Below are 144,179 nucleotides of genomic sequence, written 5' to 3'. Positions count from 1 at the left end.
TACAAATACATATATATAAGTACAGACATAAATACACACATACATGCGCATCGATGGGAGTGTGTGTAGAGTGGGAAAACTTGAGCGAGCGTTCTTTGCGGTTTCACAAACAACAAGTTCACGTATTTTGTCTGTTTGTTTTTGTTTAACTGAGCGTGGTTACACACATACATATATACAAATGTACATACTCATGTGGGTAGCATGTGGGGTGTGGCATGCAGCAATCACTCCGCACTCACTGCCAATATTCATCATTCAGGCCAGTTTTGCAATACAAAATGGCATGAAATTTTCTGATGGCAATGGACGAGTATGTATGTATGTGTGAGTATTGTTCTCCACATGACAAGTTGCGGCGTAGATCGATGACAGTGCCAGAGACAATCGATCGTACGGAAATGCAATAAAATTGTAGTTACAGGTAAATGCAATCAGTGATGACATTTTTCTGTTTTCTGTGGTTGAATTTTTATTTTTTGCATTTCATTTGGTTATTGTTTTTGTGTTTTCAACATTTTGCATTGTTGCTTTGATCATTGCATTGGGTATGGCTTACGCTACCATACTTTTACTCTAACTCAGTTTGCATTGCTGTGTAGATTATTGCATACGTGTGTGTGTGTGCACTCATGAGGGTACAGAGAAATGTTTGCTGTCAAACCGGTGCGCGGGGGTATAAAGGGTGTTCAAAATGCAGGTAACTTTTAAGAAATTGACTAGATTTTTTTGGTATATTATGACTTTCTTAGAAAGAGAAAAAGTTTTCTTATATTTAGAACTATCTGGTGCTCTCGGCTTTGCTTCCAGATAAAAAGAAATATTCAATGTATTTAACACTTAAAAAAATAAATTTTTGAAAGGAGGAGTTGACCAATTTTATAGTCGGAAGTTTTAATTTTTTTAATGTTTTGAACTTTATATTAAATTGTATTCAGATTCCCAATAAATTTAGAATTAAAATATACTTATAAGTGGCAACACCATTCAAGAAATACTTATTAATTAAATGATTCCAATCATAATTTGCGTGATAACCACATCCTACCACAGGTGGCGCAAAATTAATCACCCTATCAGAAGATTCATAATTTTTGTAAATGGTGTTGCGCGTCAATCATATTTGACACTTGTGAATTAGACAGCTGCGGTATTCAAAAAGAACCAATGGAGCGCATAAAGGCCAAAATAAATATTTCATGACTCAAAACAATTTGTTTATCTATGTAGTAAGAAATTTATTCAAAAACAAAATTGGCCAAATAATTTTTAAATAAGTGGCAAGGCAATATCGCAAGGCAGATATTGGTTGACGAGTGCCCGAAAGCTTCTGTTACCTTGGCTGCCCTATCACAAGACATGGCGGAATAGATGAAGATGCCAACTGTAGGCTAAACTAAACAAGAGCGCCGTTCTGGTGAATGCATACAGTATGTGTGAGTTCGCAAATCTCCAGGCGCACTAAACTACGAATATTCGGCTCATACGTAAAGGCAGTATTGTTGTACGGAAGCGAAACATGGCTGAACTCTAACACCATCACACAGGGGCTACAATCCTTCATCAACAAATGCTTCCGCATCGTCTGCAGAATATTCTGGCCAAACACCATCAGTAACGTCGCACTGTGGAGATTAACGAACTAGGAACCGATCCTTAGGCAAATCAAACGCAGAAAGTGGCGATAGATAGGTCACACATTCAGAAAAACACCAGATAGCATCACGAGAATGGCACTGGAACCCTTAAGGGAGCAGAGGTCGCGGTCGACCAAAAACAATTGGATAAGGTCGATGCTCGCGAACTAGCAGATGCCGACATCTCATGGGACGATGCAGAAACAACAACACAGAACAGTGTGCGATGGAAGAGTATGGTCGAGGCCCTATGCTCCTCAGAGGAGTGAACAAGGAAAAAAAAATGATTTTCCATTTGCGCCTTTATATTTAGGAGGCATCGTCAAACACATATTAGTTTTATTAATTTTAATTAAAGCCTTGATTACACTTTTGGTTTTATGCCCATATCCCTGTCTCTAATTAAATTTTTTGTAATAAAATCTTTCATTAAAATTAGGTGGCAACGCCTTTGAAACGTATTATTGTATTAAAGACTCCTTCACCTTTAAATTGATACATATATACAAGATGGCGCAAAATTAATCATCCAAGTTTTTTTTTTAATAACTTTTACTGAATATTGTAATGCCTCTGAGAATAGAAATCTTCATTTTGACTTTAACGCCATCTTGTACTAGGTATTTTTTCATAATTTTGAATTAAAATTTCTTATGAAAAAATAGGTGGCAACGCCAGCTAAAAATATTTTTTATCAACGCTTATTTAGCAGTAGTAGTATTTTTGGCAAGTAAAAGTAAAGTATACCAAATTCGGTAATTACTGATTCTAGTATTCCAAAGGGTTTTCCAATAACAGGTTTTATTCCCGTAAAATATCAATGCTTTCGTTGCTTGTGTGGCACGTAGCGCCGTCTTGTTGAAAATAAACGTTGCCCAGATCGATGACATCCAACTCCGGCCATAAAAAATCGTTAACCTTCTCTAAATAGCGCAATCCATTCACCGTAACTGTTGCTCCAGCTTCATTTTCGAAAAAGTAAGGTCCAATGACTCTGCCAGACCATAAACCGCACCAAACAAGTACACCTTGAGGATATAGGGGCTTTCAACAATAACTCTTGGATTTTTTAAGCCCCAGATTCGACCATTTTGCTTGTTGACGAAATGGGCCTCATCACTCAAGATGATTTTTCGATGGAATTCCGGATTATTTTCATGCATTTGAACGACCCAATCAGCAAAGACACGACTTTGTTGACGATCGGCCGCCTTGAGTTCTTGTGTTAACTGTACTTTATAAGCCTTAAGACCCAAATCTTCATGCAAAATACGTTGTAATAACGTTTGTGGAATGCCTAATTCCAAAAAACGACGAGGAATGGACAAATCTGGGTTTTCTTCAACACTTTCGGCTACGACAGCAATTTTTTTAGGCTATTCTTGAGCGACGTGCATGGGTTTTATTACCGTTCCATTTTTATTAATGGCGTAGTTTCTATTTGTCAAATATCAAAAAGTGACAGCTTCAAAAGTGACATCTACCGAAATAGCGGGCTCAAAATAACACCTGTTATTAGAAAACCCTTTATTAAGAAAAAAAATTGAAAGAATTTAAGCCGTCTGCCAGTTTGTAATAATAATAATTATCCGTTTTTCAGTTTTTAAAACCTGTAAAACTCTTTTATTAAATAATCTCTGTATCTAAGGGTGTATTTGATAAAACGCGAAAGTTTATCCCAACGATCATTTTCCCCATTGAGAGTCTGAATCAGTTGTGAATCATTTAATGTAAACTTTTCGAAAACGACCTTTCTATATTCTTAATTACAAATTGAGCTACAAGTTTTAGTTTCTGTGTCGAAATTGGATTTTTTCAGTTTTTTAATAAAAATAAAAGAAATAATTGAAATAATAAAATGATTCTAGTACGTGCGATAGCCATTGATGTTGGGAACAACATATTCATTTTCGAGATAAATGAGTTTAAAGTTTGAGGTACAAGAGCGGGGGGCCCCTCTCTACCTAGTTAATAGGCTGTAGAAACTATAATATTGGGAATTTCCGCATGAAAATTTCACAGTATTTTCTTAAGATTCTGTACTTTTGAAATATCGAAAAAACAAGAAATCGATTTTTTAAGATTTCTAGACCACCGGGCCCCCTTAAGGCGTTTTGTTCACATTCGCATTCAACCTCGCCTGGTTGCGGTTCGTTAAATGCAATTTTGCATCTGCTATCCAGCTTTCTGATTGTATGTTATCTATTCGTCGGTTGATATCGTTTTTAGTAAGTAAATTCTTTAAATCTCCAATCCAGAAGATTGGAATGGAAAGTACAGGCCAAGCACACTTCTCAGGGGTATACCAGGGGATCCAATAAAGAAATAGATGACGCATCATCAACTTTAACAACACTTTTTCGAGAGGAGCCATAAGATTTACTTCATTTTAAAAGAGTGAAATGAAATCATACAGCCCTCAATCTGGAAATTAAAACCAGGATATTGTGAAAAGCTTTTCATCAAACCATGCTTGGTTGCCATATGACTACATTGAACCTATAAACCCAGGAATTCCCCAAGGCAGTGTGTAGGACTCACTCTGTACCTTATCTACACCGCAAATTTACCGGAACCGTCTTCAGGAAATAGCATGATTGCGACATTTGCAGATGACACTGTACTAATGGCATCTCATAGAGACCGGAAAATAGCACAAACAAATTTACAAAATGACCTCAACAAAACACTGTAGTGGTTCCAAAAATAGAATATAGAAATTAAAGGCGACAAAACGATTCAAGTCCATTACACGAACAGAAGGGTAACCATAGATTCATTAAAGATTGGAGACTCTGACGCGATTACTGATACGAAAGTTAAATACTTAGGCATTACATTACTCTAAACTAAATGGAAGAACCGTATAATAAAAAAAAGAAATGAAATTAAAAATCGTTTTCGTCAGCTGTACTGGCTGTTAGGACCTCAGTCAAAGCTCTCGCTGCAAAACAAAACAATTTGGAACTATGGTATACAAGTTTGGGGCACAGTTTCTGAATCCAATCTGACAATACTGCAACGTGACCAGTTGAAGATACTTAGGACAATAACAAATGCACCATGGTATATACCAAACGCTGACATTCACCGCGACTTAAGCATCGACACAGTTGACGAAGCAATACAAATTGCGAGCAGCAGGCACATAAGCAGACTTCTGACGCACACAAATCCGACGATGAGGAAGCTTCCTGCTAAAGAAAAATTCAATAAGAAGAGACTAAAACGAAAAACCTCAATCGACCTTTTGTAATATAATAATAAGAAATACGCTTATGTAATTATCTAAGTTATTATAGGAAATATTTTACAAATGAACTACATATTTCTTAATGATCCTGAAGTTCAATGGCCTTACAGTATCACTTAACTATCCAAATATCTTTAAAACAAATAACTTATTGTTAATATAGACAGGTGTAATATTTTTGGAAGCTTAAAAAAATGCTGGTTTAGAGAGGTGAAACGATTAACTGCAAAATAAATTTTATCTTTCATAATAAGTTGAAATAATTTTGAAACCGTGGATAATTTGGCTATTCATCTATAAATGACAGTGTTTTTCTTATTGTCACTTTTACTGGATTAATATTTAATACTTTCAGGCAGCTATGAACTCTCCCCATTCAAGGGATTTACTGAACATTAATAAAAGTCGGCACGCAATAGCAGATCAGTTTTTAAATGGATACAAAGACAGACTACATCAAATTTTGTTGATGCATTGAGTTGCCGAATTCTATCTTCAACAAAAGAAAGCGTTTAGCTTAACAAATCAAGATTTATTGAGGAAGTTATGTTCTAGTCTTCAAAATATGAGCGGAAGAAATCTGCAAAACTATTAGCTGCATCTAGAGAAGAAAAATTGCTTGCGTTTGATTATACAGTCGAACTTCTCTACAGTGAACTTCCATATAATGAAGCTCTCCTTATAATGAACTGGTTTCGAAGACACTGCTTTTTCGTTCTACTTTCGGTGTATTTTTGTCTCCTTATAATGAATTTCTATATAGTGAAGTTTTCTATATAATGAACAAATTTTACAGCTGGAAATTCAAGCGTCCTAAGTTTTTGTCTCCATATAGTGAATTTTTTCAAAAGTTTTCTGTTGCAAAAAATTACAGTTAGATGTGGAAATTAAAACAGAAAGAGCTGAGCTATTACAGTTTTATTCAGTGATTGAAGTTAAAATGATGCATCGAAGCAGCATTTCGCTTGAAAAAAAGTTATTAATGATTAACAAAGTTAATGAAGGAAAGAAAAAAAAAAGATATTGCCAATGAATTCGGAGTTCTTCCCAGCACTTTATCAAATATTTTAAAAAATAAGGAAGTGATTTTAAAAAATGCGGAGGATTTGGCAGTAAATACCAAACGCAAAAGACTTCGACCTTGTCATTTTGAGGATATTGACGAAGCAATGCTGAAATGGTTACTCGTTGCACGTGGTAAGAATCTCCCTTTATCTGGACCATTATTGAAGCAAAAGGCCAAAGATTTTGCGGAAGCACTAGGACACCACGAATTTGAGGCAAGTACAGGTTGGTTAGACAAGTTCAAAAGTCGGCATGGCGTTATTCAAAAGACATTATGTGGGGAAAGTGCTGACACCAACATAGAAAACCGTGATGAATGGGTGACGAACGTCTTACCGAAATTAATTGAAAATTACAACATTAACGACATTTTTAATGCCGACGAGACTGCTTTGTTTTTCAAATGCTTGCCAACTAAAACACTGGCATTCAAAAATGAAAAATGCTTTGGTGGGAAGCAATATGACTGGATCAGAAAAGCTAAAATTGCTGGTAATCGGAAAGGCCAAAAATCCGAGGTACTTCAAGGGAATAAAATCTTTAGGTGTCGATTATGAGTTTAACAAAAAAGCATGGATGACCAGTGAGATTTTTACGAAATGGATTGTAAAACTCGACAAAAAATTTTGTGATCAAAACAGAAAGGTGTTGTTTTTTGTTGATAACTGCACTGCCCACCTTAAAGATGTAAGAGACAAGTTGAGAAACATTCATCTCGCTTATTTTCCTCCCAACATGACTTCGTTACTGCAACCAATGGACCAAGGCATTATCTACAACATGAAACAACATTACAGAAAACGAATTTTAACGAATATATTGACTCAAGTGGATGAGGGAAATTCTGTTATGGCCATAGACTTGCTGCAAGCAGTTCGAAATCTTAGCAATATATGGAATGTCTATGTTAAACCAGAAACAGTTGCCAACTGTTTTAAAAAGGCTGGATTTTCAAAAGATGTTATGCAGATTCCATTTGAGCATTGGGATGAAGAGGACCTTCTTTTAATATCGGATTAGGCCGCTTTACAGTCTTCATTTAAAAAAGTAGCAAATATCGAAGCATCGTTTGATGACTACGTAAATGTTGATAATGGTGTGCAGACTTGGGACAAACCATCCGAAGAAGATATTCTCAACAACATTTTTGAAAGTCGCGGAGTTCCAGCTGAACCTGGTAAGCATTTATCTTTTTATAGTCAAACAAAAATTTAATATGTAAATATTATTTCAGATAACGATGAACACGATTTGACCGTTGAAGAATTGGCAGAAACTGAGGAGGCATTACCTACGTTGATACAAGCTGCTTCATCCATTAGCGTAATTAGAGCCTTTGTGGAAATGAGGAGTGACGTGCCGATTAATGTTTTCAACTCTCTACATGATTTGGAAGCTTTTATTGAAAATGAAAAATGGAAGACTGTAATTCAAACCAAACTCACTGATTATTTTAAATAAAATTACATAAAAAATCAATGTTTCTTTATAATGAAGTTTCTATATAGTGAAGTGATTTTCAGGTCCCGTGCGAATTCACTATATGGAAGTTCGACTGTAGTAGAGAACAGAAGGCATACATATTTGGGCATGATTTCTTGGACTTAACATATCGCCAGAAGGACTAGAATTTAATTTTATTTCCGATTCGAACTAAGAATATAATTTCGTTTTAAATTTGCATTCAAAGATTTAAGTGCTCTAGAAAAATACAAATATTTATCTTTATCTAATACATAATTTACCTGCCATAGATTCCTACACGTGGACGCCCCTTTTTGTAATATATTTGTAGCTTTGCTTTCTACCTTATTGTTTTCCTTGCTGTCATTGCGGTAGAAATTCGAGTAGACAATTATATAAAGACGTGCAACATTACCACAAAATAATATCACAAGCGGTATTTGTGTATGTATGTACATACGTACGCATGTGTGAGTGTGGTTAGTTATGTAAGCATTAGTCGATATTATTTACTCTGACTTTTGTGTCATATTTACATAATATTCCGGTAACAAATTCAATACCCAGCGGGCTTATGCAGTTTTGAGGTTACTCAGATCTACTTTTGTGGGAATTGAGATATTTCATTGAAATGCTGGCTTAACAAAAATAAAATAAGTTTGCTTTATTGAATACGCACAACAACGTACTATTTACATAATTACATACATACGCACATGCAATATATTTGTAAAATAAGCTTTCAACAGATATTATTTAATATTTATCTTGGTGACATTTCATTTTTGTTTAGTAGAAGCAAAGCCTGGTCTGGTTGACGAGTGTGCCTTATGCACTTTTTCCAGCTCTGGAAATAATTTATCTTCTTTATGCCCTCGATGAACTCAAAAACTACTAGACCGATTAGTATAAAAATTGGTATATACATGAATTTTTCCACGGAGAAGGTTTGTAGAATATGCTCATTAATGCCACTCGCTACCAGGTGACGCTGCAGAGTAGCAACTTCTGCCCCGTTCAACCGATTGTCATGAAAATTAGTATGACTATGTAATTTTATGCAACATCAGCAAAAACTCTGGAATGGGAAAAGTACTCCAATCGTGTCAAATTATCATACGGGACGAATGTACAATGTCTCACAAGAAAGCATTGGAAGCGCTTGATCGTACACTGCGAGATTTAAGAGGAAACAGGCGGATCTTCGGTGGCGCACTCATTTTATTGTCTGGTGATTTTCGACAAACACTGCCCATTAAACCACGTTCAACACCCACTGAAATTGACTTTGAAAACTAACATACGTTTACAACTACAACGGGATGCATCGGCTGGAAATTTTGCAAAACAATTATTGGGTATTGGAAATGGGCGAATGGAAATTGATGAATCTACACAATGTATCACCCTGCCAGCAAACTCCTGTAAGATCACAGAAAGCATCGACGAATTGGTGCAAAAAATTTTCCCAAGCATTGCACTAAACTACAAAAACCATCAGTGGCTCAGTACACGTGCTATATTAGCAGCCAAAAACATCGATGCCAATACCATCAACTTCACCATTCAGCATGGAATACCCAGTGAAACGACAACATATAAGTCCATCGATACTGTGGAGAATCAAGACGAAGTTGTCAACTATCCAACTGAATTATTGAATTCGCTGGATTTGCCACGTTCTTATATTGATAATTGGCGTACCCATCATTCTTCTTCGAAACATAAATCCACCACGACTTTGCAACGGAACCAGACTCTCAGTCAAGAAAAGGACGAACAATATTATTGAGGCAACAATTTTGACTGGAAAATTCAAAGGTGAAGACGTACTGTTGCCACGTATCCCCATGATCCCGACAGATATGCCATTCGAATTCAAATGTTTACAGTTCCCGGCGCGACTCGCTTTCGGAATGACTATTAACAAAGCACAAGGACAATCCTTACAAGTGTGTGGATTAAATTTGGAGAACGCATGCTTCTCACATGAACAGCTCTATGTGGCTTGCTCACGTGTCGGAAAATCTTCTGATTTATTCGTCTACGCACCAGATGGAAAAACCAGAAATATTGTGTATCCCGCAGCACTTCAATAAACATCGAATTGAAACTAAACTTTGTAATGTCACAATTTTTTCGAAATAAACAAAATCAATAAAATGGCTTAGTATGAATTGAATATTTGTGTACTGATTTTCCTTTAAAGTTATTTTTCTTAAATTTATTTTAGTTGTTGGCGTAGCAACGCGCGCCGGGTACAGCTAGTTGCAATTACATTTTTTATACAGAAATTTAAAGGTGTAAAATTTTTACGAACATTTTTAGAAATTTTTTTCTAATTAAACAAAGTTTAAATTTTGGATTTATGTGGTACATGATGAAGCATATTTACATACAAAAAATTGTTAAAATTTAACTAGAAACAAATGAATTGTCCCTGCGCGTTAGTTATTTAATGCAAACACCAATTTTGATTTTCTTTGTTCAGTCCTATCGGTAGCATAGGGCCTCGACAAAACTCTTCCATCGTACATGGTTCTGTGCTGTTGTTTGTGCACTGTCCCACGTGACGTCGACATCTGCTAGTTCGCGCAGCATCGACATTCTCCAAGTGTTTTTGGTCGACCGCGACCTCTGTTCTCTTGCGGGATCCAGTCCAGTGCCATAAACACCAAGTAATAGAAAAAAAATTGTTTAATAGCTGCAGCCCCTCGAGTGGTAAAAGTAAACCACCGCGTGTATTTCTGCCATGAAAATCTGCTCAGCTGCGGTGGGGGCATAAAACTGTAGGTCCGTCTATTCGTGGAAAAACATCAAGACGCACATCACAAATAGGCGGAGGCGCTGAGCTCAGTTTCAATCACCATTTTTTCACATGAAATTGAACATTCGATTACCTTTTAAGACTACCAAGCAACTCGGCCCCTCTGACTAATAATTTTTTCTAAGTTTTCTCAATTTAAGTGAACTTAGGCGCTGATTGGCGGCAGCGGATCGAAAAAAATCTGTACTCACGTCTTGCGCTTAGAATCTATTCAAAGAATTTCTTCTTAGTTTCCTCTGTGATTTCCTGCTCAATTTATACACATAAAAAATCTTGCCTTCCGCATATTGTGAAATCACAACAACAACAATAGTAACAACTGTTATGCCCTTTTTACGCTACTTTCTTACGATTGTTCGAAATTGCTTGCAGCTTCCCGGCAGTGACTTGCAATCTAACTCCTAGGTTTTCTTCTTATATTCTTGATTGCCACAGCGTGTTGCAGCAATTGTGTTGCAGCTGATCTGCATGCCACGACGCTTATGATCATTAGCCCAGCTAGCAGTGCAGCTATTGCCATGATTTTTCTCTTATGTGCTTTGCATTGTTTTCTTCATTGTAGTTTCTTTTTTGTTTGTGGAAATGTAAATTGGAAAAAAACGTAAAAAAGTGTACAAAATGGAAAACAGCTGAAGCCGTGTCTGCTAAAAGACAGCTGGCTACAGCTGCGCAGTTGAACGAACACTATTCACACTCACAGTGATGTGCTTTGTGCATTGAACTTTTGAACTAGTTTCACTTTGAAGGTTCCAGCAAAAGCACCGCCACGGAAAGGCCTCTCAGTTCAGTAAACAATTTCAGGCACTCCCCCGCCTCGCTCTTTTTCTTGCACCGCCCGGCTCTTTGGTGCTTTGTGACGTTTTCTCGCCAATTTCCAATACAAAACTCATTATGTGTGAGTAGGTACTGTTCTTTTATAGACAGTATGCGAGCATTTACATATATACACACAAGCAGACACACATTATTAGAGTAAATTGAACTTTTACTTGCCTGCTGATCTTTTTGTTAGTTTTCTTTTGTTTTTTAGCTTTTCTTTAGCCGATCGCTTAGTCTGCGTTTTCGTTTCTTATTCTATAGAGTTCAGATCTTTGCCGTAGATTAGTGAGCACGCACAACTTCATATAGAAAAAAAGTATTTTAACCTAAAATTACATTAGTGAGAGATCGACTTGCGCTTACTTTCTTGCTTACAATAGAATGGAAAGTTGAAATTTGTAAGGCATTTCTGAAGTAATTAAGTAATCGCGTGAATAGCACAAATGGACTTCCCATGAACAATGAAAAGAGTGTATAAATACTATATATATACATTCATACAACTATAAGTAGAGAACTTGCTTGTTTTGTAGAAGTATATTCCGGAAAAAAAAATCGGGAACTGTTCATTTGAAAAGCGCGCACATATGTTACATTTTCTTTTGCTGGAATGTTGATACAACTGTCCTCTATAGTGCCGCAGAGTTTGAGTCTGATCTGTCAATTAACTTGTTTTTGGCTTTTAATTATATTATATCAGTCAACCGCAGGTGTGCTCTGCGATTTTCACTACGGATAAAATATCGAACAAAGAATTCGCCTTAAATTTTGTGTTTTGAACGCGGTTTCGTGTGCCGAATCAATGAAAATGTTCCAAAAATCCTATTGCAAGTGTGCTTTGTCAAAAACATGGGTCTAGGAGTCGTATAGGGTTTTTGCAGAGGGCCGAGAAGTCGTGGGAAATTTGCCCCGATCAGATCGCCCATCAACGTCTTCAACAGATAAAAACGTCGACAAAGTCAAGGAAATGGTGCTGGAAAACCATCTTTCAAGTTTGAGGGAGGTAGCTCATGATCTTAACGTGTCTCACGAATCAATTCTCGGCGGCTGCTCTACTCGTTCCAAGAGAGTTGAATTTCTTTCAAAAATTTCATCGGAAGAAGATAGCTGAAGAGATGCTCGAGCAAATGAACTCGGACCCAAAATTTATCCAGTGCATCATAACAAGTGATGAGGCGTTGGTATATTAGTTCGACATGCAAACCAGTCGACCAGTCAACAGGCGGCTGAATGGCGCTATCCACATGAGCCGAAACCAAAAAAACCACGTCAAAGTCGGTCAAAAGTGAAAGTCATGCTACTCGTATTCTTTGATTATCATGGCGTTGTGCATTCGGAATTCGATCCAAATGGTTCTACGGTAAACAAAGAATATTATTTGGAAGTTATGCGACGTTTGAGAACGAATGTGCGTAGGAAGCGACCCAATATGTGGAAAGAAAACTCATGGATTTTGCACCATGAAGACGCACCGTCTCACAAGGCTCATATTGTGAACACATTTTTGACCTATAGCTCGACAAATATCATCGAAAAACCACCATATTCACCGGATTTAGCCCCCTGTGACTTTTTCCTTTTTTCAAAACGTAAATTACCACTCCGAGTCGATAAGAGGCCATTAAGGAGAATTCGCTGAAGGAGCTGAAGAAGATGTCTTCAAATGCGTTTAAAAAGTGCTTTGATGACTAGACTAATCGTTGGCAAATGTGTTTTGATTCGAACGGAACCTATTTTGGAGGCGACAAAATAAGTTTTGATCATTATCAATTATTTCACGTTTTATTGAACAATTGCCGGTACTCTTTGGACAGAATATAAGTCAGTGTATATGTTTGTATGTACTCGTATTCCATATTTTCTAAGTCTTGAAATTTTCTGGGATTAGTTTTTGCCTGTTACTTTCACCGCCGAGCCAGGCATGAAAATTGTGCAACTTCCCAATTCAAATAAATGCTCAGTTCGAGCTAGATTTATATCTCCGACCTGCTGTGTTGCACTTATTTAGAGGACTGGTTGGAGGAGTTAGTTAAGTCGAACTTTTACTGCAATTAATGTCATGTTTTTGGAACGTTCCATGGCGCCTCTCAAAGACAAATGGCCTTTTTAAGGACTTTCTTCATGGTAAAAATGTATTCAGTTGCTTGCCTCTGCTTGCCAGAGTGAGTATCTATCGCTGAACCTACTGACTAGGAGTCACTATAAAGCTATGGCAGCAGCTAAATATTTGCATACATACCACAATTGATCGGAAATTTCTCGGAATATATGCAGAAAATTCAAAATAAAAGTTGTCCCTGAAAAGTGATATTATCGCCTTCACAGTACTCCCCACCAACTGCAACGCACTTATGCGAGCGTTTGATCCAGCTTTCGAAACATTTCTGGCACTCTATTTTCGGTATAGCCATCAGAGCCGTCTTCGATTTTTCTATTACTTCCTACTCGGCTGCTAAAACGAGTTACCCGTAGTAGTTGTTTGACTCGAAAAAAAGTCGGAGGGAGCCACAATGCGTTGTTAAGTTTCAAGGGCCGGTGTTGATTTTGAATAAAACACATTTTTTTAAGAAATTATTGTCATTTCTCTTTATTATGATAATATTGGTATGGTTCAGTTACGAATGGAACAAAATATCGGCCAAATGGCCGCCGCGGCCTCGGCATAATTAAGGTTCTATGCTGTTATCTCATCCTTTTAGCCGAATTATCTCATCCTTTAGCTCTTGAATTGTTGCTGGCTTATCGACGTACACCTTTTCTTTGAAATAATCCCAAAGAAAGAAGTCCAACGGTGTCAAATCACATGATCTTGGTGGCCAATTGACATCGCCGCGACGTGAGATTATTCGGCCATCAAATTTTTTGCGCAAAAGAGCCATTGTTTCGTTAGCTGTGTGACAAGTGGTCCCGTCCCGTTGAAACCAAATATCATCCACATCCATATCTTCCAATTCGGGCCATAAAAAGTTCGTTATGATCTCACGATAGCGAACACTATTCACAGTAACTGCCTGACCGGCCTCATTTTGGAAAAAATACGGTCCAATGATGCCGCCGGCCTATAAACCGCACCAAACAGTCACTCTTTGTGGGTGCATTGGTTTTTCGGCAATCACTCTTGGATTATCTTTCGCCCAAATGCGACAATTCTGCTTATTGACGAATCCACTGAGTCGAAAGTGTGCCCCATCACTGAAGATGATTTTCTTCGAAAATTGGTCATTCACTGTTGCCATTTCCTGCCACCATTCTGACCAATGACAACGCTTGAAATGGTCAAGAGGCTTTAGTTCTTGAGTCAATTGCACCCTGTAAGCGTGTAAATGCATAATGTTCATCAACGACGAGCGTGAGAGGTGCAATTGTTGGGCACGACGACGAGTTGAGGTGGACGGCTCTTCAACCACACTATATGTATTTTGATTTGAACGCCCGTTTTCATAATAAACCTGAATAACTTTAACGCGATGATCGATTGTGGTTTCCATAGTTCAAATTCAATTAGTCTGTAATTGAAAAATGTCAAATGAAATGCAAAAAAAGCTTGACGTTTAGGTGTGGTTCACATTCAACATCGGCCCTTGAAATTTAGCCATTTATTTGTTATATCCTTGGGCGAAAATTCACGGATAATGATGGCACTGTGCGACGATGCGTTATCATAGTGTAAAATTCATGAGTTTTTTCCCCACAAATCCTTTCTTTTTAGGCGAATTGCTTCACGCAAACGTCACATAACGGGGAAATAATAGTTCTTATTGTTGTGATCCATAAAAACGGTGAGCAGCGCTTTCGATTTTGACGTGTTTTTTTTTGGTTTTGGTTCATTCGGAGCGCTCAACTGGCTCGCCTTTTGTCTGGATGGTGTGTCATACTCATAAACTCACGTCTTATCTCATGATGCGTTTAATGCATTTTTGGTCAGATTCAGCGTCGGAAATCATGTCCTTAATGATATCACCGCGGTTCCTTTTTTGCATGAAATTCAAGTCCTTTGTGACCAATCATCATTGAACCCAATTTTAATGCAAAACTTAGTATAGACTCATTGTTGCAAAATCAAATTCATTTTTAAAACTATAAAAAATCGAAAGCACGAGCAGAGGTAGATTTACTCAAGCCTGTGATACAATTTTCGTAGCAATATTAAACACAGATGTGGTAACCTAAAATAAGCAGAGCTCCCTTAGAGCGGCACCTGGCGGTTGTTATGGGAAGTTTTTGGAGAAGGCAATCAAACTATGAGAACCAGAATAAAAGGTACTGTTTGCTTGAACTTTTATGCAGGTGTTTAAAAAAATTTGTCATCCAAAGTGAAGTGGCGCTTAAATTTGATGATCGGTTTCTGAAATCCATATGAGTTCAATAAATTTTCGATGCGTATAATACAGCATTTTCGACCAATGATTTTCGCCTGCCAAATGTCGCTGAATATTAGTATTGAACAAGAGTGCCTTTTGTTATGGCAGCAACAAAATAACACGAAAATAGTCCCATGACAATCGAGTGAGTGTTACTGGAACGACCCGGATTAATATGCAGCTAAGTACTGCCACTTCCCTAAACTACTGCCAACATTCATGAGGCACGTATATTTCGTTAAAATAACAATAATTCCAATATTGTTACGATGAGAATTTCATACAACTATAGCTTTTTTGAACTTTATGATTTCTTAGCGGGCGATTTCCATGCATCCAGTGATTCTTGACTAAAACATTTGGATATATTTGGAGTTCTGACTAGTTTATGTTCTTCCCTTTTTTCTTTACAAGTTACTGAAGCATTTTGTACGGTAATTTCTAAGGAATTATAAAATACCCTCTTCTGCATCTAACTCCCAATAGTTCAGCAGCAGTACAAAATTCGACCAAATCTGTTTACTTTCTTATAAAAAAGTTTTAGCACAGCTTTTACTTTCTCAGGAGGCACTCTTGGTTGAAAAAGTGAGCATTATATGTCATATTATGTGTGCTTGGAAGAACTGGGCAAGCGCATAAAAAGCCATTACCCTGAACGGAGGTAAGACGTAAGCCAGCTGGTCATAATCAGGTAAAACGTACAACTTTGGCAATCAGCAACCAGCTCCATCTGTGCAGTGAGAGTAGACATCTACTTCGAGTCTCTCAGATCAACTACACTATCAGCCCAGCCCATCCGCAGTAGGCTTCGGTAGTCTCCCAGTCATTTATGAACGGAACTTTCACCCACTTACTGACACTGGCTTGGATACCCCAAAGAATTAGTGTTAAGCATAAGGAACGAACAAAACTTATTTTTGCCTACCCATTTTGGCCAAATGATTAGGCATCTCATTTAGAGGAATGCCAATGAGACTCCATTTAAACTGCGCGCTTTATTTTTGAATGCGTCTATCCTCAACTTTTTCAAATCAATCAAAAAGTGTAGACGTACTTAATTAAAAAACAATATTTTAAATAAATAAGTAAAACTATGATGATCTACAAGGTTTAAGTTTTACAAAAACATTTCCAAAAGGGTCTCAATGCATTCAATTTTGCCAATACAAATTTTCAAAAATTCCGCAAAAGGTGCTTTTTGGGAGTTGACCAGTATTTTCTAAAAATGTTGACGTGTTGTAAAATTTATGTTTGCTGATTTGCATTCCGCGTGTCATATTCTAAAGAAAATGGCTTGCCGAACTCCAATAGTTATCTCCAAGAAGCAAAAAATATTTTTTTGTTTTCCTTGTTCACTCCTCTCGGGAGCATAGGGCCTCGACAAGACTCTTCCATCTTACACGGTTCTGTGCTGTTGTTTTAGCACCGTCCCATGTGATGTCGGCATCTGCTGGTTCGCGCAGCACCGACTTTCTCCAAGTGTTTTTTGGTCTACCGCGACCTCTGCTCCCTTAAGGGTTCCAGTCCAATGTCATTCTCGTGAAGCTACCTGGTGGTTTTCTGAATGTGTGACCTATCCATCGCCACTTTCTGCGTTTGGTTTGCCTAAGAATGAGTTCCTCGTTCGTTAATCTCCACAGTGTGTCGTTACTGATTGTGTTTGGAAAGTAAAAAATAATGAAATGAAAAATAATATTTTTCTATTTTCTACCATCCTTTTTACATAAAAATGTAATTGAATTAATATCTAGCTTTTACAAGACCTTAGGAATGATTACAATACAAAGGAGAACTGTTTAGCTTATTATCTGAAACTGTCACCTCTTCGTCGTTTTTGAACTAGTTCCGATCTAGTCACTTATGTACTAGTTTCCTCTGCATGAAAGTTTTTGTTACGAACAGAAGTACATAAACGAAAATTTACGTGCTTGAATATGTTTATAACGATGCTTTCTCATTATTTAAGTGCTCTGAGGAGCAATAAAATAAACGTGAAACAATAAAAAAGCTATGTATGTATGTGTGTATGTTCGGCTACGTCGGTAGATAAAATCTCGCGTGCGTATATAAGTACATATGTAATGAAGCCATTAATTGTTGAATAATTGACGCTTTTACCACTACTAAATACGTTATTACGACTTTAATTCATGCACAGTTCATTTGCTTGAATAGAAAAGCTGACATTGAAAGGCATTTATTTGTGTTATTAAAGCAATTTATATTTAAATTATCCACATAAGTATTTTAATAGCTCCCGCCCCTGGAGAAACTCAAAATGTCAAATAGTCTAAAGCATATAAATGTGAGAATCAAAACTTTCATAACAAGTTTATCAATTTTCTTTCACTAACGAAATCTCGTAATTTGATTAACTGCATCTAAATTTGCGTTTAAAGCGAAGAAGTGTTTGGCAAAACATAACAATAAATCACTCGGTTCAACAATTTAACAAAAGTGTTACCCAAAACGAACAGGCGCTAAAAATTATAAATGAGAATGTGTCCAAAATCAAACTGGCCGCAGAGCCTTGCAGTCCAGAAGATCAAATTTTGTTTTATGGAGTGTAAAAGTTGTGAAATTTTGAGCGAAAGTGCGAATAGTTTTAATGAAAAGGAGTAAATTTGATTAGTGGTATTTTTGCTTTCAAGGAAGATATACTAATTTATTTTATTCAATTCATTCTTATAAAAGAATACAAATTTACGCAAAGGTGTCTAAAGTAAATAATTCGCTATATGGAGAAAATATGCAGCCCAGTCAGGGGAAAAAATTATTAAAAACCAACTTTTTTTATTTGAATAAATCTTGATGAAAATTTAACAGGATTTTATATATTTTCTGTGAAGTTTAAAGTTTTACACACAATTTTTTTTAAATCTTTTAATTTAGAAAAAAAATGGAAGTCTTGAGGAAAATTTGATGATTTTTTATAAATTTTGCACAAAGTTAGAAATTTTAATTTTGATTACATTTTTTTTATTTTGATAAAAGTTTATAATTTTGACGATCTTTTATAAATTTTGTACAAAATTTGAAATTTTACCCAACATTTTATTTTATTTCGATACAAAATATTATATCGGGTGATTATTTAAGAGCTATAGGAAAGTTTTTCAAAAAAACACAGGTAAAATTCAGAAAAATGCATGACATTTTTATTTAAATCGATAGTAAAGTCCATATAATTTAATGTTTGAAGATTATTTCATGCAAATGTTGACCGCGACTGCGCTTCAAATGGTCCATCCGCTTAGTCCAATTTTAGCATACTCTTTCCAATGTTTCGGCCGGTATCTCACATATAAATGCTTTAATGTTGTCTTCCAATGCGTTAATTGAAGCAGGCTTGTCTGAATAGACATGAGCTTTAACATAGCCCCACAAAAAATAATCTAAAGGCGTTATATCGCACGATCTGGGTGGCCAATTGACAGGTCCCGAACGTGAAATCAAATGTTCACCAAACTCGTCTCTCAACAAGACCACTGTTACGCGTTTTGTGTGGCATGTGGCACCGTCTTGCTGAAACCACATGTCATGCAAGTCAAGCTCTTGCATTTTGGGCAAAAAAAGTTGGATATCATTTCACAGTAGCGCTCACCATTCACAGTTACGTTACGATTCGCAGCATCTTTGAAGAAGTACGGTCCAATGATACCTCCATCCCATAAACCGGACCAAACTGTGACATTGGTAGCTCTTGCAATTCTTCTGGCTGATCTTCACGCCAAAATCGACAATTCTGCTTATTTACGTACCCATTGATCCAAAATAAGCTTCGTCGTTGAACACAATTTTTCGATAAAAAAGTGGATCTTCGGCCAACTTTCCAAGAGCCCATTCACCAAAAAATCTGCGTTGCGGTAGATCGTTCGGCTTGATTTCTTGCACCAGCTGTATTTCGAAAGGCTTCACACCTAAATCCTTTCGCAAAATTTTCCACGTTGTTTAGTAACAGAGGCCCAATTGCTGCGAACGGCGACGAATCGATAATTAAAGGTCATCATTAACACTGGCCGATACAGCTGCGATATTTTCTTCAGATCGCACTCTACGTAAGCGTGTTGGTGGTTTGATGTCCAATAATGTAAATTTGGTTCTAAATTTAGTCACAGTAGCTCGAATAGCCGCTTCAGTGGGTCGATTAAACTCACCATAAAATGGAAGAAGCGCGCGATAAACTTTCTTAACAGAACACGCATTTTTATAATAAAACTCAATGATTTGCAGGCGTTGTTCGTTTGTAGGACGATTCATGGTTAAATTATAAACCAAACTGACAATGTTTGCCAGTGAAACAAAACACGAAAGCTGTTTAAATCAACTGTTTAAAAAGGTAGTAGCTAAAAACTCACCCTTTAGTTTCAAAGCTTAATGAACAATTTACGATTTTTTATAAATTTTGTGCGAACCCAACATTTTTTTTAATTTTGATGAAAAGGTTTGAAATCTGGATGAAAATTTTATGATATTTTATAAATTTGGTAAAAGGTGTGGCATTTTACCCAAACATTGTTTTTTAATTTTGACGGAAAAATTTGAAATTTTGATGAAAGTTTGACTACTTTTATACATATTTTAGAAAGTTTGAAATTTTATCCAACATTTTTTTAATTTTGATGAAAACGTTTGAAATCTTGATGAAAAATTTGCGATTTCTTATAAATTTTGTACAAAGTTTGAAATTTGACCCAACGTTTTTCATAATTTTGATAAAAAAGTTTGAAATCTTGATGAAAATTTGACTATTTTTAAGATTTGTGCAAAGTCTTAAATTTCCTTTTTTTTTTGTTTTGATAAAAGAAAGTTCGAAATCTTGGTAATTTTATTCAAATATTTTTTTTCTTTAGTTTTGATGAAAAAGTTTGAAATCTTGATGAAAGTTTGACCATTTTTATAAACTTTTGAAATGCAGTTTGAAATTTTACCCATTTTTGTTTTAAACAGCCATTCGAGACAGAGCGCCGAGCCGCTAAAAGCTACACAGTAGTAAGCCGCACTATAGTTGGATTAGTCCACCCTGAAATGGACCATTCCCATCAGACTTATGAAGCAATTACTTTATAATGAAATTATTGCATGAATTCCTCTACCTATTCAAAATTTTAAAATTATCGAAATGTTATCATGTACGCAAAAACTTAAGCGTCACATACCATCTTTCCATTTCCGGAGCAATCTCATATTTCCTGCTGATCGCCTGCTTCATTACTTTTCAATTTGAATTTCACTTACAGCTCATCACTTGTACGGCTTTATGGCTTTTGACTACTACAATTTTGCGTGCTGCCACTTGTTGTCATATCAATGAGCACTTCAGCAGACGCAGGCCAAACATGCGTGTTTTTGCATATTCTTCATTGATTTTTTTATTTTTCGTTACAAGAATTTTTCAAAAGCGGCTGTTAAGCTACTTTGGCTGTCGCATTGTTCATTCAGCGAGCAGATGGAGCTACTACTAGACCCACGTGCGATGTGTTTCCTTTGCTTTGTGGGTTTGTTTGTTTTTACATATTATATTTGCCTTTTTCATTTATTTTTTAATGTTGTTGTTGTTTTGTTTCTTTGTGATGCCTCCTCAAGTGGTTTTATCCAAATTGGTTGAGATGTACTCAGGCGGACAGCATCACGCGAATCCGTGGGTGGTTCCCGCATTGTCGCGCGCTTCTTGTTGCCGTCATTGTTGCCGTTGTGTTGAAGTTGATGTTTTATTGTAATTTTTGTCGTTGTTTTTTATTGTGTTTTTTGTATAGCTTATTAAGTTTCCGAGATTTGCAAATCGCACTGCTTCAATTTGTGTGTTTGCATATTTAAGCTAAAGAGATACAAATAAACGATGTTGTATTTTTGTATTTTTTAGATGCTGCCTCACTTCATTCTACATGCAGAGCTGTTGAGTTGTTTTTGTTGTTGTTTTTGTACGATCGTATATTTATTGCTTTTGTTCGCTTTTCCAGACGTTTTGTATCTTCACTCAACATGTCGATTGACATTTTCCGTTGCCATTGGGCGTCCAGTTGCCTTTTTATGATGACATTTCTATAGATAGATTGTGGGTTTGACAGGCGCTTTTGTTGTTTGGAAGAGTGCGCTTGAAATATTTTGTAAAATTGAAAATACTTCGTAATAATTAAATTACACAACTGGACATGGAAGTACGTAGATATTTATGCACATACACGAGCAAAAAATTTAAAATACAAAACTGTTCTTGTTTTAATGTAATCAAATTAATTTGCCCAAGTTGGGTAGTCTGAAAAGTTTCTCAAAAATTGAGCGAAATATTTTTTTTTTATAATGTTTGCTCTCATTTTATTTCCACTTATTGTTATTGAACTATAAGACAATCTGATAATTCATTTGCTACTAAAGTCTTTTAAGTAAAATTAGTAAGATCGGTGCTGGAATATAATTCGCTTTTCTCGTTCGGGACTTCTCAATGGGCGCACTGGCAGTTTTTTCTCTTCACCTTAAAAAGCTATCGATGGTGGACCCTTCATAAAATCCCTCTTACTCTGGTCACTAACAACTCATCAATCTTTTTTCTCGTGAGAGCGCTGAAAAATGTGCATTTTTTATAACATTCGCCAATATTGCCACACCGGTAGAAACATGAATTGGGTATTTTTGAACCAAAAATTGGGAATTTTGCAGTTTCCACACCACCACTGAGGCATGCAAACGGCGCGTTACCGAAGATATTTATGGGTGCTCGGTTCCCCTGTAGGCCTATATCACCCATATACAATGCATACAATAAAAATAAGCCCAATCAGTGTAAAATACATCAATAACAAAAAATTGGGATTTAAATGAAGCTATAAATTATTGAAATACAAAAGTAATGAAGACGAAAATCATAATTGCAAACTGAATGTAACACAAAAAGCTGATAATAAAAACAAATTTGTAAAAAAACTAAAATAACAAGTTTATGCAAAATATAAATATCGATTAACAAAGATAATATTTCATTTTTTATAACTTAAAAAATAGTTAACAAAAATAGTTTGTAAAATATCACAAATTAAAGAGATCACAACTCAATCAATAATCTATGCTTTTGAAGCAAAGCAAAAAATATTTACATGCAAAAACCAACAACCAGTATTCAAAAGAATTCTCTAAGCAAACGGGTATACGTATAATAATTAAAAGTAGAAGCCGAAAGTGAATAAGAGGTTTTGTAAATATTCTAAAAACAAGGACTTTAATTTAATTTATTTCGTTTTAGCTTAGCTTCTATGAAAAGAGGAATTAGATTTTATACGCTTTATACTATTTTTCCAATTGTCTTTTACATGTGCGAAACACACAGAATCTTCGTTTTGAAGTTGGGAGAGCTAAGCTTTCTATTATAAAAGTTATAAAGAGCTTTGAAAAATTTTACAAACTCCCTTCAAATTAAATTATTATGTTTTAATTGAGTTAATCTTAAGACAAATAATTATAAACATTTCAATGACGACATTTCTTCATTAAGCAAAAACGAACTGTTTTCGTCAATTTTTTTTGACGCGTTTTTTCTGGCAGCCCGCCATTTCGCCTATCAGGTGTTCATTATCCCATAATGTATGAATGTTGCCAAGTTTTGAAATGAGCTGATGGGCGCGCACTCTCTCAAAATGAAAGAGTTTCGCATCTTATTATCTATGGTTCAGACGGCAATGAAGCAATATGAGTGAAGTTTGCCTTGATTGTTTTCGTATATCACCAACACAATCTCAGTTGTCTCTTTCTACTATCAAGGCCGTTTAAACTATTTTTTATGGAACCTTATAAAGCAAATTATGAACTAAATAAACTCTCTCGAAGCTTAAGCCACTATTACTTCAACATTCTCTCTTTAAAAAAATGATAGGCGATGGTATTCGTACAACTTCTATACTGCTGGGCTATTTTCGATCTTTTCTCCTTTGTGTAACTCAAAACATGAGTGCGTCTTGTGATAGATTCAAGAGTAGTGATGGCACAGTGACTTTGCTAGAAAAATAGTATCGACCGAAATTGCGGATATTTGTTTTAATAAAATAATATTTATAATAATACTAATCCCAACAATCAAGAACTGGTTTATTTTTTTATATGGCGGAAATGTGTAACATCGTCGGGGGAAAAATCAAAAATCAACGAGCACCTTGAGCCGCTTCAAACCTTCAGTTTATGCAACTAAAATGCAGCCTCGGTGGTCTAGCGTAAGTGCACTAACCTGCCATCCCAGAGGTTGTGGGTTCGAATCTCACCTAAAGTACGGTCCTCGCACTTTTCCAAACTTACCTACTTTCCTAATTTCTATAAAAAAATAAAATATAACATAAAAAAAGAATCTTTGCTCAACATAAACAACTGTATCCTTCCTATTCTTACTCCCGCACTAAAGCCAGTGCATTACTTGCATTGTGGCTGCTAAAACAAGCAAAAAACAAAGAAAAGAACACAGTTACACATTGCATCAGTAGCGCCAGCAAGAGGAAGCGGGTATTCGCGGTAAAAGCGCAGACACACGAAATTTAGCGAAGTCCTTCTGCCAGAAAAATGTGATACACAGATGGTGCTCCAAACAGTAAGAAGGCTTCTATTTAGGACTGGTAGCGGCAGGCTAATCACTTACCCTGTTAGATAGCAAATACTCGTAGATTAAATAGATTAACGAAACGCAAGGCTGAGTCTTGTCGAGGCCCTATGCTCCCAAGTGAAGTGAACAAGGAAAACAAAAAAAAAAAAAAAAAACAGAACTGAAATGCGTATATAATTTTTGTTGTTGTTTTTATTCTGTTAACAAAAATTTGCAATTTTGATAAAAATTTATTCTGTACAAGGTTCGAAATGTGGTGGTCTGTATTATTATTATTATGAGAGGATTTACCACTGTAACCTGAAATATCTACTGTGTCCCTTTCGTGGACTCAGAGTATTTCATTTTAATTTAAAATTTTAGAATTTATCCCTTTTTTATTGGGATTTTTCCTCCTCTCGCCTTTGCTCAAAAAGGAACATATTTTTATGAAAATAAAAAATTAAAATATTGTGAAGAATAAATAGTAAAAACTAGTCAATAAATGGTGGCTTTATCATTTTGCAATTTTAACAATGCGTTAACGCGCATCAGTCCTTGGCAAAATGTGCCTATGTGAAGCAACATCAAAAAATCAAAATTACTTATTAAAAGATAAGTAGTTATTTATAAAATATAAATCAAAATTCATTGGAAAATTGATTATTCTCATTCATTTCACTTCAACTCACATAAAAACTCAATAAGAACCAAGTTGTAGGAAAACGAAAACTCAATACAGGAAGTAGTTATGAAGCTGTATAGAATCACTCAATATCGGCTGGGCATGAAAATTGCTATCGTATTACAAACCCCAAAACCACGCATGTAAATGTAAAGTCAACTACGTAAGCAAATGTCTATGCATCTTTTCATGGATTCATAGACTCGTTGCATATTTCAAAGCCCTTGAGATAGTAGTAGCAGACAAAAGCACAATGAAATACAAAACACTCACATTCGCATACATATGTATGTACAAACACATGTATGTATGTATGTGTGTAGACACTCATAACCATTACCTGTGTGCTTATTTACATAACATATGCATAAATTGTATAATTACAAATATATCTTCATACATATATTGGAGTGCATACCTTTGCACAAACAAAGCTGGAAAATTAATTGCATTTTTCGCCTCAACAACAGCGACAATGAAGAGCTTCAAACGAAACGGTATTGAAAACAATTGAAAGCACATATCTGTTGTTGCATAATTATTATGAACGAGTGAAAAGCTCTGGGTGAAATACTTAAGCGCATGCATATAAACGCATAAAGTTAATACCGGGCTAATAAAACAACAAAAATTACAGACAAAAAAAATGTCATCTTAAATCCGAAATTGAAAATTTTAAATTGCAGTTAATCTTTTCGGTTGATGTAAAAAGTCACGGGCATATTTTTTGGTATTTATGCCGAGCCTCCACCCAATTCGGGCTGTTGATGTTCTGATGTTGATCTACTAATAGAGAGATGGAATTATGCATGGCCGGAATTTTCTAAGCACTCAGCAATATTTCTCATTGTATTTAAAACCTAGGCAGAAGATGTAAAGGGCAGGCAAATACAGATATGGGGAATTCAATGCAGATCTGCAAAATTTACGTAATTGGCGCTTAAGCCCTTATTGGGTTTGGTCGGGCTCTCCCACCCGTTTGTGGTGTGTGTTTTGGATTCAGACAGGACCACCAGGTCCTAGGGAGGCTTTGGGCAAATTTAACCGATTTTTGTTTTCAATCCATTCGTTTGAAGAAATCAAATGGAGGAACCTGTAGTTTTAAGCCAACTCCGAACAGCAGGTAAAAACTACTTAAAAAGCTTTTTCAGGGCAGAAATTACACTCGGAGGTATGCCAATGTCTGCCGAGGAGCGACTGCTATTACGAAACACTCTTTATACAAATTTATGTTTCGCGCCTGGGCCTCGAACCAATCCAATCGGCTACGGAGGCCGCTCTTTGCCAAATTTGCCGGACTTATTTATGAATTTCAGCCATTTGTAGAAGGAGGGAGAATTCGGTTCGTCTACTCTCAATAAATGCGACCCTGATCGCCACTTCATTGGCTTAAGCACCACAGAGCCCCGAAACCCACAAAAGTTTTAGCTAATGCCATCTGGTAACGGAGTTCAGTCTCAACTTTCCTTTTGGACTATTTTTTAAGAGGTGCGAGTGGCTATCACAGCAGACCATGATTTTTTTAAATTTCGTACTACTGATGAAATGAAGACTAACGAAGTGATTTCTTCGAAAGAGACTTCAGATATTAGTTTATCATTTTATTAAGGAACCCTGAAAACCTCCCAAATAATTCTTTGTGCCCTGATCACCGATTGTCGTGCTACAATCTGAACGAATATAGTGGACACATCGTTTTCATTTCCTTCAACATAAAGATATAGAAAATCCAAAAAAACATTACGAGCGGATTTTCATGTTATACTCAAGGTCAGTACCGCCTGTACGTAAACTCCTTTGTAGTCCGCTTGCCACAGAAACATGTTTTGGTCTGATTACAGTTCCGGTCTGATTGAAGTAATGTCTTACTGAATGTTCTTCGCCCAATCCGATTCTTCGATTCACCTTCAGCTCAACGTATGATTTCTATAACAGCTTCATATTTGGAGTTACCGCTATTCATATTCATATTTCACTGTCCCAGAAAGGCCTGGGTTACGCTTGTAGGCACTGCATTATAAACTGTACACCTACAAACCGCTCACGAAATTACCTTAAAACCATCTATGGTTTGATATTTTTTTGGAATATCGCGCTTTTTTATTAAGCTATTCCAGCGTAGATAATGCAATGTCCCTTGAAGTTTTCGAGAGAAAGAGTATGCGGAAGATTTATGGACCTTTGAGTAAAGCTGGTCGACAATGTGGCAATGCACAGCCAACTATGGTATACGGCCTCAAAATCAACATCAGCAAAACTAAAGAAATAGTTATCAGCCGCAGAAATTCCAACAACAATATTTATTTAACCATCCACAATGCTCCTGTAGAAAGAGTAAGTAAATTTAGATCTCTTGTTTGTCTGCTCATCGAAAACTGGTACACCTCAGTAGAAATTCTATGTCGCATTGAAATGGCAAGGCCCGCGTTTCTTAAATATGGCGAAGACCTAAAATTTTGCGACTTCAATTTGCGACTAAAAACACGCGCCTGTTCTGCTATGTGGCATGGAAATGTGGACCATAAAATTGTCAAAGATGAACAGACTCAAAGCATTTGAAATGTGGCTTCTCTGGAGATTACGTAAAATACTCTGGATCGAAACAATAATCTCTTTGTTTCCAACGAAGCGAGTGCTGCGAAGAGTTCACGGTGACAGACGATTACTCAGGTGTATCAAACGGAGGAAAACCACGTATCTGATTCATATTCTGCGAAATCCGAGATATGAACTGCTACAACTCATATTCAGGGTAAGATCGAGGGAAGAAAATGTATCGGGCTGAAGCAATTTTCTTTGATGAGAAGCATAGGAGCAGTGGACCAGTGTACAACGTGTATGGGTCACGCCTTGGAAGCAGCTATAGAACTCGATCTATTATGAAATATATCTCTAAGTTCGTATTAAAAAAAATTAATACATTATTTTTCAATTCTAAAATCGCTTACATTCGCATACGCAGAAGATTCCTTTGTCCATCAAAGTAAATGTAAAAATAGTAGTAACCAGTTAGTGCAAGTCCACAAGCCTATTTGCAGACTACCGAATACAAATATTAATCAGGTAGTGGAGTTTTAATTCAAAAATGCAACCTTTCATAAATTCGTAATTTTTACGAGCTTCGTGATTTCACCTCCAACTCCATTGCGCTTTAAATTGCACCTTTGCCGTGTGATAAAAACAAAATGTGCTACATGCATTTTATAAATATTTAACACTATCGCATGCAAATACGAAATTGAAAATAACGCGCAGACACAAAATTGTTTGCTTAAATGCAAAAGAAAAATAATAAAAATCAAAATATAAAAAGAAAATACTAACGAATAACGAAACACTGCATAAATCAAGAGTTCGCAATTGGTGAAGTGTTCAAGGTTGTTGTTGGGTGGGTGGCTGGCTGCCTGGGTGGTTGGTTGGTTGGTTGATTGCTCAATACGAGTGTTTGTGTGTGACGATATGGGTTCAGCAAAACATATTGTTCCGTGGCTTCAGACAAAAGCTAAAAACTTTTTAATGAAAGCAATGAGTTCGTATGCAATGAGCGCATGACAATAAGTTGGAATTTCATTACAACGACGGTAAACAAAATATATGCACACCCATACACATGCAGCCCACTTCCACAGCAGCCCCAGCTGCCCCATTTTACTTGCCCACATTATTGCTGATGCTGCTGCTGCTGCTGCTGCTCGACACACATGCGATGTATGTATGTAAGTATCCATGGCTACGAATAGTTCAAAGTGTATGAGCGCATGCATAACAAGAAGCAGAGAGATTATCGTTTTCCGACCGCCAGCAAGCGCTCTCGAAGTTTGAATTATACTTAAGTAGAAATGGGAAGGCTGCCTACAAAAAAATATCAAACAAATAAACTGTTTGAATATGAAAATATGCAAAATCATGCTAACCTCGGAGATGAGCCAGTTGGAGAGATATCAATCGAACTGATAGATATCTGGTTTGGTGAAGGCTCTGATGCCAACACGACAAAAATTGCATACACACATGAGTATGTATGTGTGCATTTATATGTAGGCATGTGGTAGTTGTATGCAATGTGGGAGCAACGCAAGTCAGTAATCATTGAAATATTCTCTTAAATTTGTTATTATTATTACGATTTTGAGTAGAAAAAAAATTTAAAAAAACAAAACACTAACGCATGCAAATATGTGCGTACGTACGATCACTTGTCACGCACTACCGATACTGAGCTTAATGAGATATATGTATGCACGTATGTGTAAGTGTATGCGATGACGCGTCATTGGCAGGACATCATTATTGCGCTGCATTGAGTTGATCAATGCCAACTGGAAATTGTGTGAAGAATAGTGCAGTACGTGCAGTGCAATTTTTTTATTTATTCGAAATTCATTGACATATTTGCGTATTAATTTTGTGAAATTTTATATGAAAATAGAAATTCTGAGCTTTTTCTTAAAAAAAAACAAAAATCAAATGGAAAAAAAGTTATAATAAAAGAAAAAATTTTTTTGTTTTCTTCTAAAATAAAACCAAATTAACAAAAATTAAATTAAATAGAAATTCTAAACTTCCTTCTTAAAAAAAAATGAAATGAGTTTTTCTTTTTGCATTAAAATAGAACTTCTGATTTTTTTCTTTTAAAATAAAATCAAATGAAAAAAAATTACATTAAATAGAAATTCAGAACTTCGTTCTTTAAGACAAAAATGAAATGAAAAAAAAATTTTATATTAAAATAGAACTTCTGATTTTTTTTCTTTTAAAATAAAATCAAATGGAAAAAAATTACATTAAATAAAGACTTAAAAAAAAATCAAAAATCAATTCAGTCCTTCTAAATATTTCTGGACCGATTTAGCAACGTGTGGCCTGGCGTAAAATCAGTTGTCATGCAGCAAAATCAGTTTTTCTTTCTGTCTACCGTCCCATTCCGGTCGCTTTTCTTTGATAGCTCGATTCAAACGCATTAGCTGTAGTCGGTAACGATCGCCAGTGATGGTTTCAAATGGTTTAAGACATTCATAATAGATGACACTCTTCTGATACCACCACATGCACAACATAACCTTTGAAGCATGAATATTTTTTTACGTTGTCGATGGACCTGGTTCACCTGGCAGGCTCCAACTTTTTTGACGCTTAGGGTTATCATACTACATAGATCCATTTTTCATCGCCAGTGACGCTGCGATGCAGAATATCTTTACTTTACTGCCATTCAAGAAGCATCTCACAAGTCATCAAATGTCTCTCGATATCCCTCTTCTTCAATTGATGTGTCACCCAGTTACTTGTTTACGGACGGTTGATCTGTCAATATCCAACTCTTTAGACATATCATCAAGTGTTCGACATGCGTCTAATTGTTATAGTTGACAATCTTCGAATTTTGTTGATGACCCTTTGTAGCAGTTTCCTCTTCCTACCTGCAAGTTCCAATGGAGAACATTCCCTGGTTAGTAAATTGACAAAGCAATCTATATATAATTCAAGTAAGGGCCGATGTTGAATGTGAACCACACTTAAACGTCAAGCTTTTTTCTGCATTTCATTTGACATTTTTCAAATTCAGACTAATTCAATTTGAACCATGGAAAGATATGTAATCGAGCAACGCGTTAAAGTTATTCAGGCTTATTATGAAAACGGGCGTTCAAATCAAAATGCATATCGCGCACTTCGTGATTTTTTCGGTCAAATTAATCGTCCAAATGTGGGTATAACGGAAAAATTAGAGCAAACCAGGTCTGTAGGAGATGTGAAAACACCAGTGCGTGCCCGTACAGCTCGTACTATAGAAAATATTGCTGCTGTTCGCGATAGTGTGGTTGAAGAACCGTCCACCTCAACTCGTCGTCGTGCCCCAACAGTTGCACCTCTCACGCTCGTCGTTGATGAACTTTATGCATAAAGACTTGCATTTACACGCTTACAAGGTGCAATTGACTCAAGAACTAAAGCCCCTTGACCATTTAAGCGTCGTCAATGGTCAGAATGGTGGCAGGAAATGGCAACAGTGAATGACCAATTTTCGAAGAAAATCATCTTCGGTGATGAGGCACACTTTCGACTCAGTGGATTTGTTAATAAGCAGAATTGTCGCATTTGGGCGAAAGATAATCCAAGAGTGATTGCCGAAAAACCAATGCACCCTCAAAGAGTGACTGTTTGGTGCGATTTATAGGCCGGCGGCATCATTGGGCCGTATTTTTTCCAAAATGAGGCCGGTCAGGCAGTTACTGTGGATAGTGTTCGCTATCGTGAGATGATAACGAACTTTTTATGGCCCGAATTGGAAGATATGGATGTGGACGACATGTGGTTTCAACAGGACAGTGCCACTTGTCACACAGCTAACGAAACAATGACTCTTTTGCGCAAAAAATTTGATGGCCGAATAATCTCACATCGTGGCGATGTCAATTGGCCGCCAAGATCATGTGATTTGACACCGTTAGACTTCTTTCTTTGGGGTTATTTGAAAGAAAAGGTGTACGTCGATAAGCCAGCAACAATTCAAGAGCTAAAGGATGAGATAATGCGGCACATTAACGGCATCGAACCTCAATTATGCCTCAGGGTCATCGAAAATTTGGACCATCGGATGGAGGTGTGCCGCCGAGGCCGCGGCGGCCATTTGGCTAATATTTTGTTCCATGCGTAATTGAGCCATACCTATATTATCATAATAAGGAGAAATGACAATCATTTCTTTAAAAAATTGTACTTAATTCAAAATCAACACCGGCCCTTGAAACTTAGCTACCTTTTATATTATGTCCTTGAATATATTTGAAAGAACTACTAACCCAAGCGTATTTAAGAAGAATGTAAATTATTGTCAATTAGATAATAATAACAGGTGGCCACTGTTAGGTAATCACTTTGATCCTATTAAGAATAATGTCTTATTATCTGTATAAAGCCTGAAAAATAATGACGTATAATTTTTATTACTTTTTCTACTCAAATTCATTTTACTATGTTATTAGTATAGATTAAGCAAATTTCATTTCAAATTTTTTTCCCCCACGTGGAGCATTTTCATTCGAGAAAAATTACGCTTTTTTAATCAACTTTAGCTTACATACCAAAGCAACCCCTGTCTGCAGGATGTATTTAGATATGTATGTGCGTGTGTGTATGCACTGCTTCTAGATTATATTTGATTTGCCCAATAATTGAATTACCTCGCTGAGGGAAATTGCTTGTAATTTCCTTAGTTTACTTCCATTCAACTCTTTTCTAATTTTATGAAATCTACCAAACTTGAGGGCGTATCATCAGAATAGAACTTTGAATATAATAAAATTAGGAAATTATTTTTGTCAATTCGATTTATGAGACCAACAAGTTACAAGTCAAATTAAATCTTTTGGTAATAAAGTGCATTGATTGCTTGCAACTGATAAAAGGGGTCGATAAATCTCGAATTTTTCTAATAAAAAAAAATAAAAATAAAGTAAATAAAAATTAGGTGTAGTTTCAATGTGTGCTCCCACAACATAAATTTACACTTAAAACTAAAATTAAATGAGCAAACTCAATTATTAGTTTGATTAGACATTCAGCAGACACCCCGTTATTAACGCTCGGTTTGCCTTGCAGTAGCATAAACGGCTTATATAGAATAATTTTCCATAACCAGAGCGGCCGATTGACATCACTTTAACTAATTAAAATCTCACTTAATTGCAAATTAATATCCAATAATAGAGTAAATGAGAAAACTTTAATTTATTGCCGTTTGCACTACACAAAAAATTGGTGCTCGACCGGATTTCACCACCCATTGCGTTAACTCAAAATTGGATAGTTTTTTTGCAGCACGCAAAAGATTAGAATGTTAATCGAACGTAAAATGCTCCAATTCTTCCTGATGAGGCGAAGATATTTGGGAAGAAAGTACAAGATGAGGGATGTTTTTCGTGCTGAACCAGGCGCCCTTAAAATTGATTGGCTGTGGCAAGTTAATGAGTCGAATAGAGTTTAAAGCTTCGAATCGTATGAATGTACGCTTGTGTATGTTTGTGTGTATGTGAATATATATGTGCGTATGCATTATAAGTACTGGCGTACCTTGCGTCCATCAAAACATGATTGATTTGGTGTCTAATGTTGCGTTAACAGTCACTCACATTTTTTAAGGGACGACCAACAAACAAACTACACCCAACAGCCAAAATGTCACTTTTGACATTTAATGCATTTTTAATAACAGTAATGTAATTAGAGAGTAAACAACTTCTCCATACTCGTTTTCACTGAACTATAACACAGCTCCAATTTTTACAAAAACGTTTCTTATACCCCATTTCCACTACAAAATTAACAGCAGCAGGGAGAAATATCAAGCGTTTTTCCCGCATTAGAGTTAACGCAAGCGACTGATTTTTGTTTCTATTTGTGGTTTACTCACTAGCTGTCTATGTCTTTATGTAAAAAGGATAATCTGTACTTACGTCGTGTAATGTAGCAATATTGTATTTTTATTAAAAAGTAATTAAAATAATAAAAATATAATTTCTGAAAACCCTTCAGCGTTAATTAAATTGTTTTTTCGTTATTATTATTTTTTTGTGTTATGGCGCCGATTATAAAAAACTATTTGGTTATTGTATTCTACAGCGCAAAATTATTGTTTTTATTTTATTTTTATCTGTATTTTAATTTTTTTTGTTATAGCGCCGCAGTCGCCTTTAGCTTGTAGAAAGTTTACATTTGTATTTCAGCTACTGCTGTTACCAGAAGAAGAGCTAACACAATTCTTAAACAGAGTTTTGAGAAGTGAATATTTAAATGCGATGCTTAACCCTAGAACGCACACCCGGGTACAAATGTATCCACTTCAACTTTGAAGTGTTGTAACTTTTGAACCGCTATACCTCTATACCGCTAACTTCGGATCTAGGAAGATGATTTAGTTTTGAGTTCAAATTCAAAATTTGATCCAGATCGGACCATTGGTTCAGGAGCTACAGCCTTCCAAACACATTATATACGTAAACACACACCCGGGATACGTTTGTACCCCAATAGTAAAAATCCTCATAATAATCAAAAAAAAACATTTTTTATATTATTTTTTTATTTGAAAAATTAAAAATATTCATTTCACACATTATATTATTGACTTTTATTATAAAAATTATAAAAATGCATCTTATGTCTAAGGAAAATCATGGCAAATAGAGCAATTTGTTGATGTGACCGAATGTTCAAGACACATTGGCTTCTTGCATTTGGCGTACAGCTTTCTGGTTTTTCTACGGCGTTTTTCCTCTTGTGCGTAATATAAATAGCAAGATCCGGACACAGGTTTTGGCGTGCGCGCTGCGGCAGATGTTGATGCTGCTGTTGACACCATTGATTCCAGCGGTCGGTTGAAATATGCTTCAATAGCAATTTCAGTCGATAAATTTCGCGTCACTTGACGATTTATGGCTCTGGCTTCAATAATGGGCAGCCAAGCTGCGCAGGATCTGCTTACGCTTGTTGTTTGTTCTCCAAGGCAACATAGGGTTATTCAAATCGTAGACAATGTAGGCTGCAAGAGCTGTAATGTCCAACATGTTGAAGAACATCGCTAGTGGCCATCGTTTTGTTTGTCTTTGTGTTGGATATTCCGCAAAAAATTGATCCATTCGATCAACACCACCTTTGGTACGATTATAATATTCAATTATTTCAGGTTTCCCACTGTCAGCTATTTCAGCATCATTATGCATGGTCGAAAGCAAAATTACTGCTTTATTTTTTTTGGGAACATAAGAGCACATTGTCACATTATTTTTGAAGCCAAATGTCGTTGAACCAATTGTCCTGTTTTTGTTCTGCTTCATTTTTGAGGAATATATGATTTGTTTTTGTGCAAAGTTCCAACGATCGTGAGTTTCCAGGTAAGAAGCAGTTCTGCAACTGGCAAGGTCGTAAAAAAATTGTCCATTGTAATGTTTCGGCCACTTCCTTGGTATTTGGCAGACAAATCCTTCACCACTCGTTCGCTTTGGTTCGTTTCCCTACCAGTTTCTGCTTGGCCAGTATATATTTGTCCATGCAGTGGATATGGATTTGTGGCATCGCAAATCCACCAAACCTTGACACCATATTTAGCAGGTTTTGACGGTATGTACTGCGTAAACCGTGTGCGTCCACGGTAAGGAAATAATTGTTCATCAATCGTCAAGCATGAGCTGGGCTTGTAATGTGCAGCAAGATTATTGTTCATCATCGTCCACAACTCACTGATCGGTGCTGCTTTATCAGTTAGTAAGCGTGTTGCACGAGTGTTTTTATCGTCAAATCTTAGGAACCGCAATATCGAACAGAAACGGTTGACTCCCATTGTGGCGCGATATAAAGGATATTTTTTGACGCTCCATAAATCTCGAACATGTTCTCCATTGCTATGGTTCGCACCAGTCATAATAAGTATGCCAAAAAATGCATACAGCTCTGTTATTGACACAGGCGTCCATGACTTAGGAGTTGTGTTTGGGTGCGCATTGTTGTAAGCATTATAAGTTTCTTTTGCTAACTTATTTGTGTGGCGCATTATATCAGCCATTTCAACGTTCATGAAACATTTGAATGTTTGCTCTATTGACAACATTTCAGTGCATCTAGCTGGTCCAGAACGTTCTCTTATAATATTTTGTCTGAGTACCTGATGACTTACATTTGGTTCTTTCATCCACTCAGTACCATCACGTGCAACAAATTTTTCGCCACTAGCAGGTAATTCATTATTTTCTTCTCATAGTCCGCATAATCAGGTAATACTTCTGCGGCACTTTGCGAAACTTCAGCATCGTCATCAGCAATTTCAATGTCATTGAATTGAATTTCTTCTTCATCTTCTGAGTCAAAGTCATAGGGAGCGTCATCGTCACAAATTTCATCAAATAAAGTTTGTGTATATGATTCTCGCTGTTCCTCAGTTAGCCTGCATAATAAAAAAAATTAGTTGCTTACATTGTTGCTTATTTTACATTTTTTACCTTCTATATGCTGCACTTGATAAATATTCGTTTCTTCTTGAAGTCATTTCGTATCCAGTTATTTATAGTTTCACTTATATTTTCACTTTTTACACTTTTGAGCACCAAAACAATAATGAAAATATCAACAGGCAGCATTTATAACAACGCCTCGTGTGAAAACAATCCTTGCAGCTGCATATAAAATACAAAAACCAGTTATACCAGTGTATTTGCTACCTACGTACCCATACCTTGCGCGAACCAGGTAGAATATTTCAATGAAATAAAAACCAAAATGTGTATTCGTTGTTACTCTACAAGTATATTATTATAAATCATATTATTTTGTTTTGCATTTATCAGGACAACAACAAAAATAAAAATCCACTGTTGCATGTCCTGACTTTATTTGCCCATATCGCTGGAACCAGTAGGAATATTCGAATGAAACAAAAGACAAAATACTTGTTATATATTAAAATATACATTTCAAAAAAAAAATCATAGAAATCGGTTGAATAAGCATTAAAAAAACCGCAAAATAAGGTCCCGGGTACAAACGTATCCCGGGTGTGTGTTTACGTGGTATTTTCTGGGTGTGTGTTCTAGGGTTAACTTAACTTCAGCGCAAACTACAGTTGATGTTAGGTGGAAATAGGACCCTCAAATCTGAATATTTTACATATAAGTCTAAAATTCGATATATTTACCAGCTTATAAGCGAATATTGCATATGATGCGAAAACGTATGTATGCCTATGAGCATATGAAACGCACTGCATCACAAGCTGTTATTGGACTCCAAGAACTGGGTTGATGGACGGAAAATATTATGATATGACTTTCAGACAGTGCACTGACACTTTTAGTGACACCATCTGCTTCACTGGAACCATAAGAAATAATTATAACTGGCTCTTTCAACATTAAACTGAATTCCACAGATCTTGCGGCTATATTCTTGCTGCAAAATCTGACAAGATAAGTCTGCGTGTTTGACAAATGTGCTTGAGTCCATTACTACCTCCGACTCCTTCAGAGTAAGAATATTCTTACACCTGCCTTCTTTTTCAAAGGCTGCTTTACTAAACACCAGCTTTCGTTACTGCTGAAGACTTAAAATGTGATAAGTCAAGGTGCTCTCAAGACGTGCATGCATTGAAAAAAAATTAATTCGAGTTTGGTTTGTGAAGCAGAATTCGAAGCAGCCTTCTCAACTATATATCGGTAAATCCAATTTGAGTTAGTGGATACCGAAACATTTCGGGAAAGAGATTGTAGGTTGTAGGGAGTACTTCATGACAACTTCAAGCAGGACAGGATGTTCAGGGTGACTATACTAAAAAATAAAGCGTATTTCAAAGCGCAAAATTGTGTTTTTCCTATCGAACCGCAAAACTAATTGAACAACGTAGTATTGACTTCCGCCACCGTCAATACCCGCACCATCGAAATTACCCCTTAAGCACATTTTTCGTTTTTGCTTATTTGTGAGGTTTAAGTTTAATTTTGAGCTTTGGTGTATTAAGGGGTCTATGGTAGAATTTTATGATAAATATTTGTGTAGTGCATTTTAAGCCATTACATCCCACTTTTTTGAGTATTATTATTATTAAATTTGTATAATAACAAGTTATACAAATATAAGGAGGCAGCAGCATTAGCAGCATGGGCCAATAAGGTCTAACGTTAAGTAATAACTAAAATAAGCCGAGGTAAATATAAGCTAAAATTGTAGATCTTAACAACAACAACAGAAATTTGTAGACAGTCAGTATATTACTTGCAGATGACTCTTTAAGAAAATAAAGTGCGTGAGAGGATCCAAAGAATTGTTGTCTGGAGGTGTGTAGATTTCGTCAAAATTGTGGAATGTGATCTAAGCATGCGGTTTCGTTACAAAAGGGACAATCGGCTGGCAGAGTACGTTAGAGGAGGTGTGCATGTGTGAGAATAGTGTGGCCCAGACGTAGGCGCGAGTATGGTTTGAGAACTTTTAATGGAAGATCGAAAGGAAGTGATATTTCTGATTAGGATGGATTTAAGAAAGCGTAGTGGTGGTGGTAGTTTTTCCAGTTATCTAACAGATAAATGCGCAATTGTTTTGTAATCTCTAGGAGGAAGCCACTTTTAGAGTAGCATTTATGAAGCATTGATGGTAGATGAGAAACGCTTCTTGCCACGGCATCAGCGTTTTCATTGCCGATAATCTCCGAATGTCCTGGAACCCACATAAGCTTAATTTTGTTTGGATAGCTTATAAGTATATTGCTTATTGTATTTATATGAGTTTGATCGTGTGTTGGACAGCCGATGGCATTGATGCATGATTGACTGTCTGTGCATATAATTATTTTGCCTTTAATTTGTTTGGTATCTAACAATGCCACTGTTTCTGCTGTAAAAGCAGAGAATATTGGGTGCAAAAAACCATGTTTGATCATGTCTCTGTTTTCCTTTGTGACAGCAAAAGATGTTGAGGTTTAGGTTTTTGATCCATCCAATATAAACTTCCATAAATGTCTGGAGTATTGTTCTTTTTCAGATGTAAACAGTGCTTTGTAAATCTCCTTCGCTGTATGCTCCTTTGGTCGCTGCAGCGTGTTGATATCAAATGGAATATTACGTATCGTCCATGGAGGTTGCGTTTCAGTTGTGCGGCGGCAGTTCAAGTCTTCTTTGCAAGTTCAGACATTTGGCAACAACGGACGTAATTTTAGGATGCCTTTTTCTTGAAGATGCGTTTCTGAAAACTTTAATAAGATTAACATTGCGGGTGAAAAGTAGTTTTAGTAAAAGTTTATGAGTGCTGTCTTCGATCCGATCTGGAATCTTTGGCAAACCTGTTTCCGCAAACCAGTTTCGAAGTGGTGTAGTTGGGCACGCTCTAATGCTCCTGCGTATTGCAAAGTGATAATGCAATGGTATTTGGCTAATTGAGCGTTTATCTGCGTTTCCGTATCTAGGAAGGCAGTAATCGATTTTTGATAGGATTAATGCTCTGCATGCATGAACAAATGAAGACGGATGTACAAAAAATTTCTTAGAAGATATGCACTTAATTATATTTAACCGTGTCATAATACAATCTTTTATGTATTTGCAATGGTTTTTAAACTTATACTTAGAATCTATAATTACACCCAGAATTTTTATTTCTTTTAATAACATTATGGAATGGCCAAAAAGTTGTGTACGCAGCCCAGAGCAACTAGATTTTTAGCACAGTTGTAGATTTTTCGAAAGAAATTGATGGACCTGAGGTTGAGGACCATGCCATTCTGTCTCAGAGAATGCTTTCGAAAATACTCGAGACTGAAAGAAGATTAGAATTTTTCGTGAAAAAGATGACAGCTTGCTCTGCATTTTCTGTTAGTAAGAAAACTTCTAACAATGTTTGTAATTTTGGAACCAACCTTCATCTTAGTTACCTAATTGTTTCAAAATGATTTGCACTCCGATTCGGTCGAAAGTCTTCTCCAAATCGATTGCTAAAAGTGAAACATGGTTTCTTGACGAGAGTGCGTTTGTGATGACAAAGTCAATGTGCAAAAGTGCATCAATTGTGCCACTGCCTTTTTTATATGTAACCCGGTTAGAACTAATAGCGTTGTTGTTCTTAGAATACCACATCAACCTATTTGCAACCAGGTTGTCCATTAGTTTACCCAAGCATGATAAAAGAGAGATGAGGCTATAGTTTTCAACAGAAGTTGGAGGTTTATTGGATTTCAAAATTGTTACGATATAGGAAGTCTTCTACGCTTGAGGGTAAAAGCCGTAGTTCAAGGATTTGGTTATACAAATTAGTCTGCATTTTGTGCAACTGGGTAGGTTTTGAATCATAGGATAAGAAATTCGATTAAGAGGAAAAAATCCTCATCAATAGAAGAGTTAGAGTGTTAAAATATGTCACATTTCCGCTTTGTTTTTTACACGCATGTGCTGAACACTTCATATATCTAAAATGCAAGCCTTACCTAGCTTCCTATGCCGATAAAAATAATGTTACCTCCTTGAAAGTAGAATTCGATTCTAAATCACCAATACACGTATTGTTTTGTTTTTGCTCCATCCACCAGAGGCCATTGCTGGAACTTTGCTATGGTTTTTGCGTAGTATAGTCTAACCACAGGCATCATCGACGATCCACTGTGCCACAACTTGTTTGGAGGATGAAGCAAAGCATTTCCTATTGCGGTCGAATGTATTAAGAATGGGTGAGTTACATTTCCGCTCCCTCGAAAAATTCCAAGGATATATACAAAAATCTGCGAAGTTTGCTTAGGAGTAATGAATGCTCATTCTACCTGTCCCTGTTTATCTATTTAAATCCTTTGTGCTGCCTTAAGTGCAGCGGCAAAAACTGTCTAAGTGCTTGGAAAAAATTCCGGCCACCTACAACTTCATTCCACTCTATCCCATTCCACATTCTAATTGTCGGCATTGTTGTCAAAGAATCGGGTTATTTATTAAGGTCAAAATGATGGTATTTTTGGCTTAGTGTTAATCTATTATGCCGTCGTTTACAAAATTTACGTAAGCCCACTAATTATATAGGAATTCACTATTTTCTAACCAAAAGCATTTCTGTGTTTAAACAACACCCGAACAAAATTGTCCCTTTAATGAAAGAAAACGCGCGTGCAACTCAGAGCAATGTCAGCTCCTTATGTGCACCGTTTTCCTCCCAAATCTATAAATCTATACATCCTAAATGCATACCCTAAGATCCATATACATATACACTCACAAAACCATATATCTGCTTCAGCTTATATACCGAAAATCCTTCGCCACGATTAATACAGCAAATTCTTTTATACTGACAATGGAAAATTCATGAGCTTTGATAAATTGAAAGCCGGCACGCAAACTGCTTTCTCATTGCGGCAAGCGTAATAATCTACTCAGGTTCTGCGAAAGGATACTAAAGCATTAAGTAAAGCAAAAGGCGAACTATGCACGGTTGGTATAGGCCATGAGCAGTGATTCCATAAGCGCAACGTGGGCTGGTTGAGGGCGTAGTAGATTTATTTCTAAGTTATGCTGTTAATGCCATTTTAATCACGGCAAACGAGACTGCGCGTTAAGTTTGAGGTATCGCTAAATATGAAATTAATTTGATTTGTTTATTAGTTTGAGAGAATTAAAGTTAAGGCAATGCAGTGCAACTTTTACTAACTTACCCCGTATAATTTCTTCTCTATCATTACAGATTCACTGAATTTTCCATGTACGAGTCGAAAGGAATCCTTCGTCACCTTTTCGACATAATAAATGCGTTTTTCATGAAGGGGAACCGTTGAGATTTATTGTATAAAATCCGAAAACAGTCGGCGCAAGTGAAGTATCTACTAGCACAGAGACACACACCCACACAAACGGACGGCACAACATCACTACCCCCAGCCAAACGTTTTGAAAAAAGCCATCACCATTTCGTCGATTGCGATTAAACGCAGGCCAACGCTGCCGCAAACGCCAGCGAGTGCCCCACAGGTGTTATCGCCCAAGCGACAGTGCGCCACCGCCGTTTCGGTTATACCCGCCGCCCAATTGACACCACAGGTCCAGTACGCCACAACACCAGCCGCCGCAGTCGCTCTCAAGGCCGGCCATCAATTGACCTTTAATCCCGCTGCTGCCGCCGCCGCTGCCCAATACGCCGCCACTGCCGCCGTTAGCACACATCCACACCATCACCAACAGGTCGCTGCCGCAGCTGCAGCTGCTGCCGCCGCCGCCGCAGCCCAGCAGCAACGTATCGCTGTAGCCGCACAACATTTTAATCCCTCGGCCGCTGCCCTTCTTAACCAGCATCTACATTCAGTAGCAGCCGCGTCGCACTCATTGTCACCGGCCGCCGCGGCTGCCGTAGCTGCCGCTGCTCATCAGCAGCACGTTGTTCTACAGCAACATCATCACCACCATCACACGCAACATTCGTTGAGTCAACAGCACATCTATCAACAGCAGCAGCAGCAGTCACTGCGCCAACAACTGCATCAGCAGCAGCAGCAACAACAACAACAACAACAGCAACATCACTTGCTTGTTAGTAGTTCGACTGCGGCCAGCACACCCATCTCCGCCACATTAAGTAGTAGCAACACACCGCTGACATCGTCAGTCACCACAGCCAGTACAACAACAGCAACAGGTACACCGACAAGTGCAGCAGCAACTCCGGCAGCGCAAATAGGCGCCGCTGCAACTGCAGCAATCAATTCGCTGAACGAATCCGCGTCGCATTCGAATTCGTCCTCTGCATCGACCACACCGTCACCAGCGGCAGCGTCGGCAACGCAGAATACATACGACAACAACAATAATAGCAACGCGCTGAGCAATAGTCCAAATAGCAACAGTAGCAACAACAACAGCACAATCCTTTCCAGCAGCTCGACGATGGAAAATCAAATGGCACTGGCACCATTGGGATTATCACAAAGCATGGACTCAGTGAATACGGCAAGCAACGAAGAAGAGGTAAGTCTCCCCTCGTCCATAGAAACCATAGATTGATAGCTATACGACCTACTTATACATGTGCATGCATATACACGGTGGCACAAAATTAATCACCCTATCGGAAGATTTTTAATTTTTGCATATGGCGTCGTACGTCAATTATATTTGACATTCGTCAGCTAGACGCCTGCAGCATACAGAAAACGCAAGCAATGAAGCGCATAAAAGTCAAAATAAAGATTTTCAACACTCAAAATTGTTTTCTTCTAATTAGTAAAATAATTATTAAAAAACAAAATTGGATGATTAACTTTGCGCCAACTTGGAAGCATATATGGAAGCATATAATCTCGAATCTCTACTCAGGCGCGAGTTCATTTCATTAATGGCAATATTTTGCAGCTGATCGTATTTCAGCTGCTTTGAAGTAGAAATGACAAAGAAAAAGGGAAATACCGCCACTTGGTTTAAGAGTTAATCATATTTAGCTGCAAAAATGAAATTGCAAGTCTTACCTTAACTAATTCAGTATGAATTCGTAAAACGTTCACTAAAATATGCAGCATCAGCTTTGCGATGCAATTTTCCATGTATATGGGGCAAAACACGTGAGTATAACTTCATCGCGTGAAAGCTTCATCGCTTCGCAGTTTTGAGTATAAATTGTGGGAAGGGAAGAGGAAGAAAATTGAAAGAATATTGAGTGGCTAATGAGATACGCCGGTTACAAGTTTTGATATATTTTTTTCAAGTCTCCTTTCTAGAACTCATGAATGACAAGGCCAATAATGATCGGTTTAAAAAAAAAATAATCCAAAAATGATTCAGTATTTTTTGATAAAAGTACACAAATTTGAAAAACATTTTTTATATTTAAATTTTTTTTTCCTCAACTCCCACATACCTTCCGTTGAACACTAAGTAAATTAGACGTGAGCTAAGCATGAGTATTTCGCTACTCTTAAGAAAAGTTGTATAACTGCGTTAATTTTAAGTTCTAAGAAATACTTGCGAAAGGCTGAAACAATACGCCAAAAGAAAGTGTAAAAAAAGCGGCCTTGGAAAGGGCTTTGGATTTGATGCCGACCAACGGTGGGTAATTACATTTGTATTCACCGCTTCAAGCTACTCATGAAAATCTCTAGCTTTGTGATCCTTAAAGCTCCTATATCCGCAGGTGTAGCCACAAATTGAGAGCCTAGATATCTGACTCTTAACCCGACGACGCAGGGCAGCTGAGATGAAGGTGCTGAGATGATTCCACCTTATCGTTATAATAGAAACGATATCAGTATTATAGCCGAACACTAAGTAGTACTTTAGGGAGTTCTAATAATATCATTGAGGAAAAGAGAAAGGGAAAATGGACGCAAAGATTTACTCTATTGCTGCCTGCTGCGCTATTCAAATGTAGCTTCACACCATTCAACGTCTCTCCTTGCGGTTCCGGTTTAACCACTTCGGTTATTTGTTGAACATCAAAAATAATAAAGGTGCTTTGCGGCAAATACATTGTCTATTGAGGTTTAAGTAAACTCAGCTATTTCTGCCGACATTGAATTTTTAGATAAAGTAATTTTTTTGACGATATAAATAAATTTTAAGAATGAACCCAGAAATATTTTAAGGCCAGACGCGAATATAGCGATAGAGAAGAATAATTTCATAAGTGATTCCGAATATATTTTATATATAAGTATACTAGGTGCAATTGCCCGTTTCCTGTTTGGCAACTGACCCTTCGCTTATGAAAATCTGTAGGAAAGTGGATATGATTGACACTTGGTGCTGTGCAAATGGGCTACCAGCAAAAACCACCAAAACTGGCATTGTCGTCTTTACCAGAAGGAGGAAGCTTGATGGACTCGTTCTGCCTAAGCTAAAAGGAGCCACAATCCAGCAAAGAAATGAAATAACTTGGAGTAATCCTCAATAGTAAACTCCTTTGAAAGTTACACGTTGAAACAAAGGCATCCAAAGCACGGACAGCCTTCTGGCAGTGCTAGAGTGTTTTAGGGAAAACGTGGGGTCTTTCTGCTAGCAAAATCCTATGGATCTACACGGCTATGATAAGACCTATTATTACCTATGCATCAGCGGTCTGGATGAGTAGACTCTCTCTCATGAGATTCAAAAGGACCTTATCGAGACTACAACGCATTGTGGCCATCTGTTGCACCGGAGCTTTTCCGATTACATCAGGACTCCATGCCATCCAGAGTTGTGCTTGACAAGGGATACAGTGTGGTGCTTCCAGAGGCTCAATTGTAGTCAAACTAAGAAAATGAGTCCGGCAAACACTGTTCTCGCATTTTCATGGATGGCTCCAGGGCCGAACACGGTATCAGCTCTGGCGTCTACGTGGAATCAAGCTGGATAAAACTATAGCTCTTGGAATGCATGCATCTGTGTTTCAGGCGGAGGTGTATGCTGTTCAAAAAGCGATTAACGTTGTTGTGGAGAACAGATGGAGAGGCAGATCTTTATATGTCTGTAGGGACAGTAAAGCTGCGCTCATGGCCTTAGATAGCCCTTCAATCACTTGAAGAGTAGTTGAGTCCTATAAACCCAGTTTATACTATGTCGGCAGATATAATATCCTGATGCTAACACGGGTCCCGGGATACGTGGGTATCGTGGGTAACGCGATCTCTAACTCTTTAGCCAGAATGGGCTCTGAGGTTAACTTTTTTGACCGTTCTGCCACTCCCTTCTACAGCCATCGAAATCACGGTCAGCAAATGGGTTACTCTGACCCACAAGCGAGCTTGGCAGGGTGAGAGAGACTGCAGATGGACAAAAATGATGTTACTTGTCATGACCGACCGACTGTCACAGTTCTTCCTGTCACTAAGCAGAGGGGACTGCAGGCAGTTGGTTGAACTGATGACGGGCCACTTTCTATGTTCAAAGCACATGGAAAAGGTGGACATCTCAGATAGTGCAATCCGCCTAGCATGTGGAGAGGAGAATGAGATGGCGGCAGGTTTGAGGTCTTTGGCACAAATGTATTAAGAAGCGACCACTTTGGCTCCTTAACACCACGGGATACAATCGGATTTCTACGGAGGTCGAGTAGATTTAAAGATAATTAAAAAGGAAACCCGACAAAAAATTAATAACAAATATAACAAAATAATAATAATTTTAAATCTTTTCACTTTGCGCACTTGAGCGCCCCTCGGTTATACAGGGAAAATTAATCGTGCCATTTCTTTTTTATATTTGATGTGATAAATAGAAAAAAGAAAAATGAGCTTTAGTGACAGAAGTTTTAACTTTGAGCTTTACTGCTTGTCTGTTTCTACACTGGAGCTCTCACTTTCACAAGTGTCAGATATGATAGTCGTGCAATGCCATTTGCAAAATTTATAAATCTTCCGCTAGGGTTACCAATTTTGCGCCGCATTGTATGATATATGTACTTTCGCTACCTTGGAAAAGTAAACATCTTTTAGTTATTTTTCACCTAAATCTTCAACATCTGGCTCTACATTCAGTGTTGCCTATTTCCATCTCAATGTCTGCCTGGAAATTCTGGTTTCTTTAAAAAATTTTAATTTCTTGTATTTTATAGCCAACTTTTCTCTGCGCATTCAAGGTCATTCAGAGAGGCCATTATCTGAGAGTGTCCAATCAAGCATATAATCACTTACTTTGTACTTACAATCGCCTTAAAGAATGCCATACAAATTTATAAGTGCAAATTACACGAAATTTCCCATTGAACTGAAGGAAATAACCAAAAAAAAATTGAAAAAAAAACAGCCACGTAAAAGAAAATCAAAGTTGAGACACAAAGTGCAGCGGGAGTGGGTGGATGCGGTGGCTGAGAGAAGGTAACAACGCAGGTGGCACTTAACAGTTTTGAAGCGTGCTTAAAATTTTAATGGCATACTTTTCATTTGATACGCTTACAAACTTGTGCGAAGGGATAATTTTCGACAAATTGTGAAGTGTCGCCCCGTGCACCACCTCGTTTGTACACATTTAAATATGTATGGATGTAAGCGAAGGTGTAAAGGTAAAGCGAAGTGGTTGCTATAGTTTTTGCCCAAAGTGCGCTTTTTGCTTTTCTATTTACCGGCGCTCAGTTACTATTTTGGAAATTCTTTCTCTCAACCCTCGCTCGATTATGGCGCAGTGAGTAAGTGTAATGGGTTAAAACGCTTGTGAAAAGTTGTCTTCTTTCCTTTTTTTCTACTTAATGCATTTTTGTCTGTCTTTTTTGCTTTTGTTACTCACGCTAAGTTTTTGCAAAGTTGTAATAGTTTGACTCCCAGTAGTTTGTTAGAACTCTCTTTTTGTTTCACATGAACTGCTAGTTTGTAGATAGAAAAAAGGATTTTTTTTTGTGTTTTTTTGGTACTAGTCGCCTTAGCAGGTTACGCTCTTGCAAAAATAAATATTTATACGCAAATTTTACTTTATATTTGCGGCTCTCCTCAAAACTCAAGCGCTAAAAATCATTAATGAAAATTAGAAATTTATTAACTGTTACTGCCAAACACTCAAAGTGTCTCAAGTGCGAGAATTTGCATTTTTAACTCATACATTCTTCATTGCCTGTTCATTGCGCGCCTGTTATGAATATTTGAATCGCTCGCCCGGTTAGACAGGGCGTATGCGCAACATGTTCATGAATCATTCGAACTGTCATGATTACAAGCAATCAAGTGCGTAAACTTTTGCCGCACCGGTAATTTAAGTCGGAAAAACAAGCAGTCGAAAAGTTTTTAACAGCAAACGCAAATAATTCACTGAGCAAAAAGTAAGAAGAAGAAGAAGCGTAAAGTAAAGTGTGTATACTCACACTCCTCGCTTCGCTCCATAAGTGGGGCGACGGTAGAGCAGCAGCTGTACAAAGAGCGAATAAATTCTATACTAAACATTTTGACTGCCTGTAGATGTGTCAACTGCATACCACTGGAAATTCAACCTTAGCGTTGTTTTTTGTTTTCGCTCGCATAGCTTTTAAAGCTTGTAGCCCACGAGAGGGAATATTTATGGCAGCATACTGAAGAACAGGAAAAAAATTTCAATGTCAAACCTGTTTCTTGTGGCAAGTATACGTTTTTAACGAGTGACAGCGGCACTCTTTTCTTATTTATTCACTCAAAGCAAAGAACAAAGTTTGGCACGCACCTACTCACACACACGCACAAACACACACACATTCCTGCATTTGTTGTTAAATACAGAAAGAGTTGAGCGACCGAACCTAACAACCGGAACTGTTCAAAGCACGTCAGTGTCATATCAAATGGCTACCCAAGCTCTTACCGCCTGCGCTCACAGCCACCTCCCCTTTCGCTTTCGAACTTTCAAACATTACTCAAACAAAAAGTTAGTTTTAAATATGACAAACAAACAAAGAAGAACCAAACAAAGTTAGTGCCACAACAGCAAACCAACAAACGCATACCTCGGCAACTGCCTTTTTAATTTTTAATTTGGTTTTTTATTTCTATTTCTATTTTTTTTTGTTTTTTGTTTTATTATCATTGCCTCACTTTGTGCAACACCATCCAAGTGATGCTCTCGAACAGCTGACTAAATGGGGACTTACAGGAAGCAGGTAGCTACAACAAAGCGCCGATTACTGCGTTGGGTGTTAGGGTGGTAGATTTTTGAACGCATCCATTTCCGTGTCTAACACCCAGACGAAGTCAAAGTTTAATTGTGTGCAACATTTAAATGCTTCGCTACCACTGCAACACCAACAACGGCAACTATAGCTTCTGTCGCCATCTGGTCAACTGACTACTTGCAACATGCACTACCACCGCCAGAGTGGTTGTACTCACTCGAACACTTCGACGCACCACCACCTGACAACAATATGTAGCGCCGGCCTTCGTTTAGTGAACTTTTCATTGTTGCTGGTTGACAAGAAATCTTGGTGTGAGTGTAAGGGCTGTTAGTTCTGGGTGACTCACCACTGTGACCCTTCACTGTTGCACTCACTGTACTCCTGCCGAGTGCCGTTGCAAACTCAGCTATGACACGCTGCTGGTTATCGCTTTCAGCGTATATCATTATCACTTTTTCGTACTGCAACGCTTGAGCTGCCACATGCAGACAACTTTTTATTAGTTGTGCGCTCTGTGGTTGAGCCAGTTCATTGCTTTGGACATTTATTGGCTTGTATTTGTTACTTCCACTAAGTCGTATTAAATATTGGAGGTTTTGAATTATCCATACCATTTAAAGAGATAGTTGGTGAAACAATTTTATAATGCAATTCGTGTATTCTATTATTACTATAAAATGGCTGTTTGTGCACTGCGACCCAAAAATTTACTCATATGTTGGGCAGTCACGTAGCCTACTCAAACAGTTTTGAGCTTTTAAGAAATCCTAAGACTGCTGTAGGCTTAGTTCCTACCAGGTGGGTTCGATCTATAATCTCGCTTCCCAAGTTTTTAGTCTGCGTCGTGCCACTGCTGCATAGTCGGTTAGATCATTTTCTCCCACTGCATGTTCAGTGTTGAGTCTTTTCTGCTGAGGTTAAGAATTGCCGCAACCTTTGTACGTTCTGAACTAATGAGCCTTATCGATTGTCTCCCCAGTACTCGATTAAGCCTCGTTGTTCTCGCTCACGTAAAAAGGCACTTCTGAAGCTGTAGTTTGGTTAAGGACCAATGAAGGGAGTACTTGCAAACCTCTTCGCTAAAATGTACGCAATTGCATTGCCTTCGTGCCCCTCATGTTCTGGTACCCACATCAGAGAAACAAAGTTTATTGACGCTAGAGTTCCGAGAATTTTAAAACGTTCCCGGACAAACCTTGATTGAAATGAGAAACTATCTAGCGGTTTTAGAGCTACTTAACTGGCAGAGAGAACGTTGATATTGTCACCCCGCGTGTTCCTACGAAGACATTCTCTGGCGCATAGCTCTAAGGCGCAGATCGCCGTCTCAAAAATGGAAGCCATTACTTCTGCACGCTGAGCAATCAAGGATGACCAACTTGAAATTCTGGTAGAATTCCAGTTTTCTTTTCATCTTGTCACAGACCGTCAGGCTTGGAGAGTTCAGGATTGTACCCAAAATGTTTGCATGTCCTGTAAGATTGCCTTGTTTAAGATAAAATAGATAAGGAAGCGTTAGGACTGCACTAGCTGCCGCCCATTTGGTTACAAGGTGCAGTGGAATGAGTTCAGCGACTATTCTTAAATCCATTGTGGAATACGTTACCTGTTATGCTCAAACAAGCTGTTCAATATATACTAAGTCGTTCAATAAGTTTTATGATTCGATAAAAAAAAAAACAGTTTTATAGTTTAAAGTGCGCGTTATTATTTAGTAGTTTCCCTGAACATCAACAAACTTATTCCAATAAGATTCTTATTTATGAATTCCATCCCTGAAGTGCGAATCTGAAAGGGCTGCAAAATACGCCTCCAAAGCAGTGTCTTTTTCACGAATATTTTTCTTCAACTGGTCTTAAAACTTTTAATAATATTCAGAATTTATTGTTTTACCAGTTTTCAGGTAATCCACAAAAAAGTCCTTTCGCATCCCAAAAACCATCTTGACCGGTATGTAGACACGAACTCGTTTTGACGCCGAAGAACCAGATTCACACCAGTCTTTGGCCTTTTGTTTTTATTTAAGATCAATGTGATAGAGCCGAGCTTCATCCTTGGTGATGAATTGATGCACAAACTCTACTTTATTTCTTCGAAAATGCTCAAAATGTTGCTAACAAGGTAGCATTTGAAGGTGCTTTTGTTCCATTGTTAGCGTTTTGTTAGAATGCGGCATTCATGGTGAGCTCAGCTTTTTGAAACCTAATATTTCGTCACACTGCTTATATTGCTTAATGAGATGCCTAGAGCTTCTACTAAACTTCTTTTAGTCACTTGACGAATTTCCAAATAAGAATCCTGTATTTTTACTACGATTTCTGGTGCTGCTTCTGTTTTTGGACATCCTTGACGTCGATCGTCTTCAAGGCTTGTACGCCTACGCTTAAATTCACCAACTTATCTTTCTACTGTACTAATTAATCCTTCTACACTTTCAACATTCCTTAATAAATATTCTTTGCTTCTAAACCTTCCAAAAACAAAAATGCAGTCACTGCACAATACTTGATTTTTTCCATTGTAGAAAGACCCGTCCATACTAAATGGCTTGTAAACACAGATTGAAATTAATCTTTACATCCGTTCATATGAAGAGTGTACCAAAATAAGAAGAAAAAAAATTAGGTATAACTTATTGAATAACTTCTTTAGTGGTTGTGGTTTCCTGTTATGCCTGGTATTGTGTGATTTGAACATAAAATATCTAAAAGCTAATCAAATCAAGCCATTCACTCAAAGGTAGAAAAATTTCAATTTCATGCTTCTGGCAAAAGGGGGACACTATACTATGGCTGCTTTATTGAGGAAATATTCTATTGAGTTTCAAAAAATAAAAGAAAATTTTCAGTATTTTCTCTCATTTTCACTATAAACTTAGTAAATATAAATGGTTTTTTTATATATACTTTGATATGACATTTTTGAAAAGTATTAAAAAGCTACTATAAAAAAATTTCTCTACACGTATAGTATATAGAAAATATTAATGCCACAAATTATGATTTAAATATATTCTTCGCCACTTCAAAAATCAGATAAAATGGAATGAAAAGTGACATATGCATTTTTCGTTTATTTTTAAGTCTCATCGGCATTCAAAAGTCCCAAGCTATAATCAAGCTATTTTGAGGTTCCTTACCGTCTTGTTAGAACGAAGCTTAATATGTCTCTGATTAGCAATTTACTAATTGAGGCGAGCTTCGGCCAAAATCGCGTGAGCGATAATCGCGCCAATTAAGAGAGAAGAATTGTGGCGAGCTAATTTACAAAATCTTCCTTTCGATGTGCAAGCTTCAAGACGTTGATGAATTCATTTGCTAGTGGCTCGACTTCTCACTCCATCTCGACTGCTGTTGGTCTAATATTTTTCAAAAATGCATATAGCAACTATTTCTATGGAAATAGCGATATTATTTGTAAGAGCTTAGCAAAAGAACCGTTTGGTTACATTGGAGGATCTACAATGATTTCCCGAACGAGTCTCTAGTGTTGCCAAGAATACTTAGTGAAGTCGGAGCGATTATAATAATTAATTACTCTTACACATTTTCGTTACACACACATTTCATAAGTTCATTAATAAAAGCTATTTTTTTTAATTAAATTTTTGCTTTGAATTTGTTCGTCTATATCAATACCATCGATAGTGAGCACAAATTATTTTGAAAATATCAAATTAATACAATTTATAAATTATAATTAAACAAAAATAAAAATTATTTATAAAAAACCGCCTGTTCATCTGATCGGGAGTTCATCGCATAGTGCATTATTTTTACGTTTTTCTTTTCAAAGAAGAGCTACATCGGTCACTCGGTGGGAGAAAAAAATATGAATACTACGAATGCATAAAAGAACGCGAAATTATTTTCATACATTCGCCCTAGAAGTGTATGATTTTTTTCGCAAAAACTGTGAACTGAATATATCACACACACGCACACACATACATACAAATAAAGCAATCAAATGTAATTTCGCAACAGCATTTCAATGAAGCTTAAAATATTCATCACTATCATTTATTATACACTTTCGCGCTATCTGCAGATATCCGACTGCATCTCTGCAGCATTCAAGCATTCACATTTGGGCAGCACAGGATTCGAACGAACTTACGCGCAATTACATGCTACCAACCGAATGCCACACATAAATAAGGAACAAAAAAAAAAAGCGAAAAAGCAGTGGGGAAATATTAAAAAAAAAGAATGGCTGAGAAAATTTGCACTGCAATGCGCGCACTCACATTAAAAATGTATCAATCAAATGCGGAGTAGCAGCCACAGCCGCACAAAGAAGACGCGCAGAAGGAAGCGATTTACGGAGCGGTGTGAGATATGAGTCTCACCATCCAGCGGTGATAGGTTAAGAGGAAACAGAACTGCGCGTTCATTATAGCGAATAAGATTGCAGAAAGGGGGTAGATAAAGTGGGGGAAAGGTGGCGAAAGTGAGCAGCACGGAAAAGTGTAAAACAAAAAAACCAAAAATGAAGAGAGGCAATAGTAGGGATAACAAAGCGTAATCGAGGAGATTGATGAATATTGCGGCAGCAGTGGGAGATATTGCCGACAGCAGAGAAGATTTTTAGTTCTCCTCCAGAAAAGTGGGCTCAGGTAATCGGCCGGAATAGGAATATGTTGCTAGGTCAATATGAAGCAGAATAGTGTAGATTTGTAGAAAAATATCAAGACGCACATCACAAATCTGAAGAAAAGCTCGGCCAAAAATCTAATCATTATTTGAAGCGCCAATTATACAAGGTAAAGTCCAAAATAAACAAAACTGAGCTAAAATGGTAGGTGGGTAGGTGACATGGTTGAAGTGCACCTGGCACTCCTCAAGTAGCACTAAAGCGCCGTTTTGATACCATTATGAGACCTCCAACAGGCAGATATCTACAGCCAACCAGAGCTGTGGTGGAGAAGATTGATTGGATTTAGGTTGGCGCACTGCCCCAGGCTGTCAAACAAAGGAGCTCCCAGTGACCTCACTCTTCTAGCTGCCAAACCCGGACATTTATAGAGAAAATGCACAACGGTCTCCTTCTCTGAAAGGTCTCCACAGCTTCTGCAATGGGGGTTAAATGGTAACCCTAGCTTTTCCGCGTGTGTGCCGATCGTCCAGTGACCGGTAAACACAGCTACGAGTTTGGAAATTGAATGGCGAGGAGTCTAAAGAACTTTCTGAGCTCTTCGTATATCGTATTGGGGCCAAAAGGTTTTCGAAATAGCACATGGAGAAATGGAACTCCATCTTTTCTGCGCTTTCCTGAGAAATAACTTCCCCTTTAACGACTGTCAGTGGAATGCCGATGACCGGGTAGGCCAGTCCAGTCCCCTTCCTGGCAAGCTCATCAGCAATTTCATTTCCCTCTATGTTCCTATGTCCTGGAACCCAGATCAGAGAAATGTTACCTACACACCCAAGTGATTTGATCTCCTTTTTACAGGAGTTTACTAATTTTGATCTGCACCTTGGCGTCATCAGAGCCTTAATCGCGGCTTGACTATCGGAGAAAATGTTAATATCTCCCTCGCTCCCGCGTTCCTTCAGCATTTTGCATGCCTGCAAGATCGCAAAGACTTCTGCTTGAAAAACTCTAGCAGTGTTCGGCAGTTTAAAATAGGTAGATAAATTGGCTGATTGAGAGAAAACCGCTGCTTTGACTCCCAATTCCATCTTGGAACCGTCAGTGATCACAGAGGTGCAAGCTTCCTTTCGTTCCAATCCTGCCTATTTGGAAAGATTGCTCTAGCACGACCCTCAAACTGAAAAATGGAAATGACAGGAACTTTGTTCTGATAACTTCGGGTTTATTTATTAAAAATAGTCCACTCTGCCCTCGATACACTGTTTCGCATGATCTAAAAGCTTTTCGAAAGAGTGTTTCACGTCATTCAAAGATTGATGGTTAAAATGCGATTTCTAGTCAAAAAATCAGTCACAAGAGTGAATAGATGAGATGGTGTTGTATCATGCAATAAGCACCAGCTTCCTTCTTCGCGGTATTCAGGACGAATTCGACAAATTCGATGCAACAAACGCTTCAAAAAGCCAAGGTAGAAAATTGCATTGATGGTTTGGCCCATTGGCATGATCTCCTTGTCGACAATTCTATTGGCATCGTAAAAACAAATGAGCATCGACTTGATTTTTGACTTCTCCAAACGCGATTGTTCGGCTGGTGGCTCGTCTGGGGTCTTCCAATCGGCACTCAGACGCTTATTTTCAGGTTCATGTTGAAAACACCACGTTTCATCACCAGTTATAATGTTTTAAAGGAAGATCTCGTCTTAATGAGGTCTTTCGAATGTTGAATTCTGAGCAATTTTTGGTTCTCAGTTAACTTGTGCGGAATGAAATGTGGTCGTATCTTTTGTAAGCCCAAATGATCAGTTAAAATGCAATAAATCGATGGTTTAGAGAATTTCAACTCCGATTTCATGAATTTCAACCATGGTTTTGGTTAATTTTTGATAAATTTACGAGCAATTTCGATGAAGTTATCGGAGATTGTTGAGTTTGGGCGGCCCGTATCTTCATTGCCGTTTATGTCTTCACATCCATCTTTGAAACGTGTAAACGACTCATGAAGTCTGGCACGAGATATCCAATTATCGCCATAAACTTTAGTCATCAATTCAAATATTTCGGTTAATATTTTACCGATTTTAAAAAAAATTTGATATTAACCTTTTGTTCTAAACTCATTTTTGTACCGATGACACAGACTAACACTTTAGACGCAATAACTTCGTTTCCACTAAACCGAATGTCACCAAGCTTTCACTGGAAGTCAGCTAGGGATATAACTTCTAACGCACTAACTCATGAAAAAGAGGGCACCATTAAAAACATTTTTATGAGAGGTATTCACGCCGAGCTCGTTCCTTCTGTACTTGGCAGTTTTGCGTTAGTTTGTTTTGGAAATCCAATGAAAGCGCCAAGTAACTAAGCGCCGGGGTGACAAGCATGACAATTTGATCGATAGTTGGCTAAACAGCAATCATTGATAATATTTGATAATTGACCTTTGATGGTCAGGCGCGTAGTTTAAGACTGAAATATTAGAAAGTGAAGGAAAAATACTTAAGTACGTTCAAACCTTTTATATTTCATGGATGTTTTCTGCCAATGGATGGAACGAAGATACATCGATAGGGATTTAGCTAGTGCGAACGAGCTCGCCTTGAATCACGTAAGCGGTTATCCCACCAATCAAGAAGAAGGAGAAGTGCGAAAGAGTATTACCAAATTAATAGAAATGAGTGGAAAATGCCGTTCATAACTAAACTCATTTGCCGAACAGTCAACTAACAAACCGCCAGAGTAGCGAAATTGGTGTGAGTGCCAATAAACATTTTTCAACTTTGCTTTGCCTGCCTATTATCGCTTACACTGCTTAATGGAGGTTGGCATGCAGCGTACAAAATATAATTTTTTTATTTTTTTTTTTTTTTTATTTTAATAATAACACGCAATAATTGTTAATATTAAATAATGTGTAGTGCCAGTAAAGATTTCAAAGATTTATCGCAAACAAATAATACTCGTTCATTTCATTTTCATTTATTGCCCAAAATCATTTTAACATAGGAGTTTACAAAGTTATGATAAAATTAGATTATTTAGCATTATCCTAACATACATTTGTGTTTATCTAGGAGTTTAAAACTTATTTTTCTTTTAATTATACAAATAATACTCGAATTGGTGCGATGTGCTTTGATTTGTGGAAGTTTGAGAATTATTTTTTTGATTTTTTAACCCATTTTGCCACGTCTGGTTTGCAGGTTTATGAAGTACCTATATGTCAAAAAAAGCATTATCGGAGAAATTTGCTTAAAAATACACAATGTCCTGCGCAAATCAGAGCATTCTGTGCATAGTTATTAGCTTACATACAAACATAATTTGAAACTTTATTTTATAAGTTTTTTTTCTTTTACCAGAAAAGAGTGTCCACATAATATTTGTGCAAATATTTCCGTAAAAAGAAAATCGAAATAAGTTAAATACATTTTCCTCAAGCGAGAATAGCTGGAATATCAGGGAATAGTAGAGTCTGCGCTGAAAAGTAAGAGTGGCACACAAAAGTGCTTTGACCGGAAATTGTAATAGCTCTGCAAGCAGCAACGAACAATTGAGCAAAAAACAGCAAAAAGAATTGTATGAAAAGCAAAGTGGCAACAGACTTTTCAATTTGAAGCGACAATTGCTAGTGTTTAATTTCAATTGCTTCCTCTTCCGATTATCCTGTTTTCAATCAAAAAAAAAGGTTCGACCTGCATGTATTCGACCGTTTTTTCTAAGTCTGAGCTTCTGCAACATTGTAAGCAGGTTCGACTGCTTTTGCTTTTTGCATTACTTGGCTGTGCACTTAACTCTCCACTCCATAAGAGACAGCGCCCCTTTTATACAAATAATTCACTTCCTCACCTCATTGACAGTTTCCTGGCCCCTTTCACTTTCATTGATTTCGCTATGCACCTCTGACTCACTCACTCACCCGCCTTCTTTCCCTATGTATGGTGAGCAAAAGCGAAAAGGGAAAATGAAAAAAAAAGAAAACGCATAAAAGCTGTAAAAAGTATTAACGAATAAAGCAAATGCAGGAAATGAAGAAGTTGGTAAGCAGCTGGCTGTCAGCCCAGCAGACTTCAGGGTGGCTACTTTAATTCTGCTCTTAACCACAAGTGCCTGTGCGCAAACACTTCGTGCACTGTTTGCTGCTCCTTCTCTGCTGTTTCAGCCATCGCCGGCATTCCATGTTTTTTACATCCTATGACGAAGTCAAATACTTTTGCGACTTCATTTGGCTCGCTCTCTTTGTTCTACATACCCGCATACGCCATACCACACACACGCGCACACTGTCATGCTTTTACAATTTGCCTATATATTGACTGCATCAGCAGAATTGTGTTTGTGTGTGGGTGTGTTTGTTGGTCCCTTACATGAAGTGCATATTCTGTGGCGGACACTTTGGAGTTTAAACCTTTTTTTGTCTGATTTTCAGTCTGTTTATTTTCTGCATTTGTTATTCCTCTTCTCAACTGATTCGTAATACGCTATTGGCCGTTTGGACAGTCAGTAAGCTGCAGGAACACTCGTACACAAAGCACACATAGCATACAGCACACACACACACGAATAAATGTGTGCGTGTGTAAGTCTCAGTACCTTCAGCATGTATGTACATGAATAAATAAGTCAATTAAAAAAGTATGACAGAGGTTGATTGTACGTAAATATTTTACTAGGCCTTTGCCCCACTTACACTCGTCCTTCGTCACTTTTCGCTCACATTGTCCCTCGTGCTCAATCGGCCTGTCACTGTCACTTTGTTGGCTGCTACTGATTTTCATCTTTTGTGTTTTTGTGCATGTGCGTGTATGTGTTGCACATGCAACAACCCTTTACATTTTCATTTCAATCTTGCAACATTTTAATTTAAGTCCTTTATGAATGTTTAATAAGCTGCCGAGCAAGCATTGATTTATGGGCAACAGTTTTGACGACAATGCTGCCAACGTTTCATGTCGAAAAAACGGAGAAGGGAGCAGAAGGGGGAGAAATTGAGAATAGATTTGTTGGTGGAGTAGATGAAGTTGAACTGCATTTTATTATGTCTTACATTCTGCATAAATCATTACCTTTTCATTCATTCACTCTCAAGCGCATGCATAAATAGCTAAAAAGCTGAACGGCTAAAGGTCTAAGCGCGCTTTTGTAGATTTTTTCACTGTTTTAGACATTTGTACGGGGAATGAATACAATAGTAAGCTCAAATAGAGAAGAGAAAATCTGAGCTTGCACATTTTTTTATTTCATGCTTTCAACAGACTTTATATATATATATATATATATATATAATTGGCGCATACACCCTTTTTTGGGTGTTTGGCCGAGCTCCTTCTCCTATTTGTGGTGCGCGTCTTGCTGTTGTTCCACAAATGGGGGGACCTACAGTTTCAAGCCCTCTCAGAACGGCAGATATTTTTATGAGGAGCTTTTTCATGGCAGAAATACACTCGGAGGTTTGCCATTGCCTGCCGAGGGGCGACCGCTATTAGAAAAATGTTTTTCTTAATTTTGGTGTTTCACCGAGATTTGAACCGACGCTCTCTCTGTGAATTGCGAATGGTAGTCACGCACCAACCCATTCGGCTACGGCAGCCGCCCAAGTTTGATATATTGTATTATAAATAACTTTTAGAAATATTTTTAGCGAATGACTCATAAGACTTATAAGTCTATATTCGCTGCAGTGTTTTGCGTGATTCTTTTTTGGAGGAGTAATAAATGTTGATTTAAGCCAGTCTTGCGAGTAGTTACCAGTATCATAGACATGATTGAAGAGTTGCACCAGAAGTTGGATATTGTCACCATCGATTAGTTTTAAGATTTCAACCAGTACTTCATCTGGTCCTGCCGCTTTTCTTTCTTTCATGCCGTTGAGCGCAGACACTTCTTCATCTCTACTTATCGGTGTCCCGGATACTGTTTGTGTCAATGTTATCTCGTTTGGTCTGCTGCTGTCACTAAAGGCATCGGATATATATCTTACCCAAATCCTCTTTTTTACATTTATGTCAAATACTGCTTCATTGTTCTCGTTAACAAGAAAGGAATGATTTGGTTTTTTGTAAATGCCTGAGGTTTCTTTTATTTTATTTTATTTTTTGTTGTAATACATGTAGTTAATTGCTTCCACTTTCTTTCGGCTAAAGCATAGTAGTGTGAAGCAATGGATGCTTTTAATGTGTTAAGTGGGATGGAGACTGTCACCACCTCTGCTATGTCTAGTGCCGAACTTTGTATTGTTAGATCATCTGCTTTCTCATTACCCCGTATTACCGGGAACCCATATCAGAGTAATTTGAAGCCAATGACTGAACAATTCGAGCTCCTCTCTATACTGCAGACTAGTTTGGATGGCATATGCAGGGCCCGCCATCTATCGTTACGGATTTGAACTAGGTATTATTTGAAGAATGGTAACACTTAGCTGTCATCTGATTTGATAGAAAACTAGTTTTACTCTTCCGCTGAACGAAAATGGTTGTGCATACGCTCAAAGAACGCTGGGAAATATTGCGACATTACTTTGAAAATCAGGGTAATGTTGCAGAATGTGTACGAAAATTACGTACGGCAATGGGAAGAAGAAAAACACCGAATGAAGCGTATGTGCGTTACTTTGCGAAAAAAGTAAGAGAAACTGGGTTGCTTATTGACAAACCAACGCGTGACCGACCAAAAACCGTGCGTACACCCGAAAATATTGCTGCTGTGGCCGAGAGTGTTCGTGAATCACCAGGAACATCAGTTCACCGTCGTTCTCAACAATTGGACATTTCGGAGACATCATTGGGACGAATTTTGCGTAAAGACCTTAGTATGACGCCGAGGTAGCCATATGAATGAAGTTGTATTCCATCATTAACCGGAAGGATTGTACTTCAAAATAAAAAAAACAGTTTGGAAAAATATTGAGTAGTTTCTTTTTTATAGCATTTTTAATTTCGTAAAGTTATATGGCGGACCCTTTAGTTGGAATCTAAGTCCTTGATAGCTGCTTGACTATCTGAAAAGATAGTTGCTCTTGCACCAACTTTCTTGTACAGTTTTAGTGATTTACATGCTTCTCTTATCGCTAAATGTTGTGCTTGGAATGGAAGCCTGCTCTCACACCACAGCTCATCTTAGAACCGTCAGTGTAGATTTGAATATCGTATCTTCCAATCGCCTTCCCCTTGACCCCATTCGGCTCTCGGTGGAAAACGTACCGTAAAGTGTTTCTTGAAGTTAAGGTCGGGAACTGTGTAGTCTGATCTGGTTTTGAGTCGCGAGGGTCCCTGTAGGAGAATCTTACTGTGACCGTACGACCTTGTTGTCTAGCTTCCTATGTCACTGAGTCGCACCGCGCTGCAAGTAGTGATTGTTTCCATATGTAAGTCTAATGGTAATAGATGAGTTAGTACATTGAACGCTTCAGTAAGACTGGTGTTAAGCGGTTAAGATGCTGTGGTTAAGATATACGCTGTTCTTTGTATCTTGTTCAGCTTAGCTCTTTTGTATTTCTTTTCTATTGCGGGAAACCAGACTAGTGCTGCATATGTTAGTATTGGCCTTACAATGACTGTATTGGACCAATTGGATAGTTTTGGTTGGAGGTCCATTTTTTACCCAACATTCTCTTACACGTATAAAGTGCTATAATCGCTGTTTTTTACCCTGTACTCTACGTTGGACCTCCAGCTGAGTTTGGGATCTAAAATAAAAAAAGTCATTCCTTAATAGGTTTGCGTATAAAAGGACCAACAACTTAACAAATTACAAGTGATATGCTAAGCCAGAAAGCCAAGTTAGTACAAGCAGGCAATTCAGGCAAAGCCTGGAGGCTTCCACGCTAGCAATGGTCGGATTACAAGCTTTAAAAAGAGGCATGGCTAAAAATTTGCGGAGAAAAATGATCAAATAAGAGTGACTCCATCAACCTACTTTTGGAGAAATTTAACAAAACAATTCAGGATTTAATTTTGTCAAAAAAGCAGATATACAATGCCGATATGACTTAGTTTGGAAGCTCTTACCCGTTGAAACTCTTGTGCGTTCAAAAGAAGCCTTGGCTGCTGATATGCTTGTTGTCTACAAAGGAAATAAAAGTGCCTGGGTGACCTTAGCTTTATTTGGCGAATGGTTTCACAGAATATATGTTCCAGAGGTATGCTAATTTTTAGTCAAAATAAAAAATCCGGTTTTCATCAAAAATTTATTAAATAAACAGGTAAAAGAGTTCCTGCCTGCGCAAAATCTTTCGGAAAAAGCATTTCTTCTTATCGATAATCCTTCATGCTGTCTTAAAGAAGGCGAATTTAAGAGTTACGACTGCGAAACATCGGTAATATGCTTTCTTTAAGACTGTATGGCTGTATTAAAACCCATGGATGAAAATGTTATAAGGCTTACTAAGATCAACTACAAAAAATCCCTCTTAACTCACATTGTTGCTCGTAGTGAAACTATCGGCGAGTCACTGCGAAATGTGGACCTGAAAAATGCAATATGCGTTTTAGCGTGCACTAGATGCTCTTACTGTTACTTCAATACAGCTATTACTTCAAAATCTGGAACGATATCATTCCTCACCCAAGACACTTCCAACGGTCACGATCCTTCGTGATGTCTTTGACTTCTATGAAAGATTTCCCTGCAGCCTTAAGTTCTTCTTCGAGAGTTATCTTCCAAGTGCACCTAGGGCGTCCTTTTTTCCTACTATCTTGTGGATTCCAATAGAGTGCTTGGCTGCATATTTCAGTGGGATCTTTTCGCTGAGTATGGCCAATCCACGTCCACTTCCTCCGCTTTATTTCAGTTTGGATGGGTGACTGCTTATAATTCGCCCAAAGCCCTCTGTTGTTCGTTGTTCTGGGCCACCAAATCCGCAATAAATATCTTAAACATTTGTTGGCAACAACTTGCAGTTTATTGGCGAGCAAGTCTGTCATGAGCCAGGTCTAACAGCCATACAAAATAAATAAAAATCGTTAATAAAAATAATAAAAAAAAATTGTTGGAACTGTGGGGATTAAAAAATAAAACTGAAGCAGAAAAAACCGGCCTTCCTTTTCTTCATTTATGCCGAACTAAAAATTATTTTTATTTTGATTTAGGACTTAAACAGTAGATTGAACGCATTAAAGCCAGTTTCCGCCATATTGTTTGCGACTTTAATGTTCCTCCAGCAAACGCTCGATACATTTGCATAATTTCAATTGAGAAAACACTCCAGAAGCTTACAAACTCGCGTATCTACCACTCGATATTTGTGTAGCTAAAACAAAAGGGTATATGTGCGCATAATTTTCCATTCGAAATAACATCATTAACCTATATCATGATTCTGTGGCGGCGAAAGTAAGATATGTTTGTATGTATCTGGGGCACTAAAGCACACATCCCCAGTCAAATAAAATTCTAAAATCAAGCACTGCGCTGTGTTCGACCGCAAAGCCTTTCACACTTGTCAATCAATACTTTCAACCCACACAACAACAGCAAAGCGGCATTAGACGCACGAGTGAATCACGATGTCGCACGACGGCAGTGCGAGTCAACATCCTTCCCCGCACATTCGCACACACGCACATGCACAAAGTACGTGTGTGTGCATGTTGTAAAGCCAAACACACAATTTTTGCATCCTCTCCAACATTTATGTACTTTAAGACTTCTGTGTTTTCTGTAAATACAGCAAGCTTGAAACCATAGCATATTTTATGGCGCTTTTAGCATTGTGGCACTGAGTTACAGCGACGGGCGTTAGAAGCTAAAGAAAATATCAACGAAATAGCAAGCAAACACACTGAAGCATAAGTACACAAGTGCTTACACAAACAGTATAACGCATATTTTGGTACCAACGTATGTATGTATGTATGTATATATGTAGTATTTTTGCTGACTTCCCTGTATGGAAATGCACAGGTTCAAAGTTAATTGTTCAACTGGCGCTGAGCATTACTCTCACTCGAGTGATTTTGTATTGAACTGGTGGTATTGTAGTGGTTTTTTGTCACCTTTCTGCAGAGCTTTGCACTTAGTTATAATAGGTAATATTAAACTAGTTACGCAGGAACTAGTTCCTAACTAGTCACTTTGGTAGTAGTTTGGAAACTAGTCTGCCTACAGGCACACTTCCCACTAATCGAAAAGTAGCCCGTCTTAAATATCTGTCAAACATACATTTTTATTACTAGCTACTATTGCTTTTCTTCAAGAAGCGCTCGTAATTAGACTAGAGCACGAGAAACTAATTCTTTAAAATCCTTTTCACAATTTTTTTTTGAATTTATTATCATAAGAATTCATATATGTATATATATTATTCTACTTTTGAATATTACCTTGATTTTGGCATTTGGTTTCGAAAAATAATTTTTAAATCTAATCAGCCGAGCTCCGGGACATGCCAGGCATTAACGTTTTAGGGTGTGAAATATATCACTTAATTAGTGCACTTAAAATCAAAGAGTGGAGAAGAGGTTTTGTGAAATATTTACTACTAAGAAAGAACTAGAACTTTTTTTTAATGGGTGTCACTATTCGACAGGTGAATTACAACTCTTTCAGTGCACTTCTGGTGCAATACGTTTTCGAATTATAACTGTTTGATAATGACTAGAAACACTTTTGTGGTTAGGTGACAATTTCATGACGATAGATAACTAAACGTTGAGGTCCAACTCGAACGCCCCAGGAATGGCAGTCATTTCTATTTTTAGCTGATTTCACTATGAAGGTGTGACCACATATATTGTAGAATAAAAACAAATTTCGTTTAATTATTAAAATTAAATATATTAGATATTAATTAAATTATTTTATAAAATATATGGGGGCCACCGTAGCCGAATGGGTTGGTGCTTGACTATCATTCGGAATTCACAGATAGAACATAGGTTCGAAATACCAAAATTAAGAAAAACATTTTTCTAATAACGGTCGCCCCTCGGCAGGCAAGGGAAAACCTTCGAGTGTATTTCTGCCATGCAAAAGCTCCTCACAAAAATATCTGCCGTTCGGAGTCGGCTTGAAACTGTAGGTCCCTCCATTTGTGGAACAACGGCAAGACGCACACTACAAATAGGAGGAGAAGCTATATATATACTTAAAAAGCTTGATCTGAGTTTTTCTTACCGACTGCCATGGAGTTAAGAAAATGCGCTCATGACCCAAGAAGTATTTAAAAATTTTCTAAATAAATTTTGCTTAAAATTTGATAATTTTTTTTTGAATTTCGCACAAAGTTTGAAATTTCGATGTGTCTAGCGTTATGAAAGAACGGCTAATACTTTTTTTGAAAGTTTGTTAAACTTAAATGGTTTTAATCATAAAACTGAATATTCAAAAATTTCCGAAAGAAATTTTGGCTAAAATTTGATTATATTTGCGGTCTTCGTATAAAGTTTGGAATTTTGATGTGCCTGGCTTTTATGAAAGAATGGCTAATATTTCTATTGAAAATTTGTTAAAATTAGAAGGCAAAATTTACAATCACAAGGAGTCGTGGGTATTTGTTCGATACTTTTAAATTATTTCTTTTTATTATTATTTTTTGAATGCCTAGTAAAGCCATCAGCCAGCTTAATTAGATCCTACAGGGTTAGTTTTACCCATGAAAACACATACTTGCGCATCACCAACTCTTAACACTGCCCTGCACACGATGGTGTACGGAATTTCCCACAAGCAATGCTTGTCTAAATGCCAGCATTCCAACTTGCCTGACAACCTCCTACAAAACTACTAACCAACTCAATGCCCCACACAAGCACAGCCATCATCCGCCGGCAGTCCACCGCCCTGTTCTACGCGTTTTCACTCTAAATCTTTTTATACGCTATGAATTATATTTTTTCACCACCTTTTCTTTCACCACCATTTTTTCACCGTCCAACATTTATTTTGATGCTGTTGGCATACATCTCTATTACTCTCAGTTTTTCCTCACTCCTTTTTTTGTTTTTATAAAATCACTGACACATGTAGAGACACATTTTCACACCAAATACTCAAGTCGTCCTATGTACGTATCAATACTTGTACATGTATGTGTGCGGTTATGCGTGCGGATGACTTGTGCTAAGTGTGTATTTCCAGCGTTTGTTTGCGAGCAATGCTTTTTGTTTGGCTATGATGTTGTTGTTGCTGTTGTTGTTGTTGTAGCTTGTGTTAGCTGCTTGCTTGGCGAACTGTTTCTTTTCATATGTGCATGCGTGTGTGTATGTGTGTTTGTGTGTGTGTGCTGCACTTTCAATTGTGCTTTTGCTGATGCGGAAAATTTGCTTCCATGCAATTCAAGTGTTGCCACCGTTGCCATCTCTGCATTCATTCATTCATCCGTTCATTCATTGACACATTCAGGGCGTGTCGTCTTGTCACTAAAGACATCTTTCGAGTTTCGATCGTCTGCATGACGCGCTTGTTTCGATTTATCATGGTTGCAATAGTTGACTTGGAATAATTTGTGAAAGGATTTTTCTGAGTATATGTTTAAAAATATTCTCTTTGAAATGAAAATGTTAAGTTTTGCTTGTAGCTGTGAGCTGCGTGTATGCCAGTCTCGTGTTTATAGGTCATGCAACTTCAAAACTGCATTCAAAAGTATTCTTTAATTCAACTATTTATAAATTACAAATATAAACTTTTCATCAGCCTAAATCTGACGGAGAGTCTCTTGAAGATTCACTCTTAAGGGATAAGCAACTTTTGCGTTGTGCGTGACTCAAGTGGACTTAGCACTGAGTGCGCATAAGTAATTATAGAACCCAGCTAAGTTTTCATGAAACGCTGTTTCTACTTATATTACTACTTTTTGAATACTAAACTGAGTAATTGAACATCAAAAGCTTCGAGGCCTGTTTGATTTCTTTTAATGACTTCAAAGCTTGGATATCTTTTCATATTTTTTAGATTCCTTCAGATGCTGCTAAATTAAATTAAATATCAGGTCAGTCCATAAGTTCGTGTGTTTTTTAAAGGTGGTTTTAAAATTAATTAAAAAGATGTTTAAAGTTTTTAACCAATCAATAATAGCTTTTCCTTCATTATTTACAATGTCTTCCCAACGTTAAGGCAAATTTTTACAATAATTCCCTGCTCAAAACAGTTTTTGTCCTTGGAGCCAAAATAAGCTTCGATATCCCTTTTCATAGCTTCTTTTGAGGAGTAGTTCTTCTTACTCAAATGGGATAGAAGTCCACGGAGAAGGTGATAATAACAAGGTGCAATATCCGGAGAGTATGGTGGATGCGGCATTAGCTCCCATCCGATCTCGTTCAGCTTGCCCAATGTTTGCCTCGCGTTGTCGTGGTGAAACAAAACTTTGCGTCTATTCACTAAAGACGGTCGATTTTTGTTAAGTGCCTCATTCAGGTTTGATAGCTGATGGGAATAATAATCAGCAGTTATCGTCTGGTTTGGTTCCAGAAGTTTATAATAAACAATACCGGCCATATCCCACCAAATAGACATGAGAATCTTCTTGGGGTGAAGACCATCTCTAGGGGTAGGTTCTGGTGTTTCATCTTTATCTAACCATTGGCGTTTGCGAACAGGATTATTGTAAAGGACCCATTTTTCATCACCAGTAACGATACGGTTCAAAAAACTTTCATTTTCAAGCCGTTGCAGCAGCTGAGAACACACATTCACTCTCTGCTGAAGGTTGGCGACGGAAAGTCTATGCGTAACCCGGTCATTATCATATTTTAATCTTTCCTCTTCCTTCACATTTCTGTTGAACCTTTAGAACTGGTTCAGACATGCAGTAGGTTGCAGGCAATGTACGCTTCAAATTCTATTCCGCACCGTCTAGAAACTGAAAAGCACGATAGTTGACCACAACGCATACGCTGGTCCATGCAGCCTGCATCAAATCTCTAATCTTTCTTATCTTCATCCTGAAGTCAGCCACCCAAACGCCTGCTTGTAATGCAAGCCTAAAAAATATATACCATCTCTGGTTTCTACTTCTGGCAACTTTAGCAATAAAGCCAAAGGAAAATGCAACAATTAACTCTGAATACAACATTCCGCTCTTGAGTGTATCTTCCAGCATTGCAGTATATTGTTGTTGTTGTTAAAAGAATTCGTCACCAAAATATGATTGTACGCCATAAACCGAATTGTGCAGCTCTCCCAAGGTTTTAAAAATCAAGTGTGTTAGATTACAAAATTTGCCTATCCAAAACACAATTGTGAGAGGAACTTCAGCCGCCACGTCATGGGAGACTCGGCAGCCGATTCGACTCATTTCACACGTCTTCACAAATTCGTCCAATCAGTTGTTCTTCTTTTCTTATACCACCAACACAGTCTCAGTATAGTCCTAAAAAACCGTTGTCACATCCATTGTTGCGTCAGAAAATCAGCTGATTTCTTCAAAATCGATGCAAGTCGGGATCTCATATTGATCACAGCTTTTGAATTGTGTACACCTTCCTCCAAGATTACCTATGCGTAAAAATCCCACTTTTCTCTTTTAGAGACGGCACAAGGCCTTGAAAAGCTTGGAGTATGCACTTTATTCTCGCTTAGTTTCAGCTGAGTCTCATTTCTCAAGATATATATGTATGACAACCTCGTGGCCAAAAACCATCCTCTTTTCGATTGTCAATGCGAGGCTCTTTTTCTGGAACTACCTTTAGGTATTACTTTGCCGAGATGAAGTTAATTTTTGCCTCTCTTTGAAGTTTTGTGCAACTTTTTCACGGAAGGTAATTTGGTTTGTACTATTATATAAAATTGTATATTTTAGAAACAATATACAATTTTTCTAGCAAGCATGGGTTTTGCATTTAAGTTGATCCCAAGCTTTTATTCCAAGGCCGCATCTTTCACTATCAGCCTAAGGACAGACGAAAAACACTGCTAAGTATTCTCTTCAACATTCTTTGCACTGAAGGTGCAGGAGTAATCGGTCTCGTGTCTGAACGTATGCGGATCAGAGACAAATGCGGATTTTTTACATATAAAAAATGGAGATATAAGAAGAGAAGTTGAATTTTAAGATAACTAACACTCTACAAGGTGCCCCTTTTGGTGTTTGAGACAAAGATTCTTTCGGACCTTTGCCCGTTCGTGGTGGTGAGTATCGTAGACGATAGAGCAATGATCTATATGAGCTTCACGGCGTAGACCTAGCGCAGCGAATACAGATCCAGTGGCTAAGCTAGCTCAGTAATGTCGTCCCAAATAACTCAAACGCTATGGCTCTGAAAGAGTTCGAGACGGTACCAGCTGGTGGTAGTGGAGGAAGAGGAAGACCTCCTTTACTGTGGAAAGATAAGGTGGATCTTGGTGTGTCCAACTGGCGCCGGTTAGTACGACAAAGAAACGACTGGCGCGCTTTGTTAAACTCTGCCAAAATCGCGAAGCGGCTATCGCGCCAATCAAGAAGAAAAATATAAGTTCAGATTCATATTCAGCACGTCAAAGTCTTGGGTGAAGTGTAGTCTAATAATTGATTTAGAATTTGTTTTGGGCTGTGTAATTGGTTTAAGAAAGTAGCATTTATTTCGGTCCTTGTGCAACTGTGCTAGGATATTCACTCGGTTGTGTGGTCTTATTGGGTCACAAGATCCCGCCGAGTTTCATTTCTCACGATATATGACTACCTTGTGGTCGAAACCCATTTCCTTTATACTTGCCAAGGCGAGTAGCTTTTCCATAACAAATGTACCAAATTCACATATCACTGAGAGGAAAGGGAAGAGTAGAGTTGTGATCAGTAAAAAGCTACACTACTAAATACTAAGTCAGCAGAAACGAAATCTGTGTTTCCCAATATCCATATACTGGCCTTAAATCGTTAAGGAACAAATACCTGGTACTCTCAATACAGAAATTTGGCTATCGCAAAGGGTTAAGATCACATCTTAAGTCAAAATTCATATAAAGTCATATTCTGAGTAAAATTTTTCACGCTGGCAGCAAATACAGATTTCTGTTGATTGAGTTAGTATAAGAAAAAAATATTTTACTCCTTCATGGGAAAAATGCATTTGCCTTCGCATTGACTTGCTAATTTTCTGTGCCTCCATTCTTGTATTCGACTTGCTCTCAAATGTTTTCATTTATAACCTCATAGGTCTGAATCCCTGGATCATCTTTCATTTTTTATTAGCTGCAGGAGCTAGACAGTGATTTTGGTTTATATCCAAATGCTTCAGCTCCTAAAGTAATCGACAGTGCACCCACTTTTGATTACTGTCATCATATTCACCTTCAAGTCATTGTTTCAGAAGATCGATTTGATAAAAACTAAGCTTCGTTTAGCATCCGATTATCAACTGGAAATAAAGTATTGGAGAAAAGACTGATATGCTTTACTGAACGTGACGACAATCGCTCGTATTTGTTTTACAAAATGAACTAAGAAAAAGTAGAATTTAGTAAAACTTTTTTCTCACTTGCTTAATTTTTCATTAAATTCATTGAAGTTTCCATTTACTACCTGGCATTCCTTGACTTTCATTCTGCCAATTCTTTTTCTCCATTTCATACATTTTCCGCCACGCGCTGCACAAAATCGCATTAGCTTATCATAACAGCCCGCTCGACATATTTTCCTCTTTAACTGCAGCTGCCACAGGATAATCATACTTTGATTATGGAGAGCGCGCCCATTAAGCTGCCCGTTTTTATTATTTTACTTTCAATGCTCATATAATATTTGTTATTTTATGTTTCCGGATCTTTTTTCCTTTTTTATCCCCGTAAGTCATAGTGTAAAATTTTTAATATTTTGTTTTATTAACTTATTCGCTCGTTCCTCCATCTGGTATACCTTTGTGCCTTGGCTTAATACAAATATTTAATGCATTTTAGAATTTTAAACTTCAAGGGAAGGACAAGTTGGCATTTTTATGAATATTTCTCTCTGGCTTTTGCGAACATTCTACAGCTTAGTTGTCGTTATTTCGTATTTTCTCTCCCATCTCACTGCATGTTGCGCCGCGTCATTTTAAGTGAAATAGATGTGCGAAATGAGATTTCTAGTGGACAGGCGTCTCGACGGGCGTCATTGCCTTCGCCATTGCATATATGTGTATGTATGTATATGCGCAAGAATATGTGTTGGTACGACGTGTATTGGTCAGCGACATTCTCTCAGCTTGGCGAAGCTGGTCGACCCACTGCCGCTCTATCATAAAAATTAAAAAAAAAAAAAAATATTGGATTTTCGTTTACACCTCCTATGGCGGGTGCATGAAGGCGTAGCGGGCCTTTGGAAACTGTGTCATAACCCGCTGCCTCATAAATGATTACGAAATTGATAAAAAAATAATAACTATATGGTTAATGGGCGCAATTATGCTGGCGTACGCTTACTTTAGTTGGCAAAGTTGTAATAAGGCGACGCAACTATAGCTTGAAAATAAGTAGTAAAAGTCCTTTTTGTATTTATATTTTATGTTAGTTTTCTAGTAAAATAGGCCGCAGACTATTCGGAGCGATTATCAATTAAACTTTTGTAGTTTTCAATCGATCAAAGTGAAAATCTTAGTTAAATTTTACTGTTGCATTACTTTTATATGCAGCTTCCGATTGGCAGATAGTTTTTGTGGGAAGCTTTTTCACAGCAAAAATACACTTTCAGGCTTGCCATGGCTTTCACCAAGTGAAGTGAAGTTTCGGTGTTTAAATTGAAATATAGCAAAAAAAAAAAATCAATTTCATTGGTCAATCTTTATTATTTTTGGGTCGAACCATTCATGACATTTATTTTTTAAAGACAATCCCTTTTAAATGTTGGCCACAACTGCGCCGTAATTCCGCCATCGTAAACACAAATTTTTAATGACTCGATGGAGGACTTCGGCCGGTACCTCATGAATAACTTCAATAATGCTTCCAATGACTCAATCGAAGCTGGCTTATGCACAAAGCATTTAAGCTTTACATCCCCCACAAATAAAAGTCCAAAGGTGTGATATCACACGATCTTGGTGGTTGTATGGCAAGTAGCGCCGTCTTGTTTGAATTAAATTTTCAATTGTTGTGGAGATCACTCGCTTCAACTTCCGGTATCAAAAAGTCGTTTATCATAACATGATAGCTTTCACCATTCACTGTTACATTGGCGTCAGCCTCGTTTTTGAAGAAATATGGGCCGATGATTTCTCCAGCCCATAGGTCGCACCAAACGTTTGTTTTCAATGGATGTAATGGCTGTTCTCGAAAGGCTTCGAGTTGCTCTTCAGCCCAAATATGGCAATTTTCGTTATTGACGTGGCTATTAAGCCAAAAAGGGCCTTATCGCTATATGTACACTATAAGTTGGCCTGAGCGCGCGTTGTACATTTTTCACAAAGCCTGGATTTTCGTAATCCAATTCAATTTGTATCTCTATAATTGGAACTAAAATCAATTGAGCTGTCCACTTGCATTCTCACAAAGCCTGAAATACTTACATCCCATCTCACTTCCTGAAGTTTGAAATGTCTTTTCTGTATAAGCCATTTCTATTATACGCAACACCCTCTCTTTAAATCATTTTCACTGTGCCACCTGAGATGCGCTTTTAATCACTTTTTGCTACTCCATTAACCTTCATAAGCCTTCAATTTGCCCTCATCACTTTAACTTTATGCTTAAGTTTTGGCAGACATTTTAGTGCTAAAGGTTATCTCTCTTCGGATATGGCACAAATTTAGTAAGTTCACGCTCACTTCTACATTAACGCCAAATTATCTTGGTCCATTAAAATTACATTCCATTTTATTTGAAAAGCTTTCGCACAATTTTATTATTGTATAGTAATTTCTTCATTGCTTTGCAAATTTCAAGCAAATAACTGAACAAAAAGGAAGGCAACTAAAAAGGTAACCATAAAAAGCAAATTTCTATGCATTTCATTTAATGTGCCGTGAGGTGTGTTACAGTTATCCATTGGTCTCATTTAATTGTGCTCTGGTCATTTTCGGCACATTATGAGGACAAAGTAAATAAATTTTCACCGCACTGCTGTAAATTACAAATAAGTAAGCAAGTGTGCGCACGGGCATACAAGCATAAAAAAATGCAATGAATATTCTTTCATGTGTAACGGGTCTTTTTCTTTGTAGTTCGAGAGGCTTTTTCTCAGAATCCAGAAATCCAGTGGGCAATGTGTGGATTTTTATATATGGTGTAACGGGAGTAAACCCAGACAAACCACAACCCAGACAAACAAACACAGAATCCCTCAGCTAAGTCCAATTATGCTCAAGGGGGAAACTGTTGTGATTTCGGAAGAAACCAAGTGCTTGGGACTAAGCATAGATAGGAAATTAACTTAGAAGTCAAACATCTTAGAAAGAGTCAGGAAAGCGAACCCAGCTTTTTATGCCTGTAAGAGAGCTTAGAGAGTAAGACCTGAGGAATTAAACCTAATGTTACTCATTGGCTTTATACTGCTGTCGTCAGATCCATTCTTCTATATGGACACTCTGGCTGGTGGTGTGCTATGCAGAACAAAAAACCTACTCTAATTTATAGAATAAGGTGCAGAGATCAGTGGAATTAGCAATATGTGGCGTCATGAAAACCACTCCATCCATGGCGTTGAACATAAATCTGCCACCCCTAGATCTCTTCTGCAAATACTCAGCGGGCTGTTCCGCTTTAAGACTCAAAGCGAGCTCACAATGGAAGACTGTCATACATGGTCATCCATCCATCTTAAACTCCTATACGGATAAATCCAGTGAATGTGATTATCACCCTCCCTCTCTGCTTCGAAAAGAATTTCCTGGTGAAAATCCCTTCTAGACTGGAATGGCTTGAAGATAATCCAACACCCAACACCCCGTTAAGATCTACACAGACGGATCCAAAATGGACACCGGTGTAGGATCAGGGTTATTTTGCGAAGAGCTTTCTATTAGTGAATCCTTTAAACTACCGGATCGCTCTAGTGTTTTTCAAGCGGAAATAAACGCTATTCATGAAGCCTTAAGACGATTAGAGATAAACAGAATATCATCATTTCTCCTCGATGTTTCACATTTTCTTCGCAAACAAAACAATTTCCTGCATTCGATATATGAAAAAAATACAGAAGATCGTCAGTACAAAAAAAAAAGTTATAAAAATAGTAAAACAGAGAAATTCTCGTTGATTTTTCGTAATTTTCCCCCCTGATTTTTCGCATTTTCTTCGGAAACAAAAAAAAATCCTGCATTCTCTATGTGAAAAAAATATACAAGTTTGTCTAAAAAAAATCTAAAAAATCAAAGAGAATGTATGAGCTACTTTAAACTCGTATTTTAGTACACTAAAATTTATATTTTACTACAACTTAAAAAAAATGAATATTGACAAAATATAATTTAGTATGAAATTATACTAAAATTATATATTTGTTTTTATTATCTTTTCTACGTAATTAAAAAATATATAGGTCCTCTATCTCTATACCAGGCGTATACCTATGAGATGAGACTTTTTTTCAATTTCAAACGTTTATTATAACAAAAAATGGTTACAAATTTAATCTTCAAAATAGTAGCCATCGCTAGCGACACATTTTTCCCATCTCTCAGACAATTTGTAGATGCCGCGCCAAAAAAATTGGCCGTCTTTGGCCGCCAACCAATCATCGAGCTCTTTTTTGGCTTCTTTGTGAGAATTGAAGCGCTGCTCGTTGCAAACAAATGATAATCGGAAGGCGCCAAGTCTGATGAGTAAACAGCATGCACCAGCGGGTCCCAATCGTACGTCTCCACCGATTCCCGGGTCACTCTTGTTCGGCATATTCTGGGCGTTTTCGGTGTATAGCGCTGTTCAAATCGACCAATTGTCATTGGTAGCGTGCACCGTCAACTGTTTCACCTGGTTTTAATAGCTCGTACCAAATCATAACACGCTGATCCCAGAAAACTCACAGCATTGCCTTACGGCCGAAGCGATTTGGGTTGGCCGTTGTTTTTGGCTTGTGGCCGGGCGGACCATACGATCGTTTACGCTTGCGATTCGATGCAAAAAAGACTTCCTTTTGAACATTCCTTTGCATTTCACAAGTCCGCAATCATCATTTCAACGATGTCCGCAAGTAGTAGTTTGAAGGCATGGAACTCGACATTTTTAAGAGCGACAAAAATGCATTGTTGTATGAAACGTAGCAAACAATGAACTGAATATTGTTAAAAGATGAAAAACGAAAAAAACAAGACAGTTAAAATTTAAAAATACTCCTAACGACATCTATGGACTAATAGCTGAAAGTCTCATTGCATAGGTATATACCTGGTATATTTCGGTTAAGGTTAGCTTAACTATCTCTCATAATGATAATAAAATTGTGGTATTTATTTTCTTTAATTTTTATTTACCCTAAAAGAAGGCTGCAACTTTATGCGAGTAGTCACCTACTAATTTTTAAATGTCAAATGTTACTTATATAGATAAATTTAGGCGCGAACAGATGGCAGTTGATTCGTCGTTGCCGGAGCGACTCAGATTTTTCATTACAAAGAAATTTTCGGAAAGTTAAACTTATGCAATGAACCATTAACCAATATAAGATTTCGAAGGAGCCAACGGGTATATTTATATATTACTGGAAAAGTCAGTCTAGATATTCAAAGACATTACTATGTTATTTAGGCACACCTGATTAGTTTGGTAACATGCCTTGATGTTGAAAATTTAACCGTTTTCGAGGTATGCGATTTTGAAAATTAAAAAAAAATAAATTTCTATTTAATTTTTTTTAAATTTTTTTTTATATATTGTATTTATAAAAAAATATTTCTTATTCAATTTTTTTTTATAAAAATGTTTTTTTCTTATAACAAATTCTTATATTATATTTGTTTTTCTTATAAAAATATGTTTTATTAAATTTTTTCTTTTATATTTTTATTTTTTATTTTATTTTGTTTTTTTTTGTTTTTTTTGATTGTGCGCCTACTTTTTTTAAATATTATTGTATTGGGGAAAGCTGCGACGTTTTCTGTTAATAGGACTATGAATAAGTTCGTGCGGTTTTTTTTCGAAATTTGAAACTTTATTGACGTAAAATGGTTACAAATTTAATATTCAAAATATTGTCCATCGCTTACTACTACTTTTTCCCATCTTTCTGGCAATTCACGGATTCCGTTTCACGACGTTTTCTGTTATTAACTTACCCCGTAGTCAATTAATAAAAATCATCCATAACATTTGCCTGCTTGGTACGTGTTTTCAATGTTTACTGGCTCGCATTATTAAGAAAAAAAATTTCATGAAAACAATTTTGCAAATTATTCTAAAAACTGGTATATATTTGAACATAGACCTTTCATTAAATCGAATAAATTGTTTCTTCATTTTGAGAAAGTATAGGCCAATGATGCTTCTGGTAAGCAACGTAATGTGAAGAGTGAATTTTTTCGATCTCCAGCGTCCTTTGAGGATTTTTCTCACTCCTCATACTGAACTTTTGCTCATTCACATTCCCTTTGAGCCAGAAATCAGAAATCGGTTTGAAGTTCTGTGCTAATTTCAGGATGTAAATGCGCAAGTTTTTTAAATACTGCTTTATTGAACTCGTTAGCTGAATGTTTCTGGTTTATACTGCACAAAATTGTAAAAACATGTGTTAACCAAGACAGCTCTTTCAACATAAATCTATGTATATCAAAAGTTCTATGTGTCGCAAGGAAATGCCCGTTACATACATTGAAGTTTTTTTTTATTTGCCACTTCCTTATGCTTTGTTGCGTTTTGAAATTGTGGAAGCTCCTAAAATTTACTTTAGCTGCTGGACGTCTTATTGCGGCTCTTCTTCTCCTTTGTTGAGAGAGTTTGTTGTTTGCTGTCCGTTTGTTGTGTCATCATTGACACGCAAGTCAAACAAATCACCAAGTAAATAGCAAAAGCAAATAAACGAAATGTCTGATAACAGCAGCACGCAATCCAACTACGCACAATGAGCGAACAAAGACAGAACAAAGGAGCAGTTACGTTCGGCGACTGGTGTGGCGTGGAAGCCGGACAACTGCTAAGGTTGCGCGTGTAACTTCAGCAGCCGGAAGGCAATGGCAGTCGGGGCGACAGGATAGAGGAAATGGACAGCAAAAATATATCGCCGCCATTTTGGGGCACTTTATGGTTACACTAAAGGACACGTTGGTGGCTAACGTGTTTACAAGCAATTTTAATGTTGCAATCGCAAGCGTGGGTAATTGAATTTTTTATGATATTACTTCTATACTCGTATGTATGCAAGCAGGGTACTCTAATAAACAGCAAAGGGGTAAAGGTATAGAGGTAAAAGAAATGCGTTTGGCAGGCTTACAAAAAGGCACGTTCAAAGAAAATCCAATATCATCAGCAAAAATTACTGTCTTGTTTGTACAAAAGAAGGTTCACATAAAAGGTGCAAACAAGGAAACGCAAATGCGCTTAAAAAGTATACAAATTAAATTATACAAGCGTGAAATTTTAATATGAGCGCAGTGAGGTTATCAAAACCGTATCACCACAGAACTCAATGCTCAATGCTTGCACTAACTTTCATGTGCCTACAGTACAATTTTGTATGTGCTAACTACACACAAGCATATACACTAACAATGCTTCGCTTAAAGTCCCACACACAAAACAAAAAAAAAATTAAAAAATAAAACATCTTAATGCAAAAAACGTGTTGCTCAAAATCGAGCAACCAATTAAAAAGTTCGGCGCTTTCAATGACACAGCCACCGTGCGCCAATCAAACTGCTGTGATAATATTCTGTGTAAAGCACAAACAACTGTGAGAGTGGAGAGAGCGTACTCAATAAATTGTGTTGTTGTTGTGCAAACCACTGCTCATATCAAATTTTTATGCACTCCGAAAGCCTGTTCATTGTCCCTGCCCTTGTAACCATTTTAAGAGCTTTAAATGTACACATACACATGCATATATAGACCAACTAACTGTCACTTTACTCAACCATTACTTATAAATATATTTTACCTGTAAATTTCTCAATACACATCCCTGCATTGTATTGCGAAAAGCGCAAACCCATGTCCCGCATTTGTCTTCTTTTTCTCGATACATACAAAATTTAAATAATAAATGGCGAATGTCAATCCTAATAACTTTACGATCAGACGTTGGTTAAGCCGGTAAATGGTTTGCTTGAATACTTCTGTGGTTGAAGTGGTTCAAAATTTATATTTTTTTCTAGAAATTTTGATTAAATTTTTTTTAATTTTTAATGAAATTTTATTGATTTTTTTTTTACATTTGCACAAACTTTGAGACTTTGCATTATATGGAGTTTGTTCTAAAATCATACCCATTTTCATAAATAAATTATTTTACGACTAGTTTTTTTTTTTTTTTCTTTAACTCATATTTGAGCATAGGGCGCCAACTACGCCACTTCGCCAATGGACACGATTTTGATATATGTATCTCCCAGTTCGATCCACGTAAGACAGAGTTCATTTCAGCTTCTATTGAGTATCTCAGGTGGTTACAAGGGTTTTCAAAGCAGCAGAGCCTGCCTAGTAACATTGCCATCATTTCTTGTAAGCATTTGCTCCATCCACAGCCAATTTCTTTTTCCAATTTTAGTTGCCACGTTGAACTGGTTAGTTTATTTAGCAGGTCCGAATTGGACAGCGATTGACAAACCTTTTCAGGCATCTCGTGATGGGCGAGGTTTATGTATGTTTGATAGGACTGTCAAGAAAATGTCCAGCCTGTAACAAAGGATCGTCTGGAGGTGGCTAGAATTGGCGAAAAGGGAGAATGTTGGGTAGAAGCAACGACGTGTCAGGAGTTACAGGAGTGTAGATGAGATATGCACACATCTGCCGTATATTTCAGACTTGGGTTTGTGCAAGCGATTATTAGCTTTTAAAGTCATTACAAATTTGCTTGATGGCATAATACCAGCCTCAAAACAAAATTGTGAAAATGAGTTGGGCAAGTTTTCATGAAATTTTGAAATTATCTTAGGAACTACCAAAATTATGGCACAAAACGGCGCACATTTGATTTTAATAAGATTTTCTTAACTACTACACCCTTTCTTGGAGTTTGGCCGAGCTCCTCCTCTTATTTGTGCCATGCGTCTTGATGTTGTTTCACAAATAAAGACACCTACAGTTTCTGTGTGGTTGCGTCGGGGAAATTTATAAAGCGAAAAAGGCGCTAAGTGTTTTGTGTTAGAGCAAAATTTTTCATACAATTTTGATATTCGTTGCACATGCTTTAGGCTGGTGCTACAAATTGTGACGTTAATCGATTGTTGATAATATGAGTGTGTCTTTCAAAGCAAAAACCGGCTTGTTGCGAACCAACCAACAGAATGAACTGAATTCCAAAAAGTTTGGTTTGAATAAAATGTCATAATGCACGATATGAAACAGGCATTGAGGGTTACACCAAACCGTAGGTTGGCAGGATATTAAGAACACAAGAAAGATAAAAGCAACAAGAAACCGGTTTCACGTCAAATTGAAGAAAGAAATGTTCAGGTTTATGTCAAAGCAGCATGCATGCCACTGTAGTTAAGCACTTGCCAAAAATTTCATGTTCCTTAATATGCCTTTTGCGTGTCTATTCCACGTTTCCACAATTCAGCGCCATTCATTTCATGAGCCCATTTTTTATAATTTTTACTCGTATTTTGCCAGTTTTTCGCGTCTCCTAATAATATACGTACATGTTTGGCTAACTATACGGCATGCTTTTAGGCGCCCTCACTATGTTATAGCGTATAAAAGGATAGAGTGGCGAGCCAAAGCTTTTTGTTGTTACACGATTGCATGCCGGGGGATATACCCTGCCTATCACAGTCAGGTGGAACAAGAGAGCTATTCACCACACCGTTCGAGGCACAACGCCGCAAAAGCGCTGACCAACCAAAACATAAAAAAAGGCAAAGGAAAGAAATACCACTTGTAAAAATCGATGTGCATACATTTGTTGGGCAGAAGTTGCAAATATGTGGGCTTATAAAGTGTTCGCCGGCTGGCCTGAAGCCCCCAAAGCGGCAGGGGTGCGTGCTTTCGTCTTTGGCGCACGGCACAGTAAGATGAGATGCAAGGCTGCGTTGTTGGTGGAGAGGGCGTGAGCGTAGTAAAGTAAATCAAATGGTTTTCATGAGCCCAAAGTTTAAGTGCCAATGGAAAAAAAAGTTGCGAAAATAAGGCTTAAACACTATTCGCTTGAATGGACTTTGGTCATTACTAGTCATTAGGCCGAGAGTGGAGAAAGTTTTGTTGAACCAACACCCGCTTGCTGGAAAGTGCAATCAGTTGCACAAACGAAATCGATAGACTTAATGGGCGTAGTAAAAAAATGCAGTTTATGTTCTAGTGAATGCCAAAGTTTAATTCATTTCGCACAACTTTCCAGTAGCTTCTAGATTTAACGAGAATGATTTAATGAATTATCGACGAAATATTTGTGCTATTTTTTTCTGAACCGATTCGTATAATTAAGAGAAAATAGTATATGCTGAAAAATGTTCCACAAAATTTGCATGGAAAATGCTGTCAGATTGGATTGCACCGGTACCTTCTGTAATTTGGCTCAGAAAACTTACACCTGTGTGCAAAATAATAGGAGCGGTATGAATTACTCTGTTATAAAAATTGTTTTTTGGATTTATTTATTTTTTTTTTTTTTCATAAAAGTTTATGTACACTTTTTACAAAAATCACAAAAATTTGACAAATTTAAAAAAAAAAAACAAAAAAATTCTCAAAATTTTCAACTTTAGATTCTTCTTATTTTTAGGGGTGAATTACTTAGTTCTAATAAGTCGTTTTTTGCATATAATTTTTTTCTTTTATAAAAGAAAACTCAAAGCTCCAAACTTTGTACAAAACTCTCAAAATATTGACATATTCAAAAAAATGCATGAAAATTTAAAATTTTTTTTTTATAATTTTTTTTTAAGGGATAAATAACTAAGTTCTAACTATTTTTTTGTTTTTGCATTTAATTTGTTTCTTTTATAAAAGAAAACTCAAAGCTCCAAACTTTTCACAAAACTCACAAAAATTTGACAAATTTCAAAAAAAAAAAATCAAAACTCCCATCTTTTTATTCAGTAGTTTTTTAAGAGATGAATTACTAATTTCCAGAGAAACTACAAAAAGCTTATTAGCGAATTGGAAAGAGCTTCTTATAGGGAATTCTGCAACGGTATTGAATCTCTGAGGGACACGGTGAAAAGGGATCTAACCACAAAGCTGGGGTCACTTAGGGAATCTGATGGCTCCTTCACTCAGCTTGCTAACGGAATCTCACTTTCCAGATAAACAGATAAACGTTGGCCGGCAACATCCCTTATTGAAAGAGGCAGTTGTCAGAGTTGCTACAACTGCTCGGTGAAAAATACATCAAAATTTCGAAATTTTTATTCAGATTTTTTTTTTAAATACTTCACATACTCCAACTTTTTAATAAATAAAGTGCCAGTTTCAACTGACTGCAAGTTCTCCTTGAGTTTTGACAGTTTTTTTTGTTTGCTGAGGTGTTGAGCAATTTTTTCTATACATCTGCTGTAAATGGGGGAAAATTCGCAGCATCGCACGCAAAACAAATCTCAGAAATCAACGTGATTTTTTAGTGACTTCCGACTTATATTTTATTTTACTACAATTTAAGTGGCACTTTTTGGCACTTTGCCAAAAATTCTGATTAAAAAGTTGAAAATATTAATGACATTTTTTTAAAATTTGTAACATTTTTGGGAATTTCGTTTTGGAGTTTTGATTAAAATGGCGTTTGTTTTAGAATGACTATACCTTTATAAAAAAAATACAACAAAAATAGTTAAAACTTGATCTTTCGTCGCGCTCCCATTATTTTGAACCCAGGTGTTTGTATGTTTGTTAGTATGTGTTACGTATACGCCTCGCGGGCGTTTGCCATTCAGCACTACTCATACATATACATGTCCCACTTGTACGCTGTTTTCGAGATAGTTACTCAAACTGCTTGCTGCCGCTGGCGCAGAGGGGAAATTTACACGCTGTTGTTGTTGTTAAATTGCAAGTAAATAAAATTCGTAATAAAAATATGGCAAAATTCATTGAATTGCGTCAATGCATACGAAATATGCTCAAGTCTCAACGCACAACTGTAGTTCTATGAATGCCGCTAGCAATTCAATGCATCGCTACAACAAAGTCACAACAATCCAGCGAGTCAGTGTGCGCTACATACAAAACACACATTTACTTCCCTGTTTTGACTTTTCATATTTGCGTTATCGCTTTACAAATATTTTGAACATTTTTCTCCATTTTTTATGTTTTGTTTTCGTTTTTTTTTTGTTTGGCTCTCAATGGTATTGCACTTCACTCCACTTTTGGTTTTATTGAGTAGATTTTATATTTCTGTTTCTTGTTTACCTTTCCCCCACTCCGCTCAACTCTCGACGCTCGGCACTCATCTTTACTACCTGATTTTTCGTTACTGAAATGGAAGTATATTTTAAACTTGATTTCCGGAGCATTCGTTGCGAATTGTTCAGCTGTAAATATAGAAAAATCAATTGCAACAACAAACCAAACTTCGATTCCACTAGTTGGCAGCTGTAACTCACCTCTCGTAAGCAAAGCAGCAGTATTCAATTTATTGTATGTACACATGTATTTGTATGTGTGTGTGTGTGTGTATTAGCTATGCTTGTTTGTTATCTTCTGTTGTCGCTGTCGCTTTCGCTATGACTCTGTAACAAAATCCGATAGAATGTCTGGCATATGCAAATTTTGTTGTTGTGCGCTCTTGTTTGCTCAATTTTATGTTTATGCTAAAGTGTGCGTGTGCTCGTACATGCACGGTGCCAAGGTGCATCTGAAGTCATGTAGGTGTAAATTTAATATTTTATTATTGACTAGAAAAGGTGCAATTTCCGGTCGACAGACTTTGAAAATTTCCCGTTTAGCATTTTTAGAATTTTATTTCCCATCAAACGCCATTAGCCACTTGGGGTGTTGCGTGACTGTCACTCGGTTGGACTCGGGTTCGAAACCTATTATGAGTTACTTGCAGGTCATAAAAAAGTTTCTTATAAACAAATTATTTTTCATATGATGGCGGCTGAAAGTTGTAGATCGCTTCACGTACAGCGTAACGTCCAGATGTATGTGACAAATTAGAGAAAAAGTTCCGCGAAGCTAAGTCAACATTGATAAAAATGAAAAGAAGTAATGCCTACAGACTCAAGGAGATGCTAATTGACTTCTGGGCTATAGAAGAGCCAAAAGTAGCCAAAATGCGTATCCCTTACAATATACAGTGAAGGTCTTTTTCATTTCCATATTCGCATTTCTTCTCCTCCATATTTTAGCACGGCCATAACTTTAAAATATATTGAACTTCGATTCAATACTTAATAAAACTTTTGACCGGAATTCCATTCCCTTGTGAATATGTGTCGGTGCACGTTTAGATAGAGGGCCTTACGTTATGTCCTACCGAGACATCCGCTATGATAAAGATACCTTTTAATAGTTCTTCGATAAACACTTTTTTTCCGAATGTCTCGATGATATGTTGGACCGATTTCGGTGCACTACCTCTCGGACTTTCGTCGACTTCTCTTAAAGTCGAGCTTACATCTCTTTGGGATAGCATCTTAGAGCGGCCAGTTCGCTTTTTATTTTCATACGAATAAGTCTCTTCGTAGTTTTTACCAATCGTTTGTACTAAAGCTCGACTTGAATTGGCTATTTTGGCAATTTCGTCGTAAGATTTGTTTTCTGTTCTGTGCTTAACCTCCAATTTTCTTAAAGGGGCCAGGTGGTCTAGAGCTCGAAAATTTAGGGTATTTTCAGGATTTTTTTTAGAATAAAAAAATGAAAAACGATAGTTAAATTTTTTATCTCTTTTTTTTACTTTCTTTTACATACAAGAAATGAAAAAAAAAAATTAATTTCAATAATTTCAAAAATGGTCCTGAAGTTGACTCTCCCGAAAAATTGGACCTGGACGGTGTTGTCCATTTTGGCTCTTCTATTTATCTGAAACACAAAAGTCAAAAAAGATATATTAATCAGTAATACTGTAGCTATGTTACGCTACTAGAATAAAGAAACACAAAAAAAAACTTCGACAAAATGGCGCGGTTTTGAATTTGACATTTTAAAAATTGGGTTGTTTTTACAGTTTTTTAATCAAAGAAATACGAACTAATTGAAATTATAATATGGTTCTAGTACGGGCGATAGCCTTTGATGTTGTGAACAACATAATAAAATTCCAGACGATTCGTTTGAATAGTGTTTTTTTTTTGACAACACCAGGCCGAAATAAAAGAGTTTAAAGTTTAAGGTACAGGAGCGCGCGGACCGCTCTCGGCCTAGTTAATGGGCTGTAGAAACTATTGTATAATATTGGGAATATCTGCATGAAAATTTCAAAGTATATTCACTCAAAGTAGATAAGAATCGATTTTTTGAAATTCCTAGACCCCCAGGTCCCCTTAAATCAGAAGGCATTTCGAAAAACGGTACTTTACAGCTAGTTTTTCAATGATTACTTTACTTAAATGAATCAAAGCAATGGCATACATACACCTCCGTCATACCACTTTTTGTTGTTTTGTTAATTTTCTTTCTATAAAGCAAGTGAAATAATTTAATTTTGTATATTTGTGAATAAATATGAACTCTAAAACAAAACTACAATACATCAACAGTTTTTTAAATTATTGTGTGCCTGGTGGGAAATCAGCAAATATCCTGATCTATGGAGACTTCAGCCCTTGACTGTATACTGGCATAGTTGTAATAAACCAAAGAAAAAGGCAATTATCTTCCCCTTCCGCTGTGATTGCCCTATTCTATGGAAGGCGGGGATATTAACCCTCAGCAAACCGCATTTTGAAAACCTCGCAACTTATAAGGTTGCTCAATCGGAAAGACTGGATATAGTCGTGAAGGAATAAACCGTATAACCTGTTGGTAGCGAGGATGTGGCAAAAAAAATGGTGCGGGAGCGCTAGTTGGGTTATTGGTTCACCCAACGAACCAACCAACTAACAGCGGCAGAAAACTCGCGCTTTTTTAAGGCTATTTAAGACACTCCCGGAGAATGTAAAGAATGAACATAGAAATATATAAAAATAAAATAAATAATTCGCGCGAACACTTCTGTTAGGTATTTGACCGAGTTCCTCCCCCTCGGAGGTTTGCCATTGCCTGCCGTGGAGCGACGGCTATCAGAAAAATATTTTTTCTGTCATTTACTACTGAATGCACGGAGATTCGAACGCACGCGTTCCCGAATGGTAGTCATGGAACAACCCATTCGGCTACGGCACCTGCTTAGGTTGCCCAGACTATATTAAAACTTTGTAAATCACACTGTGCTATGTGTAAGTTAAAAACGTTTTTTAATAAAATTGTAATAGAATTGGGAGTAGGTGTAAAGTAAAGTAAGTTTCCATTCAAAATGCCGTACAAGCTGGATTTACGTAAATCCGTCGCCAATCTGTTTGGACGACTCAGTACAAGTGATATTCTGAAGCTGTTTGAAGATAAACCAATCTCCCGTGCGACTATTTTTCGGGTTTTGAAAGATTGCCGGAATGGAAAAGAACCGAAAAATAAGGTTATACCGGGTCGCCCATAAAAAGTAAGTGCCGCAACAACGAAAAAACTGCTGTCAAGTGCCAAAAACAAGGGTGGTCAATCAACACGCAAATTAGCACGAAAATTTGGCATTTTAAAGCCTGGCATTCACAAGAATTATATTGCAAAAATACCAATTTGCTGCCGTGCACTTCGACGTGGACACTTTGCGAATAAAAAATTCATAATTTTGGATGATGAATCGTACTTCACATTTGCTCATCCTGAATTGAGTGGCAACGACGGTTTTTACACTGACAAAATCGAAAAAACACCAAGCGAGGTTTAATATGCCAGCAAATCCGAATTTGAGCTGAAGGTGCTCAAGTGTGGGTGGCCATTTCTTCGCAGGGTGTTTCAGAACTATTGACTCGCAAAAACAAAGCCAAAGCGATCAATGCTGACGTTTATATCGGGTAATGTTTGCCAAAACTGAAGAAATTCATCGATCACTATAGCGACGTAATCATGTTTTGGCCAGACCACGCAAGCTGTCATTATGCAACAAAAAACATTGGATTTGTTAACTGCCCAAAAAATACCAGTTGTTCCAAAAAAGGACAATCCTCCAAACGTGCCACAGGCACGTCCAACAAAAAATGTCTGGGCTGTATGGGCAGGTATGAAACGAGCAACAGTTGATCAATCGAATGAAGCGAAAGTTGAAAGAAATCGATATAAGCACCGTCCAAATTGTAAATCGGGACATTCGCACTACACTACTAAAAGTCGAAGACAATGGTCCATGGTGTGTAATCTAAATGTATTTTTGATATGTAACCAATCGACTGAAGTACCAAATAGAAATAATTCAAAATAATTCAATGTTTGTTTTCAAATGGCGCATGCCAGAAGTTAGTCTTAATGTTCAGTGGACATATGTTATACAAGAATACTAATAAAGATAAATTAATAATTCATAATAGTAATAAATCAATGAATCAATTCATGCCATCACTCAATTAGGAATTCTCTTGCCACGCAATGCTTATTAATTTGCGTAATGATATACGTGTTCTTTTTTGTTTTTTTTTTGCAATTACAAAAATCCATATTTCACACTACCCTATTAAATATCTTTACTAGCTTTACTAACTTTAACCTCACTTTTTTTTGTACTTTCAGGTATGTACCGTAAAATGCAACGCTTTATCATCAACCGCGTTTGTGGGTCTCATGCACAGTAAGTTACTCCCATAGTTTTACCTAAAACGGCCCTGCGACACTTAAGCAGTCTTTAACACAACTGAATTCAATAGAACTGGGTCAAGCCAGTCGGTGAAATATACAATGAATCAGATGCACATACACACACCCACACACACGCAGACTTATAAACTCTCATTAAGCTCAGCCATATGAAATTATGCAAACGGTTTCTTATTTGTAATTATGCGATTAAATCAACTGCTGACGATCATAATGATAATGTTGTTGGTGGAATGTCCCAAAGCCAGCAATGGCTGCAATAATAATCATAATAATTGCAGGGCGTGACCGGTCAGGCAATTGCAGCGCGTGATGACCATCAAAGTGTTTCTTTTTTATTGTCATTTAGGTGGCTAGTGAGTGGGTGGAGGGGAAGTGAGCTGCACGCAAGAGGAAATTTATTGTTGTAAGTACTTTACCCAAAGTTGATCGCTGTAGGTGTCCCATTGTAGTTGAGTGCATACACATAAACGCATTTGTACTCTACCCACACGCAGACATCCATACATCCATACACAGTTGCACACTCACACAAATAGATGCAATGTTTCAGATAATTATTCATGTCAAATGTTAATTTTGCCTTTATTGTCGCCAACAGTCCCGTATTAAGGCATTGAATGCCTGCCACTCGCCATTAGTTGGCCAGTAATTTTCCGCAAACACAAACAAAAGTCACCAAGTCAACTAATCGCGCATGTGTGCGAAAGCAGGGGCGGGGAAGTACTTGTGCTGCGTGCGTGTGCCTTTGTCCCTCACAATTTGTTTAATTGTTGCTTTTGAATAGGTGGCATGCTACTTGAATATTTGTTTTATATGTCTGCGTGCATTAGTGTATTAACACAAAGGCAGGGCAATTACGATAATCGCACATACAGCAAACTTTCATTTATGTGTCCAACCTTTGAGATATTTTTAGGTCCCAAATTGATTTCTAATACCGTTATATTAGTACAGTAAGCCTCGAAACTTAGGTAAATTTCTAACCAAATACATAACACAACTTGCTAATAGTTAATATGGAGCTGAAAAACTATCGAAAGCCTCTTCCTAACACTGCAGACTACTTTTTCAGAAAGAAAATAAATCCATTATTTATGTGTAAAATTTCTGCGCAAATGGTTTAACATTACTTTATGGTCGATCTTGAGCTTCTGGCCGATGCTACGACTACTAAACTGCCGGCCAACTTCGGTTATTTCTGTGAGTTCCACATTTTCGACAACGGGCCCGCTTGTGCGAGGTGCATATTTAACATCAAAAATGCCTGGACGGAATCGATGGAACCAAAATTGCACTTAATTCACTATTACATATTGGCACCATTCACAATTTCAGCAGCTTATCTTGCATTTTCGTCTTTATCAAAGGAAAACTGTAAAATGCACCGAATCTTCTCTTTGTTGACTTCCATTGTTAACACCCTGTAACTCACAACTGAATACAATAAAGAAAAAAAGCAAAATAATTTTTTTAGTGTGAAATGTTACCTTGACAAGGAGCATAAATTTTAAGTTCTTCGATCTATACTGTACGGGATATCGATCACTACAGCCGTCTACCAAGAAAATAATCACAATTGCCTCTCTCTGTGTGCTTGGCCGAGCTCCTTCTCCTGGCATGAGTCTTGATGGTGTTCCATAAATGAAGGGACGAGCAGTTTTAAGCCGAAGTCTGAACGGCGGATGGTGTTTTATGAGGAACTTTGTCATGGCAGAAAAAATTATATCATGCGGCGATCTAAAGGTGAAACTTTCAGTTCCTTTCCATGGTAATGGGTAAGTGTATACCTTCGCTGAATCCGAGCGGGACTTTTTCTATTCATATTCCCTCAAGGGAAGAGTGCACACCGCCGCAGCAGTGGAGGCAGGGTATGACAAACATGGTTACGGTTGGCTTGACTTAGATAGAGCGAATAGCTCCTCATCAAGCTCAAATTTATGCGTCCGAACCACTGTAGTGCTTTCTCAGGGGAGGTAGCTGTACCTAAGAAAGCAGTGAATTGGTTGCTTACTGCTGTAATTACTGTAAAGGATGTAAATATCTACTCGCCAAATGGTATTTACGGTCTTGGGTTCATTATTTGTGCTTCTCTCTCGGTTGCATCCGAATACTTCGATATTAAGCTTATCGTTCCCACGATAGTCGGTTCTACGTTACCGGAACGACCCGGATTTATATCCGGCCAAGGACTGTCACTTCAGCAGCATTTTCCATATATGTATGTATGGGGTATGTTTATGCTGCTACAACAACAACAACAACATATTAAGTTTATTTGGGTTCTTCGTCACAGCGGAATAGAGAGAAACTGCTGAGCGATGAGATGACCAGGCAGAGGACCCTGGAGACGGTTTTATTGCAAAACAAGTTGTTGGGTGTTCCCTTGAGAACCTGTGGTCTACTTCTGTAAAGATGAAGCTGCGTGAACTAAGCGAGTGCTGGGATAGTGCGCAAGCGTGCAAAGTCGCGGGATCCTTCTGGCTAATATAGATCGGGAGCGCTCGAGACAACTTCTAAGGCTAACAAAGCCGCCGCTTTCGAATGTGGTTGGTTTACTTACCGGACATTGTCTGTTATGTGTCCATGCGGTGTGACTTGGGATTACCTCAAGTTCTTTTAGCAGACGCTGTCTGGATGATGAAGTGGAATCCTCTCAGGACCTTCTTCTCAGCTGCCCTCGTCGGGCAATTTAGACATCAGAGCCCTCACTTTTTGCTACACCTGCGGATATAAAAATAAATAAATAAATAATTGGCGCGTACACTTCTGTTAGGTGTTTGGCCGAGCTCCTCCTCCTATTTGTTGCGTGCGTCTTGATGTTGTTCCACAAATGGAGGGACCTACAGTTTCAAGCCGACTCCGAACGGCAGATATTTTTATGAGGAGCTTTTTCATGGCAGAAATACACTCGGAGGTTTGCCATTGCCTGCCGAGGGGCGACCGCTATTAGAAAAATGTTTTTATTAATTTTGCTTTCACCGAGATTCGAACCAACGACCTCTCTGTGAATTCCGAATGGTAATCACGCACCAACCCATTCGGCTACGGCGGCCGCCTGCGGATATATGGGGTATAAATATCACAGGACTGGTGAAATTCATCAGTAGCCTGAAGTGGTTATTACAAACGTAATTAGCCACTGATGCTCGTCATCCTCGAATACATAGCCTTTTCTTTCTATTCTCACCTGTTTAGTTCATTTTCTTATGTTTCTCCCCTCTGAATGGTATTAGGATGGATGAATTTTTATTATTTGTCCAAGTTGGCCCCTCCCAGGGTCATCCACTCATCTTATTCTAAAGATGGCATTGCGTTTCACAAAAAATTGTGCGCCAGCTTTGTGCTGGGTGAAGCTGCTTGGGGCTTACAGCGTTCCTAAATAAAGCTAAATGAAGAAAAAATTATATTCATTATTCAGCACCTCTACGACTAAGGTGCGGCTGTATCCAAGTAGGCGGCCTTATTTAAAAAATCGTTCAATTTAAAAAAGTTCAGTCGCCCTTCCACGATAATATCAGCTCGAAAGCTTTCACGAAATGCCAACAACAAATCTATAAATCACTCAAACACTGCTTCCTCTAGCAGAATTAAATGAATTTATTATACACTTCTAGATTTGATACTAATTAATGTTCATACGAATGAATAAAATTAAATTCAGCCAATTCAGATTTTATGCATAAGATAATCCCATCTAAACACAGAATAAGCCTAAGTACTACAACTATTGCACGTCGGCTTTAAATGTTGTAGTAAAAAGTGAAACCACACAACTCTGAAAAATGCTATTTTCACTATTCTGGAGTCATGAGCTGACTAATATTTGCACCAAACCCTCATCCCTTTCTGAATTACTGGAGCCGGCAGAATGGCCATAAATATGTATGACATTGTTAGCCATGTGTGTGGTTGTTCACTTAAAATAACTCAACTTCGCGTGCTGTGCAATCGCAGTCACCTCAGCGTTAACCTTCACGCATGACAGCACCCACTAATGCGCATTTTTGTTGTTGCGGAATACATGAAAACACACATTATTATATACTTATGTACTGGATATATATACACATATACATATGCATACACATATACATACACATACACATACACATACTAAAATATCTCTAACGAAGTTTCCCATTGTTCTCTTTTGGCGAATGTTGTTATTAAGTTGTTGTTAAGTGCTGAGGCAAATTAGCGAAAAGTACAAAAGCATTAAAAAATCATACGAAAGATTGATAGTAGAGACAATGAAAACGCAAAGTTGCAATAAAACGTGACAGGAAGTGCATGAACACATGCACACAGGGCTGTGAAAAGAAAATCCGCACTCGCGGTTAAGCAATTTTTGTAATATTTTTAATTTGCTTCATATAAAATTTCAATTTCAATATGCACCCTTTTTTCCGTTACGATATTCAAGGGATGAGAAAACAAATTTGAAGGAAATGCATATTTATAAATATATTTGTATGCACATATAAATATGTAGTACGAGTACCGAAATAAAGCTCAATTTGCCTTGTTTTCAATAGCCTCGCAAAGAGAAGGTAACGGCACATAACTGTTAACAGATATTGGCATGCATTTTCTATACAAAATACATGAAACGCTTTTGGTGATTTCTGCATACTTTTCTAATTTTTTGTGTGGGGTATTTTTGACTATGACTCTGGAAACAAATTACCGATATGCACTCTTGGTAATGGTTGCGCAGGTTAGGCTAAGGCCTTTATGCACTGCGACTAGATTGATCTATTGTGCGCTCCTCATTACTTAATTACAATTATTTAGTATACCGAGGAATTGAACCAGCTCCTTAGGAGGGAACAATTGTAAGTCGTCCTCCTTTAGTAGATACGCGCCCAGGATTCTGTGTCTCCTGTGGCCTAATGCCTCACAGTTGGTGATTAAGACTCATAGACTCCTCTTCATCACAGCAGAACCTGCATGATCTTGTACTAGATAATCCTATTGTGTTAAAGTGTTTATTACAGGCAAAGTGACCTGTAACTGCTCCACAGAGTAACCTGAAGCCCTTTTTATCTAAGGTTTGTACATTGTTACACTCTATTAGGACTTTTGACTTGAATGTGAAGCTATTCAAGGCTTTGACAACCGATTAGCTGTCCGAAAGTATTTTAATTTTTACTCTCTCGAACCCTCTTTTGGATATGATTTCCACTGTTTCCATTGTGGCGAAGAGCTTCGCATGGAAAATCGTGGTATCTGTACTTAGTGTTAGGTATTTGTGTACTCTAGGCCCCACTATTCCTGCTCCTACTCCTTGGAGCATTTTGGAAAATGCACAACAAAATAATAACAAATCAACCTTTTTATCAATTTTGATAATTTCATGTTCAGGCACAGCTCATTGTCTTGCTAAGCTCAAATAAGTCCTAGATTCCAACTTTGCACAAAAATTAGAAAAATTCCACAAACTTTCCATCACAATTTCACGGGTTTTAATTCAAATTTCAAGGAAAATGGTTGGTATAAAGTTTTATATACAATAGTTTTCAGAAACGTTCGAAATATGATCGAGACGGCGTCCTAACAGGCATATTTATAGCTGTAGATCCGCAAAATTGATCACAGATCGCTGCGACAACCAAAATGTTGAAAGATGCCAAGGCTAGTGACAACAATGGTATCCCTTCCTAGTTTTCTGAGGTCGATATCGAAGCTATGGTGTTCGTACTATTACGTCTGTTACAGCAAATTTGGAGAGATGAAGAGATACCCCATGAGTTGAAGGCAGCTACTATGATATTATTAACATACCAAAAAAGGCGATCTTAGAAAGGTGGGAGAACTGGCGAGGAATATCTATTCCTTCAGCAATTACAAAAATGTTCACTCAAATTATCTTAGAATGAATACCAGCTGGACTAGATAAGCTTATAAGGGCAAATCAAGACGGTTTTAGACCTGAACTGTCGTGTATCAACAATTCTATATTATTACAATTTGAAAAGAACAATCTGCTGAGTACAATGCATCCCTGCATCTGGTATTTATCGACTTCGCAAGAATATTTGATGCCTTGAGGCTGCGGCGTGACCTAATCCGGTTTGCTCCGTCCTTTAAAGGTGTTCTCAATGAAATAATTAACATTATCGAAAGCGAAATTGCCCATGAATTGGCCAACCGTGGATCAGCGGTTCCCCCACAAGGGCCAAAGCCGATAATCGGAATCAGTTCCGCAGGAATCCTGAATTGGACCAGCGATTATGTATGAAATTTATTATACATAAAAAGCGAGGTGCGGTATAAAACATTGCGGTACTGCAAAGTGTTTTGTGACAAGTCCGAACAGAAAACTGTCAAACTTTTTACTAAATCTTGGAAAGAAAGACCAACCGAACGTCTGGTCGGTATTATTACAGAATACACAATAAATAGGGTCAGCATATGGCCACCATTGGAATCATTGAGAACCCGATGTGCCTGTCTTGCTTGGAGGAGGCGGATAGCACTGAGCACTTTCTCTGTGACTGTCCGGCCTTTCCTAGAGCACGGCTTCGAATTTTGGGGTCCCATGTCGTGAGAATGAGTAATATTCGTTTTCTAAAACTGGAGTATATTTACAGATTCAACAAAGAATTTCGAAAATTCTCACAGGACTAACTATCTCTATCTCTGTCTCTATTTTTTTCTATTTCTTTCTCTGATACTTCTCTCCTTTCCACCTTGACTACCCACCCTCTTTCCTGAGCTCTAAATACAATGGACTTTTTAACCCATGTCTCTTGGTGCCCCTTGGCTCGAGCTATTCAAATTTTAATTTCAATTTCAAATCAAAAGCTTGTACAATGGGTCTGCGTGATGGACAGTTAAGCAAATCCTTTTCGATAGCATTTTGGGTGAAGCAGGATTGTGCACTCTTCTCCTTACTTTTCATAACAGCTTTGGACATAATTTAGGAAGCCTACAGCAGTTGCGGTATCAATTGGAAGATTAATCAAAAACTAGGTAACTTATCGTATGCTGAAGACTTTCTTTTTGCTAGTAATGCCTCCCTCGAAATGCAAGAAAGGTTATCAAATGACATGCGACTGCTTAAAGCTTGGCTTAAAAGTCAACACGAAGAAAGTCAAAATCATTTGAGTAAAGGTAAGCAACAACACCTAGTTCAAAGTTAGTTAGAGAAATAGTGGAGGACGTAAGCGAATTTCACGGTGGCACAACGTCTGCCATTCAGCGAAAGATATCGAAAGCGGCGAGAACGTTTGCCGGGCTGTCTAGAGTGTGGTCTAACAAAGTGATTAAAAGAGTAACAAAACTAAGGTTTTTTGTTGCTTGTGTGAAATAAGTTCTACTTTGTGGGAGCGAAAGGTGGCACTTAAAGCAAGAATCGGTACGAAAATGTCAGTCATTTGTAAATAATGTTTGCGTCCTATGATCGCCATTTGGTGGCCACGAACCATTTCTCACCAATGTCTGTAGCAATTAACCGAACAAAAACCAATTGAATAGGGAATTATGCGCAGGAAAGTACAAATGGATCGGACACTCGCTGAGAAAAAATCCGCACGAAGTAGCTCATTGAGCATTGCATAGGCTTCCAAAAGAAGCTAGAAAAACCAGCCGGCCTAAATTTATTTCGAAAAGATGCATGAATAAGTTGACCAGTAAATCATTCAGCGAACTAAAATATGTATGCAGTGATTTGTGGAAATCTTTTGCAGATAGACTAAGCGAGATGTAATATTGGAACAAGGCAATAATATCAATAATATATATAAATAGTTTTATAACTTATTAACTTCTAGTACAAGGTGGCGCAAAATTAATCACCCCATCGGAAGGCTTCTTAATGAATGAATGTACGTCAATCATATTTGACACCGGAAACAAGGAATGGACGGCGTAAAACTCAAAATTAAGATTTCCTCCACTCAAACTTTTTTTATATATTAAAAAGTTTTTCAAAACCAACATTGGATGATTAAGTGTGTGCCCTCTGTAATTTGAAGTTTAGAGCAAGTTTGGATTTGCCCAAAAATCTCATTTTTTTCATTAACGTTAAAGTTTTCGAAAAATCTCGTTGTTTTTTATCAGTTTTTTTCATTAACGATCTTGCCTAAAAAAATGTGGAACGTACTTTGTGTGGAAGAAAATGCGTGATACCCTTAGTTTTAAAACTCATTCAATTTTAGTACAAAAGGTGCAAAGTTCAAGTTTCTAGAAAGTTCAGTTAATTTTTTATAATTTTTTTCTCGCCGGTGTTGCCTATTTGCTCTACCTAACCAATCCACGAGCAATTTTTTTTTATATGGAGAAAATAGGCAACACTGTCAGGGCAAAAAACTTAAAAAAATAAGAGAGAGTTAAGCCTGGGAGAAAAACTGTGTACTAAAAATTGTTCTAAAAATCCTGATTAAAAAGTTGAAATTTCTATGACAGTTTGTTTCTGGGAAGTTCGTTCTCTTTTGGCAGATTATTTCATACTTACGCTCATTTGGTCGACATTTGCCGGAAATAAAAGAAACAGACCAATTATTATTGCTACAATCGTCGAATGAGCAAATCAATCGCATATCAATTTGTAGATCAAAGATTCTGTTTGCGGGAGGCAGATTTATTTTCTACAAAATTCCATGGTGAAAAGATTTTTAGAGGTACACTACCTAGGACACCGTTCTTCGGCTCTGAACGAATTTGACAGGTATGCCGATGTCATTCGTTTTGTCTTTAGCTTTAGCTTTGTAGACATAGAATCCAAAGTTGGCCTAAAAAAAAATTTTTTTTTCACCATATGTAACAAGCAAACCTGGTATCTATCATCCTTGCTGAAATTCGGCTTCGACACCATCGAATTCTCCAAACAGATATCGCTTTTCGCCACATAAGTCACGAGAGCACCCAAAATTTGTTTCCCTACTTCACAGTTCCCCGGTAGGCCAACAAATCATACACCACTCAGCCATTTAACCCATTCACCACGCATATTTCTGCACTCTAAATTACTTATTTCCATTCAAATTACTTTTTCTGTTTTTACTTCTGCTTCTACTTCTACTAAGTTTTATATTTCCTGCTTCTCGCCATGCCTTTGCCATTTACATTTCGTTTGCACCAGTTTTCGCAACGGGGTACCGATGACGTGTTCAAGCTGTGCACATCCGTGGTTTTCTATTTATATACTGGCGTGTTTGCGTACTTATGGCAAATATGCGAGTGAGTATATCTTGAAAATAGCCATGTATTTGCGGCTTGCCAACTGACTGTAATATTGTTAACGCTGTTTCTCGAGAAGATTTTATTATGGTTTCAGCTTTAGTTACATTTGTGCTTACACACGCACACATTCATACTTTATATTTGTGTTTTTCTTTTCATGGGTTTTGCTTGCTGATTTTATTGTTGCATGTGGATTTTGCTCGACTCAAATTACAGCAAACCACAATTTATACATTTCCACCAGCAAGAAACAATAGTGCGGAGAATCTACCGCCAGTCAACCATCAACTAACCAACAACAACTTTATTTATGTAGATTACATTTCTCGTAAAAACTAAGCGAAAATTGCATAACTTACCTACGTGTGCAAATATTATTTATATACTCATATCCATATATTTTTTTGAACAGAGTAGCACATTAACTAATATGAGCGTGAGGGTTGGTCTGTGGACTGCATACAGCAAAAACAATTTTACATATCACCTTATGCAGTAAATGCAACTTGAAATTTAAAAGCAATTGTAAAATGTTGCATTGCACTTTCTTCTTATCTATGTATTCTCCACTTCGACTTCTTCATTTCAAGTCCAAAACGGAATTGCAAGGCTTCCACATATTATACATCCCGTAAAATATATAACATTTTGACAAATTTTGACTATTTTTTTTGTTTGTTTTTTAATTTAAATTATGTTTTGATATATATAAATCTAACTCATTCCATAATAAAGGCTAGAGAAGAAATGAAACTCAATAAATATGGGCTCCGAAGTTGGGTGCGAAATGAAAAACCCTACTTTAAAAGTATTGTAGGAAATTCCTTAAACTCTACAAATTTATTATTAAATATTTGACTACTAATTATTTATAATTAATAGGTTAACAATTTCAGATCACGAGTTCGAATTTAATATGCAGTAACTTATCCTTTTACCCTTTACCTTACCAGAGTATCATCAACAGATATCTGCATTCTATCAGACAGCCAAACTGCCCTACGGGCTCTGGATGCATTCCACATAACACCAAGGAGTGCCTTGCGTTGTCGCCAATCTCTTAATGAGAGGGCCAAACAATGTCGTATTATCTTATGCTGGGTTCCAGGCCACAGAGACATACCAGGCAACTGTAGGGCTGACCAACTTGCAAGAGAAGGTACCCGTATGTCAAACGTAAGTAATTTTATGCGGGTACCTCTCACAACTTGTAAGCTTCTTATTAAGGACGCTCTAATCAGCTCTTCAAATCAAAGATGGATTAGTATCAATAACTGTGAAATTGCTAGGCAAACATGGCCCAGGCTAAATCTATGTCTGTCCAAGAGTATTAATAGGACTATGAATAAGTTCGTGCGGTTTTTTTTCGAAATTTGAAACTTTATTGACGTAAAATGGTTACAAATTTAATATTCAAAATATTGTCCATCGCTTACTACTACTTTTTCCCATCTTTCTGGCAATTCACGGATTCCCTTTGTGAAAAATTCGGTCGGTTTTGCCGCAATCCACGAATCGATCCATTTTTTGACTTCATCGTAATTACGGAAGTGCTGGTCAGCCAGGCCATGTTGCATCGATCGGAAGAGATAGTAATCGGATGGCGCAAGGTCTGGACTATACAGCGGGTGGGGTAGGACATCCCATTTGAGCGTTTCTAAGTATGTTTTGACCACTTGTGCAACATGTGGCCGAGCATTGTCATGTTGCAAAATAACTTTGTCGTGTCTATCGGCGTATTGCGGCCGTTTTTCTCGCAGTGCTCGGCTCAAACGCATCAATTGTCGTCGGTAGACATCCCCCGTAATCGTTTCATTCGGTTTCAGTAGCTCATAATACACAACACCCAGCTGGTCCCACCAGATACACAGCATAACCTTCAGGCCATGAATATTCTGCGCCGACGTCGATGTTGAAGCATGGCCAGGGTATCCATACGTTGCCCGACGTTTTGGATTGTCGTAATGGACCCACTTTTCATCGCCAGTCACAATTCGATGCAAAAAACCCTTTCTTTTGTGCCGTTGAAGCAGTTGTTCGCATGCCATAAAACGGCGTTCAACGTCTCTTGGCTTCAATTCATACGGCACCCAATGGCCTACCTTTCGGATCATTCCCATGGCTTTTAAACGTTTGGAAATGGTTGATTGATCAACTCCCAAAGTTTTTGCAACCTCTTCTTGCGTTTGAGCCGGATCTTGATCGAGCAATTCCTCCAATTCGGTATCCATGAACTTTGGCGGCGCACCCTCGCGTTCTTCGTCTTCCAAGCCAAAATCACCACTTTTAAAGCGTGCAAACCACTTCTGGCACGTTCGCTCAGATAGAGCATGCTCACCATAAACTTCCACCAAGATACGATGACTTTCGGCTGCTTTTTTCTTCATATTAAAATAATGAAGAAGAATTCCCCGCAAAAACACATTATTTGGCACGAAATTCGACATTTTCAAGTGTGGTAAAAATATTGTTGTTTACGCTTCAAATAAAAAACTTATACTGACGTTTGTGCCTTACGACAGTAGCTCTCCAATGAATGTTTGGAAATGTGGATCGATGGAATAATAATCAAGTTACGCCATCTGTTGTAAAACCGCACGAACTTATTGATAGTCCTATTATGTTTGATAGGACTGTCAAGAAAATGTCCAGCCTGTAACAAAGGATCGTCTGGAGGTGGCTAGAATTGGCGAAAAGGGAGAATGTTGGGTAGAAGCAACGACGTGTCAGGAGTTACAGGAGTGTAGATGAGATATGCACACATCTGCCGTATATTTCAGACATACCAGGCAACTGTAGGGCTGACCAACTTGCAAGAGAAGGTACCCGTATGTCAAACGTAAGTAATTTTATGCGGGTACCTCTCACAACTTGTAAGCTTCTTATTAAGGACGCTCTAATCAGCTCTTCAAATCAAAGATGGATTAGTATCAATAACTGTGAAATTGCTAATCAAACATGGCCCAGGCTAAATCTATGTCTGTCCAAGAGTATTATAAAATTGAGTAGACTTCAAATTAGGACCTTAGTAGGGGCCCTCACAGAACATTGTCTCATAGGAAACCATGCAAGTAGATAAGGCGTTTGCATGCATGATTTTTGTCGTAGCTGCAGAAATGAGGAGGAGTTGGAAACAATTTAACACCTTTTTTGCACATCCCCAGCTCTAGCCAGAAGCAGAAACCGATTTTTAAAATCCTACTTCTTAACGAATATAAATAATCTATACACTTTAGGTATCAACAAACTTTTACGCTTTGTTAAAAGCTCAGGATGGTTCAATATAGAAAGCCCAGCCCCCGCGGCTCACAACGAACGCATTTCGTGGTATAAGTGGCATCGTTGTCTCTTCATGCGATGCGGCTGCCAAACCTAACCTAACCTACACTTTTAAGAAAAAATAAAAATGGTCCGCGGAGCTTTGCTTCCAATTGATAATTGAATTAGTTGAGCATTTACAGAAATGAATTGTGTGAGAGCAGGTAGAGCGAACAGCGACTGTACTCTGCCGAAACGGATAAAAGGCGGCGGTATATTTTTAAAGACGGCGCAACAATGCGCAAGTACTAACATTTTTTTGGGAAGTTCTACTCAGAGAAATACTCTGAATGGGAACTCTGAATGAAGGGGACACAATAGAATTTTAGTTGGCGCAGTGCTCATAATAATAATAAGAATATACAAGATTTAAAAAAAATCGCTAAATTTTTATAAAAAGTTCAAAATTTTTAATCAGAACTTAAAAGGAAATTCGGGTATGCATTTTAATACCACATTAAATTGTAGTAATAGGACTATGAATAAGTTCGTGCGGTTTTTTTTTCGAAATTTGAAACTTTATTGACGTAAAATGGTTACAAATTTAATATTCAAAATATTGTCCATCGCTTACTACTACTTTTTCCCATCTTTCTGGCAATTCACGGATTCCCTTTGTGAAAAATTCGGTCGGTTTTGCCGCAATCCACGAATTGATCCATTTTTTGACTTCATCGTAATTACGGAAGTGCTGGTCAGCCAGGCCATGTTGCATCGATCGGAAGAGATAGTAATCGGATGGCGCAAGGTCTGGACTATACGGCGGGTGGGGTAGGACATCCCATTTGAGCGTTTCTAAGTATGTTTTGACCACTTGTGCAACATGTGGCCGAGCATTGTCATGTTGCAAAATAACTTTGTCGTGTCTATCGGCGTATTGCGGCCGTTTTTCTCGCAGTGCTCGGCTCAAACGCATCAATTGTCGTCGGTAGACATCCCCCGTAATCGTTTCATTCGGTTTCAGTAGCTCATAATACACAACACCCAGCTGGTCCCACCAGATACACAGCATAACCTTCAGGCCATGAATATTCTGCGCCGACGTCGATGTTGAAGCATGGCCAGGGTATCCATACGTTGCCCGACGTTTTGGATTGTCGTAATGGACCCACTTTTCATCGCCAGTCACAATTCGATGCAAAAAACCCTTTCTTTTGTGCCGTTGAAGCAGTTGTTCGCATGCCATAAAACGGCGTTCAACGTCTCTTGGCTTCAATTCATACGGCACCCAATGGCCTACCTTTCGGATCATTCCCATGGCTTTTAAACGTTTGGAAATGGTTGATTGATCAACTCCCAAAGTTTTTGCAACCTCTTCTTGCGTTTGAGCCGGATCTTGATCGAGCAATTCCTCCAATTCGGTATCCATGAACTTTGGCGGCGCACCCTCGCGTTCTTCGTCTTCCAAGCCAAAATCACCACTTTTAAAGCGTGCAAACCACTTCTGGCACGTTCGCTCAGATAGAGTATGCTCACCATAAACTTCCACCAAGATACGATGACTTTCGGCTGCTTTTTTCTTCATATTAAAATAATGAAGAAGAATTCCCCGCAAAAACACATTATTTGGCACGAAATTCGACATTTTCAAGTGTGGTAAAAATATTGTTGTTTACGCTTCAAATAAAAAACTTATACTGACGTTTGTGCCTTACGACAGTAGCTCTCCAATGAATGTTTGGAAATGTGGATCGATGGAATAATAATCAAGTTACGCCATCTGTTGTAAAACCGCACGAACTTATTCATAGTCCTATTATAATAAAGTTCAGGTTTGAAATGGCTTCAAATTCTTTTTGATTATTATTATTTTTTTACATAAAAAACAATCGTGAATTGTTAAGTGGAGGAGGAAAGACAGTGAAGAAAAAAACTGTAAGAAATCAACCGGATTTGCTTTCAACTTCAAACTTGCATTTTTTTATAATAAAGGTGAAAGTGGTTATAAAATTATAAATGTTGTTAACATTTGTTTACACCGATTAAAAATTTTGATGAAGACTCGTTCCATTTTTCCAATTTTTGTATGAAGTTAAAAATTTGGATTAATACGAATTTTATATGCAGCTTCATAGCACATTAAATTTTAGTACAATAGAATAAAATAAAAGTTTAATGTGCGCCAAACTCTTTTTGATTTTTGATTCTATTTTCTACATATCAGTCATAGATTCGTTATTTGGCGAAAAGTTGCATACCATGAAGAAAAAAAATTATAAAAAATCAACTAAGTTTTCTAGCCACTTTAAACTTGAAAGAACTATATATTATACAATTGAATGGGCTATAAAACTACGAGTCCAATCAAAAATTTTGCAATTTTGAAGAAACTTTGCCCAATTTTTCTTTAAAGCTTAAAATTTTGAAGTTTTAAATTTTTTTCTTCTACCAAATTGGAACAAAAATAGTCAAAACTTTTTCAGGTGCTATATTTTTTCGCTGGCTAATTATCAGTTAGATTGGAATGATTCTCCGTTTTCGGATTCACCAATTTCGTGAGTCGTCTTGACAGGTCTCTCTTACTTGTTGAAGTAGTCAAGCCTATTTGGTTATCTTTTGTACAAGTATTTGAAAGTACAGAATCTTCAAAAATCTATGAAAATACTAAAAATCTTTGTTTTGGCTTATCTCTGCTGCGAGCATTTCCAGTTTCCGTTGATATAGTATTATGGCTTGTTCCAGGTATAAAAAATTGATGCTATTGAGACTAATAATGATTCATAGATTTAATGACAGTAGCGAGACGGTGAGTTACCGCAAGTACTTCACTGCAGTCTAAAGAACGACTGAATGGACGAGTGTGTGAATACATGTGAAATGATCGTGCAGAATTTGGCTGAATCTGCCAAGAGACGTGACAGCCGAATTTCCCCTCACAACATTACCTCAACCTTAATATACATTTGTGCTCACATAGTTGGTCACCATCAAACACGTGCTTTAGGTAGGTAGGTAGGAGCCGCCGTTTTGATACCATTATGCGACCTTCAACGGTCTGATATCTACAGCCCACCAGAGCTGTTGATGTACCGGAGAAGGTTGATAGGTTTTAGGTTGGAGCACTGCCTCACGCTGACGACAAAACCAATGGTTGCCAAACCTGGACATTTACAGAGAGTGTGCTCAACAGTTTCCGTCTCTGAAATGTCTACATGGGGATTAAATGGTAAACCCACCTTTCTGCGTAAGTGCCGATCCTCCAAAGGCCGGTAAGCACAGCTAGAAGCTTGTAAATTGAATGGCGTGGAGCCCCCAATACTAAATGAGCTATTCAATTGCATATCCAAAAGTTTTGTAGAGGTTCTGTTTAAAGAGTTATTAGTTTTGATGCCAAATTTTTTTTTTAAATTTTGGCGAATCATGTACAATATCTGAACTTTAATTTTTAAGGTTTTTCTTATATAACCACCAAATTTTTATAAGAAATTCACAAAAGTTCAATAAATATTTAGTATGAGAAATACAGGGTGGGCCAAATAAGACCTACTAATGTTAAACACAAATAACTTTTGCAATAATCATTTATTTTGGTTAATTGTTTTTATACCATTACGAGGTGGCCAAGGGAAATCTGAATTTTTGGAAACCTGCTCCGCCATTGGCCGCAAAAAGTTTTCAATCAATGTTCTGTAAGAAGCTCCTGGAATCGATTTCGGCGTTTCATCTCATTTTCGAAGAAATGTGGACCGATAACTCTAACAGTACATTTAGATGGATGCAACTGATGTTGGTGTGTTGCTCTTGGATTTTCAGAGTCCCACAATCTACAGTTTTGTTTGTTGACATAACCATTTAAATGGAAATGCGCTTCATCCGACATCAAAACATTATTTAAAAAATCAATTAGTGGGGCTAATTGTGTAAAACGAATAGCGTATTGTAGTCGTTGTTGGTGGTCTTGCGGTAGGGTTCCATAATAAATTTACAACAATTCAACTATAACCTACAAAAAGAGAAAAATAAATATGTCAAAAAATAAACAAGTTATTTGTGCTTAAACAACTCGTACAAGAGAAAAGGAAAGGAATTGAAGCGCACTTTATTGGTTAGAACAGAAAACGCGACATAAAAGTGCAAATTTTGCAAAATCAGAAAATTCGTAGAACGCTTTTATGCAGTAAAAGAGGAATGAATACAAGGGGTTTCTTGATTTTTGGTATCTGTATGAAAAATAGCGAGTAGAAGTGTAAATGAATCCACTATTTAAATAAGTGCGCTAGGAAATTTAAATAAATGCGTGAGTTTTCAGTGAATTTCACTGGGTGTAATTGTTCGTTTCCAAATAATTGAGAACCAAAGTAGGTGGCTATACAAATAAATATAAATGAATACATATTTGAATAGTTTAAATACCACAATATGTGCGCTGCATGCATTCTAGCTGCCCTAGCTAGTTTTGCATTGTTGCAAGTCTGCAGATTGCCCATTACTGATAATGCCACTTCAGACACCTCCATCAACTTTATCGGAACATTTTAATCAGTAGCGATGTAACAAAGCAAAAATACTTTGTTATATTTATAAATATGTAAACAGGAAGCCAAAAGCTTGCCAAATGGCCAGAAAATAAATAGTAGCCAGACAAGTCGCGCGCATAGCGTAAAGAGTAACTAAATTAAGCGAAATGAAAATGAGATGCAGAAGACAAGCACTAATTGAAATAAGGTAAACGAGATGGGGTGAGAGTAGTGGTAGTGCTGCGTTTCTTTCTCATTCTCTATTTTGCGCGCATAACTTGAATGCCTTCGCTCTTTCACGTGGTAATTATGCAGATTGTGAAGAAAGTTAGTTGGCTTGTATGTACGTTTGCAAATGTATTTGTGTCACAAGCTGCTGTATTTCTAAATATGTATTAGTTCTCTTGTTGCATGGCAAAGTTGGCTGATTTTACTATTCATAATACAACAGAGAACACTCGAATAATAGCAAGCGTCCAGCGGTTGAAGACCTAACATGCGCAACATCCGGTTTAATTTATTTCCGCCTACACATCAGCTTCCTTTTCCGAGCCCACATTGCCACAGGCATACCCTTGGAAATAATGTCATTCCTGTTTCTCTTTTTTCCCTTCTTGTTTAGTAGTGTTTATGTAGCAAAAACAACATATTGTTACTACCTCTCATTCACAGCCATTCACAATCTCCATGAGCTCGAGTGCTGCTAAATTCCCCCTTTTTAACTTTTCCACAACCACGAGCAGATAGTGGAAAGAGAGAGCAGCTGTGGTGTGTTAATTCGACATGGAGTTCGGGCATGGGGAATTGTGGCTAGCAAGCATACTCGCATGAACATAACTAGCTAAGTATGTATAAAATCAGCAAAAAGCCAAAATCATAATATTTTCACGTCATTGGCATCACTTGAATTCACAAAGAATGAAGCCACTAGAGGATGCAGAAAATAAAAAAGCGGATTTTGTGCAAGAGAAAAAGAGCGAAATTGAAAATGTAGTTTTTACGTGCATCGCTAGTGGAATATTTTGCTGAAACTCTGCAGTAAAAAATATTAAACATTTTCGGCATTAAAAATATTACGTATGCTATAAAAGTTGAGTAGCAAAGCATTTTGGGGTGATATAATAGCTTTATACGCTTCATATTTCCCAAAACTTTAAGCGGTTCTTAGTCCGAGGCAACTTCTGTCGTTTACTTTATACACTAGAGGTGCAGCCAGCGGAAAATGTGGTAAAATGAAAAAGTTAGTTTGAGATCTAACTCTGTATGTATTTTAATTACATAAGTGATATATGGTTCGATACGTCAAATTATGCCGGAAGGCTTATATCCACTAAGGAATTGCCTTACCATGAAGCGATTCCATATCTAGTGATCGAAGTATTTAAGACAGGAAGCACTGACGACTTCTAAAAATTGTTTTACTTGTAGGCTTAAGTGTAATAAGGAGGAAACTTGGAAAAGTTTTCGAAAAAATTCTATAATTTCAAAATTTATTCAATGTTGAAAAATTTAGTATAGAGCAATTTAAAAAACATGTTATAGAAAATTTTTTCGCAGAAAAACTTTTCGTAGAAAAACTTTTACAGAAAAATATTTATGTAGAAAAAATGTTCACAGAAAAAAATCCTGGAAACATGTACAGAAATTTTTTTTGTTGAAAATTTTTTGTAATTTTTTGAAAAATACAACCCTTAATTTTTTTTCATTTTTTTATTAATAGCTGAGACTATGTGCGGTACTCCTTACAATTTTAATTAAGTGATCCCCATAACTTTTTGAATTATTTGGAGAATACCTACAGCAAAATAGTACAAAATACTGCTCTAGCGGAACACTAGCACAAAAAGCACTCGTAAAATTGACTACTTTGTGATGACAACAAGGCGAATAGTAAACAAAAATTATTATCTTTGCATTATTCAGGGGTTTCTATCTTTTATCACACTTATAGACCCTTAGAAGCCTTATAAATAAAGATGTATTTTACGATTTTATGTTCTATACTGCGCGGACATTTATTAAACCGGCTACATACTTGAGGTGTGGGTATTTTTTTTCCTTTTGAAGTGAAAACTTCTTTAGAATCGTTGGGAGTCATTTGAGACTCGATGAAATGAAAAAGCGACACTACGAAGCGTTATATGTTGATATACGTATATGTGTGTGGCTGCGTACTGCTGAGCCACGCTAGTATAGTGAGTATTGTAGTATGTATACTACACTGCCTATTACTTGCTTTGGCGTTTAGTTCAAGCGTCATACGTATGCATGTTTGTATGTATGCTAGTACGTAGTATGTGTGCGCGCCTGCGTATTACGGAGCCACGGTGAGCGAGAAGGCATTATGTATACCTATACTACACTACCTAATACTTGCTTAGACCAAGCGTCCTACGAATGTTTGTGTGTATGTTAGTACGTCTGTGTAATATACGCGTTACGACGCTCATAATAGCAACCACGTGTGCTGTATTGCGTCCGTATTTTTATATTCGTAAATATTTTCATTTTTAAATATTTACCGCAATTGCAGGCGGTGTTGCAATATACCACAATCAAAATGACGGTGCTCGTACTGTAACTCCACAGATAGATCTGAATGCACAGCAACTAGAATCACTGTCTGTTTAGCTCTCTAAAATGGGAGAAATATGTGCATGGGAAACCAGATGGAGCAATGGAAAAACAGTTTTAATTGTGGCAATTTATATTTCACCGAATCAGTCAATAAATAGCATCACGGAATTCATTCACGAAAATTTAATAAAGTATACTCCAGAAGTATCGCGGATACTTAGAAAAGATTACGATAAAGTTCCAATGATTTTAAGTGGCGATTTTAACGTAAATTTTGCATTGAACACAACGGTTCCTTTAATTGACTTTCTCAATACAACATTCAATTTAAAAATGTGTAACAATCGCACTGAATCGACAACACGATCAAAAACATGGCAACCATCTGCAAAAATATATTATGGAAGACGATTTCTTAAATCTATTTCGCTTGGCACCTATACCGTATTATTTTAATTATTAATTTACACTTAAATGGGTGGTAACCCTACTCAAAAATATATTCGGAATAAGATTGTTCACACATCTTTCTAATGACCCCCATATTTTCATATTTCATTTATTTTATTATTTATACTTGAAACTCATTTTCCAAGTAGGTAGCAATCATCTACAAAAATATATTATAAAACAAGATTTCTTAAATGTATTCCGCTTGGCACCGATCTCTTAAATTTATTTCGGTTGGCACCTATACTATAAAATTTTAGTTAGTTCATTTATTTAATTTAATTTTTTAAACAGGTGGTAACGTTATTCAAAAACATATATAAAATAAATATTTTTCTTTCTTATTTTTACTTGAACCTAATTTTTCAAGCAGGTGGCAACCCTCCTCAAACATATTTTTGAGGTTCAGCTCTATTTAACGTTTCCTTTCATTTGACGCTTGCATTGTAATATTTGATTGAACTTATTAATTTATAACATGTGGCATCTCCTTTAAAAGTTATATATTTCTCTGTTCCAATCATAAGCTATCTTTATGGAAAATAATATGCAAATCCGTTCAGCCATTTGCGTGCGATTGAGCCATAAGCATCCAAGCAACCAAATGTTTCCATTTATAAATAATTAGTGGGATAATAGGCTTAAAATATAATACAAAACTGTTTCTTCTACAGATTTACGAACATCGAAATTAAGTGTTAATTAAAAATATAAATTTCGCTGTGAAACCAAATAAAAACTTTTCAAATAAAAGCATGAGCACAAGCTAAAATATTTAACAGAAAATGTATGGGTTATTTTGAGTGTTGCCAATTTTATGTCGATACGAGTGGGACTTATATATACCTATATATAATTGGCGCGTACACCCTTTCTGGGTGTTTGGCCGAGCTCCTCCTCCTGTTTGTGGTGTGCGTCTTGGCATTGTTGCACAAATGGAGGGACCTACAGTTTCAAGCCGACTCCGAACGGCAGATATTTTTTATGAGGAGCTTTTTCATGGCAGAAATACACTCGGATGTTTGCCATTGCTTGCCGAATGGGACCTGCTGCAAAGAAATATGCGGTTAATTTTCGTCTGCATTGATGAGCTAAAAATGATGCATAGTTGCTTGGCAAATTTTTTAACTTATTTACAGCACTTTGTGTATCATCAAATGCAGTGCGTAGTGTGTACCCGGTCTGAAAGATGTGCGAAGGCAGGGCAGACATAATGAAGTGGCACGTATTATGGACGATGGACGCTCGCTAACTTCAAAGCAACGCAAGCAGTTTCTTATGCAATAAACCCAAATAAACTCCACAGCTGTAGCCATTGCTGCTATTCATCTAACGGTGGCCATTGTGCGTACGAGCCCAACAAACAGCCCCTGCGGTTTGCCTTAGCTCCTTTTCCAAAGCAAATGTTTCCGGCAGGCAGTTTTTAGAGGCACTAAAGAAATCCTTTTGATATATAAACTAAAACTAGCTAAGTAATTAGTTGGCAGTGTTAAGCTGCTAATGCGCCACTATTAATTAATTTGCGGCCTTCAACTGACAAGTCACAAGTAACCTGCAATGAATAGATAACCGTAATTAACTACATTCGAGTCCTTAACAAAGCGGCATATGGAATAATAAATTAATTCTATGTATATATAAAACTTTCATGTGTGTAGGTATATGTATGCATGTGAGTGTTTCAACCGGTGCGAGGAACATGCCAATGGCTTGTGCAATGTGTGCTGCAGGCTTCAAACAGCCGTATCTTAGCTGCATCTTACTTTCGCTCGATCGTTTCACCTTTCATCTGTAGTGGCTGCCTCCAATGCATTCATTGCACCAACACTTGCCAAATGCGACTACTTTCAGTACGCCAGTACGTACGTGGAAATCTGCTTATGTGGTGTGTGGCCCAGTTGTATGGCAAGTGCTTGTATTATTCAAATCCGATTACGGCAACCAGCAATCAGTGCGAAATTAATTTTACACTTACAAGTAGCTAACTTTACCAAATCCCCTCGCATTGCTTCACACCACAGTTACTTAGTTTGTTGCATGCGTCTGCAATTCTAAGACTCGCTGTGATTCGGTTTAGTCGCCGCCCCTTTCTTTTGCTTTCGTCCGGCTTCGCCACAAGCTCACAATCCCACACATTTAAATAGTTTCATGTGCATATGTGTATGTATGTGTGCTAAAGCAGCCACACATTTACGAAATACTTTGGCTGAAGATTTTGTCACTATTCTCCTCTTACTACTTTTCGATGTTGTTGCATGCCAACAGCGTTGCTAAATAGTATATGTGTGTGTGTTCACATGCGTGTGGCAGCTACCCAACGGCGTGTGAAAGCGAAAGCGGCAGAAAGACACCAGTCCATATACATAGTATACCTATATGCAGTGTGTCTGTGTGTCCAGTGTGCATGAGTGTGTGTTCGTTTGTGCTCTGCCACACGTTGGTGGCAATAAAATAACACAAAAGCGCGTTAAACATGCGCGTACAATTTATTTAAAACTATTTTAAACGATTAAAATAATTTCCACTTAACGCGCTCGCCCACCAACGGCCGAGCTAACCAAGCACATTCGTGTGTGTGTGTATGCAGGCACGCACACATTCGTAGACGTACGACCATAAATGCCTATACATACATAAATACGGCCACGGTGGCAAAATGCCCATATGAATTCTTACTGATGGCGCACCATACAATGTTTGGTTTTTCTTGTTTTTTGTTTTTGTTTTTTGTGTTTTTGTGGCGTGTGGCGTGTGGCAGTAAAGCTGCGTTGCAAAAATGCTAATGTAATTATCGGATCACTTAAGCAATTTTACACTTAGCAAAATTGCTGAGCTCACAAGTACCACTGTCACGACAATAACCATCAGCAGCAGCGGGCAGCAGCAGCAGTAGCAACAACAATTACAGCGAAAAATGCCTCTCAATGCCAGCAAAAGCTCAAAAACTGGCAAAAAGGTGTTGGTTGGCATTCAAATGTTCATTGTTTCCATTTCAACGGGTGCCGTTAACTATGTCATATCAATTATGGCAACTAAATTTGCTCTTAATGATGGACATACATACATACGTGACTATATGTGTCCATTGCTGACGCATGAGGAAGGGTAGACCAAGTGAAGTGCGCTGGGTTAGTTCCTTTTCATTGGTTGGTATTCAAGTTGGACGCGAAAAATTGTGTTGTGAGATTTTTTTTTTTTTCAACTTTTAAGACTACATTTCAATTTTTCTAAATTACTAAACTTCATCAAATTGACGACGCCATTTGAAATATTTTTACTAGCGAAATAGAGCGTCTAAGGAATTCCACGCACTACCGCTTTGGCAAATTTAGTTAAGTGGCTGGAATGTGTTAAATAAGTTTTTTCATAAATCACCAACACAATCTCAGGTTTTTTTGTAAACATATTCCTTGTTTCGTTAGCCGATCAGCTGATGCTTTCAGATTCGCTGAGAGCCATTTAACGGTCTGAAACCCTTTCAACATGTGTGGAACCAATTACGGGAAAAATATTAGCGTGAAATTAATAAGTTGGTTTATATTACTTCACTTTAAATTAATTCCTATTTTATAGTACCAATTCACCGCAATCCATTCAAAAAATCGCCGTTATGATATGAGAGAGCTGAGTCTTACTTTTGATTTTGACGTAATAACGTCTTATAATTCGATATAGCCGGCTGCAGGCACCAAAAAATGCGTCGTTATCTTGCTCACGCGGCGCTATCTTGCTCATCCGGCGTTACCTTTCTTGAACTGCAAGCGAGAGCACGGAACGAACGACAAAGAGGCATAATCGGCCCCCGCGTTCGGCAACGTTCGACAGCTGGCTCTTTCCCACTTTAGTGAGCATATATATGCATGTATATGTATGTATATGCGCATTTGTATATAAATTCACATATTTGTATTTGCATATGCCTTCTTCCTGTGTGCATGGTAATGAACCATTTCTCTGTTGAGATGATAGAAATGGAATAGGAAATGAAAGGGGGTGTTTCGAGTGTAATGTGTCTTGAAAAAGTCAAATCGATGATGGTGCCTTTTAGTGTTGTTGACTTATTAACGTCTGATGCACAATCGAAATTGAACATATCTTTCATGGATTTGATAAATGTTTCGTCATTTTTAACGTTTTTGTAAATGTAACTTGACCTATACCATTGCGATTCCACTTACCTCCTTCTCTATATCCATACAAAATATCTATCAAACAAATAAAATTAAAATTTTGTTTTGAAAATTGCAACCATTCCGTCAATATTTTCTTATGACGTTGTCACGTTAAACTATCGTCAGTAAACCGACTTTACAGACATCCTCTATTTTGATATATCTGACATATTGATTTAATTGTCTTCAAAGACTACGCAACGACCGGTAATATTAGAAGGTACACTAGTAACTTCAAAGAGCTTCAAACATAGATCTCGATTTATATTACTTTGGTGAGAGGTCGTCTCGAATACTGTTTCTTAATATGGAGTCCATAAGTTAGATTTGGTTAGGTTGAGTGGCTGTTATCCGAAACAGTTAAGTTTGAATAGTTTCATTGCCGTACCGCTGGAGCTTAACCCCTTTACCCCTAAGTCATCTCTGAACCAACCTGTGGACTTAATGAATTTTGTTACTTTCGGCAACCCTATTTATGAGACCTCCCCAATGCTCTCAAGAAATAGGGAATCTGAGCATGGAAAGTTTTTTTCTGTTTAGAGCAATGCATGTATACAGGAGGTGTTTCACGGTTTCCTGTTCTTCAATATCTTGAGAGATCAAAATCATTATATTATACCTCCAGTATATTTGCATGCTTTCCAATTAGACAATGCCCTGTTAGTACCCCTATAGTGGTATCGGTATTAGTTCATTATCTGGGTAGTAAACTAGACATTCAGTTTACTAAGAAGTTTATTCCAAAAAAATTGTCAAAAGCACAAAAAACATTCACGAAACTCGCTTTGAATTAGACGGATTGGCTTAATGGAAATTGCTAGTCCTGCATTCATTTTCATATATAAGAATTTTTCTTTCCTTGTTCACTCCTCTCGTGAGCATATGGTCTCGACAAGACTCTTCCATCTTACACGGTTCTGTGCTGCTGTTTTTGCACCGTCCCATGAGATGTCGGCATCTGCTAGTTCGCGCAACATTGACCTTCTCCAAGTGTTTTTCGGTCTACCGCGACCTCTGCTCCCTTGCGGGTTCTAGTCCAGTGTCATTTTCGTGTTACCATCTGGCGGTTTTCTCAATGTGTGACCTATCCATCGCGACTTTCTGCGTTTGATTTGCCTAAGAATGGGTTCCTCGTTCGTTAATATCCACAGTGCGTCGTTACTGATGGTGTTTGGCCAGAATATTTTGCAGACGAGGCTGAGGCATTTGTTGACGAAAGATTGTTGCTTCTGTGTGACGGTGTTCGAGACCAGCCATGTATCACTCCCGTACAACAATACTGCCTTTACGCATGAGTCGAATATTCGTACATAGTTTAGTGCGTCTGGAGATTTGCGAACTCCCTCATACTGTTGCATTCGCCCGAATGCCGCCCTGGCTTTGTTTAGCCTGCAGTTGACATCTTCATCTGCGCCACCATCTGCCGTGATGATGCAGCCGAGGTAGTATAAGCTTTCAACGAATTCCACCGGGCATCCGTCAACCAATATCTGCCTTGTGTTATTGTGGTTAACTCTCATGGCCTTTGTCTTGGCGATGTTGACCTCCAGTCCGTCAGTGCGTGCCAGCGGGACTAGTTTGTCCGCCTTCGCTAGCCAATCAGAGAGTTTGTGAGTTCCTCAAGATGGCTGGTGAAACTCCATACGATGACTGTTTTGTGCAGGGTCAGTTGCCTCATGACGTCATGACGAGAAGGGGCAACAGGCGACAGGAGGCAACCTTGCCTTACGCCTGCGTTGGTAGTGAATGGATCGCTGATATCGCCTTTGTGAAGTACTGCCAGTTCGGAGTTCTCGTAGAGGGCGAGAACTCGCTTTCTACTCAGTTCCAGCCATATTGCGTCCCGTTTGATAGTGTCGAACGCCTTCTTAAAGCCTAAAAATAAAAGAAATTACTTCTCATTAATTTTTGTTTACAATCTCTTCCTTGACCTAAGCTCTTGCCCCATCGTTTTAGATATCGCCACCTACTTATATTATACAACCACTCGAGTGCGTGTTAATTGGTCTGTTTATAATTCATACACTCCTAGAACATTATTGCGATTCCGAGAAAATTTTAGAAACATACACCAACTCTCGTACAATATATATGAGAATGTTCGCGAATTTCGTGACGCTCAACTTCAAATTATCCAACTTTTAGTAATGAAAATTTTGAATATTCTGAAAATTTTAAATTTCGATTTCATAGGCTCTCTTATAGTTGAACTCAAATGTTCTCTACCCGGGTAAAAAAATAAAACAAAATATTTATGGGAATATTGAGAAAGCAAATAGTTTAAAATAGGTGCCAAGTCCTATGTAAACATTCTCAGACTTCCTCGAGACATACTTAGAAAGTAAAGCTTCAGCTAAGTACAAAATGTCATCTAATCTCTGTAAAGAGCTAAAAATTCCACACAAGCGGTTTGGCATCACAGCTGCGCCGTAGTTAACTTCATCATTCCCAATGCATATCTAACTGATTTGCATGCCAATAGTTCTTAAGTGACCGATGCTCCCAGATGATTATAGTAAATGAATGAGTAGCGTTTTACAATTGCAAATCTCCGCCGAGTGATCAGCATGAATCAAATACCCTCTGGCTGGTTGTCGGCTACTAGTCGTAATATGCTTTTGCTATTTGCGCAGTGCTTTGGCTCTACGAATTCACAATGAAACACGACAACGGATTTCCCGTTGCACAAAACGTTAAACTTAGAATTAAACAAAAAGCAGCGATTACGACAACAAATCGGCGACGAACTAATGACAGAATTCGCTGGCTCATCAACAGCAGCAATCCTAAGCAGGTATGCGTGTAGTTGCAGCTGGTTGTTGCATGCTTTAATCGCACGTCTGCGCATTTAATTTGTGTGTGGGTGTACGTGTAGGTGTGGACATGTAGTTGCTGTAGCTGCTGTACGCTGATTGCTGGAAGATTTGTTAATTCTCATTCCAATTTGCAAATAATTTAAATGAAGCGAGCGGAGTGGTCCACAGCAATCAACAATGACTGTGCGGGTATAAAATAAAGTCAGAGGCAAATTGCTGCAGCAGCCAAGTAAGCTGTGTGTGGAAGCCGATAGCTGCTGATAATCTGGCCGATTGTAATGCTGATTTTTATCTGATTGTTTTCCAATGTAATTCGTTGAAGTCAATTTATCGAATTTCACTTATTTCTGCTGATTTTCGCAGTTATTTTAATTGAAGGCAAAATGCATTTCAATTTTCATACCTTTTAATGTGCACATTAAAGTACATACATTCATGTATATGCCCGCTATACATACATACATTTGATATACAGGCTATTTCACGCGAACCGACACTTGTTAGACTGAGTTGTTGTTGCGGCTGCCTAGAACTTTTTTGTTTTCGCTTTCATTGTGTCAGTCCACAGACGCTTTGTCATTGACTTATTACTTATTGTGAAATACTTAAATATATAATACAATATATGTGTATAGGTATAGATATGATGGATGCGGCGCTTGCGGGGCAACGATAGAAGCTAGTTGTAGGTGTGGTTAAACTCCAATTCAACTTATCTACGTGACACATTGTTTTGAACGATACTGTGAGGCATGCATGACTGTTTTTGTATTTGTTATACTCATAAGTGTGCTTGTATGTATTTGCATCTGTTGGCTGTATCTGCTATTATACTTGTACAAAATAAAATTTATGGCTTGCTCACTAATTAAGCTAATTACGCCACTCTGGCTCAAGATCATCGCGCCACGTTAGCGGTCTCATAGCCAATGGCATCTTAGCGATATGTAGCAGCTTGGATTTCACATTTTGTGTGAGGGTTTTTGTTTTCGGGATTTATATTATACTCATATATATGTTTATATGTATATGTGTACATATACGTATGTATATACATTAGGGCGGGGTTTTTTTCGAGATATTTTCTAGCGCATTCGAATTTTACATGGAATTATAGGTAGATGAGGGCATTACTTCAAAGTCTGTTTTGAGATCCCAAAGCGCTGTTCGGCAATCTTGCACCACTCTGACAAAATAATAACTTAACTACGCACACGAAACTATGAATTTTCAACGCATGCGCCAAATCCGTTCTGCTATACGGCTGCACAACGTGGAAGGTCACCACAATGGTCATAAGGCGTCTCCAGACGTTCATTAATCTCTGCTTATGCGAAATTTCTATATCCAACACCGCATTACTGAGGAAGGTTAATCAATTAGATATGGTGACAGAAGTCCACAGATGCAAATGGCAATAGATAGGTCACACCCTGAGGAAGAGTAGCGACAACATCGCCAAAAAGGCGCAGCAATAGGGCTCCTTCCAACAGGCAGGAAGAAATGTAGGCAGATCACGAACCACCTGGCACCGTTGAACGTAGGCGAAAACGAGGTCTGCGAATAAGACTTGGAATGAATATAGAGCTCTTGCCCAAAACCGCGTTCGATGGCGAAGAGGAGTTGTTGGCGCTCCATGCTCTAACTAGGAGTTAGTGGATCCTTTATCTAATATGGAGACAAATATTGATTTTTCTTTAATGCATAGTTCTACTTTGTTGTTTTTTGGCACCAAGAATTCGTTTTTTATACCTATTTATAAACCACAAAATGGTAATAATTTAAGATTTTTTGTTTAAGATTTTGCAGATTTTGATGTGACTAAGATAAAAAAATTATATGCAGTGACTTTTCCTACTACAATATGGAATGATTCAAATACTTTGATTAGCAATGCCATCTTATATTAAGGGTTTTCCAATAAGAGGTGTTAATTTGATATTCAAAGAAAAATGATATTTTTTAATATAAATGATCGGATGTTTATTTCATTATGAAGAGGAAGGTATACAGTTAATAGTGGAAAAAAACATCATTCAAAAGACCACCATGACCACGCTTACAGGACAATATCCTTTTCATGAAATTTTCCATAACCGAATTGCAAAGTGGCGGCCCTATGTCCTCAATAGACCCACGAATTTCATCTTTGATGTCTTGAATCGACCCGGGGCTGTTGCCGTAGAAAAGTCACGTGACCCCAAAGAAAAAAGTCACAAGGTGTTAAATCACAAGATCTCGGTGGCCAATTCTGAACACTTCTTCGAGAGATAACACGGTCCGGAAACTTTTCCGGTAAAAAATAAATGGTTTCGTTGCTTGTGTGGCACCGAGCGCCGTCTTGTTGAAAATAAATGTTGTCCAGATCAATACCATCCTATTCCGGCCATAAAAAATCGTTAATCATCTCTGGATAGCGCAATCCATTCACCTGTAACACCTGTTATTGGAAAACACTTTAGAAAGTAAAGAGCTACGAAGATTGTGCTGTGGTTACTGACACTGCCCTACTATTGGAGAGATCTAGAGTTTTATGCCGCCTCCGTATAGAGCAGAGGTTTTTCGGCAACAGCTTTTCTACGGCAGAAATCACTATGAAGCTGTAGATGGCTATTCTTGCCTATGAGACGATAGTAGAGGTATTTGGATCACAAATCCCAAGCCGTGGTGAATATTCAAGCGAGTATAATTTAATAAGTAAACCTTAAAGTTTAATAAAACAATGCTGGCTATTTTTTCTCCATGAAATTCAAAACTTAATATATTCTATGTGACATTTTGAATGTATTTTCCAAGTTAGATTTACAGCTGTGATGTATTAACCCAACTACAATGTACGTCTATCAACTATGAAACAATTTTTTTCGAAAATCCTTATTTGAATCCATATATAATCGGATAATTTTTTCTTAGCAAAACAAAAAAACATAGGAAAAATGCGCCAATACTCATTTTATTGTGTACTTAAGTGCGCATTGCTAGCGTATTTTTAGTCACGCGCGTGGTTTGATAATAAAAACTATATTTTTAGTTTTTTATTCCATCGCCAATATTTATTGCAAATTATTTCAAGCAATAAACAGCATAAACTTCAAAGAAAACAACAGTGAAAAAGTAAATATCGGGCGTACATCAAATTTATCTGTTGCTTTAGCTGCTGTGTATCTCATTATTTCTATTATTTCTAGCTTATTGCTGATCGTCGTTGATTTCAACTGCGCTTTAATGACTTAAACAGCGGCGGTCATTTGAGTCTTCCCGTCGTTTTCGTTCAAATGAAAATCTCTAAAACATATGGTTGATCACAAACAGAATTTCTCAGTGCATTTGAATTTTTCTCCATGCCGCTTATTTCTATTGTATTATATTTACATCTGTGCATGGATCTGAATATTCCCATACACACACACATACTTATATATGTAGGTAAAATCACCGAGAAAAGTCATTTCATATTGTAGAACTGCATCGATTTGCAGCGAAAGCATCTACTGATGTGTGCATAACGTTTCTCAAATGTTAGTTTATGTGTATACCAGCTACAAAGAGACTTTTCATGAACAGTCACCAGTGCGGCAATAATTGTGGATCCTATTCGTAGCAAAAAATTTGAAAAACATTGCGAACCAGCAGCTGTTGATACATCAACAACATCATTCTAGTTAATTTCATTTAATTATTTAATTACAAATAATTATCTCTAATGTGCATATGTATATGTGCAGTAACCAGCAGCTAAAATGTTCATTGCTGTTGACAACATTTTAAGCAGATTTAGCTGCAAAAGGTTTTCATTGAGCTTAATCACATGGCTGGTGATACACATACACACCTTCATATGTGCTAGTATATGAGTGATAAAGAGGGAGAGGATATCTTTCGGTTTCTGTAACATTAACATTTTCGAATTTACAATCCTTTTCCTCCGTTTTGTAATTTTCATACTTTTTTTGTTTTACGCATTACATTTTTATGGCTTATGATATGTAGCACACATACATACACTGAGCGAAATTTACTTATAAAATGTTTCCACTACGTCAACCCCCATTGCAGAAACTGTGGAGACCTTTCAGAGAAGGAGAATGTTGAGCGCCTTCTCTGTATATATCCCGGTTTGGCAGCTAGACGTTCTTTTCGTCGAGAGCCTAGGGCAGCGCAGCAACCTAAATCCTAGATATCTGCCTGTTGGAGGCCTCATAATGGTATCAAAAGGGTGCTTTAGTGATACTAGGGTAGTGCCAGGATGGTACTTCAACTATTTCATCTTCCTACCTACCGACCTATCCTCCAATAAATTGCAATACATTTCTGAGTCCATTCGTGATATTGTGAAGCACAAATTTAACTTTCTATAGTACGACAAGGTAGTCAAGTTGTTCAATTAAATTCTCTTTGCTACTAACAAAGCTTGGTAGCTGAACAGAACTCAAACTAAAATAGTTTAGAAGTGTATGATTATGCATTACGGGTGCATCCGGTGATACGCTAAATGCTATGATTGATTTGCTCCCCCTGGATCTTAAGATATAACAGGGAGCAATAAAAGCAATGTGTAAACTCCATAAATATGGTTTCTGACACGAAGACGGAACTTCGGGATACAGAGAAATCTTTAAGTTGCTATCTGAGCAGTATCCACTGTTTTTGGCGCCTAAAGACGACCTGATACCCACAGTTTCAATTGGAAGGAAATTTGCTGTAAAATACAATACAGAATGCATGCGGGGAGGTGATGGATATTTTCTTTACCGATGGGTCCAAGAATGAAATAGTAATAAGTATCACTGTGCTATGGGGGAAATGGCAACTGTTTTCCAAACGGAAGTTTTTGCCATCCTGAAAGTAGCCGAATGGATAATCGAGAGGAGATGGGGCGGGAGAACACGAAGCAAACCTCAAAGATTGTTCAAGTATGTAAGAAGAAGCCTAATTCTGTCGCAAAACAAAACAGGCTAGAATTGATATGGGTTCCAGGACACTCCGGTGTTCAAGCAAACGAAATTGCCGATAAATTGGCAAGCCGTGGATCAGCGGTTCCCCCACAAGGGCCAGAGTTAATAATCGGAATCAGTTCCGCAGAAATCATGAATTGGAGCAGCGTTTATGTAATAGGTCTATTTATAAGTTCGTGCGGTTTTACAACAGATGGCGTAACTTGATTATTATTCCATCGATCCACATTTCCAAACATTCATTGGAGAGCTACTGTCGTAAGGCACAAACGTCAGTATAAGTTTTTTATTTGAAGCGTAAACAACAATATTTTTACCACACTTGAAAATGTCGAATTTCGTGCCAAATAATGTGTTTTTGCGGGGAATTCTTCTTCATTATTTTAATATGAAGAAAAAAGCAGCCGAAAGTCATCGTATCTTGGTGGAAGTTTATGGTGAGCATGCTCTATCTGAGCGAACGTGCCAGAAGTGGTTTGCACGCTTTAAAAGTGGTGATTTTGGCTTGGAAGACGAAGAACGCGAGGGTGCGCCGCCAAAGTTCATGGATACCGAATTGGAGGAATTGCTCGATCAAGATCCGGCTCAAACGCAAGAAGAGGTTGCAAAAACTTTGGGAGTTGATCAATCAACCATTTCCAAACGTTTAAAAGCCATGGGAATGATCCGAAAGGTAGGCCATTGGGTGCCGTATGAATTGAAGCCAAGAGACGTTGAACGCCGTTTTATGGCATGCGAACAACTGCTTCAACGGCACAAAAGAAAGGGTTTTTTGCATCGAATTGTGACTGGCGATGAAAAGTGGGTCCATTACGACAATCCAAAACGTCGGGCAACGTATGGATACCCTGGCCATGCTTCAACATCGACGTCGGCGCAGAATATTCATGGCCTGAAGGTTATGCTGTGTATCTGGTGGGACCAGCTGGGTGTTGTGTATTATGAGCTACTGAAACCGAATGAAACGATTACGGGGGATGTCTACCGACGACAATTGATGCGTTTGAGCCGAGCACTGCGAGAAAAACGGCCGCAATACGCCGATAGACACGACAAAGTTATTTTGCAACATGACAATGCTCGGCCACATGTTGCACAAGTGGTCAAAACATACTTAGAAACGCTCAAATGGGATGTCCTACCCCACCCGCTGTATAGTCCAGACCTTGCGCCATCCGATTACTATCTCTTCCGATCGATGCAACATGGCCTGGCTGACCAGCACTTCCGTAATTACGATGAAGTCAAAAAATGGATCGATTCGTGGATTGCGGCAAAACCGACCGAATTTTTCACAAAGGGAATCCGTGAATTGCCAGAAAGATGGGAAAAAGTAGTAGTAAGCGATGGACAATATTTTGAATATTAAATTTGTAACCATTTTACGTCAATAAAGTTTCAAATTTCGAAAAAAAGCCGCACGATCTTATTAACTTAATCTAAATAAAGAGCGACGGTCCGGTCTAGAACGCTGTAGAATTGCAAAGTGATTTGTGACAAGTCCGTACAGAAAACTATCAAACTTTCTACTAAAACTTCGAAGAAAAGACATTCGGTTGATGGTCGGTATTATTACTGGACACAACCCATGGGGTCAGCATATGACCACCATTGGAATCATTGAGAACCCAATGTGCCTGTCGTGCTTGGAGGAGGCGGATAGCACTGGACACTTTCTCTGTGACTGTCCGGCCTTTCCTAGAGCACGGCTTCGAGTTTTGGGTTCTGATGTCGTGAGAATGAGTAATATTCGTTCTCTAAAACTGGAGGATATTTACAGGTTTGTTTAGGAATCTGGAAAATTCTTACAGGACTTACAATGGGCTCTTTAACCAGAGTGTTTTAGGAGCCACTAAATCTCCTGGTGCTCCTTGACTCGACTTTTTCAAATTTCAATTTAATTTTTTCTAAATAGTTTCCCCTCCTTGAATTCTCTAGTTTTACAGTGCGTCTAAGTCACAATAATTTTGCACCCCAATGAAATATTTAGTTTGCTTTGTTTTTGCTAATTACATGTTATTTGATATTTACAATTTGGAAATTTTATTTTGGGTGATATTACCTGCGTTAAAAGAATCTGTTTTCTTTTCTGAAGACATATTTCGCTCTGCTTTTTGTTGCACAATAGTCCCACTGAAGGGCTACGACGCCAGTGCTAACTCAGGTTAGTTTCGTTCAAAACTTTCCCGTAAACGCAACTAAACAAAAATGAGTGATAAGTACGCGAAGCCTTTTGAGGCGGTATTTTTATGCACGAAATTATCTTAAAGGCTGAAAAATTAATTAAAAAATCAAAAAAGTTTGTTGTGATGTGGAATCGGCGGTATAAAGTGTACAAAAATGTGCATAACTTTTCCGCGCGCGGCTTGAAGTGAGTGGCGACAAAACACCACAGTGACCATACAACTTTTTAAGCGGGACCCTTCTTTATGACTACGAGCAAGCACGATCAGTTCTGTCTGAAAAGGGAATAGATGTGGGTATCAACACCATCGAACGTCCACTGAAGGAGGCGAACATATCCTACCGTGGCACATCATCAAAACCACTGCTCTCAGAAAAACTCATTGCGAAACCACAAAACAAGAAAATGACGTCACAGTATTGCACTGGCCTTCCCAGTCCCCAAACGCCAACCCCATTGAAAATGTGTGGGGAACATGTTTCCGGAAGGCCAGTCTCTGATTTAAAGCAACTCGTGTGTCTAGTTCGCAAAATCTAGTCCTGTTTGTCGACGAGCTACGCAGATTATACTCGACATCGATGAAGACTACAAAGCTTATTGAGTAATTTTTTTATACTTCATGAATAATCGCAGTTCCTTTTTTCTGACACAGACTGCACAATGAAAAGTTTCAGTGCGTCTAAGTAAATTTCGCTCACTGTACATGCATAGACATGTGAGTTTCATACACTCGCTACCTTCTGGCGCTCGTTTTTCGGAGTAATTAAAACGTTGCTTAGCAGTATTGGCAGCTGCGGATGAGCGGTGATGCGGCGATGCGATGACGAAAGCTCCATTAACTTTATTTTGAGTAATTTTTAGTTTAACCAGCCTCTGTGTATGTGTATGCATTTAATTCATTATTGTGTGCGTTGTTGTTAAAAAAAAAACAACACTTTTTAATTAAGCTTATGGCGCCCGCCCACTAACGCACACGTACGCTTTTAATCGCTCATAGCAACCTGTGTACGTGTATTGATAAATAAATAAACCTCTACACACATATACATACCTATACATATGTGAATATACAAATTTATACGTACAACAATATTTATGCATGTATGTGTATGCCTCTTTGCTTCAGGGATACCAATCCCGGGATTAGTCGCTATGAATGCCGAAATACATAGTTGTTGTTTTTGTATGGAAGTGATAATATTTATATTTTGTTGTTGCGCAGAAAGGCTCTCGGAAAGTGTGAAACATAAGAGTACTTATGTATGTATGTAAGGGTATATAAGGGACCGGGTAGGGAAGAAAATATTTTGTATGTTTATGTATATTTAGAAACCTTCTTTGGTTGAGTTTTATTTATGTAACTTTTTAGGGATATTGTCACTTTGTTGGCATAACGGTTATTTGGGCTCATTTACATGCTTACATCTATACAAATACTTTAGAGTGCATCACTCGCCACAAATAAAAACAAACAAAAAATATAAAAAAAACAGGAACGCGTAAAAGCTCTGCATGAAAATGTTTAAAAATTTTAACTGTGGAATCAAAAGGAGGAGATGTGCTGGTATTTACCCAAAAAGAAAATGGAAACGCGAATGGGTTAATTCTTCAAGAAATTAGAAGAGTAGGAGCTCTACAATATGAGAAGTTAGATTGTCTCTCGGAGTTAGAGCTCCAGAGTTAGAGCTGAGTACCAATAGATCTATACGATAGCTTTCAGCCAGCCAGGTTACCCTAACCTAACCTAAAAGTGTGAGGAAATATCTTTTCAATGATGCCCTGGAAATCTAAATCGGTCGAGATTTGGCTGAGTTATTCAAATTTTCTTCCAGCCTGTCTTGCCCGCAAGAGCAAAACTAGTATCAGAATCTCTTCATCATTTTCACAGAGACTCAATTTTCTGATCATAGAATTCTCGAAAAATATTCAGAAAATTCAAAATCCAAGTTTATTCTTCAAAAGTGGTATTATTGTCTTCAAAGTAATTGTTCATTACCCCCTTTCCGCTGTTAAGACGACAAAGTGATTTCCTATAGTGTTTTTTTTATTCGCTGAAACTGAAAAAAATTCGCAGGGAGCCATAGGTGAATTCCATGGGTGGTATTCGTTTCGTTCTTGGCCAAAAATTTACTGATATGATGGCACTGCGCGGTGCGTTATCATGGTTCATAATTCTCGAATTGTTTTCACACAAATCCTGTAGTTTTTGCTTTCCAAACCGCTTCACGTAAACGTCTCAGAACGCCCAAATAATAGTCCTTATTAACTCTCAGGCCTTCTGGAAAAAAATCGTGGCATTTACTTACTTCATTTTCATTAAATGTGGCTTTCTTGGTTATGAGGGGATTAAGTGCAACGATCTAGAAGATCTATTGTGGCCGGTTTTCTTGATAGTCACGAGCTCAATTGAATCTCTTAGTTTCTTGGAAGCAGCTAAAAATGTTTAACATCTCCATGTGTCACATTCAGTTGATTTTTTAAGTTTGTATTTAAGATTCTTTAAATTCGATTTGGTTTGCGCTAACTTATCACGTTTGCACCACAATCGCTTCAATTTGATGTTATTGTAGACAATCGATTTTTCAGCACTAGTGGTTTGCTGATTTGCTGTTAAAATAAAAATTTATTTCGATTAAGTTGCATAGAGCAAATATTGGTTTGCTTTGTTCAGCTTATCTTATTCAGTATATGTGAAAGACATGAGCTTCTTAATGAGACGCAAGGCACATTTATTAAAGGTGCTGGCACTAGACCAACAACACTGCTCTGTACGTTCGATTGTCAAAGCAAAGTATTGAGAAACTAGAAAAGAAATCATGAATTCGCCTTGTTTCATTCTTAGCTGACAAACACATGGATACGGCGAAAGAAAAAAAAACAAAAATAACTCAGCTAATTAACCAACACCACCTTTAATAGATTCACCTTGATGAGACTAATATTTTTATTGAATTTTCGCTGTCATTTCTAGTCCGGTTACCTTAAAACATTTTTTTTTGTCGACCTTGGTCATCGTTGGTTATACCTACCACTGCTAAATTAATACTACTACGATTTCCTCTCATATACACCATGCAGCAAAATTATAAACGCACAACTATCTTTTTGTAAAAATTTATGTCATGCTACCATAAAAATCATATAACGCAGAGTTTCAAACTTTGTGCAAAACTTAAAAAAACTTAAAAAATAAAAAAAAAAAAATAAAAATTTCAAAAATTTAAAAAAAAAAATAAAGAATTAAAAATTTTAAAAAATTTCATCAAACTTTAAATATTCTAACATTAAATTTTTATAATTTTTCTGGGTATGTTGCTTTATAATCCATTGAATTCGAGTATAAAAAAATGATAGATTTGAAGTAACTTTGAAACTACGTTTATTTTTGACCACTTTTTTTTTGATGAGGTTTCACGACTTTATTTTTCTTTTTCGTCCGGAGTACTGATTGTTTTTATATGGAAGAAAAAGCCTAGCACCGTAACCAAAAAATTCGCAAAAATCAATGACATTTTGTCTATACTTAATATTTAAAGCTTGTACTTTGTTCTACTATAATTCAAGGGGCTATAAAACTGCATACCCAGAAAAACTCCAATAATGCCGGTTGCAAAGTTTAAAGCTGTGATGGAGTTTTGAATATTTTTTTGTTTAATTTTTAAATTTTGTTTTTAATTTTTATACATTTTTTTAAACTATCAATTTTTTTGAATTAGAATTTCTTTTTAAATATTGTGTAAAGTTTGAAACTTTGCGTTATATGGTTTTTGTTGTAGTATAAACATTATTTTTTATAAAAAAAAACTGTTGTTCGTTTATAATTTGGCAAGACACACTCAGGCTCATAGCCCATTGCGATGCCACGTGGGGAGCTTTCCCTATCTGTCCTAAAACCAGTGTGTACTTTTCAAAAATTTTAGAATATATCTGATTTATGTAGAACAGAGATCTTCCAACTCATTAAAAAATTGTTTACCCAGAATAGTAAACCTGCGTCTGGATAGAGCAGGACAGTGGCACAGTAGGTGCGAGATTGTCTCTTCCTCTTCCTCATATAGACAACTTCTACAGAAGGCATGTGTTTGCGCACCCATCCTTTGGGCGTGTCTACCTATTAGGCAGTGCCCAGCTATGACTGAGATCAATGTGCTAAAACTGTGTTTATTTTGGCTTAGCAGAGATTCTGTGCGTTTAGCATTTAGAGTCGCCCACAGTTGGCGGGCGATTCTGCAGGTGTCTTCATTGCGCCATCTTTCGTTTGCTTTCTTTACGATTTCTTCAAGGATGAGTAGCTTACATGGTTGTAAAAGTATCCCTATGTCATTATCTATGTACTCATCAGTAAATTTAGTGCCGAGTCACGCTAGTTCATCGGCTCTACAGTTACCCTCAATGTCGCGATGGCCAGGAACCCATGTTACTTTTAGGTGAAATGACTGAGCCATCTTGTTAAGAGATGTGCGGCATTTCATGGCTACCTTAGAGGTTTTCGACTGTTTTGTGAGGGATTGTATCGCCACTTGACTATCAGTGAAAATGTAGATATCATTTCCGGATATCGCATGAAACTGTATCAGTGTCGCTGCTTTTATTATTGCCATCAGTTTAGCCTAAAAGACACTACTGCAGTCAGGGAGCCAAAAACTGAAGGAGTTCCCCAGATGTTCGAAATATACACCTCCGCCCACTCTGCCCTCGAGCTTTGAGCCATCTGTGTAGACATGGATGGACTCGCCCTGCCTCACATCGTTCCGTTCCCAATCTTCCCTTGAGGGTAGGAGGGTCGTAAACGATGTAATGGCAAGTATAGGCGGGAGTGCATAGTCCACCCGTCCGGGAAGCCCCAAAGTGCCAGCCAGGATTTTACCGTGACCATAATCCATGCTTAACCACATATTTAGAGTGTTTAGTCATATTGTCGCACTGCGTGCGTTATATATGTATTGCCTGCAGATCTACCGGAAGGAAGTTTGCCAACTAAGTATATGAAGTAAAAACTAGTAACACATTTTTTCATGCAACTGTGACACATCATTCTGCAATCAACACGTCAAGCTTCACATGCCCCCTTATGAGCTTCAATGCCACTGAAGCTCATAAGGGGACATGACCTGGCAATCTTGCTTATGTTAGAGTAGCTAGTAATTGCTGCCACCGGTGCGATTTCCCAATGTGGCTTACTAGCCTCCCTTTGCTGACTGTGACTGTTGTCGTAGCAGGATAAACATTTCCCATAGACACACGGGGAATGCTGCTTAAGAGTAAGTCCTTGGTCAGAAATAAATGCGAGTCGTTTCGGTTACGCAGAACCGATCCGACACTTTGCCATCATAATACGGGCAATTAAGAAAATTTAGTTTTCTACTAAACTTCAATTTACTTAGTTTTATGGCAAATATGCGAAAATTCTATCCCGAAACGACGTTCATGCCACGGGATGGCATTAAATTGATTTCGGTACTTTGATACACGCAAATTTGAAGTAATAAATTTTGTGCACTTATATGATGATATTTTGATTTATTATCCTTTTTAATCTATGTACTTGCATATGCATACATACACATATACAAGTGCATGTAGATGTGTGGACAAATATTGCTTACGCTTGGCTATGCAGCCGATTTACGCATTTGTGTGCGTATGAGTTTAATCATTTTCGTTTCAGTAAACAATTGAATGCTTAAATAAATATACGAAAATCTGACTCTATCAAATGCATAAATTGCATTAATCGAAAGCACTTAAATTTTCCTTTGCTGACGTTGTTTAAGCACGTTTCACTCGCATTTAATTAAAATAATTGCGTACGCACAGTCGGCTCCTCTTAGCAACGCAGTTGCTAGTCGCTTATATTTTGGCCAATTGGTTACATTTATCTGCAGGCTTTTAGCAGGACACTCTTTACTACGGATAAATGCAGAATTTTCATCTATCTTAATAAGAGATGCATATGCAAATTTTCTCGAAAGTCAGTCGAGGCCAGCTTGTGCGCACAAATTTTATTAAAATAATCGATTGTTTTTTTATTTAACTTTTTTTTAATTTTTTTTTGTATTTGAGGAATGTTCTGTGGGGTGTTTTACAGGGTAGTATTTTGATATTATAAATATTAAGTTAAACTTTTCTTGCTCAAATGTATATATATATAACTGGCGCGTATACCCTTTTTGTTGGGCCGAGCTCCTCCTCCTATTTGTGGTGTGCGTCTTGACGTTGTTCCACAAATGGAGGGACCTACAGTTTCCAGCCGACTCCGAACGGCAGATATTTTTATGAGGAGCTTTTTCATGGCAGAAATACACTCGGAGGCTTGCCATTGCCTGCCGAGGGGCGACAGTTATTAGAAAAATTTTTTTTTTTTAATTTTGGTGTTCCACCGAGATTCGAACTTGCGTTCTCTCTGTGAATTTCGAATGATAGTTACGCACCAACCCATTCGGCTACGGTGGCCGCCTTGCTCAAAGAGCAAACCTAAATATTCAGTTCAGTTACCCTGATTTTTTTAGTTATGGAACCCAAAAAAAAAAAAATTGGTACAGCCATGAAAGTTGTGAAAAAGTTTAATATTCTTTGATTCACTAGGTATTCACTGGGGAATTCACTCTTGTTCGGATTTTTTATATTGTAATTAATTCAAAGACACTGCTGATAGGTTTTGGCTCTATCACTCGACTTGTCCGAACGATATTCTCCTCAAAGGGCTAAAATGTTTTTGTATTCTAGATTTGTGCGCAACATTTCAGGACATCTATCCATATATGAGGTATTTTTTTAGCTGCTTGAGAACTTACAATATCGTTAACTATGGTTTGACAGCTGAGAATGACTAACTGTGTTGACAATTCTGTTCTGTAAGACCGGATTATGAATCGTTTAACGCCAGAACAACGCTTACAAATTGTAGACTTGATTATTTTGTCACGGTGAATGGCGAGCGCTATCGAGCCATGAAACCTCAGTTTTAGTATCAAAAACTTAATCAGCAAAGCATCGACGGCATTTGGTTCCCACGAAGGTTCCAAGTTGATGCAACTTACCATACAGTGGCTTAACAATCGATTCATTGGACTGATCGAATCGAGGGAAAAAAAATTCATTGCAACAGTATAACAGAATTTCTGTTACTTCTGAAGCTCTTAAAAAAACCTGGTATAATTAGCGCACGCCACAAATAGAAGGACAGGTTTCGTCCTTTGTGGTACCATTATGAAGGAGGTGAGGTGAGAGAGGAAGACCGATGGGATGCGGGGAGGGAACGGAGAAAGGTGGTGCTGGGATGGTTAGGAGGGTGGGTTTAGAGTGTGGATCACGAACGATGACTGTGCTGCGTTTGCGTCAACCGCTTTGTGCTGCTGATGAAATTCATCAGATTTTTAATGTCAACGCCAGCTATATCAGCAGGCGCAGCAAAGAAATAAGAGCCAAGATGCCTGCTTCTTAGCCCCGCCAGAACAGGGCAGCTAAGGAGAAGGTGCTGAGATGATTCCACCACATCCTCCATACATCCATCGCAAAAGGGACTTGAGGTAGTTCCAAGTTTCACAGCATGCATTCCTTGCGCATAGTAGTGACCTGTGAGAAAACCCACGCGATCCTTTCAGGATACTCGACAAAAAAAAAAACACACTAAGATTTCGATATTTCTCAAATTTTATTTTCTAAATTTTTATTACAAAAAGCTGTCAAGTAAAAAAAAACTGATTCTAACCCATAATGGCTAAAAATAAGAAATATGAAATTCTAATACATTTATTAGTGAACTGTAAACACCCACCTCCTCTAATCACAATTCTGGTTACGTTCTTTCCAACATCCACTTCAAGTAAGCGCAATTTCGTAATTATTTGGACTACAGTTAGGCGGGGCTCACTGTATGTGAACATGCATAGCTTTTAATCAGCGTCATTAAGCATATGCGGAATTAGTAATGCACTTAATGTGGCAAATATTAGTAAATAAACATATGAACAAATTACTTGGAAAAATATAGCAACGGGCGGAAAATTGATTAAAGCACTTTTTAAGCAAATAATGCATTTATTCGGTGAAAATATTAAACGAGCCGAAAACTAAACTCATTCAGTAGACATAAATATGTGCACATGTGCGTGTGTGTATGTATGTATGGATATGGTTTCAATAAACAAACATATTAATGCGCGTCTGAGTGTATTGCGCTTTTTGAGAATTATATTGTAATATAATTTTATGTAAAATGAACTTAAATGCAAAATGGCAAACTTAAAATTATAGTAAAATTATAAAAGTTATGTTCTTTTACTTAGAAGAGCTTGACAACTTAGAATGAAAAAATAAAATGAAAATATTGTTGAAATGATTTTTTATTATAATCTGGTACATACTTTCATGATATCCGACATATGTCCACCGTAGCTTCGAGTTACATGGTCCAATTCAATCCGTCCAATTATTGATTATTTTTTCCAATAAATCTGGTCGTAAGGTGTTGACGGTGGCTTAAATATTGCAATAACTCGATTGTTAAGCGCACTGTATGACCGTCTTGTTGGACCCAAATGTCATCGATTTTTAGAGGATTAACTTTTGGAAGCAAAAATTCAGACAGTATGGCTCCATAGCGCTCGCTATTCAACGTAAGGGCAGCTGCTTCCTCATTTCGAGAGAAATAAGGCTCGATGATACCACCAGTGCTCTATGAACTTCGTGAATAGATTTTTTTTTTAGAGTAAATTTCCACAGTTTGAAAGCGTTGTTATGGCACTCAATGACTTGGAAAACCGTAACGAACAGAAATGCAAACACAATTTGCCAATCTCAACTGTCAAATCATAGTTATCGATATCTTTATTTCCCATGCAGCTAAAAAACACTCGATACAATCTCAAGTCGACTCATATTTCTTATTATTAAAAAAAACTTAATTTCACTTTACTCTTCAACACTTCCTGAGAGAAGAAAAGTAAGCGAATGATTTCAAATCACATCAGATGTAAATATTTTTTAAATTAAATTCCATCACCCGCATTGGACTTTGCTTTAACCAGCGTATGGGCGGACTTCAGAGAGCACTCATTATTAAGCGCTGGTGGCTACCAATAGCATATCTACATCTATATCAATTAAATATGCGCAAATAGCAGATCGTGGAACTGTCACTTGATGCATTTTCACCTTGAGACTTTTAGTATATCGCCAGGCAATTAAGTGATCAACGCTATAATCCCAGCACAGTATTTCAACTAGGTATTTGCACAATGAATGAATGGATGAATGAAGATAAGGTTTGCTCTTCGACTTCACCATCTGTTGAGCTTTCTACTCATCACATTATCCAAACCCAGCGATCTGAACAAATCAAACAAAGATAGAGCTGAATCTAGGATTGGACTGAGCGTGTGCGCTTTTCTTTCGATCGCATCCGGTCGATATATAATACCTCATCCTTCATCGTGCTATTAAGGGTTAAGTCCTATTAACTCTAAGTACTCGAGAGGTGAGTCACGTTCACCACGTGATTTAACGCCGCAACTCAAGAGGTAACTCTCGTTCACCACTTTGTTTGGTGCGGAAATTCGATGCGCTTTGTCCATACAACTATCACACAAAGAAGAATTACACAGACTAAGGTGCTTTTGCTAGAGCACGGCTAAGAGTTTTGGGTTCCGATGTCATGAGAATGAGTAATATTCGTTCTCTAAAACTGGAGGATATTTGCAGATTAGCCAAAGGATCTCGAAAATTCTCACAGGACTAACTATCTCTATCTCTGTCTCTATTCTTTCCTATCTCTTTCTCTGATACTTTTCTCCTTCCCTCCTTGACTATCTACCCCCTTTCCAGAGCTTTAAATACAATGGCCTTTTTAGCCTGAGAGTTTTAGGAGCCACCAAACCCCCTGGTACTTCTTGGCTCGACCTTTTCAAATTTCAATTTCAAGGTTTAAGAACCAAAGCGCTACGAAATGCTTCTAGATGCTGGTTAGTCCACGCGAAAACGGCCTCGAGTGTAACGAGACCACAGCTTTTCTAGCCAATGCATCTCCTACTTCGTTCGCAGGTCTCCCCTTATGCAAATATGTAACTTTATAGCTCATTGAGTTTTTGATAATTTCTGTTTTGTTGACTGTGTTCGGTGTCTTCTTTCATATAAAGAAATTGTCGAACATTCCTTATGTGGAGAAAATGCACAAGACCGCTAAAAAAAATTCCTAAAACTAGTATATAAGTCCTAAAATCCTTGCTAGAAATGTATAAGCTAACGCAATACTTCACACACCTTAACCAAAATATCATGGTAACCCAACACTCCACACGCGCAACGTTTTTGAGGAAATACCAGAGCAGCCATTGGCGTTCCCGTGGGAAACGCCTACTCAGCAAAGTACTGGTCACGTTGCAAGCACACGGGCTTAGCTTTTAGTCTTAGTATTAGAATTAAAACATTTTTAAGTTCAGTTGTAAAGAAATTATCAACGAATAAAGACCGGTCTCGTCCGGAACAATTTTTTTTATAAACCACCACGACCGGGTAGTTTAACTTATATCATCGAAATTATTCATTTATAATATACACATTCAAACCCTTTGCGTCACCTCATCTGGAAAATGGCTTTTTAAAGGCTATTTATATAAACAACTACAAATGAGAGTACTACTGACCCCTAAAATGAGCTTTCAAAAACACCTTGTAAGGCGTAAGACTTCAGTAAAAATAAATATAAATTCAGCTTGGACAAGCTCCTTTTCTAAAAAGTATATACTTATAGAGCCCAGTTCAAAATGGCAAACATTTCAAGCCTTATCCCGTGCCACTGAAAGTTATCGGGCAAGAATGGGGTTGCATTCTATTTGAATGCCTTCTTCTGCTTCTTCTTAATTGGCGCGATAACCGCTTACGCGATTTTGGCCGAGTCTAACACACCAAGTGAAGCCAAGTCCTTCTCCACCTGATCTTTCCTACGCAGAGAAGGCCTTCTTCTTCCGCATCGAATACTTTCGGAGGAGCCTTTGTATCCATTCGGACGGCATGACCCAGCCAACGTAACCGCTGGCTCCATTCATTGAGCCAGTTTGCGATTCTCTAGTAAGAAGTGAACCGCACTCCAATAAGAGCTGACTGCATTGATCGGAACAGATGGTAATCTGAAGAAGAAATGTCCTATTTCAGTCCCTTAAACAGTCCCGATTAAACAACGTGTGGCCTGGCGTTTTCATGCAGCAAAATCAGTTCGTAATGATCACCAGTGATGGTTTCAAATGGTTTAAGGAGTTCATAATAGACGACACAGTTCTGATCCCACCAGATGCACAACATAACCTTTGCAGCATGAATATTTTTTTTTCGCTATCGATGGACCTGGTTCACCTGGCAGGCTTCATAATAGATCCATTTTTCATCGTCAGAGATGTTGCGATGTTTTCAGCCGTTCAAGAAGCATCTCACACATCACCAAACGACTCTCATAATCCCTCTTCTTTAATTGATGTGGCACTCAGTTACCTGCCTTTCTGGACCATTCCCATCGCGTGCAAACGTTTGCCGGCGGTTGATCTGTCAACATCCAACTCTTTAGAGATATCATCAAGTGTTCGAAATGCGTCTTCGGGGCGGACGTAGGATTTTTCCGCTTCAAACGAATCTCAACTACTGCGATCGAGACGTCACATATACACCTTCAAGTCACCAGTATATTACTAGAGCGAACAGAAAAATAGTATCAGCAGCGACTCCTTTTTTACGAGAACGGAAACTTATTCCCACATCCAAAAAATAACTGGCGCTTTAAAGTACAGAGAATTAATATAAAAGAATTTACGTGATACGCTAAAGATATGTACATATATCGCATATTCCGGCACACGATCTTATAGGCGATTGCCGTATTTATTTATAGTTTGTAAGCAAATATTGTGAAATGTAAATATAAATAAAGAACTATTCTATTCCACATTCTTATATCATATCGATGAAAGTTTACAATATGTCCTCCTTAGTTCCACTTTCACTCTTATTTCAATGTCAAGATCCAGCTTTGACTCTCTAACCCACATTCAAACATATTTATCTATGTACTTAAATGCACACTTCTTACATACATCCGTCTCGAGTTGCGAGTAACACGCCGTTCAGCATTCTTATCGAATTCTTGGCATGTTTTAACTTTCACAAAGCAATGCGGAGGGAATTTTCAAAGCGATTCAAGTATGCTGACTAAAAATAAGTATAAGTTCACAAGCAAGATAATTGAATTTAGCGCAAGAAATGCCGTTTGAGTAACCCGCCAGCCAAGAGCTGGGATTAGTATGTGATAGCAATAAATATAATTACACACACATGCGAAATATAAGTATGTATGTATGTGTAGAAACATGTCGAAAATTGTTGTGTGCGAAGTATTATGTCACAGCCGCCGTTATGGGGAGACGGAAAAGAGGCATACGGGCACGGGCGCGGGCGATTAAGAGCCAATGAGCCAGCCGACGCCAACATACGAGCGAGCTCCCGTTCCCAATACCACTTCGGTGCTGAACTGAAAAGAACAACTGAGCAAGCACTGATACCACTATGAGGGCGATCAAATATGTGCGAATGCATGTACGCGCGTGTTCATGTACTTGCTGTTCACCACAACAACAACAGCGATAATGTCATCAACAACATGTGTCAAGTACATTTATTTAATTGCCATAATTAGTTCAGCAGTAAAAACAAAAGTCTAACGACTTCGCAAAGTGCAATGAAGTGATGGAATGGTGAAGTGTGTGAACGGTAATGGCACGGAGGGAGGAAGAGAGGTGAGCGAGGAGGATGAAAGGCAAATGTGCTCAAGTGTTGAAGCAGTCGGAAAGAGTCTCAAAGAGTTGCTGTGAGTGCCAAGTCCAGCTGGTAGTTGCGCCAACCAGCCAACATCAAACACATTTACACATACATAAGTATATATGTGTATGTGTATGCGTATGTATGAAAGTTTGTTTGAAGAGGCCAGTAACAATAAAAGCACAGCAGCAACGATAAAAATGAACAATAAAGCAGCTATCAACGGGGAATGCAATAAATGCGCAAAGATTGAGCACAAAAACAAATATGAAACTAACATCAGCGGCAGCAACAACCACAATGGCACGCTGATGTGACTGTCGCTTGGCATTTATGTGAAGAATTTGAAAAATTTCTTCCTTTTGTGCGTTTGCAATTAAATAATCATCTGCGCGCATACAAATGCTTGTTCACACATACATATATACATGGCAGTGTTTGTGCTTGTCCACATCTATCGTCTATTGTGTGCGTTTGCCCATGGAAATTGCGTTGCCGCCGCGACAATTGTTGCGCTTAATTGATAGCAATTCTTTAGGTCCCACACTTTTGCTCTAATTTTACTGTTGGCCTGTTTTGTTTTTACATTTTTTTTTTTTGTTTGCTTTCGCTTTTTTGTGCTTTAGCTGCTTACATATCGTTTCTTCTCTCACATCTTTTGCTGCGCCACTTGTGCCGGCGAGTGGCTTAAGCTACGCGTTTACCCATTGCCAGCTTAACTATTCATTTATTTTCCGCCCACAAACGCACAACGTACGGCTCCATTCACCACTCACCACTCACCATTCGCCACTCTCCACTCACCACTCTTCACTGCCCCTCCTCCATTCAGCGCCTGTGTTGGTTCTCTGTCATCGTAGCTGTCCGCACTGTCGCCGTCATGTAAGCCTGTGTGTGTGCGGCTGTGTGTTTCTGTTGCCGCTAATTTGTGATGTTGCTCATTGCTCATCACAAGCAATTTGCAACAGATGCTCGTATTTCATTGTCTAGTCTAGTCGCTGGCATACTCGACATCTACAGGCTGGCTCTTTTTCCACTTGTCACGCCGCCCTCACAATCACATCGGTGCACCGTTCGTTGCCTCTGTCTAAAGTGTTTTGTGTTTGCTATTGTTGTTGTTAATCAACAATAAAACTGTGTGCTTTTGTTTTGTCAAGGGAGTTGTTGCTGCTTGTGCCGAGCGAAATGGTTTTGTTGCTGCAATGCCGTGGAAAGTATGCACGCAGGATAACTCACTCTAAGCAAAGATCAGCTCACTTGTGCGCTTGTACATACAAAACTACTTACAGCTAATCCATGCATATTGTTGTCTTGTTCGGCATTGTTGTTGGTGGTGGGAGTACTGCATTGCTTTCGCAAATTAAACGCGCTGCATTGTTGTGCTAAATTTCTTTTGTTGTGCATTGTCACTGCGAATAATAAGAAGAGAAAATTTGCGCAATTTATTGTTTCGAATTTTTTGCTTGTGCTAAAACTTTTTCACTTTTCACAAACTCTGGCCTGAAATAGTCTCCCCATAGAAAAAATTTGCCATTCAAAGGCGACATACAACCTTGCGGACCTCCTTTTTGAAAGAAAAAAACCAATACACACTCGACAGCTTGAGGAAAAAGTTCAAAGTTTGATACGCCACTGATTACTTTAAGTATTTGCTTGGGGTATTTTTATGTGGCGGTTACGAGACCCAGCGCACAACGGGGTATCCTTCGATGTTGCTTCCTCTTTTCACTTTGACTCGCTCTCGTACGGATATAAGGAAGCATACTTGGGCGAAGCCCGAAAGATGGGAGCTGCTTGGACGATTTGTAGAAGAATCGTGCCGGCCACTACCAAGTGAATGGGAGTCCCACTCGTGTGGACTCCTACAAATGGAACCATCCTGAATGGGGTTTAGTTACTTTATAGCTTAAGTATTTTAGTCGACGATAGTTAAGACGCTTGCTATGATTTTACACTCACTTGCAAAATTAAGTTGGCTAATTTTACGATATTGGCGCAGGTTGCCGAATGTCCCATCTTGCCCGCACAAATTTACATAAATTACAATCGGTAGGCACGCGCGCGTCATTAAAATAAAAATAACAAATATCCTATCGACTTTTTGGATATCTCAGCAGGCAGTCCAGTAGCTCCGAAAGATTTGTGGTTAGTTTATTGATACTCGCATTTAATAATTTAATTTATTTTTTTGGCAGAAGAACGCTCTAAGTAATATTTCATGAAAATATTTTTGGTTTACAAAAACTTCAGTTGAGCATCACACTTCAATTCACAAAATGTTGAAATAGTTTTACTCTTCTCGGCTAAGGAAAAATTTCTCTGCTGAAGTGCAACACACTTGCATTAGCGTGGTGAAGAATGGCAAAGCATGACGAGGAAATGGCAGAAAATAAAAAAAATACCCCGCAGCATTAAATTTATTTTCATAGCATCGCGCACACGTTTGAAGTGACGTAATTTTTATGGCTACAATTTACGCAGGAATACCCTCAAATGTCCCTAACAAGATGGGTGGGCGTGAATTGAAATAACAGCAGAAGAAAAGCGTGGAGAAGCTGCTGGCATTAGACAACTAAAGTTTCTGTGCGTCACATGTGTGCTTAAACACACACACACACACAAGTATACTTACACTCCTTAAATACGCCTTGTAAGTCCTGAAAAAGTGGCTATATTTGTCTTCTTCATTCCAGTATTGTGTATTTGTTAGTGTATATTTCACAAGCTTTCTTTGTAAGAAGGACGTAAAATGTGTATTAACGCCAGCGTCCCTGCTGGGTGTCGCCTTAAATGTGTTTAAATTTTTATAAAAATATGTCTGTGTATGCTTGCGATTACTTGTGGATTTTCGTTGTACGCTTTGGAGTTGGCTTATTTTATTTTACGTATAAACAGCATTAATATTCACGTGCTTCATATATTTGCTATACATTCGTGCAGAATTTAGCTGCTTTGCTATTTATATCTCGCGGTTTTGAGCAACACTCTGAGCCGCATTTTATGGCAGCCACTCTATTGGTTTCGCTTATGGGGCTTTCTAAGGGAATTTGCACTCAATTTATTGATAAAGTTCTAAATTTATGTTATACCAGCTAATATCACGCTTGTGTTGCAGTGCAACTTTAAGAAAAGGCAATTTTTATTTATGTTTTGCAAGATGCAACATTTTGAGTTTTCTGCAGCGTATTCATTTTAAGGCAAAGTACTTAGTCTCACATGTCTGACTCAAATATTGAATATTACCCAAATCGTGCGGTAAGTAGGGTTTGTTTGGATGCAAGGTGGCCTAAAATGAATCACCCTAATGGAAGATTTATAAGTTTTGTAACTGGAGCCGTAGGCCAATCATATTTGACACTTGTAAATTAGACAGCTGCAGTACACAAACCGAAAAGAAATGGAGCCCGTGAAAGTCAATATTAGGAATTTCCACCACACGAAAATATATTTTTTTTATTTAGTAGAAAAGTGATTCAAAAAAAATTGGATGATTAACTTTGCGCCACCTTGTACATATATCAGCACCGAATGTATCTATGTAGCTTGTCAATATTTCCTCGTATACAACTGAGATACAGCCCATGAAAAATCTAGAGCACCTGAACCTTCTGACCAGTTTTGACTATTAATTTATTTGTTCATCTCAGATACTTTTTCATATTAAAAACTCGACAAATATTACTAAATTTTAATTAAAACAAATTTAAATAACAAATTAACTTTTTAATCAGAATATAGAAAACAAAAATTGGGTACGTTGTTTTATTGCCCATTAAATTTTTGGTTTTCGTTAAACAGTGAGCTTTACTTTTAAACAACGAAGTATAAAAAAAGAATTGAAAAATAGTCAACTCTTTTTTAACTATTATAAAAAATTAAGAAAAAACAATATATATCTAGTTAAAACTAGTCAAAGCTTTTATAAACAAAAAGATAAATAAAAAAAGAAAAGTAAAAACTACTCAAAAGTTTTATACAAAAACAATAAAAATAAAAAAATAGCTAAAAATGGTCAATACTTTTATAGAAAAATTATGAAATTTAAAAAAAAAACACAAAATTGTAAAAACTGGTAAAGAATTTTATAGAAAAATAATGCAATTAAAAAAAAAACGAAAAATAGTAGAATCTGGCCAAAGCTTTGATACGAAAATAATGCACATTTAGAAAAAACACTAAAAATAGTGAAAACTTTTATAGAAAAATAATGAAAATTCGATAAAAACATCGAAAAATAGTCGAAACTACTCAAACCTTTTATACAAAAACTAGCGAAAACCCGCCCGTTCCGCTGGTCGTCTTTAAAAAAATCTAGATTAATTAATTAAATTAAGCCGAAAAATACTGTGTGTATTTTATAAAAATTCTCGCGCAATTAAAAAACGTTTGATGTGATTCACTTTATTACTTTTTTTATTAAAATGCTCTTTGGTATACAATATTCTTCGTTTTTCCATGCGTTGTTGAATAAATGAACAATATCGATGGCTTACCAACTCTTGAGCATGAAACATAAAGTTGGCCATGAGAAAAACATGGGTATTCTAAATCAATACCACAAATTGATAAAGTTTGGCCTTGTGACTTATTAATAGTAATCGCGAATGCAAGACGAACAGGAAATTGAAGACGTTTGAATTCAAACGGCATATCCGATGGTATCATTGGTATTCGCGGTATTAAAACGTCTTCACCAGAGTATTTTCCATTCAAAATTGTTGCTTCAATGACGTTATTCATCAATCTCTTAACTGTTAATCGAGTGCCATTACATAGTCGTGGTTGATTTATGTTTCTCAACATAATAATCGGTGCTCCTATTTTCAAGTTTAGTATGTGTGGCGGTAATCCAGGTAAATCAAAGGAATTCAAAAATTCAGTGGGATAATTTACAATATCATCTTGATTTGTAACAGTGTCAACGGATCGATATGTTTGTTCTGGACTTGGTATGTTAGCCAAAATAGCCGTATTCATTTCATTCACATCTTTATTTTTGCCAGTCATGATGGCTCGTTCACTAAGCCAATTATAATTTTTGTAATTTTGAGGCAAATTTGGGAAAATACTTTGAATTAACTGTTCTTTCGTTTGACTTATTTGACAAAATTTTGGTTGTAAAGTTATTAAGCCAGTTAAATTATCGACAGGAACTTTGCCATTCCAATATCCAATAATAGCTCTGAAAATTCAGCAGCTGATGGATCATTTTGCATTAGAACACGTACATTTGTAGTTAGTTTGAGTGTTTGCACATGTCTCCGCAAATATGATGATTTCAAACATGCAGCCAATTCATCTGCTACAGTTGCTCGAGGAATAACAGGCAGTGTTTGTCTAAAATAAGGCACGACCAAACATTTCATTTTTACTACGTAAATCTCCTATCAAGCGCTTCCATTGACTTTTTACGTGCCATCGCGCACTCATCCCATACAATTACGTGTGCGAAAAAGCGGAGAAGGAGAAGAGAACTATTCTATTCCGCCCGCTTTAACCCAGCTATGTGTTCAGGTGCAAATGACTTTTTTGCGTGAAGTCTGATATAAAATAAGTTCTATTTACTCTTCTATATTTATATAAACTTTTCCAGGCGAAGTAAACAAACTGACATATATTTGCTTCAACCGTATATTTGTGAGTACATAGGTAATACATAAATATATGAATGATATAGGTAATGTCTCATATTAGCATAACCTTTCTCCAAAAAATTAAGGAAACGATCACCAATGACGCCGGCAATGATCCAATGAATTTTTCACTATAACTGACTTCAGATTAACGTTTATATAATAAGCGTACTATATGTAACATTTTAAAATTTTTTTAGATTTTTTTTTTTAATTTTTAATAATAAGTGGTCTTCCTCTTCCTCTTCCTGTAGCTATTCCTTTTCTTCTTCCATCTCCAGCTCCATCTCCTTTCTTTGTCCCGGAAATGGGCAGTAAATATTACTTCACTTAAAAGCTTTCATCAACAGCTTCCATCTGATACCCATATTGTACAAACACGCCCAAGGGTACCTTGGTCCACCTTTTCGGCTATATCTCGAGACCCTGGTCACTCAGAGATCTAAAAAATACTCTGTATTAAAGCACTCATCAGTAGCTTTGATTTGATACCCACAATGTAAAAACACACCCTAGGGTTACCCGGGTCCTCGTTTTGGCCTTTGGCAGCGCCACCTGGTGGAGAGTGGAATAAATAAACATATTATACTAACCTTCACCGTGGAAAAATATATATATATACCAAATTGCATAATAATTGGCCCAGACACACACGACCAAAATGTATTCAATTCTAATGAATGATATGTGCGGTACAAAAAATACGTGCGGCAAATAGCAAAAACACACTCACTTAACCGACGCACCGCACACACACGCGTTATCAGATTTCAACCAAACTTCACAGAAACCTTTGATGAGGCAACACAAATAATGTGTGAAACTTTCGTTGTTTTCCTTATACGCGTTGCTGAGATTACCCCGGATAAATGCACACTTTTTTTCGGCTTAATTTATATATATATAGATAAAGAAAATTAAAGCAAAGGAGCCGAATATAGTGAAAACGGGTTAAAACTTTTATACAACAATATTAAAATAAAAAAAGCGAAAACTAGTCTAAACTGCTCAAATTTTTTTATAAAAATAATCAAAACTAAAAAAAGCTACTACAAATATGTAGTTGAAACTGGTCAAACATTTTTATACAAAAATAATAAAAATTAAAAAGAAAACTGAATATATTGTAAACTGGTCAATACTTGTATACAAAGGTATTGAAAATTTAAAAAAAAATTGTCAAACTGGTAAAAACTTGTATACAAAAATTTGGAACATTAAAAAAATGAGCTGCGATAATTATTGCGCGTGCTATATATTTCGAGTATGCACTAAATCGAGCTATGTAGACTCGAAAAATATTGTATTTCGACTTCAACGCCACCTATCAGTACCATAAACACAAAAAGCTTCAGGTGTATGCTCTCCATTATGCGCCAGATTTCATCGAAAAATAGAAAATAGTCAAAGGATATTCTTGCTGACGGAAAATAAACCAGCTTCTCTCCAACAAATATATTTGTATGTGTACACATATAAAAGCAAAAAATTAGGGCCTGACAAAAGGCATATCTAAGCTCACCCTTTTGCAAGCGGTCGATGAGCGCAATCACCCTTCGTTTTATCTTTGTGCCAAAAATGCCAGTCGTGCGTACCAAATATATTTTTGCTGATAATGCGGGAATTAAAGTATAGAAATAGAAACATCAGGAATAAAAAGGGACGGTATGCGTATGAGGTATATTTATAAGGTATATGCAGAAATCATAGATATATATGGCATATAAATATGAAAGTTAATGCACTTATGATAGATAAAAACTGCTTTAATTTAATTTGACTAAAACTCGAATGAAGAACTAAATAAAGAATCGGAATCCTCTACAAGTAAAATGGGATAAAATAAAAATTCAAAAGCTCTTAGTAAAATGCCCGAGTTGCCAAATATTTTTCGTGCATATGCAATGAACTTTCAAAAGCAACTAACGAAAATCACAAGCAAAATATTTGCTTTGTAGAGGTAGAGCAATTTGGCAAGTGTTAAGAGGGTGGGTGGGTGTGTATGTAAGCTTGTGTTTGTATGAGGCATTCTAAATGGCAAACGAGTGACTAAATTGATTGCTTGCTGACGCGGTAGTGGTCACAATTTTCGGAGCGTGAGTGGCACTAGCACGAATGCGCACCTATTCAGGCGATTGCACTAACTAACATGCAACAACATACATAAACACAAATAGGAGTAATAAAAAATAAAGGGCAGCGGTACATCGACATTGTGTACCTCAGCATGTATTTTTATAGAAATAAGTATTTTGATTTGTGTTTCTTTTGTAATTTTTTATTTTAATTTTATTTTTTGTCCAACTGGCTGTCGAGCTTTCTTGCCACTTTTACCAACTATGCGACAGTCTCTCCTCCGTCAATCACCTTCCTTACTCGCACACACAAACGCTACTGAAACAATAATAAATTATGCATGTCAAAACGCTTTTCCTAGAACCCTTTTGGCCACTGCGCACACCCTCACTCCAGCCAATATTAAAATTGGCTTGACATTTATTTGGAGAAAAAGAGAAAATGTTAAAAATATGAAAAATTTGTATATGATGCGAAAACTGAATAAAATGAAAATATGCACGAAATATCGTGCATACAATGGCACTTTTATTCTTAAAAAAGGATACACGGCAAGCGCAGTAGCTTAAAAAAAAACATCTTGCCACTCATACGCCACGTAGTGCCAGTCACTCGACATAGTATAGCCGCCGTTAAACCAACTCGTGCACATGCACGCGTGTACACCGAAAAGTAAAGTGATGTTTTCTCATTTCCTGCCGCACAAATAAACAAACAACCGAGTAGCCAAAGGAAAGGGCAAACATGACCTTTTGCGCCACATGCCACAAAAGTAAAGAAAGCACCATTTTTTATCATTCACTTCCCAACCGCTAAATATAAGCATACATATGTATGCAGATACATGAAGCACGTCTGTATATAAGATTGTAGTATATATACAAGTATGCATGTGTCTATGCGATTGCAGTTGGAGGAGGATAAAAGACATGCTATAAATGTCGTAGTGCCCCTGGGTGCTAATGGAAATTTTAAATAATTTGTCACTAGACCATAAAACTCAAAAATTATGGTTTCTCCTTTTCTAGTATGTATATGTGCATGCATATGTTGGTATATAAAAATGGTATAACAGGTACTTGGCCGAACTTCTAAGCTATTTTGTGTGGGTGTGCGGATGCAAACTCTATGCAGCTTTCCAATGGCGGCTGATTTTTCAAGGCAGAAGTGAGGCTTAACATTGCCTGCTTTAGGAACGACTAAGTTTTCCTCATTTGCATATCCATAGCAGACATCGAACCCGACATCAGCCAATTTGTAGTCACACACAAGCTCACTCAGCCAAGGCGGCGCCACATTAATTTGCTGGAAAGCAATGCGCTCTGGTTATATTGGTGTCTGTATATACAAACAAGCACAATTTAACAAACACATGCATATGCATCCGTGTGTGAGTATGCATACAAATATGTAAGACAGGTTAATACTGTCGGTTATTCGACTTGGTTTATGTTGGTTAAATGCCGCTACTAAGGATTAACGTCTAATGAGCCTTGCCGAGCTTGCAAGCACAAGAGTGGTGCACACCCTCGTGTTAGATAAACGCGTCGTGCCCTGAGAACTGGATTAGCTACACAAAATTGTTAAACTTAAATTGTTTTATTTTGTAAAAGTAAATTTGATCTCGTTTGTTAATAAATAAAAAAATAAGTAAATATAGATATAAATATAATAAAGAAATAAATCAAGAAATACAAAAAAAAAAAAGAAAATAAATATAAAAAGAAATAAATAAAAAAATAATTAAATAAAAAGTATGAAAAAAGAGATACCTTCTTCGAACTCCACAAATCTCCGTTATCGGACGGAATTCTCAACACAGAACAACAGAAGGCATAATACGCAGTATGTTCTTGTCTACTTAGTATCTATAAAGTGTCAATGTTGAGTCAATAGAGAAAATTGCAATCACTGCAGACTTAAAAATTAGCTGTGGCAAAAGAAAAACATTAATCGCAAGTCAAAAGCAACTGAAAATACTTGGAGTGCTCCAGTGGAAAGTTTTGAGCAATTTACCTTTATTTATCTGCAGCTTTTGTTGGTATGGAGGAAGATGTCAAATCCCGCTTGGATAAGGCAAGACCCACCTTTGGTATGCTTTCTTCTCTGTGGAGCAATAACAGCATTAACTTCCACACAAAATAGAGGTTTTTCAAACCCAAAGTGGTGTCGGTTTTTCTTTACGGTTGCTTCACATGCAAAGTGACTAAATCCATCACTTTGGGTCTCCAAGTTTTCTTAAAGAGCTGCCTGAAAAATTTCCGTATTTTTGGCCTAATGGGATAGCAAATTTTGATTTATTTAAAAAGATGCAAATGGAGTCAGTCGAAATGCTAATATCTATAATATATTTTCCCGTAGTTCATAGGTGAAACAAAGGGCCTCAGTAAACAAGTTAAAATTATATTTTTTTAAAGCTAAAAGTTTCATATGTCGCCAAGTGGTATGCTTTATCTAGTCGCTTCCACGTGTTGAACGGCCTACCACATCTTCGATTGCCTTGCGGGTGCCAGCCTAAGGCTTCTTTTGTGATATCTCCATGTGATTTTCGCAATATATGACTGATCCAATTCCACTTTTGCCATCGGATTTCAAGATGAATGGGTATCTGCTTCGTTAATGCCCAGAGGTCGATGTTAGTGATGGTATCAGGCCAGAAATAGCGAAACAATTTTGCGAAGACTGCGATTGATAAATGTTTCCAGTGCTTCTATATCACGCATTGTTGTGTTCCATGCCGCACAGTCATATAGAACAACAGACTTCACATTAGATTCAAAGATCCTCAATGTCGTGCGCCTGGATATATGTGATGGCATCCACACTTTGTCCTAAAGCCCAATATGCGACTGCGAATGTCCCAAATGTGTTATCTCAAAAGTATTGCAGTGGAATTCTCTTGTGAATGCTGGCAAACTAAAGAAAACTGGGAGGCGAACTGTCAAAAGGGGAGCTCACAGCATCGGGAAGAGCTGAAGCGAATTAAAGAGCATTGCCAAGAGTCACACCAGAAGTCACGCAGGCGTAGTTGATGCCCCATATTCCACAAGAGATTGGGCACCGGAAGAAGAAGGAAACTCAGGAAACTATTTTCCTCAAAATACGTTTAAGTCAAGCAAAAAGCATTTTTTCCATATAAAAAAAAAATTGTGCACTCGTTATATGGAGAAAATATGTAACGCGTTTAGGGGAAAAATGATCAAAAGTCAACGAGAATTTGAGGACTCTTCAAACTTAAACTTTATTAAATAAATTTAATGGGCTATAAAACTGGTCTTCCCACATTTTTTGCCAAAATTCTGATTAAAAGTTTGAAATATGAATTGGTGAAATTTTTTCGAATATTGTATTTATAAATCTTGTACAAAGTTTGAAATTTTGTTTTAGATGATATTTGTTGTAGAATGAACTCTGTAATTTAATTACTGTAGGTTAGTTTAGATTGGGTTCAGGTTCTAATGAAAGTCTCCCAGGCATACTCATGTTCTTCAGTGTAGTACACAAAAAGTTTTAGCTGAAGTGCAGAGTTCGTGTCGCTCTCCAAACAGTGACCGTATAAAAGAATTTATGTCATATTAGGTTAGGTTAGGTCAGCCTGGTTGGCAATAAGCCACGCATAGATCTTTTGGTCGCTAGTAATACCAGATGGAGACCGACCTCTATGAATACCGAAAGTAGACATCATGTAGGATGTCAGCGCTTTTGGCGAATCTAATCACAGCTGGGAGATCCGCTTTTGAGACGTCCTCCAGACCCTCAAACAATAGGGCTCCCAGGTATTTTAAACGCGAATAATCCCGGACAGACGCACAGAAGGTGTTCTAAAGTTTCCTCAACATCCTCTCTGCATTTCCTGCATTTGTCCGTGTTAGCAATCTCTATCTCGAATTCAGTCAGTTTTTTGTCGTTAGTTCTACACATGACTTTTGCTGTTTTGCATGAGGTCAGATAACTCCCACTCGCCTTTTCATGTAGTCATCCATATCATTGTATATTGTATTTAGCGGCTTTGGTATGTCGTTCTCTTGTTCAAATGGTAGTCTAACAGCGCTTTTTGCTATCTCATCTACTATTTCGTTCCCCATAATGCCATTGCCCAGTAGATATGCAGCTTTCTGTTTGCGGCTAACCTTTTTGTGGCCTCCCTGCTCCGTCGAATATTTTTGGACGTAATGTAATGTGAGCTTATTGCTTTTATTGCTGCTTATGCCATATTAAGTCACACCAAAAAAAATTTGTCTACCAGCACCCAGTTAAGGTGCAAATCAATATCGGAGCTATTGGTTTCGTGATTTACTTAAATTTTTTTATTTTTTTTGTTTATTTAGTTTATAATTTTCAACCTGAAGTCTCAAGAGCTCTCTCAACTGGCTCCGATCTGCCTCTTATTACGCGCTCTGTTCATCTAATTCCCTCATATTTTTTATAATCTGCATTTCGATTGTGTGGGAGAGCATGTGAGCTTTTCAATATTTGTGCTAAATTTTCTA

At 37.5% G+C, this 144,179-nt stretch overlaps 1 protein-coding gene across 1 annotated transcript; it reads left to right on the top strand.

The window, feature by feature from the left end:
- Positions 1-26,828: 26,828 nt before the first annotated feature.
- On the top strand, positions 26,829-87,850 carry LOC128869688 (protein couch potato-like). The gene is made up of 3 exons (XM_054112297.1): positions 26,829-27,002; positions 41,006-42,136; positions 84,977-87,850. The coding sequence occupies exons 1-3, from the start codon at positions 26,829-26,831 to the stop codon at positions 85,049-85,051; spliced, it is 1,380 nt and encodes a 459-aa protein (XP_053968272.1). The 3' UTR covers positions 85,052-87,850.
- The last annotated feature ends 56,329 nt before the right edge of the window (positions 87,851-144,179 follow it).

The sequence above is a fragment of the Anastrepha ludens genome, chromosome 2 (genome assembly GCF_028408465.1).
Source record: "Anastrepha ludens isolate Willacy chromosome 2, idAnaLude1.1, whole genome shotgun sequence".
Taxonomy (NCBI): domain Eukaryota; kingdom Metazoa; phylum Arthropoda; class Insecta; order Diptera; family Tephritidae; genus Anastrepha; species Anastrepha ludens.
This window is presented reverse-complemented; position numbering and strand designations above follow the sequence as displayed.

Excerpts from the sequence above, each read along its gene's own strand:
- LOC128869688 (XM_054112297.1), top strand. The coding sequence starts at position 26,829 with ATGCGGAAGATTTATGGACCTTTGAGTAAAGCTGGTCGACAATGTGGC. Across the intron at positions 27,003-41,005 it reads ACAATGCTCCTGTAGAAAGA|CACAGAGACACACACCCACA; the intron begins GTAAGTAAATTT and ends AGTATCTACTAG. Across the intron at positions 42,137-84,976 it reads CGGCAAGCAACGAAGAAGAG|GTATGTACCGTAAAATGCAA; the intron begins GTAAGTCTCCCC and ends TTGTACTTTCAG.